This window comes from Magnolia sinica, chromosome 14 (genome assembly GCF_029962835.1).
Source record: "Magnolia sinica isolate HGM2019 chromosome 14, MsV1, whole genome shotgun sequence".
NCBI classification, from domain to species: domain Eukaryota; kingdom Viridiplantae; phylum Streptophyta; class Magnoliopsida; order Magnoliales; family Magnoliaceae; genus Magnolia; species Magnolia sinica.
Window position 1 is genome coordinate 11895186 of NC_080586.1, and position 144179 is coordinate 12039364.

The 144179-nt window shown below is 39.7% G+C and overlaps 3 protein-coding genes and 2 non-coding genes across 8 annotated transcripts; 3 read left to right on the forward strand and 2 right to left on the reverse strand.

Moving 5' to 3' along the window:
* Nucleotides 1-26473: 26473 nt before the first annotated feature.
* LOC131226507 (small nucleolar RNA R71) lies at nucleotides 26474-26580 on the reverse strand. Its single transcript, XR_009161884.1, has one exon. It is a non-coding gene; the product is annotated as a small nucleolar RNA R71 (small nucleolar RNA).
* Nucleotides 26581-38481: 11901 nt separating this feature from the next.
* Nucleotides 38482-82969, forward strand: LOC131226011 (phospholipase D zeta 1-like). Of its 4 annotated transcripts, XM_058221651.1 has the most exons (21): nucleotides 38686-38820; nucleotides 40721-41065; nucleotides 48697-48793; nucleotides 50896-51017; nucleotides 51183-51324; nucleotides 51964-52131; nucleotides 52425-52598; nucleotides 54025-54267; nucleotides 54384-54500; nucleotides 55143-55282; nucleotides 55785-55934; nucleotides 56126-56282; nucleotides 56370-56906; nucleotides 62295-62405; nucleotides 77738-77884; nucleotides 77969-78166; nucleotides 78354-78455; nucleotides 80074-80205; nucleotides 81455-81520; nucleotides 82355-82416; nucleotides 82512-82969. In XM_058221651.1, the coding sequence occupies exons 2-21, from the start codon at nucleotides 41016-41018 to the stop codon at nucleotides 82759-82761; spliced, it is 3165 nt and encodes a 1054-aa protein (XP_058077634.1). In that variant the 5' UTR covers nucleotides 38686-38820; nucleotides 40721-41015; the 3' UTR covers nucleotides 82762-82969. The 4 variants fall into 4 exon arrangements, with proteins under 4 accessions (XP_058077631.1, XP_058077633.1, XP_058077635.1 ...); XM_058221648.1 differs by lacking the exon at nucleotides 40721-41065 and having other exon boundaries at nucleotides 38482-38820; nucleotides 48692-48793; XM_058221650.1 differs by lacking the exons at nucleotides 40721-41065; nucleotides 55143-55282 and having other exon boundaries at nucleotides 38482-38820; nucleotides 48692-48793; nucleotides 54415-54500.
* Nucleotides 82970-95639: 12670 nt separating this feature from the next.
* LOC131225408 (CST complex subunit TEN1) lies at nucleotides 95640-106492 on the forward strand. The gene is made up of 4 exons (XM_058220941.1): nucleotides 95640-95728; nucleotides 102524-102665; nucleotides 106051-106204; nucleotides 106306-106492. Exons 2-4 carry the CDS (start codon nucleotides 102562-102564, stop codon nucleotides 106423-106425), a joined length of 378 nt encoding a protein of 125 aa, XP_058076924.1. The 5' UTR covers nucleotides 95640-95728; nucleotides 102524-102561; the 3' UTR covers nucleotides 106426-106492.
* A 3111-nt stretch (nucleotides 106493-109603) lies between these two features.
* On the forward strand, nucleotides 109604-109691 carry LOC131226542 (small nucleolar RNA SNOR75). Its single transcript, XR_009161917.1, has one exon. It is a non-coding gene; the product is annotated as a small nucleolar RNA SNOR75 (small nucleolar RNA).
* Nucleotides 109692-133202: 23511 nt separating this feature from the next.
* On the reverse strand, nucleotides 133203-135577 carry LOC131224877 (uncharacterized). The gene is made up of 2 exons (XM_058220324.1): nucleotides 135308-135577; nucleotides 133203-134004 (listed from the first exon to the last, which is right to left on the reverse strand). The coding sequence occupies exons 1-2, from the start codon at nucleotides 135541-135543 to the stop codon at nucleotides 133281-133283; spliced, it is 960 nt and encodes a 319-aa protein (XP_058076307.1). The 5' UTR covers nucleotides 135544-135577; the 3' UTR covers nucleotides 133203-133280.
* Between the last annotated feature and the right edge of the window lie 8602 nt (nucleotides 135578-144179).

Sequence of the window (144179 nt, forward strand, 5' to 3'; positions counted from 1 at the left end):
ACGGGTAGTACCCCATCAGCCAATCTGCGCACGTGAGTGGGGACTATACGCTCGACCTTACTCTCAGATGGAGGCGGCCGTAGCTGGGGGTACCGATTGTGAGAGAGAGAGAGAGAGAGAGAGAGAGAGAGAGAGAGAGAGAGAGAGGTAGAGGTGAACGTTGCTGGTGGTGGAGAGAGAGGGCTGCACGCGGTTGTTGGTGGTAGAGAGAGAGGGCTGCAGGCGGTTGCTAGTGGTGGAGAGAGAGGGCTGCACGCGGACGTCGCTTGTGGCAGGGATTGAGGGAGTGAGAGGGCTGGAATTGAGTCCGATGGAGAGAAGGTTGTAGGGGTAGGGATGTAATGTAACCGGAACGACCGGTTTCAACAATGAAAATCCCGTTTTGACGCGAGCCGTTAATTTTTTATTTCAGCATCCGACGGCTAATGTTATGCCAACGCTCGACCTTACGGAAGCCTATTGTAAGGTCGAGCGTATAGTACCTTTTCCCATATATATATATATATATATATATATATATATATATATATATATATATATATATATATGCTTCAATTCGAGCACACGATCATAATTGTAGTGCTTCTGAAATCGCTTGGCTAAGATTCGATTTCACATGCTATGTGTGTATGTGTTGTGTTGGGCATGCCAGAGCCGAAATGCAACTAGAATCAAACGTTGGGCATGCCAAAGTTGAAATGCGACGCGAATCAAACTGAACGCATTATAACCCCAAGCATTGAAATAAGCCAATTAAGACCAAATCTATCGACCATCTACCTAACCATCAATTACAAAGAATCGCGTGATCTGTGAAGGAAAAGGTTAGTTTTTTAGATGATTTCTTTTTTGCTTTAGAAGTAAGAACTTTTTATTACAGTGGTGATAGCTTATATCGTTTAACAACAATGTAATGCTCAAAAGCAAGGGATAATGGTAGGTAACAACTTTATTAAATTAATATAGAATGTAGTACAATCGGCAAATAAATAAAAGTAGAGAAGAAAATTACCAATGGCAATCCAAGCAGGCAAAGCAGCCGTGGATGGTTGACAGTCATATAAATGTGGTCAGTTGAAAGACGATCGTGGTTTGGTCAAGTGAGCGTGGCCCGACCAAATCGCTAACTAAAAACTTAAGGATTTGAGATTTGAAGTCCGATGATTAGTTAGTGACAAAGAGCTAAATTACTCTAAACTACTACAGTGATGTGCCGGACAGAAGTTGATGAAAACTATACTAAATCTACACTAATGTATTCAAACTTGCTGCAAAATTGTATTAGACAAAAATGGAGATGTTAAACTAAGCTAGCCTAAGATAAGTGTTCATGTGGAATGAAAAGATAAGATAAGCAGCATTTTGTTGAATGAGAGATTTGTGTGTTTAGATTGGTAAGGTCCTGGAGCTCTTTGTTTTCGGTTACTTTTATAGACCGGAGAGGCAGTTGCTAGAGAGCTATCTTCGACATCATGAGAAATTAAGCTAGTTACCGTGCAAATCTTTTTTATTCTCCACATAAGTGTAGCCTTTCATTTTTGTCCACATGTACGAAAAACAATTGTATCCAGTAAGTAACGTGATGATTATGCATATTATTTCAAGCTCTAGTAAATTATGTGATTGTGCACACTTTATAGACCATTACTCTAATTATTGTCATTTATAACTTGCCATGAATACAGGGCAATATCTTTTACCTGTAATGTTTTGCTAGAGAGTTTTCTTTATTGGGATCTTGCATTTAATACATTGTCTTTATTGGACTCTTACATTTATTGCTTCCTAATATAAATGTGCCTCTAACTTCTTGGCCCGGAGTTTCATCAACGTGTGGTACATTATTTCCACGTAAAGTCTTCTGAGTAATTCGGCCAAAGCTTGTCAAGCCAAGTGTAAACAATATAACTTCACGAGTTATTCTTGAGTTTTTATTCTAAGTTTTCAATCTTCCGCAGACCTTTAAGACAACTAAATGTAATGGAATTTACCATCGGTAAAAGACATGGCCCCACTTAAAAAAGTTAATGGGCACTGGTGTATTGAGTGTGACCGACTGTTCCACTTTCATCAACAAAGTGTCATATTCCACATGGGACAATGATTTGTGTGGGCTACTAAACTGTCACTCGCGCGTTTAAAGAACTTGGTAGAATAATGTTAAACCATGGTGGTAGAAGTCAGAATTAGAATTGGAAAAATGATGGGTCAAAGTAAAAGAACAGTATGGGTCATCAAAGATTATATGGTAGAGTCATAGAGTCCAAGATATGTTTGAGTCATCTCTCCATAGTACACCTGGCTGGTGAGGTTGTTTGGCTACAAATTCAGTTATTGGTACTTGTTTATGGTGCTAGGCGTGCCAGAGCCTTTTACAACTCAATCTAAACCAAATGCATATGACTCCAAGTGTCAAGATAGAGATAGTGTGAGTTGTCGTTTATAATTGAGAATTGAGGTAGTTCGGCCGTCTATTCAGCCACTTGTAAATGAAATCAGGCCGTTTGCAAAGGAAATGATTCGTCATTCTAATAAGTTTTTTTTGTGTTTCAACTAAAATGATTTTTTTTCTCTCCGTGATAGCAAAGATAACCTAATTCATGCAATGTGAGAGAAATGAACTCAATTGTATTGAATTGAATTGAAAATAAAAGCTTACAATAATATCCATCGGCAATCCAACATTTATAGCATAGATGGTAAGGCTCTAAATCTAAGTTTTCCTTGGTCCAATGACTTAAGTATATACGAAAGTAATTACACTACTAGAAAAAAAAAAAAAAAAGTTCCTCCTTGCAATTTAGCGCTCATGGCAGTGAATTACACTACTGTTCTAAGTCTATTTAGCGTATAAGGACATGATTACACTATTCATATGCTAAAAATTGGTCTAACATGGTCGTGTAGACAAGTTATCCAAGCCGAGGATAAGCTATGATAAGATAAAAGATTAGCAACATTGAGCTATAGATTTGATTTGACATATGTTAGGTTGGTGAGGGTTTATAGCTCTTCGATCTTCCTCTTATTTATAGAATTTTATGACAGTTGCTAGAGAGAGAGATTCTTAATCACTTCTCTTGTCTATTGATGTAGAAATAACCATCTGGGCCAATAAATAGTCGTGGCCTATCAAACAACGTAATGGAAGCTACTCATTTATTAGTTGCTAGAGAGAAATATTGGTAATCACTTCTCTGTCTATTGATGTGGAAATAACCGTCTGGGCCCAAAGATGGTCGTGGCCTATCAAACAACATAATGTAAGCTACTCATTTATCGTGAGTCGGCTATTGGTTGTGCACATGTCTTACTCTATTACGTGGATAAGAGTTTCTTGAGTTGTCTCATATTGGTGATAGCTACACAAAAACTTAGTGTAGTTGTTATTATGCTCATCAAATGTTTTAGGCCGTAGAGTTCCTACACCAAGATACATTGGCCAAATTCATCACTTGTCATGATCATATTTCGTCGAACCCCATCTTCAGTCATGAGGCCATCATGATTATTAGTTTGCTCTACTATATGCATGGCATATACAACGTGTGTTTATATTATTGTTATAGTCAGTTGGACCTATCCCTTTTCAGGTTACTCATGATTTTACATATTCCCGTCTTCCTTTGCCATCAAGTAGCCGAAGAAATCTTCTGTTTGCTTATTGTTGACATTTTGCTATCACACTGCATTATTGAGTCGTTAAATCTAATGCGGTGAAATCAGGTGTAAACAGAAGTATCACTTGAAACTGTGGATGAGAGTTTCTCGAGTTGTCCCGTATTGGTGATAGCTACACGAATACTTTATAGTTGTTATTATGCTCCTCAAATGTTTTTGGCCGTAGGGTTTTTACACAACACCAAGATACATTGGCCAAATTCATCACTTGTCATGACCATATTTCCTCAAACCCCATCTTCAGTCATGAGGCCATTGCAATTATTAGTTTGCTCTACAATATGAGTGGCATAGAAGACAAGTGTTTGTATCATTGTTATAGTCAGTTAGACTTATCCTTTTTCAGGTTACATATGATTTTACGCATTCCGGTCTTCCTTTGCCATCAAGTAGCCGAAGAAATCTTTTATTTGCTTATTGTTGAAATTTTGCTATCACCTCACATGACATTATTGAGTCGTTAAATCTAACGTGGTCAGATCAGGTGTAAACAGAAGTATCAGTAAAACCGTCCACTAGCTGGCTTCACTTTGAATGACAAATGGTTCAAAATCTACATGGATCAGATGATCCTAGACATCCAATCAGTGGCCTTCACATTGACGATCGAGAACAAAAGCAGCAGACGGCTGAGATTCCGTGCTGGAAAGAGAAAGAAAATACGCATAATACATCTCCATGATAGGTCCTGCCATATGGACAGTCCATAAGTTTTGTCAGCTCATTATACTACTTCCACCCCCACATGAAGGATATGCAAAACTCAAGTTTGCCATGCAAGTGAAGATTGAACGCCCACCGTTAAAACCTTAGTGGAACTCACATTTGTTTTTTCCCTTCATCCGGATGAAAATTACCTCATGAACAGGTTGCATCGCATCTAAACATCTTAGTCAGCCCTAAGAAGGTTTCAACAATGGGTTACATGCAAGTTGTGGTGGGTCCACTTGAGTTTGGGATCAACGATACCCCAAATCTTAAAATGAGTTGAAGAAAAAGATGTAAAGTGGGCCCAAGAGAGATGTACGGTCTAGTGAAGCCAAGCTCCACCGAACACTGGTAAGGCCCGGACACCCATGAGTAAATATTTCATAATAGTTTCATTAGACCGCACATCTCTCATGGTATATCTAGATAATAGATAAGAGCATAAATTGATGGCGCCCAATCAAACCTTGCCATGTCAAGGCCTTACTGGTATTTAGTAAGGATCTGTTCAGTAGGTGGGCTTAGATAGGATTAGGTGCAATGGAATTATATTAGGTGGCGTGTAAATTTCATCCAATGTTTAAAGAGGACAAGAAGGGCTTGATTATTTGGGATAAAATTGCATTTGGTCGCATGTGAAATTTATAGTGGATTTTAAAATATACTATACATGTGAGCCTCACATTGATACATGTGTTTTATCATGCCATTTATCCATATATGCCCTTTACACGTTATATTCATCACTTGTGAATTTGGTATGTTGATTACAATTTCATGGCCCACCAAATGGGGTTTTGATTATTCTAGTGTTTTTACATAGTAAGAATTGTATACCAAACATGGAATTAGATGGCCAAAATACCATAGTATTTGTGTACATATAATCATTTACAATAATGGTGTTAATCCCATCAACTCCGTACCATTTAATCCCACGGGTTAGGGATTAGGTGAACGGGTGGGGCTTCACATAACACCGATAAGGCTTTCCTACGTGCAATCTCAATCAATATCACAAGCGGTAGGCCCACGTGATATCTGAGTATGTACTCAACCCAACTAGCTTTCCCACGTGCTTTGTACGGTCACATCTGACTAAGACACCTGGCCCGATCCCGGCTCTCAGTACGTACTCGACCCAAACATGCTTTGGGGTGGCCATCTCTTACAGCGGTACGGCCCACCAAACCTCTCCACGTCAGGAGCTTGCCGTGATCAACGAAGCCTTGGCCGTACCTACTCTCTACGGAGCGGAGTAGGTGAGACCCAGGATCCACCGAGTTGGGTCGGACCCCTGACTGTGGGGCCATTGTGATGTATGTGACTACATCCCAACCGTTCATCCATATTTAAAGTTCATTTTAGGGCATGATCCAAAAATGAAGCAGTTCCAAATCCCAGATGGGCCATAGTACAGGAAACAGCGGTGAATGACCATTAAAACCTTCTTGTGGGCCACAAAAGCTTTGGATCAAGATGATATTTGTACGGTGTCTTTATCTAGGTGTTTGTGACCTTATCAATAGGTTGGATGGAAAATAAACATTCCAGTGGAATTCATAAAGTTTTTAATGGTGAGAATTCAATCAAGACTCTTTCCTGTTGTGTGGTCTACCTAAGATTTTAGTCAGCTTCAGTTTTGGGATCATGCCCTAAAATGATCTTTCAAAATGGTTGGACCGTATGGATTTAAGATGCATACATCACTGTGAGCCCCACAGTCAGGGTCCCACCTACCTCGGTGGATCCGGGGTCTCACTTAATCCGCTCCCTGATCTCCAACGGAAAAGGGTTGGCTACTCCCCCCGCCACCAGCCAATGGCTGATGGTCGGTGCTCTGTGGGCCCCACCATGATGTATGTATATCATCCATGCCGTCCATCTATTTTTCCAGATCATTTTATGATATGAGACCAAAATTTAAATATATACCAATCTCAAGTCGATCACATGACAGGAAACAGTGTTGAATGAGCGTGGACCATTAAAAACCTTTTGAGGGCCATAAAAGTTTTGGATCAAGATGATCTTTGTTTTTGACCTTCATCTGGGCCTGTATAACCTAATCAACATATTGGATGTCAAATGAACAGTACAGTGGGCCTTAGGATCAATTTAATGGTGGATATCCAATCACTATTGTTTTCCTGTGGTGTGGTTCACATGAGATTTATATCCCTCACATTTTTAGGATAAATCCCTAAAATGATAGGTAAAAATGGATGGACAGAATGGATGAAACACATACACCATGGTGGGGCCCACAGAAAACCGACCATCAACCACCGGGCTGATGGCAGGGTGAGTAGCCAATCCGTTTCCATCTCCAACACCGCCAAATGCTCGGCCCAATCAAACCTCGCCACGACAGGGCCTTCGAGGAAATTTTGTGGTGACCATATCTCATAAATCACACCAACGGGTATTATCCTCACTGCCCGATCACGCATCAGCAACTGGACCGTTGGAAATGAAAATGATCAACGGTACAAATTCATCAACTCATCAGATTCTTGAGAGGATCATAGTACGCCTGTGCTTTTTTTTATTTTTATTTTATTTTTATCATATCCCAATCCCCATCCACCATTGATCCCTCAATTTCGATTGTTTGAGTCGTGTACATTGTGCCACGTGTGATGATGTGCGCATGAGTATGATGGATCGTACCGTGCACGAGTGTCACATTGTAAACTACAACATCCCACCTACCCCACGTAAAATAAAAGAGAAGGCTCGCACTTCACAAGTGCCAAACTCGTCACGTAGGCCACCCCTCTACAAAAACAATGGCTAGTTTACATTTCAACTGATTTGTGGCCGACCTGTCTGTTTTTTTCACATAGTCATGATAACATTGAGGCCCACCCTATGTACCGCTCAGATCTTCCACCACCCTATCATGATAACATTGAGGCCCACCCCAGGAAGTTCACATCAATATTATTTGGACAAGATCCGACGGTCTAAATACAGATGTTAGATAGGGTAACGTTACATGAATGATATATATCTCCATGTGATGAGTTGAATATATAGAAAATAATTTATTATTGCTCATTTTTATGAAGAGATGGGTTGAACACGCGACTAGGAGATAAGAAGCAACGTTAGCATGAGAATACGTAAAAGGTTCTTGATGAGATAAGGAGGAACTCGAAAAAAATGTAACGTAGATAGCAGTTCTCATGGCTTCATCAAAAGCTCTTTAAATAATAGAAAATGCATGAAGAGAATGATCAAAGATTAATCGGACAAACTCAAACAAATCAGCTCTAGAGCAGTAGTATTTATTCAGTCTTTCAAGATATTTAGTTTAGCTTTCTTCATCGCTCAATAGCCATTGAAACTTTAGCTTATAAGTAGTTTCATCTATCCTGTGATCATGTCGTACCACCAACTAAATGATTAGTAGTTGTAATTTCTTTCCATTTGTGCTTGCATACTGGATCTGAAAGAAGAACGTAGCTTTAGGAATCATCTACTAAAGCTATATGATGGGTCAACAATATGCTATAATTCTGACATTACTATATCCTCGCTTATTAGCTTGATGTTCTGTAATGTATCTTGCTACTCTCAGTCAGGTAATCCCAATTTATTGATAAGTACTCGCTTCCCCCGCATCCATCTTTCGATTTATTTTCACTCACGCTCATAATCGTTGCATATTCGAAAGTCCTCGATTCTCAATACAAAAAGAAAAAAAAAAAACCAAACCTCGTTGGAAGATATCTCCAACCTCCACAAATCATCTAATATCATACTTAACGGTTGACTAAAAAAATGGCTAGTTGCACTATCGACCAAGCTTCGCTATGTCTTCACGTCAGGGTTAGTGATTTCAACTTGAATCGAATTCAATCAATTCTAGCACACCCATAAATTTTACGTGTACCATATGGTCAAATTCCAAACCAACACGTATACATTTTATTCACATTGTTTTAGTAATGTAGTCCACTTGAGCACTTGGACATGGTTGCACTATATGTTATGTATTCATATCGTCCATATCCTTTTCTAGTTCATTTAAGGGCATGAGCTCCAAAATAAAGTAGATCTAAATATTTGATGGACTATATTATAGGAAATTGTGATAGAATGCCTAGCGTTAGAGACCATAAAAGTTTTGGATCAAGATGATGTTAAGATGATGTTTGTGTTCTCTCCAACTAGGGTTGTGTGTGTTGAAAATTAGTGGTTTTTTAAAAAATAAAAAAGAGAAAATTCAAAATTTTCAAAATTTTGAGATTTTGCTGCCAAAACGTTTTTTTTAAAATTTCAAATCCAAAAGTGCGGTGTGTGCTCTGTTCCACATCGAAAATGGTTAAAATCCTTTTGTGGTTTATATGTGGACTTGTGAAGAGTATTCTTACTTGTAGTTTTTGGAGGAGGTGATGCTTGGGTTGCGTGTTCCAGTGCACGCTTGTGCGCGCGCTTGGGCACGGGCACAGGCGTGGGCGAGGGTGTGGGCAGTGAGGCAGTAATGACGCTAGATGGCGCACTTTGCACTTCGCACGTGTCGCAGAGTAGTTGCTCCCTCGCGACCTTACGCGAATAGGCGCGAGATGGTGCCACCTCGGTGTGATGGGTCTGGTCTGTGCCTGTGTGCAGTGGGTTCTAAAATGGTTTGAATTTTATAGAAGACTGAGAATGGTCGGATCATAAATCCGAAACGTTCAGCGGTTTCTGAAAAATGACTCTTTGCCTTGAAAGCCAAACGGTCTGAAAACGGACGGACCAGGATGATCTAACGGTCAGATTTTTAGATCTGACGACCAGAAACGTCTGGGATTAATGGACAACAGCCATAAATATTTTTCAAACATTCTGGACCATTGAATACCACACAGCAACGGTGCTATACCTAATGCCTATATAAACTAGACCATTCCAGTCCAATTTCATCATCTCAACAAACCATCTCTCCCATCAAATCAGATACGATCCATAGCTCCATTCTAAAATACTTAGAACATCTCCACCGTCTCAGTCTGCCTGAAAAAATCTACTGTGTCAAAAGTGTTCCTCAGTGAACCTATCGTGATTGTTGCACGCTGGATCCAGATAAGGCTTGTCTTATCCTGAAAGCAATTCGCCTGTAACCAATTAGCAGTTGATAAGGGGTGAATAACGCTTTAAGGATAGTATATTTTATACGTGATTCAGCTCAGTAAAATGTAATTTTCAATTTAATTTTATTTTTCCGGTGTTTATTCTCAACTGTGTGACCTTATCAATAAGTAGTGGGACCTTAGGAAAATTCTAAAGTCACCACTTTTTGCTGTGTCGTGGTTCAGCTGAGATTTGGATCTGCTTTAGTTTTTTGTCTCATATCTAAAATGAGCCGAAAACAAACCGAGGTGTGGGATATAAAACAAATACATCACGGTGGGACCCCACAGCCATCGATCCCCAACCTCCTTGGTTTCCAAATCGACGTCCGTGATCTTCAGGGCGAGGACTACCAAGGAACGGATTTCTTACCCAAGTTGTCGGAAGAGATGGCACGGCAACACGTGGGCGTTGCCCGTACGCGATCGGTTCTTAAATCAGAGGAAGTGGATTGCGTAGTGTGGTGTGTTTACGTCACTAAGTCATGTGACATTGAAAACCTCTTTAAGGATCTGGAAGTTTTGGATAATCTTATATTTGTTTTATCCATTCATCCTGACACGTGTGACCTTATGAACAGATTGAATGGCAAATGAACATCACGGTGGTCCGTAGGAGGTTTCAACGGTGGGAATCACTATCCCCTCCTTTCTCTGGTGTGGCCCACCTAAGATTTGGATCTACCTCGTTTTTAGGCTCATGCCCTGGAATGATCTCACAAAATGAATGGACGGCGTGGATATAACACTTACATCATGATGGTCCATAGAACTTGGTGATGTCTACTATTAAAGTTTTGGATCAAGCTGATATTTGTGTTTTCCATTCATCCATGCTCACGTGACCTTATTAAACACCATGGACACATTAAGATACACCTTAAAAAGTTTTTAATAATAGGTCGGTCAATCACCACTGTTTCTTAGGTATGGTTCACCTGATAATTGGATCTAATTTATTTTTAAAATAATGCCCTAAATGATTTGGAAAATAAATGGATGGCATGGATACATAATAAATTCATTTTTAAGATAATGCCCTAAAATGATTTGGAAAATGACTAGATGGTGTGGATACATAATAAATATATTAAGGTAGAGTTGTACACGAACCGAGTTAGCTCGGTTAGCTCACTCGACTCCAGTAGAAAAAGCTTGGTTCGAAACTGAGTTCGAGTCTCAATCGAGCTATTTTTTTAGCTTGAAAAAGTTTCGAGCGGAGTTCGAGCTTGCCCGAGCTCGGCTTGACTTAGATCGAACCCCAACTCAAATTGAACTCGGATTAAACCAATTCGATGACTCAGTTATTTTGATATTGATGTTGCTCAACAAGTGTTTGATGAAATGACTCAACGAAGTGTGGGCGGGTGGCAAGGTATGGATATGAAACAAATACCCTTGTATCTTGATTTTAATGTTGCGTATTGAGTGTTTGATAAAATACTTGCAAACTAATATTGCTATTTTACATTCCTTGAGAAATTAAAGGTGCACTCCATGCGTTTGAGAAAATGCGTCATAGGCTCAATCTTGGCTCGAAGTGGCCCGAGCTACTGACCGAACAGAACCTAGCTGGCCAGTCTAGCTTGAGGACGGAGCCTTACTGAGTTTGATCTAGGGTCAGCTAGTGGTCGAGCTGAGTTGAGCTATGCCAAGCTCCACTCGTGTACACCTCTACAAGAAGGTGAGCCTCGGGGTAAGAGCCGCACCGTCTTACATGAGACCCACTGAGAAATTGACCACTGTAAAGCCCACCTTTTACCCACTAAACCATTATGTATAGACATACTATTTGTAGATGAAAATGCCCTTGTAGCTAGGTGGCACCGTGAAAAATATCGCTACTGATTGAAACCGTAGCCATTGTGAAGGATGAAATGCACGGGAGCTATCCTATAGCTACGGTTATAATTCGTAGCCATAGGTAAAGGAATTTTCTTGGAAAAGTAAAGTTTAGGAGTGGTTAGAAAAGATGGTTGGTAAAAAGTGGGGTTTACAGTCATAAATTTCTCAGACCCACCTGATCCTCCGCTCTCCGTATTGCTTGCGTTACCTTCGCACACACAAAGTTGCGTTTGGACTCTGGCATCTATGTCACCATCTGCACTTTCAGTTGGGGCCAATTCACTTTTGGAAGGCTTCCTTAGAATGTCATACCGACACGCTGATCCAAACCATCTAGTGAGTGTCATGCAAAAAATGGATGTACAAGATCGTTCATAGGGAGGATAGGTCCAGTCACAGATATTTAGAACCATCTGATTTCACGTGATTTTTTAGCGAGAATAGAAGAAGAGGTCCACCTGATGGACGGTTCGGATGTGAATGCCAATAAGTCCAAATGCAACTATGTTCTAGGTTTCCATGAACTAAGCCCCCACACTATCCAAATGATTAGATGCTTTTGCACGTAAGTTTGGTGGTACCGACATCTGACCGCCCGCTGACGTCTTTCCGAATGATACCATTTTATTCGAATCCTCGATCATTTATATGTATTCGAATCATGAACGATTTTAAGGAATATGCTTTGTTGCTTTTTTCAGTCCAGCTACTCAACTTCAGTGCAACGTACCTGCACGCAGCCCATCGGTAGAGATGCAACCTGATTGCTACATTGCTTGCAGTGGGGCCCATCAACAGTCTGGCTGGTCCATTTACACTCCTAATCATAGGCCACCATCGCAGGTTCTGGATCTCCCCTCTCATAGGAAGTGCTTGCATGTGTGCAACATCCGGGTCATTCATCAGGTGGGCTCCACTCTTAAGTAGATACCGGATCGATAGAGAAATGCTTTTATACTCACGTAGAGTGTAATGGTGATAGGCAAGTACGCAGAAGTTTACGGGAACTGCATTAATGGAATATAAATAAGTCAAACTAAATGTCCAAAATATACTTGATATCTTACATGCAGCTAGAGGTGGGCATTGAGTCGAGTCGGACTGGATTGTGTCCAAATTGACTTGGTCTGAAATTTTCAAGGAACTGACCCGAACTCGATCCGATCTGAGACTGAGTGCAAGTCAGATGACTCGATCCGATCCAATGCACTACTGGCCCGACCCGAACCGAGTTTGACTCGGTCAAGGAAACTGAGTTGGATCGGGTTGAATACGATTCGGATCGAGTCTTCCAAAATAAAAAGAGCTCGAGTCAATAGTATCAAAATGATGATTGCTAACTATACACATAAAAGAAAGACGTGAATGAGGAAAGCACGGATTCTTGTAATTGATTTCGAGGGACAAGGTAACCAAAAGACTTATTCCTAATGCAACTCACTTGGAGATGTTCTGTTCCCATTTCATCACCCAACAAAACTGAATTGATTTGGTCGAGTCTACCTCGCATCAAAACCATATATACGGGTCTAATACCCTAAATCCAAAAAAACTGATTGGAAAAAAAAAAAAAAAAGAAGGGAGGGGGAAAAGGGAAGAAAACTGCACTTGTTATGTCGTCTGATCGATGAGATCCGTTGAATCAACTCAAGAAGAGAAGATTGAGCAAAGGAGAAGTGAAGGAGGGATCAAGGGCTTTGGAGAGTTTGAGATATCTTAATATGAATACAGCAAGAATCATTCGTAGAAAAGCTCTGCAAGACAACAACCATAAAAATCCCTTCATATCCCTTCATATTTGAGATGGGTGTGGTGCTGCTCGATCGGGTAGAGAAGAGGGATTAGGGTTTTCGTTCGGGTAGAGCGTGGTAAATTTTTTATTTTTTTATTTTTTATTTTTCAAAAGAAGAAGAAGAAAAAGTTAAAATAGGTTATATATATAGGACCGGATCGATCAGTCCGGATTGACCATTGACCCAAACTCGACTCGTTGTGCGGTCAGATCTGAGTGGGCCTACTCAATTCGACCCGATCCCGGCCTTCGGTTCGGGTCGGATCGGATCTGACCGGTTCAATTGGGTTGGATCCGTCCATTCGAGTCGGATCTTACCCAGCTCTAGATGCAACAGTCTACACTAGACCTAATATGGTTCGACCCAATGGTCAGAAAGCTTACTCATGGTAGCACCACCTCGCGGAAGATTAAGACAAGATCCTTGCAGCCGATTAAGCAGAAGTAAATCATAAATATTAATATGGTCATGGTCAAGGGATACATGTCAAATAGTCAAAATGATCAAGAACACACAACTATCATTCAAACACATAATAAAATGTGAAAGGCCATAATTCGTATAATGGCCTAAAGGATTGTACTTAATCGAATAGTTAGTTGGTGATAATATACTCTAGAACATGTGGCAAAATGTGATTGTTTGTACTTAGAAAATAACTAGATAAGATAATGAAGATAATGGGGATCATCCTTAAGATAAAAAAAAATATAATCAAGCACATTTGCTAATTAACTAATTAATTGACAGTAGATAACGAAAATTGATTTTGAATTCTAGTAATTGCCTTACGTGCCTATACATAACGAAGAGTTTTGGACCCATGGCACTCTGACACAACTTTCCAATACAACGCAATGCTGCCTATCTTTTATCCTTCAAGGACACATATCTTAGTTTAGTTTTGATGTAACTAGTCCACTACTAGTCAGCGGAATGCCGTAGAAAACATGGATTGATTAGATTAGTTATCCCTCAAGTGTATGTCCATGATTACACTGCTTAACCACTAGAAAGATTTCTAAGTGTTTGAGTAAATCAGTTCTTTATCCCACCACAATGATGTAAACCTAAGCGACAACAAACCTGGATATAACCATAGGTATTAGAATTTTGGATCTAACTCCACTACTAATCCGTGCACTTTGTAGAAGCACGACAAATGAAGATAAAATAATATAATAAAGCAGATAACCAAACTAAAAGGAATCAACCATAGAAGTCATGATATTTTATGTGGAAAACTCTTGTGGGAAAAAATTACTATACAAGGTGACTAAAATATCAACTATAATCAAAACCTTGAAGTACACCACTCACCTTCTTCAATTACAGGGTCGTCCGATCTCCCTTTGCTATGCACAACCCTTGGAAAACCCATCCCAAGCCCTTACAAACGTTGGAAAATCTCTCACCTCGCAAACCCTTACCCTTAGAAAGAAAACATTCGTCTGGTTCAAGCTCTAATTCAGAATTAGACTTAAATAGCCTTTTACTTACGCAAAAACACGCAAACTGTCAATCTCACCTTTAGTCGACTGAAGGTCAACCGATCTTTTAATAGACTCTCAGTCGACCGAAACAATCCTCGGTCGACTAAAAACATCACAGCGAGGTTTGATCGACCTAAAGATTTCTCGATTAACTGAACTTCCTCTGCAGTTAAAAGGCAGAATGTAATACATCCTGCATAACAATCTCCACCTTGACTTGTATTTTGCCAAGTCACCCTAAAGTTCTCTCATATAACCTTCACCTTCAGTTTAAACTGCTCCTTGCATTTTTCACTTGAAATGCAACTCCATCCACACCCTTGTGCAAGGGTACCCAATTTCATTAATGGCTAGTGAAATTGATCAAGCCCAAGCAATGCTTGAATTTCTATGTAGTCACCGACTTTGTCAATATGTCTAAGGCATTCTCATTCGTATGAATCTTCTGAAACAAAACCTCTTATGAAAGTAATTGACTCTCTTATCTTGTGGAATCTCGTGTTGATGTGCTTGGTTCGTGCATAATACACTTGATTCATCGCTAAATGGATAGTACTCTGACTATCACAATACAACCGAATTACCTCCCACTTCAATCCAAGTTCTCCTATCAGACCTTTCAACCATAATGCCTCATTTGATGCCTCTGTTGCAGCCATGTATTGTCCCAGTTGTAGACAATGCTATCGTAGACTGTAGCGTAGATCTCCAACATATCGGTCCGTCTTCTAATGTGAAGATATATCTCATAGTGGACCTCTTGTTGTCTAGATCGTTTGCATAATTAGAATCTACATAGCTTACAACTCCACCTGAAGTTCCATATCCCCCGAACATAATTCTAGTATCGACTGTGCCCTTGAGATACCTAATAATCCACTTTACAATATTCAAATGTTTTTTCTATGGATTTGTCATATACCTACTAACTACATTGATTGCCAATGAGATATTTGGCTTTATGCAAACATTGCATACATCAGACTCCCCACTGCATTAGCATACGACACCTGTGACATTTATGAAATATCTTCCTCTGTGCTTAGACACGATCTAGCTGACAGCTTAAAGTGGCCTTCTAGACGCATGTTAACTGGCTTAACACTTTTCCATATAGAACCTCTCTAGCACCTTTTCCACATAACCCATTTAAGAATGCCACAGTTTCTCAAACTCTCTATCTCTACTTATCTTCATGCTTAGGACCTTCTTCGTGGCGTCCAGATCCTTCATGTCAAACTCCTTACTCAACAAAGACATAAGCAAGAGTATCTTATTCTTGTCCTTTGCAACAATCAACATATCATATACATAAAGTATAAGTAGAATGTAGGACCCATCCTCAAGTACCATGTACTAAATGCAGTAATCATACTCGCACTTGTGATATTCAATCTCCACCATGTAGGAATCGAACCGCTTGTACTACTGCCTCAGTGACTGCTTAAACCCATACAACGACTTCTTCAGCCTATACATGTGGCCTTCCTTATCAAGCAACCTGAAACCTTCAGGCTGCCTCATGTAAATGACTTCCTCCAAGTTCCCATGAAAAAAATATTATCTTCATATTGAGCTGTTACAATTCCAAATTGGATTTCACTACCATTGCTAGTAGCACCTTAATTGGGGCATGTTTCATGATCGGAGAACAACTCGTTGTAATCCACTCATTCCCTTTGTGAGTACCCATTCGCTACGAGCATTGCCTTGTACTTTTCATCATTCATTTCTGTTAATGCTTTTTATTCCTATAGACCCACTTGCACCCTATAATCCATTGACCATTAGGAAGCTTCACCTACTCCATGTCTGATTCTTATGTAGAGATTCCATCTCCTCCACCATGGCCGACATCCACTTGTTGTCATCCTTTCTAGATTTTACATCTTGAAAGGTGGATGGATCTCTCTTCCTGTGAACAATACAAAAGACACAATGTTCTCAAACCTGTACCAAATCGAGGCTCCAATGGTTCTTTCTCCTTATTCTTGGCTATACTTTCTTGAGTATCCTGCTTATTATTTTGCTTAATGTCTTACTCCTGTTAATTTTCATCTTCAGTCACCTGCTCAACTAGCTTCACCTGCATCGATAATTTCTCAGTCTCACAATGATTTTTTGACTTCCCTTCAATATCCTTGTTGGCCTCCAACATTGATGTCTCATCAATGATGACATCTCTGCTAATGATAATTTTTTAAGAGTCAACATCCCAAAGCTTGTAAATCTTAACACATTTCTCATACCTAAGAAATATGCACTTCTTAGACTTTGGATCCAACTTGACCTCTATCCACTGTACATATGAACAAATGTTGGACCTTGAAGATTCTTAATCTTAAGTAATCAATGTCCTTACCAGTCTAGACTTCCTCTTCAACCTTAGAGTCTAGCGTTGTAGAGGTGACCAATTTTCTATGTGGCAAGCCGTATTCATTGCTTCAGCCCAGAAGCTTTTATGTAGCCCCGCATACAACTGCATATATACTTTTCACTCTCTCCAACAGAGTTTTGTTCATCCTCTCTGACACCCCGTTTTATTATGGGGGTTCTTATATAGTTGAGAAGTACCTTGTCATGCTTTAATCTTTGTAAAATTTCATGAATTCTGCCTCTGTAATTCGTACAATTGTCTGACCTGAAACACTTAACCTGTCTCTCGATTTGTTTTTCTACTTTCCCCTTTCATTGCTTGAACTTAGCAAAAACCTCAAACTTGTGTTTCAAGAAGTAAACACAAACCTTCCTCAAGTAATCGTTTATAAATTTCATAAAGTATCGTGCTTATCCCTTAGACAGTGTTGTAATCAGCTCCAGGAGATCTGATTTTTCCACATCTCTGGGGGAGATTTCTCATCTAGGACATTGTACATGACTTCATCTGATAAACATAAATGGATGGTGCTCATAACTTTCTCCCCGAGATCGCTCCAGTCATTATCCAATATCTTCTCAGGTTTTGTTTACAAGAATGCCTTGTGAAACTAGGACATCCCTGACCTTCCGCTATCACAAACTAAAATTGTTCTTCTCATCAAACTTCCTTATATCGAATTTTGATCCTAACATCTTCGTTGAATCTTGAACGTTCAACCTAACACTTTGATACTACTTTGTTGCAGTAAATCAACTTCTGATCACACCACAACGATGTAAACCCGAGCCACAACAAATCTAGATCAAACCTTATCTATTAGAAAATTGGATCTAATCCCGTTGTTAATCCGTGCGCTTTGTGAAAGAACGGCCAATAAAAATAGAACAATATAATAAAATAGATAACTAAACCAAAAACAGTCAACTACAGTGCTCATAATATTTTACATGGAAAATCCTTACGGGAAAAAAACACAGCATAAAGTGACAAAGATATCAACTATAATCGAAACCTTAGATTACACCACTCATTTTCTTTGATAACAGGATCACTCGATCTTCCCTTACTATTCATAACCCTTGAAAAACTCTTCACAAGCCCTTACAAACATCGGAAACCTTCTCACCTCGCAACCCCTTGCCCTTATAGCGAAACTATTTGTCTAGCATAATCCTTAATGCAGAATTAAGCTTAAATACCCTTACGAAAAAAAATGGATAAACTGTCAGTCTCACCTTCGGTCGATTGAGCTTTCAACAGGGACTCTCGATTGACCAAAAACATCACAACAAGGTTCGGTCGACCCAAGGATTTCTCGGTTGATAGAACTTCCCTTGTAGTCGAAAGGTAGAATGCAAGGCATCCTACATAACACTAAGTTACGAACAAAAGGCCAACAAGGTTTTTTCACCTCATGCTTAGAGCTTTTGGTGGTTGTCCTACCAACAAATTTAACTCATGCAACGAACAGACGATCATTTAACCATGATTGTCTCGCCTACAAAGCCTAGTCGAGTGACGAACAAATAGTTGAATCACAACAAACTTGCATATAAAGTAAGGTTCCAAGGAACAAACAGATAGTCGTTAGGCACAACTATCTTGCCTATGAAGCCCGGTTCACTCCAAATGATGAATAGACAACCATCTCGTGACCTACGATTGTTTTGCCTACAAAGTTCAATCGAGCGAAGAATAGATCATATAGATTATTGTATTAATGACTGTCTTACCTATGAAGCCTAATTGATCAACAAACAAATTATCGTGCTTGACGAATGTCTTGCCTACGAAGCTTGGTATCTTGCCAAGCGATGAACAAATTGTTGTTAGTTATCTGTTTCTTTTCCTTTTATTTATATTTTTGCTAATTGTAAGCATTCATTAAATATTAATAGAATACTTTCAACCTTAAGACTCCTCGAGTTGTATAAGCTGTTGTGCACTTAATTGAAAATTCGTCTGTTCATAACAAAAAAAGAATTCAGTAGCACACATTGAAAATTAGAAGGATGAACCACCTCCATCACAAACTGCCCAATTCTTTGTAATTGATGGTTGGATAGACAGTTGATCCATACAAAACTTGGTCTTAATCAGTCTATTTCATTAGCACACATTCGGTTCAATTCAAACTGCACTCAGCTCTAACATGCCCAACACGTACACACAACACTAATGACCGAATTTGAACTAAATGATAAGATGAATAACAATTTAATTTTAGTACATATTATAACCATTAAAATGAAATTGGTGAACATTTATTTATGAAATATCCAAGGGTCCAATTTCAATAAACAAGCAGCCACGGCTCAAACTTTAGGAATGGTCAACTAATATAATTTTTAGATAGTAACTTACCCACCATTTCACAAATACTCAATTTACATTGAGTTAAAATATCCCACATGTATCATTTCTAATTGCCTGCGTATCAAGTATCACTCACAGCTAGAATATCAAATAACTTCCCTTGGCCAATATGATAATCAGTTTGCCCATGCAAGCACATTGAATGCCGACTGTTTGTCACTTTCTCTTAGCTGTCTATTCTTTTTGTACACATGCAGCCCACAAATGATAACATCTGCTTGATTTTGACGAACATCTACAGGGGGCCCACCTAATTAGGATTTACTGATCATAAAAAAAGGAATATATTAATTGGTCACTGATCAAGCTGGGGTCACACATTGTTCATTCAACACTGTGCGGCCCACTCGAGATTTTGCTCTACCTCAATTTTGAGATCATATCATAAAATCATCTGAAAAAATAGATGGACGGAATGGATTAGACACATACATCATGTTGGGTCACATAGCACACAACAAGCCATTGGCTGGTGGCAGGGCGAGTAGCCAGTCCGTTCCCGTCGAAGGGAACTATTGGAGGGAAACGGATTGGCTACGCCACCAGCCCGGTGGCTGATGATCGGTGCTCTATGGGCCCCATTATGGCCCCACCATGATGTATGTATTTCATCCATTTTCATAGATCATTTTAAGGCTTTATCTAAAAAAAAATGAGAGGGATATAAATCTCAGGTGGACCACACCACAAGAAAACAATAGCTATTGGATATCCACCATTAAAATCCTCCAGGCCCACTGTACTTTTTATTTGACATCCAATCTATTGATTTGCTCATACAGACCCAGGTGAAGGGAAAAAACAAATATCAGCTTGATCCAAAACTTTTATGGCCCCTAGAAAGTTTTAAGTGGTCCACGTTCATTCAACATTGTTTCCTGTAATGTAGTCCACTTGAGATTGGGATATACCTCAGAATTTTTATCTCATACCATAAAATGATTTAGAAAAATAGATGGACGGCATGGATGAAACACATACATCATGGTGGGGCCCACGGAGCACCGACCATCAGCCCTCGGCAGGCGGCGGGGAGTAGCCAATCCGTTTCCACTAATCGAACGTTTTGAACCATCCAATCAATCGCTTTCACAGTGTTGGTTAGGAAACAAAAAAGCGGGCAAAGGTCCCCGCATCAATCTTTTAAAATCCGGACCACCAGAACCAGTGGTCTATCCGGGCCCACTTGCTGTTAGAGATAGTTTTCGGATTTGAAAGTCAGTTTACTTTTCGGGTCCAATCTGGACCCATTCCGCCTTGGCAGTTTGCATCCGCACCATTATCCTGTTTTCTTTTTCATCGTAATTAATTCAATTTTAGCATCGTCGTGATGCCACAGAGCGAGTCGATTGGAACCGTGGTCGGACCCATTTGGACCGGACCACCCAAAACACGAGCTGGCTTCCGGTTTTGTTTTAAATATTAAATCAATGGTCCACCTTCCATAACGAGACACTTAGACCAGTGTTTCGATTGGATATCAAGAAAGAGACAAATGGAAGGGGGAAAAAGTAATCAGTGGCTATGAAATTAACTTTCAGGAACGAAAATGATTGATGGTCGGAAGGATTTTGATGGAAGCTTATTGCGTCCTGCCTAGATGATAGTCCGTACACACAGGGCTCTGTGGGGCCCACTGTGATGTATGGGTTTTATCCACGCCTTCCATCTATACATTTTGCCAGATCATTCTAGGGTACGAGGAAACAGATTGGCTACTCCCCCTGCCACCAGCCAAGGGCTGATGGTCGGTGCTCTGTGGGCCCCACCATGATGTATGTGTTTCATCCATGCTGTCCATCTATTTTTTCAGATCATTTTATGGTATGAGGCCAAAAATTAGATATATGCCAATCTCAAGTGGACCACATTACAGGAAACAGTGTTGAATGAGCGTAGACCATTAAAAACCTTTTGGGGGCGTAAAAGTTTTGGATCAAGCTGATCTTTGTTTTTTTCCCTTCACTTGGGCCTGTATGACCTAATCAACAGATTGGATGTCAAATAAACAACACAGTAGGCCTTATGAGGATTTTAATGGTGGATATCCAATCACTATTGGTTTCCTATGGTGTGGTCTACCTGAGATTTACGTCCCTCTCATTTTTGGGATTAAGCCATAAAATGATATGTAAAAATGGATGAAACACATGCATCATGGTGAGGCCCACATATCACTGACCATCCGGGAGTAGCCCATCTGCCTCGAAGGTATGAGCCAAGGGCCTGTCTGGAAGTGTAGAATTGGACCCCCTGGATTTGAAATCCTCTTGTTGTGCTTGGCACCCTGAATTAAGAATCACTTGTAATCCAAAGGTAGCTATGTATAGTGTATTAATAAGGGTTTGAATTTAATTACTAAATCAACTTTGATATCTTTAATTAATTTAAATATGTAATGTTTGACATAATGGTTATAATAAGCCTGTTGAAATATATACTTTGCCTGAAAATAATGAAATTCGAAGTCTCGAATGAGCCACAAGCACAAGATCACATCTGAGTGACTAATCAATAATTTTTATCAATTGATTTATATGGACAATGTTTGGACGGCACATATCATCATATTGAAGTAATTATAATAATTCAATTGATAATTTAATTGTTTTAGGATATCATCAGTGGGTCATGCGTCCAATAGCTTAATAGCGGAGTGACACACATGTTACACATGCAACTATTGGAAAGATTTTAAATGTAATTTAAGCTTTCACCTTAGATTTCAAACTCCATTTTTTAGGGGATTTGAAACCCCCGGTTACTTTATGTGCCAAACCTGTTAGGAATCCCCCAAACCTCTAAATCCATGGTGCCAAAAGACCCAAAAAATGAGACAAACATGAGGGCAAGTGGACCACATAGTAGGGATTGAACAACCAGGTGAAAGTTTTAGATGAAGCTGATATTTGTGTTTTACCTTCATGCATGCATAACTGACCTTGTGAACAAGTTAGATGTCAAATAAACATACAGTAGCCATTAAGAAGGTTTCAATGGCAGATGTCATTATCACTGCTGCTTCCTATGATGTGGTCCACTTGAGCTTTACATATACCTCATTTTTAGGCTCATGATATGGATAACGTGGATAAAACGGATCCATCACAGTGGGCCCCACAGATGTAGGAGCTGTGCGCAATCTGCTTCCAAATTTGGACAGGACTGTCGAGTAGGTTTGCTGGCGTACATCCGGAGGCATTGGTATAAGATACGTAGGGAACTTAACCTTTGAATCTTTTGTTTCCAGTGATCTAAACAGCTTAAAGGATGTTACTTGCTTTGTACGGTGGATAGTCAACAAATAAAAGCAATCAATTCGTTTATTTTAACCCTTTGATAATTTGATTCTTTTGATTTGAATATAGACGGTCATCGTAGACTTTTTAATTGACTTTTTGTTTTTTCTAATAAAAGGTTTATTTATTCAGTTGCAGATTGCCTACTCAGGCTGATGGTACCAGGGACCCACCGTAATGTATTTGTTTTATCTATGCCGTCCATCTATTTTTACAGATCATTCTAAGATGTGATCCAAAAACTTAAGCAGATCAAAATCTCAAGTAGACAACACCACAATGAAAGTGATTTAACACCAACCATTAAAAACTTCCTAAGGGGAAAATGCAAATATAAGCTTCGTATGAGTTTTTAGTGGTGAGCATTTAATCACCACTATTTTGTTGAGGGTCAAATATTGCATATTAGACCCCATTGATTACATGGATTTACGATTATGATATTGCTTAACGGCCTGAATTAATTGTGTTTGTAATGCAGGGTGTGTTTACGAGCTTGAATGGGAAATAATACTAAAAGCAGAGATTTAATGCTCAGACATCACCAAGGCATTGGATGGGAACAATATTGAGGTTTTACGCGCCAGAGATCGGAGAATTCCAGCCACTCATCCTAAATGGGCCTGAAAAGTATCCAAATGTCAAGATCACAGGGTTTCCACCATCTGTTCAGCTCGAAACTTCATACATGTGATGGGGATCATAAATTAACTGTACATATTAAATTTCAGCCATTGAAGATCTCAGAAAGTGGGCCAACGGATAGATCAGTCCATTAATCTCCAATTTTAGGCCCACCTATAATCTGGATATTCTTCTAAATTGTCCTCAACGGTTTAAATAATATGATAGAAGGGATGGATGGATCAGATCTCCCACGAGTATCACAGTGAGGCCCCCCTTGAGTGACATGTGCAAAGTGCACATGTACACTAGCTGTGCACCGGACCAGCCGGGCTGGTCAAAGTCGGTGTGACCAACCTTTCTTCCTAAAAACGGGATTCGCCAGCGTCCGTGTAACGGACGGACTCTGTTCGTCTCGCGGAAGATAGTGGGCCCCACACAGCAGTCATTTGAAGGATCCGAACCGTTTATGAGACTCACACCGCCCATCTCACTCAGGCCTAGGTGGATAAATTTCAAAAGACACCGAAGATCAGTTTTCGATCGTTAAAACGGACGACGGACGGTGGAACAAAGATCACGAGGGTCACACCGAAACAGACTCAAAATCAGCCATTCCAGACCGAAATTGCGAGGGGAATGAAATGAACGGAGTGGATTGTCCATAGAAATTAGATAATGGGCCCCACCGAGAGTCCAGCGCCGGCTGTTTCGGGCTTTGTTTACACAGTCCGCGCGTGCCTGGCCAATCCGGGCCATTCTGCGGTCATAGAAATGGTCGGTCCGTCCATCTAGACCATCCAAAATGTTCTTAACGTGGGACCGTCCATATCCAAGTCGACTGAACGCCTCAGATCTCGTATGTGCGGCTGTGATGTTCAGTCCAAAAGGCAAGTCGGTGCTGCAATTCCATGGTTGCGCATGCTGCTGCGTAAGAACCCCACCAATAGTAGCAACATCAAGATCCTTCCATCCGACTTCTCCAGCGCTGGATAGCTATAAGAAAGAGGGAGAGAACGGGAGGAAGGGGGAGATCGGTTTTTGCTTTTGGACGATTGCAAGGGAGAGCTGAACATGGAGCTGGACGTGGAGAGTATTATCTATTTTTTTTCTTTTTCTTTTCTTCTTCTTCTTTTGTTTATTTCGAATTTAGCCTCATCATGTCTTTTCTAGGCTAACCCTCTTAGCTAGAGCTAAGAGATGAAGCTTGTAGCGTGATGGGAGTACTCCTATGGCTTTGATTCATGTTAAACTGATTTTGATGATAGTTGATTTCATGGAATACTTTCAAGTTTTTAATGATTTATTGTGACTTAAATTACAATATATTTGCGATGACTTTGAGTATGTCCATTCCCTTATTGTGACTATGCAGTTAGGAAACCCTGTTGTTCACCATTGCCCCTTGGACATAGTTGGATGAGGGAACTCTTCCTGACATTCATACATCACTCAGATTGGCTGTGAATTAGTTTGATTTTGTTGTTTGCTTTGTCTCATGGGCATGGTTTTGTGATGGAATCCACTCTAATTTACACCCGTCTGATCTCGTGAAAACTAGATCAAGTAAGTTCAGTTTAATTTCCATAATTCTTGATGCAGGCATAAGATCTCTCTGATCTCTACGAGTGGATCCTCTGAATCCCTAGTTTCCTTCCTCTGAATTCCTTAAGTTTTATATTAATCTCTCACCATTATTCATCACTTTATATTGGATTTAGATTTCATCTTAGGCTAGTCCTATTTCTACTTAGTTTCAAGTAACGTACAAGTATCAGTCCCTTGGGATTCGACCTCGGTCTTACCGAGTTTATTACTATATCACAACCCTATACTTGGGGAGTGAACAAGTTTTTGGCGCCGTTGTCGGGGATTGACGGTTACATTTTTCTGAAATTAATTAGTTTTAGAATTGGGTTAGGATTAAGATTTTACTAACTTTAAGATAAAAGTTTTTATTTTATTTTTAGAAACTATTATTTTATTTTTAGAAACTAACCTGTTTTCCTGTTTTGTAGGATCCTGAAATAACTTCTAAATTGGTAATCCTTTTCTAATTCCTTTACTTTTTCTACTTTTACTATTAGGGTTTAAATTTTAGAAATTTTCTAATTCTAGTATTTTCCTATTTTTAGGAAGTAGTTTATTTTTAGAAACTTTCCTCTTTTTGTTTATAGAAACTTTCTAATTTTAGCTCTTTTAGAATCTAATTTTGTTTCCTAATTTAGTTTTGGAATTTTTTCTAGAAACTAACTTTCCTATTGTGTAGGCTTTTAAGGTAGAAATTTCTAATTCGGTAAGCTTTCTCTCTACTCTCTATTTTTTATTCTCTTTCAATAATTTACTTTCTAGATTAGAACTTTCCTAATTTATTTTAGAAATTTCCACTCCCTTTTAGAAATCAGTTTACTGCTATCTTTGTTTTAAGGATTTTTCTTCTCTTTTTTAGAATCTAACTTATTTTATCTTATTTTGCAGGTTTTTAACTTAGGGACTCCAAGTTGGTAACTTCTTTCCAAACCTCTCATTCTTTGTAGACTTTCTTCTCCTTTCTTAGAATTAGGTTTTGAATTTGATTGAGGGCTGCGAGTGTTTCATGCCCAAGTGGGCCCGTGACAACACTCGACGTCTCTTGACTGAAGGAGGATTGGTTGAGGGGTTGACTATCCATCGCAGGACTAGACACCACTCGAAATCCCCTGAGTTAATTGAAGTGATGGCTGGAAACCAACCTCTTCTACCCCAACCTAGGGTGGAGGACATTCAGGATGAGAATGAGGTGTATCAAGCACCCCCGCCACGTACTTTACGAGATTACTTACAACCAGCGGGGGTGAGTACCCCTTCATGCATGATTTTTCCTGAAAATACAGGACATATGGACATCAAGCCAAGGGTTATCCAACTCCTTCCTAAGTTCCATGGGCTTGAATCAGAAGAACCATATCTACATTTGAAAGAGTTTGATGAGATCAGAGCCACTTTATATTTTCAAAATGTGTCTGAGGGCACAGTCAGGCTGAGACTCTTTCCTTTTTCCTTAAAAGAGAAGGCTAAAACGTGGTTACATTCACTGCGTCCTAGATCTATTGGCACATGGAATGATATGCAAATGGAATTTATAAAAAAATTCTTTCCACATCATAAAACAATTACCCTTAGAAAAGCAATCATGAACTTCACCCAAAAGGAGGATGAAACATTTTACCAATGTTGGAAAATGTTCAAGGATTTGGTCAGTTCATGCCCACAACACGGCTTTGAAACGTGGCGCATTACAAATTTTTTCTACGATGGACTGACATCTTCCATGAGCCAAATGGTCGAGACAATGTGTAATAGAGAATTCATTAATAAAAATGTTGATGATGTATGGGATTACCTCGATAGTCTTGCTGAAAAAACACAATCATGGGACTATTACCCAAAGTCGAACACCACGTCTAGGCCGACTCAATTAAAGGAGAAAGGTGAATTATATCTCTTGAAAGAAGAGAATGATCTCAAGTGTAAAGTAACTACGCTCATAAGGAAAGTTGAGGCCATGGAAGGAAAGAAGGATAAGGTTAATGAAAGTGTTTGCGGCATCTGTGATTGCAACATTCATACAACTGAAAATTGCCCTACAATACCCGCATTTTGAGAAGTGTTGAATGAACAATTCAATGCCGTAAATAATTATCAAAGACCTTTCAATGGACCAACCTCTAATACGTATAATCCTGGTTGGAAAAATCATCTAAACCATAGTTGGAGAAATGGACAAATTGCTACCCCTCAAAGTTTCTTTAATCAAAATCCAAATCAGGGGAAACCTCAAGAAGAACCGGTTCAAAACTCCATGCAAGAGCTGACCCATGCAATGCGAGACTTTATGCAAAAGATGGATTCACGTATGACGGTTATAGAAAAGGGGATGCTTCTTGCACAACTGCTCCCCAATCCTAAACTGCAATACGAGATAGGTGATCCCAGCTCTTCAAATCAAATGGGGTACGCTAAATCCATCACCACTCTTAGGAGTGGGAAGATCATTGATAAAACCCTTCCGGTTAGGCCCGAAAAGCCTCAAGAACCAGAAGAGGACAACAATAATGGATCTAGTGAGGCCCCACAAAAATTAGAACTGGAACTTCTAGAAAAGCCAGTTGCTCCATTTCCTCAACAGTTGGTTGCACTAAAATCTCTCTCTAACTCTCAGGATATCCTAGAGGTGTTGAAACAAGTGAAAGTCAACATTCCTCTACTTAATGTCGTAAAACAGATACCTTCATATGCTAAATTCCTGAAAGACCTATGCACGACCAAACGACGGCAGAGTATTCAAAAGAAGATCTTCTTGACCGAGAAAGTGAGTGCTATCCTAAAGCAAGACGTGCCACATAAATTTTAAGGTCCCGGTAGCCCAACCATATCATGTGTAATCGGAGACCATCGAATTGATCATGCACTTCTTGACTTAGGAGCGAGCGTCAATCTGATTCCCTACTCGGTATACAAACAGTTAGGTTTGGGTGAATTAAAACCCACCCTAACCACACTACAACTTGCTGATCACTCTGTTCGTGTTCCAAGAGGGATAATTGAGGATGTGTTGGTCTAAGTTGATAGATTTTACTACCCTTTAGATTTTATCATCCTGGACACCGAACCCATCAATACCATGAGCACTCAGATCCCCGTCATTCTTGGTCACCCATTCCTTACCACTTTAAACGCAATTATCAATTGCATGAATGGTGTCATGACCATGTCTTTTGGGAATATGACATTGGAGTCAAACATCTTTTTCAATAACGACAGAAACTTAGAGGATGATGACGATCTCCACGACGTTAACATGATTGACTCTTTAGTGGAAGATACGACACTTCTGACCTCATCCTCTGACCCTCTAGAGACGTGTCTGGCCCACTCCCATGATTTTGATGATGACATGATTAGGGAGACGTGTGCCTTGCTTGATACTACACCGGTACTTAAAGTTAACCAATGGAGGCCACAATTTGAAGAGTTGCCCCAAACTGATGTAGTGCCTCTACCGTCTAACCTCAAGCCGCTGAAGCTTGACCTAAAACCTTTGCCCTTTGATTTGAAATATACCTATTTAGTTCAAGATGAGACATACCCGGTGGTAATCTCTGCCCACCTGGAGAAAGAACAAGAGAGTATGCTCATATCTACTCTCATTGAGCATAAGGGAGCCTTTGGATGGACGATAGCGGACCTCAAGGGAATTAACCCCTCGATTTGTACTCACCGCATTTATCTTGAGGATAATGCTAAGACCGAACAGCAATCACAACATAGACTAAATCCAAACATGAGGGAAGTGGTTAAGGCCGAGGTTCTTAAACTATTAGATGTGTGTATTATATACCCCATATCCGATAGTCAATGGGTGAGTCTAACTCAGGTGGTTCCTAAGAAGTCCGGGATTACCATCGTAGCCAATGCTAATAATGAACTCGTGCCAACTAGAGTTACTACTGGTTGGAGAATGTGCATTGACTACAGGAAGCTAAATACCGTCACGAGGAAGGACCAATTTTCTTTGCCCTTCATTGATCAAATCATGGAAAGGCTAGCTGGTCATTCCTATTACTGTTTCCTTGACGGGTATTTGGGCTACAATCAGATTGAAATCGCCCCTGAGGACCAGGAAAAGACTACATTTACATGTCCTTATGGCACCTTTGCCTACAGAAGGATACCATTCGGATTATGTAATGCCCCTGTCACCTTTCAGCGATGTATGATGAGTATCTTTTCTGACATAGTGGGAAAATATTTAGAGGTCTTCATGGACGATTTCTCTGTTTTCGGTTCATCTTTCAGCGAGTGCTTAGAGAGTCTTAAATGTATGCTGAAAAGATGTGAAGAGAAGAACTTGATACTTAATTGGGAGAAGTGTCATTTCATGGTTCATAAGGGAATTGTCCTTATACATATTATCTCGTCCAAAAGAATCGAGGTGGATAAGGCAAAAATCGATCTTATCTCTAACCTACCTCCACCCAAGAACATCAGAGATGTGCGATCCTTCTTAGGACACACAAGGTTTTACAGACGATTCATAAAGGACTTTAGTCTCCTCTCTCGTCTCTTATGTAATTTTCTGCAAAAGGATGCACCATACGAGTGGACTGAGCAATGCCAGGAAGCTTTCACCAAGCTTAAGGGCATGTTAACCACTGCACCCATCATGCAGCCACTCGATTGGAGCCTTCCTTTTGAGCTTATGTGCGACGCTTCTGATTATGCTCTTGGGGCGGTTCTAGGCCAGAGAAAAGATAATCATTCATTACGCAAGTAGAACTTTAAATTCTGCCCAGGTGAACTACTCGATTACGGAAAAGGAACTCTTAGCCGTATTGTTCGCCTTGGACAAATTTAGGTCCTACTTGATCGGATCCAAGATCATTATCTACACAGATCATGCAGCACTTAAGTATCTTCTTTCTAAGAATGATTCTAAGCCTCATTTAATACGATGGATCCTTCTACTCCAAGAATTTGATTTGAAAATTAAAGATAAAAAGGGAGTAAAGAACGTAGTGGCCGATCACCTTTTTCGCCTTAATACCTCTGATTCCCTTGAGGCGACACATATCAATGATATGTTCCCTGATGAACAACTGTTCAGAGGCTCCCATTCTCCTTGGTTCGCTGATATTGCTAATTATCTTGCCACAGGTTCCATACCGACACAGTGGACTACGTAAGATAAGAAGAAAATTTTCACCGAGGTGCGTAACTTTTTCTGGGATGATCCTTATTTATTTAAATATTGCCCAGACCAAATCCTAAGGAGATATGTACCAGACGATGAGCATCAAAGCGTCATCTCCTTCTGTAACTCACAGGCCTGTGGTGGTCACTTTTCTGCTAAAAAGACCACAGCCAAGATTCTGCAGTGTGGCTTTTACTGGCCCACTATGTTTAGGGACACTCATGAGTTTTGTAAAGCTTGTGAGTGTTGTCAGAAATTGGGAGTATTGTCCCGTCGAAATATGATGCCTTTGAATCCCATTCTTATCATTGAAGCATTTGATTGCTGGGGCATCGATTTCATGGGACCATTCCATCAATCGTTTGGAAATCTGTATATTTTGCTCGCCGTGGATTATGTCACTAAATGGGTTGAAGCGATTCCGTGTCGAACTAATGACCATCGCACGGTCATTAAATTCTTAAAAAAAACATCATTTCTCGATTCGGAACGCCTCGAGCCATCATTAGTGATGGGGGCTCACACTTTTGTAATAAACCATTTGAGAGCTTAATGAAGAAATACGGTATCTCTCATAAGGTGAGCACCCCGTACCACCCACAGACAAGTGGGCAAGCTGAGATTTCTAATAGGGAAATTAAACACATTTTGGAGAAAATGGTTAACCCTGATCGTAAGGATTGGTCAATCCAATTAACCGATGCCTTATGGGCATACCGTACTGCCTTTAAAATCCCTATTAGAATGTCTCCCTTTAGACTTGTCTATGGGAAAGCTTGTCACTTGCCTGTGGAGCTGAAACATAAAGCGTACTGGGCGATCAAAAATCTTAATTTCAATCTGGACAACGCTGGCTCGTTACGTAAACTTCAATTGAATGAACTTGAGGAAATCCGGAATGATGCGTACGATAATTCGAGAATTTATAAGGACAAGATGAAAGCATTTCATGACCAACACATTTTGCGAAAATCATTCATGCCTGGTCAGAAGATCCTTTTGTACAATTCTCGATTACATCTCTTTCCGGGTAAGCTTCGATCTCGTTGGACCGGCCCTTACATTGTTGTTACTGTTTTTCCTCATGGGGCCGTTGAGATAAGAGATCCCGACAATGGCAAGGAGTTTAAAGTCAATGGACATCGATTGAAACCATTTGTCGAGAAATTTGATTCAGAGGACATGTCATGCCCCTGACTGCTCCTGTTTACCAGGATTGATCTCCTAGTCTGATGGAGGTATAGGTAGGTTTATCGCTTTCATAGGACTAGGGTAGTTGCTTTATTTGTCTGGCTGAAGACGGTAAACTTAGCGCTCCTGGGAGGCAACCCAGCTCTTCATTTCATTTCGTTTTTATCATTAGTTAGTTCAATGCTTATGGGTAACATTACTGCAAACCCTCACGAGACTACAACTCGTCCACTAGGGGCAACCTAGGGGTTTAAAGGCTTGTTGCACACGCTAAATGCAATCGAGAGCACCTACGAAAGTGGTATAGGTAGGATTTTATTTTTGTTATTTTTATGTTGCCTTCTCTCTCGTGCTGACCGACGCCCATGTTGCGATCTCTTGAAAAGTGTCTCTCGATTCATCATCCAGGTACTATCTTCCCATCACTTCATATTTATTTTTCGTTGTCCCAAGTACATTGCATGCTCATATCTTTTACATTGAGGACAATGTGGATTTTAGGTTGGGGGTGGGAGATTAGGTGACCTAATCAGCATTTTCTTGGTCTTGAACAAAAAATTTGTGGAATTATTATTTTTTTTTAAAAAAATTTCTAAGATTGCTGATGAATTCGAAATGATTTTGACGGTCATCTAGGGCACTTAGAATTTCAAGATGCGTGATGTTGGTACTTTATGACTCTTGGATTCAGTTATCTATTAGATTTCACAGTTAAATTTAAATTGTTAGTCCATGGTTAGAGGTTTTAAACATTGATTGAGTCATGATTTCACATGTCACATTTCGCTTACACATTAAGATTTCAGTTTGATACTGAAGGGTTAATTTGGTGATCAGTAAGCATGGAAGGAACCATCTTGAAAAATTGCCCGTCATGATCAATTGAAAGGAAAAGATACCGTTGAAAGAGGTTAGGCAAGGACTCTTCACTATAGGTTTGCTCCCTGTACGTGTGGATTTCATTCATACGGATAATACGTAAAAAGGTTTGAGTACGCAGTCTTCACCATAGGTTTGCTCCCTATAGGTGAGGATTTGTTTTGGTATTACTTTTAATGGAAAAAAAAAATCAAAAGCTGAAGGAATGAAAAGATGATCTTCGAGGCAAGTTTTGGTTATCATGGACTCTCTTGCTGGTTACCAATGATATCCTGAAACAGAGAGTTGCGTATTAATGTTGAAAGCCGAGATTACACTATACACCTGTGGAACTCAGTGTTTAGGATTGTTCTAATTGAGGGACTAATACTTTGAAATTGATTATGAAGTTTACCATGTGTTTGAGTTTAGGAGAGAGTAAGGCCCAACATTCATGCAACATAACAGTCTCGTATCTGAATTATTTTGCAAAAGTTACTCGAGTTCATACGAATTGTCCTGGAATTCTCAACTTATTTTCGCATATTTTGCTCGGGACTAGCAAAATGCTGGTTGGGGGTTGTGTTGAGGGTCAAATATTGCATATTAGACCCCATTGATTGCATGGATTTACGATTATGATATTGCTTAACGGCCTGAATTAATCGTGTTTGTAATGCAGGGTGTGTTTACGAGCTTGAATGAGAAATGATACTAAAAGCAGGGATTTAATGCTCAGACATCACCAAGGCATTGGACGGGAACAATATTGAGGTTTTACGCACCAGAGATCGGAGAATTCCAGCCACTCATCCTAAATGGGCCTGAAAAGTATCCAAATGTCAAGATCACAGGGTTTCCACCATCTGTTCAGCTCGAAACTTCATACATGTGATGGGGATCATAAATTAACCGTACATATTAAATTTCAGTCATTGAAGATCTCAGAAAGTGGGCCAACGGATAGATCAGTCCATTAATCTCCAATTTTAGGCCCACCTATAATCTGGATATTCTTCTAAATTGTCCTCAATGGTTTAAATAATATGATAGAAGGGATGGACGGATCAGATCTCTCACGAGTATCACAGTGAGGCCCCCCTTGAGTGACATGTGCAAAGTGCACATGTACACTAGCTGTGCATCGGACCAGCCGGGCTGGTCAAAGTCAGTGTGATCGACCTTTCTTCCTAAAAACGGGATTCGCCAGCGTCCGTGTAACGGACGGACTTTGTCTGTCGCACAGAAGATGGTGGGCCCCACACAGCAGTCATTTGAAGGATCCGAATCGTTTATGAGACTCACACCGCCCATCTCACTCAGGCCTAGGTGGATAAATTTCAAAAGACACCGGAGATCAGTTTTCGATCGTTAAAACGGACGACGGACGATGGAACAAAGATCACGGGGGTCACACCGAAACAGACTCAAAATCAGCCATTCCAGACCGAAATTGCGAGGGAAATAAAATGAACGGAGTGGATTGTCCGTAGAAATCAGATAATGGGCCCCACCGAGAGTCCAGCGCCCGCTGTTTCGAGCTTTGTTTACGCAGTCTGCGCGCGCCCGGCCAATCTGGGCCATTCTGCTGTCATAGAAATGGTCGGTCCGTCCATCTAGACCATCCAAATGTTCTTAACGTGAGACCGTCCATATCCAAGTCGACTGAACGCCTCAGATCTCGTATGTGTGGCTGTGATGTTCAGTCCAAAAGGCAAGTCGGTGCTGCGATTCCATGGTTGCGCACGCTGCTGCGTAAGAACCCCACCAACAGCAGCAACATCAAGATCCTTCCAGCCGACTTCTCCAGGGCTGGATAGCTATAAGAAAGAGGGAGAGAACGGGAGGAAGGGGGAGATTGGTTTTTGCTTTTGGACGATTGCAAGGGAGAGCTGAACGTGGAGCTGGACGTGGAGAGTATTATCTGTTTTTTTTCTTTTTCTTTTCTTCTTCTTCTTTTGTTTATTTCGAATTTAGCCTCATCATGTCTTTTCTAGGCTAACCCTCTTAGCTAGGGCTAAGAGGTGAAGCTTGTGGCGTGATGGGAGTACTCCTATGACTTTGATTCATGTTAAACTGATTTTGATGATAGTTGATTTCATGGAATACTTTCAAGTTTTTAATGATTTATTGTGACTTAAATTACAATATATTTGCGATGACTTTGAGTATGTCCATTCCCTTATTGTGACTATGCAGTTAGGAAACCCTGTTGTTCACCATTGCCCCTTGGACATGGTTGGATGACGGAACTCTTCCTGACATTCATACATCACTCAGATTGGCTGTGAATTGGTTTGATTTTGTTGTTTGCTTTGTCTCATGGGCATGGTTTTGTGATGGAATCAACTCTAATTTACACCTGTCTGATCTCGTGAAAACTAGATCAAGTAAGTTCAGTTTAATTTCCATAATTCTTGATGCAGGCATAAGATCTCCCTGATCTCTACAAGTGGATCTTCTGAATCCCTAGTTTCCTTCCTCTGAATTCCTTAAGTTTTAGATTAATCTCTCACCATTATTCATCACTTTATATTGGATTTAGATTTCATCTTAGGCTAGTCCTATTTCTACCTAGTTTCAGGTAACGTACAAGTATCAGTCCCTTGGGATTCGACCTCGGTCTTACCGAGTTTATTACTACATCACAACCCTATAGTTGGGGAGTGAACATGTTTCCTATAATGTGCCAACACGAGAGTTGGATCTTTCTCATTTTTAGGCTCATCACTTAAAATAAAATGAAAAAAACGAATAAAAGATATGAATAAAATAAATACATGACATAACATGTTAATGACTACTTACAGCGTCAATAGCAATCGCGTCCGGACTATTGATATTTTTTTTTTCGGGCATCCCCAGTCCCAAGGAATTCCAATCATGTAACGGTTTGCAAAATTTGGAAAAAGCACCGATCCTTCAGCCAGACCTGATCGGACGCGGAGTGCGTCCTACCCCGCCGGTCTGTAGCCACAAACGGGCAGATCTGTGGCGGGCCGATCATGATGTATCTTTTTATCCACGCTGTCTATCCCATCTCTCACGTTACTTTTAGGTATGTACACAAAATTGTGACAGATCCAACGCTCAGCTAGAATACACCAAATAATAAGCTCGGATTGTGGTGTGGTCCGCTTAGCATTTGGTCTGCCTCATTTTTCTACCTATTTTCAAAATTAATCTGAGAGAAGGGATAGACAGTGTGGATGAACAGATATATCACAGTGGGCCCACCCATAGAACTGCCTGTGAGACTGGCGGGGGTAGGACGCAATCCCCTTAGAGGGATTTCACCACCTATGGGTACTCAAACCCTTGACAGGTGTTGAAACTCCTGGGAGTCTAACACCGGAGCAAGAGTAAGGATCTCCGGAATTATGTTATCGCAATAGCAATGTAATGCCGTTGTATTAAAAACAAAATTCTGCATAAGCAATGCCCTTGTTTTGTTATCCACGATGGCGGCGATTCCTATATGGGACCCAAGTGGATAAGATAAACCCGGGGTATGGATTAAAGTAACAGCAGAAATAGCTTTCCGTACATTGTAGGCCCTTTTTTGAACGGTTGCAAACGACTGCGATCATGTGCAATCCACGGTGGACCATGCGCAAAAAGATGAAACTTCCCCACCGACTAAATGAGTCATTTCTCCATCGCACGTGATGATTATGGCAAGCATTCGAACACTGAGCTTGGGCCCACGGACAAGATCGCCAGTTTGGCCGGCCAATCATTACCTGAGCCCGTTGTTTGTGAAAACAGACGATCGCATAGGGACTTCGTGACCCCTCCAGTACGAACGTGGGTACTGATCAATACTTTGTAGACCCATCATAATGTATGTGTTTCATCCACGCCATCCATCTATTTTTCCAGCTCATTTTAGGACATGAGCCCAAACCTGAGGCAGATCTAAATCTAAAGTGGACCACACAGATTAATAGGGACGGCGATATGGAGTCCATCACATACAGTGGTCGACCTGTGGCACGGTACCATAGTTCCCCAAGCTTGATGCTTGTGTGGGAGAATGGTAGGAACTACCGTGACTGTAAGCCCTGTTGAAAATCAGGCTGATCCGTTTACTAGTAGGCCATACCTGTTGTTGAGTCAAACCGTCGGTTACAAGTCCAATCGATGCGGACAACTGTCTGGTTTTTGTCTCAGGTGATCGGACGCGGATTGTGTCCTACTCCCGCCCGGACGGTAATCCGTTCAGGCAGGGCTCTGTGGGGCCCACCGTTATGTAAGTGTTTTATCCACGCCGTTCATTGTTTTTATCAGATCATTTTAAAATGTGAGCCAAAATGTGAGGCAGGTACCAGTCTTAAGTGGACCACAAAGTGGGGATTGAACGTCCACCATTCAAAAATTCTTGGGAACTAGAGAAGTTTTGGATAAGCTAATATTTGTGTTTTCACTTCATCCACGTCTACATGACCTTATGAATAGTTTGGATCGTAAACAAACATTACTGTTGCCCTCAGAAAGGTTTCAACGGTAGGTGTCATTATCAATGCAGCTTCCTTTGGTGTGATCCATTGGAGCTTTGGACCTGTCTCATTTTTAGGATCATACCTTAAAATGATCTGAGAAAATCGATGAACGGCATGAATAAAACACTTACATAACGGTGGGCCCCACCATCCGGGCAGGGGTAGGACGCAATCCGCGTCCTGATATGTTAGACGAGGGACTCGGATTGCGTGGTCTAGCACACGGCACCAGCGTCCATGTTGTGTGGTGCTGTAAAACTCTGTCGGCCTCGCAATGATGTATGTGTTTTATCCACACCGTCCATTTATTTTGGCCCCTTATTTTATTTCCAAATCTCAAATGGACAACACGACAAGAAATAGTGTAATTGAACACCCACTGTTAAAAACTCCTTGGGTCTGTGCAAGCTAATTAATAGGTTGGATGGTAAATAAAGATTACAGTAGGTCTTAGGATATTTTTAACTGTGGTCGTTCAATTATCACTATTTATTGTGGTGTGGTCCATCTGATATTTGAACCTACTTCATTTTGGGACACATGCCCTGCAATGAAGAGGCAAAATGGATAGACAGCGTGGATAAAACAAACAAGTCACGGTAGGGCCCACAGAGGTTTTCCAGCACCCTACAGCACCTATCAATCCGAGTCCGTTGGGGAGAAAGATGGTGCGGTGCCGGTTGTTATCTTCCCTTGCCTGGGACCGGAACCGGAATCGTCTAGAACATGTTTTGCGCAGCGTGTAGAATACCGAAGCTCTATGGGTCAACCATACTCTATATGTATGATCCATTCCGTCCATCATGTTAGAATAATTATATAGACCGTATAAAAAAAAAAAAAAAACAGAAGCATGATTTAAACTCATATGAGCCACACTAAGAGAAAAAAAAATTATAAAATTGCTAGTAAACCTGCTAAGTTCAGACGGTGTGTCCAGCTTGAGTTTCATATCAGAGTCTTTATCCTGGTGAGTTACACCTGATTAACGGGTTAGATGAAAGATATCCACACAGAGACTTATGGTTGGCATCTCATCCCCATTGTTCCATATGGTGTGGTCCATCTAATTTGTGAATTTAGCTGATTTTTAGAAATAGCACGTAACATGGGCGATTGAACCTGATAGACGGTGTGGATTTTCATATATACAACATGGTGGGCCCCGGAGACTTTAAACGTTTTAGGGTGTTGTAGAGAATTGCTGTCCGGTTGCCTGTACGTGATCAGTTCTCTGCCAACCGCTGAAAGTTCAACACGAATACGTGTCCATCAGCGTGCTCATGGTGGGCCCCAAGCCCAAAGGATTACTGGAAGCTGGTTGCGTGCTTTGCCACACATCACCGACTTCCCTGGTGGGTTGGCGCCACCCAATTTTGTGGGCCTCATCATGATGGACGTGTTATTTCCATACCGTCCATCAATTTTTCCGTATCAGGAAATGGCTCAAAAATAACACAGATCCAATGCTCAAGTGGACCACACCATAGAAAGCAGCGGAGATTGATCGTCTACCTTTGTGATATTTACTTTTCCCTTCATCCAAGTCTTTGTTACATCATGAACGGTTAGGATGGAAAATATGAGCCCGTGAAGGTTTTAACGGTGGAGGTCATTATCAAAACTGCTTTCTGTAGTGGTCTACTTAAGATTTGGATCTACCTAATTTTTGGCTCGTTCACTGAAATAATCTAGAAAAATGGATGGACGGTGTGGATATAACACATGCACCATGGTGGGCCATAGAATTTGGTGACGTAAACACACCACGGAGCTCGGTGGTGTCTAGTACACCACGCAATTAGCTTTGGTCAAATAAGAGAAACGTAATGCTCTCTCTCTCTAGCCGCCTTATACATATAAGAACCGGAGATATTGAAGTTTTTCCTCCTTTCAACGTTGTCGCAGTTTTTTGAAAAAAGGAGGAGAAGAAAACAACCCCTCCATTGCTCTCCGGATCGGAGGTAGAATCCTTCGTTAATGTCGACAGACGCTTCCGAGCAAATCGTCTCAGACGCTGGAAACTACCGATACGTGAAGATGCATTCCGAGCCGTTGCCGATGGAGTCGTCTTCTCATTCGTTCCGACTGGGGTCTGAACCCGCTTGGGTCTTCGATGAATTGCCCAAGGCTACGATCGTCTCCGTCTCCCGCCCCGATGTCAGTGACATCAGCCCCTTGCTTCTCTCCTACACCATCCAGTTCAAGTACAAACAGGTACGCAGGAATCCATTCCTTAGTCTAATGATCTGTTCTTCTCGGGACGTTGTTTTGATTTTTTTGTGGCATTGGATTTTGATCTCTTTTATTATAATTTGGAATTCGATTTTAAAGATTTTTCGCTCTTTAGATATGGAAACAGATGAATTTTTGTTTGTTTGTTTTTTTTTTTGTTTTTTTTTCTTAAATGATCACTGCACTACAATAAGTAACATGGTAAATTCATCATATTGAATCAAAATAATTAAAGTTGAATTTGTTTTCAGTTATTGTCCTTCAATTTAGTTATGTGGTTGATTAAACCCCATGAAGAATCGAACTTCTCTGTAAGAAATTTAATGAAACTGGTTTATCTTTCCCCGAACATATAGGCTGTGTTTGGATGTACAAGTGAATTGAAAATTTGAAAACTTAGTTTGATCAATAGAAAATGAGGAAGTAGATCTCAAATGGCTGTTACATGCTTTTTCAGTCCAATTTGAAAAGTGTAATCGCAATTCTGAACCTAGCCCCTCAATTTGAATGCTAAGGTAACCATGATTTTGCTGTTTCCACTTTATTAGATTAACAATGTTAATTTGATTTGTTATTGCATCCAAATTTGGATGCGAACTGTGCTGAAAGTGTAATTCATTCTATTTGTTGTAGAGGAAATGACCAATTTGGGGCCCCACTGTTTTAATTCAAAATGGCACCCAAACCCCTAATTTCCAATTCCATGCGTTTTAGTATTTGTTGATTACAATTTGGGGGAGAGTTCCTTAGTATGAATGGAATCCACAAGGCTATATTCTAGTTGAACATCCAAACCCGACCTTAAGTGGTTGTTGTGGATGAGAAGAAATGCTTTCTTGCAATGAGCAAAGAACAAGAAACCCAAAAAAAAAAAAAAAAAAAAAAAAAAAAAAAGAAAAAAGAAAGAAAAGTAATGATAAACTACAAATTTGTCCACTTTCTCCTTTATCGTGCTATCAATGAATAACCGAGAGAACAACCATCCATCCTCCTCTCTCTGCCTTGCAACCAGGAGAAGCTTGGGGATAAACCATCTTGCCTTTTGTCTTTGCCTTGCGAAAACAGAAGATCCATCTTGTGCAAAAGCCCTCTCGTAATGCAAACCCCAAAAGGGATGCAAATTGATGAAAGAAAATAACAAAGTGATTGTGGGAAAGAACCCAATAATCCTCTAGCCTAGTGCCAAAATCTTCTACCGAATAAAATTAAAGAAAGAAACATGAAAACTGATTTTTTATTCCATAATCATAATAATAGTAATGCATTACACTTCCATAACATTTTATATAGGCTTTAAACCAAATGGTGAATCCCTAATAATAGAAAATGACCAAATTGCCCCTAAATCCTGTCACTACCACATGGGCCTTATGAAAATGGGCCACAACTCACCCAAACAATGCCAGTATTGCACGATCTTGTGATGCAAGCCCATGGCCCACAGAAGGGTCCAACATGTTTGGACTGCTTATTTATAGGTTTGGGGCCTAAATGTCAAAAATTGCAATTTTCTATTTGTAGGAGATATGGGGAGATGTGATTGAAGATGGGGGATTGAGTCAAAGATGTGATTGAAGATTTTGAGGATTATTTTCTAGATTAGCTTTTACTATTGTTAGGCCTATTACCATCTTAGGTAAGTTTGATTCAAAACCAATCTCTTATTATCATTAAAGGTTCATTTAGGGTCTATAAAAGGGGGGTGGTGTAGGAGGTAGGCATTCAGAATTTTCCTAGTATGAGTTTTCTTAACTATTATTGGAAGAAGCTTGAGATCATCAATAAAGTTATTTCTCCCCCTCTACTCAAATATTCTTGTGAGTGTATTCTTGTCCATTTCTTTGCAATTTGGGTGTTGAGATCTCATTGATTTGATAACCAGGTTGTACCATTTTGGTATCAGAGTAGATGATCATTGGGGGATTTTCAACTTTACATCATCTCCCAATGCCTTCGAAGGGAGTGACACAAGAAGAGTTTGTGCAAGTAATCCAATTGATTTGTGGCAAAGCGGGTAGATCAACTCATGCAACTAGTAGGCAATCTCACTAATCAAGGGGGAGAGCTTTAGCGTGGAGGGAATTCAAAGACTGAAGTTGAAGCACGTGGACACATAGGGAAAGGTCCCCACTAAGGTCCTAACTAACAACAGGCGACCTCGGCTTGTGAATGCACCAATGATCGAATCTTTCAATCGTTGGAACGTAACAAAGAACCCAAAATCAAGGTAGAAATTTCATAATTCCACCATTGGTTGCATGTTAACATCTTTATCGGGTGGCTAAGTAAGATGGAAAAGGAGTTCGAGTACAAGGAAATCGTGGACAATTGGAAGGTTAAGTTAGTAACTATGAAGTTTTCTTGTCACACTTAGCATGGTGGGACAATATGCAAGATGAACGAATTTGTCAAGGTAAGGAGAAAGTAAATTCTTGGGAAATGATGAAAAAGTTCAAAAGGAAGTTCCTAACCGCAACTTATGCCTATAGCCTTTATCAAAGACGTCAAAATCTATGTTAAGGGAACAAATCAACAAATGAATACACCGAGGAGTTCCTTATGTTGACATCGCAGGCAAGGTTTCATGAGTATGAAGGCCGAAAGATTTTAAGGTATCTTAATGATCTTAAACCAGACATCATAAATGAATTGACTTTCAAAGATGTATTTAAGATGTCCGATGCATGCACACTTGTATTAAAAGCCGAAGAGATAATTAATTGAGGACTTGGGAGACGATTTGGTGCCCCACGAGGACCGTCTTCAACGATATGGTGACAAGCTAACTTCCCACGTGAGACCATAGGACCTCCCATAGGTCTAGGGATGATGGGCCAATGTCCAACAATAAGACCAAACCCCAACCCGAAGGGAGGTGGTTATGGACAAGGGGCTAATGCACCTAAGATGAGGCAAAACAATACTCATTTCATGTGCTTTAAGTGTGGGCAATTGAAACATCTTCTTTCCACTATGTTGAGCATCAATGCACATGTAAATTTGGCTGAGAAATGAGAATATGTTGAACACATTCCCGACCACATACAAGTGAAAGCCGAAGATTATATAAAATATGACAAACATGCACATGAGGATATGCATATTAATAATATTTTTCAATCTAATAAAAAAGAAAAAAGGATAGGGTGCATAGTGGAAAAGATGTAGTGGATGTGTATGGTGGTAGGGGTGAGTCGTTTGTTATCCAACAGACTATGCTATAAACGCCTTAATTAATGAGGGGAAATGGTTGCGACACAATACCTTTTGCAACACTTGCACTTCTGGTGGGAAGAACTGCACATTTTTGGTAAACATGGGAAGCAATGAGAACATTGTCTTGTAAGAAATGGTGAATAAATTAAAACTCGAAGAACATAAGCATCCATGCCCATAACAAATTCGTTGGTTCAAGAAAGGGAGAGAAGTTTCTGTTAACCTTGGTACTTAGTTTCCTTCTTTATTGGATCTAAGTAGAAGGATGACGCATGTTGTGTGTGACGTAGTCTCCATGGATGCATGCCATATTTTGTTAGGTAGACCATGGTTGTGGGACCGAGATATGGTGCATTTGACTCGGGCTCACAATATATATATTTAGTACCATGGAAAAATGTCTAACATGCAAGATGAAGTCACTGTTGATATGGATAGATAACTCCTGAAGAAGAAGGAAGAAGTTGAACAAGTGTTATGCATGAAGACTGCTGACACTTGATGGGGTCAATAATACTTGGGGAATGGAAGAACAAGTCCTATTTTGAATGCACATGGATTACGGGACGACGAATTAAAACAATTGAATCAAAACATCTACTAGTATGAAGTGTCCAACTTGCTAGAGTTGATTTCTTTCCAAACCGGGAGGGGGGAGGGAATAATGCAGGCTCATGGCCCCGTAAGGCTTAACATGTGCTGATTTTGGACTGTTTTTTTTATAGACTTGAGACCTAAATATCAAGAACTACAATTTTCTATTTGTGGGAGATATGGGGGGATGTGATTGAGAATATGGGGGCTTATTTAAAGATGTGATTGAAGATTTTGAGGATCATTTCCTAGATGTGCTTTTACTATTATTAGGCTTATTGCCATCTTAGATAAAGTTGATTGATTTGAAATTAATCCCTTTGTTGGGAGGATTCTCATTAAATATTCATTTAGGGTCTATAAAGGGAGGGAGGCATTCAATTATCTTTTTTTTTGTGAGTTTTCTTAAGCATTGTAGGAAGAAAACTTGATATCAATAACATTGATTTTCCCTCTCTACTCAAATATTCTTATGAGTGTACTCTTGTTCATTTCTTTATGATTCAGGTGTCTATATCTTATTGACTCGATAATTGGGTTGCACCATCTAGGGCTTATTTGAAAGCTTACTTTTGTAGGCTATCAAACGGGACTAATTTTGTGTCATTTGGAAATCGTTTGGTGCCTAAAAGTGGACTGCAAAAAAAGTGGCGAAAATACAAAAGAGAATTTGTTAACTAAATTATGTCTCAAGCTCTTACTATATACTAATTAAATAAATAAAACCTATGAAATTAATGACTATATAATTGATCCCATGGCCCCATAATTTGATCATTGATCTCATCCAATTGATTATCAGATAGATGATTTGGTCCAGATCACCAATCGAGGCAATCAAAATGGTTGGATTGATAAGATCTTAGATCAACTGGCTTGTGTAGCCATATGGTTGCATCAATTCCCCCTGGCTTTGAAAAGAACTCGTCATCAAGCTTAAATTAGTGGTCTTAATCTCCTGCAAAGGTTCTCATTTGTAGGCCGTCTTCTTCAACTTCGTTGGCAGTTAATGGTGGCATCTTGTGCTTAATACGGTGTTGGAATACGTGCCATCTTTCTTTCGCTTCTTGGTGGTCCATGTTCTAAACGTCAATTGTGGCTCCTTCATAGTTGGCTTAAGATTTGTGGGCCTAGATTGATGTTGAGATAGCACCATGGTGATCATGACACTATCCATCTCTTCGATCATTGAATTGCCCATACTTGTTAATCCTTCAGTCTCGTCTACCCTATCATTCGATGGTTGATCATCCATTTTTATTGGCGCCTCCTTCGATCAAGTCAATCCATCAATAGGTGCATCCATTGATCCATTGAGCAAGCCAATAGTGGATTCCTTTTGAGTTGCGACACTTGCTTTAAATACATTGTTCTTAAGAACTCCACAAACAATGGATTGAAGTCCATAGTGCTTTTATTATTCAATCAAGGGCTTGAAGCAAGCTCTTACCGCCTCCTTGAATTCTTTTACAATATCTTCCTTGAACGCTTTGATCTCCTTCTTGAATTCCCACATATTCTCCTCCTGCGTCTCTTGAACATTCTTAGTTGTCTTTGATATTTCCATGCGATAGGATCCTTTTGAATAACTGACTTGTTGCCGCCATTTTCATAATATCATGAGGGGTGTTAAAAGGAATTACCATAAGACACATATGAAAGGTTGGTATGACTCGGGGTGTATGAAGGATATTCATGATCATCCAAATAACCCGGATAAGAATAATGTGTTGGATATGGATGGGCATGGGAGTCTGAATAGGGATAATCATATGAGGCATATGAACACCTTCCTATCTTGACATCTCTAAGAAAGAGAATGAAAGAACATATGCTGAACTTTAGGCTTGAGTTAGGGTGGGAAATTCGTCTAGACTCATCTTCATCCCCGACTTCTTACCCGGAGCCAAATTACACCTACAAGTTGAGGTCCATGCATCTTCTTCTCCCTTATCTTCTCTGTCGTTCCCTCCTTTACCACTTCCAGTATTCCTTTCCCTACTTTCTCCACCGAATATTTTGAAGTGTTCCCTGAAATCTCTTTACAACCCGAATCTTCCAATTCCTTTCTCCCTCTCGCTTTCCGCCACGATTCGAAATTTTCCTAGCCAAAAAATCCGAAACAATGAAAATCATTGAAAATATCAAATTTCTGTGATCAGTGCTGAAAATAAGTTTTATCAAACAGACCCTAAGTTTCCCAAATAAGGAAATTTTTTTGCTGCCAATTAATGCAAATCCCAATAGAGGATGCAAGTAGGTCAAAGAAAAGAAAGTTGAATGCTAACCCCCTCTCCAAATCTTTTTTATAGTAAAACCAAAGAAAAAAACGTGAGAACTGATTTTTTATTCATATTAACCATAATAATAACACTTCCATAACATAGCCTTATATAGGCTTAAAACCAAAAAGAGAATCCCTAATAATTGAAAATGACCAAACTTCCTCCAAAGGCCCGTTCGTTTCGCCAATTATCCCTATAATGTAAAAGAAATGTGTCATCATTACGATTTTACTACCGCCGAACCAAAGATGGGAATTGTCAGTCAAATGAAGATGTATTTAGGAGACAAGTAAAAGAATTTGTAATCATTGCATTTTTCATAGCTTAAATTGATGTAAAAATGCCATCATTCATCAAATTCATTGAGCAATGAAAACATTGTCTAGCTGGTGATGAGTAGTGAAAGGAATACCGGAAATAGTAAAGGATTGGATTTTGACCGGAGGCTGCTTGATATCTGTTCAGCGCATTCTCGCATTTGGTCAAGATGTTTTTGGTAGTAGCTAACAATTTCGAATCGTGGCGGAAAGCGAGAGGGAGAAAGGAATTGGAAGATTCGGGTTGTAAAGAGATTTCAGGGAACACTTCAAACATATTCAGTGGAGAAAGTAGGGAAAGGAATACTGGAATTGGTAAAGGAGGGAACGACAAAGAAGATAAGGGAGAAGAAGACGCATGGACCTCAACTTGTAGGTGCAATTTGGCTCCGGGTAAGAAGTTGGGGATGAAGATGAGTCTGGACGAATTTCCCACCCTTTCCATTTCCAGTTTCCTAGTGATCGGAAGTTGAGTGAAATTCAGGGCTTTGCCTTCATGCGTATGAGCTCGGAAGAGGAATTGGCCCGCAGAATAAAGCAGTTGCACGGGGAAAGCTTTGGCAACAAGAAATTGCCAATTCAGAGAGCTCGTTTCGGTCCGGAACTGAAGAACAGGGAGTGGGCATCCAGATCTCAGGCACCGACAATGTTAACCATGGATATGAAGTCGGCGGATGCGATAATGGTGCCCAGAAAAGAAATTGGAATCACTCATAATTACAAGGGTGATTGCAGCTCATTGTTTTAGGATGTGGTCGCCAAGAAAAATCGACTGTTTGATCTGGAGAAGGGGGGTGAAGGAATTGCAATGGAGAATAGGGGGGAGGCATATGGACATCGACCGAGAAGTTGAATGGGTCAATGGGGGTTCGGGTTAAACCGGAAGTTCTAGCTCAAGCCTGAGAAAACTTGAAGCACTCGTTGGTGGCAGAAATGATTACGAACTCCACCCTCCCTCAGGTGCCATATTGGCTAGAGGCCTGCTGCAGTTTATCTTCAATATTCCGCGAACCCAATCAGGCACTGCGATGTTTAGATTTCCTTATGTTCGAAGGTGAATATCGTCAAAGTTCTATCAGATACCACAAGCCCACAAAGAGGGGCCGGTAATTCATCGATGGGAGGATCTCTCTTTTAGGATCAGAGGAGGTTTGGTTCCTGTTCTAGGGTATCCCATTGGAGCTCTGATTCAAGGATTTCTTCGTAGCAACCGGCTCTTTCTTAGAGGAGGTGTTGGCCATTAATTCGTCCACAAAGGGTGGGGACAAGGTAGGAGTAGAATTTGTATTGGAAGGAAGAAAGGGGTCGATTGTCCTATATCAATTCCGGTGGCGGTGGGTGGCGTCCATCTCGAGCTCTGGATTTGGAAAGAGAACCGTGTTGGGAAAGCGATGAGATGGGGGGATGTTTGGACTAGCAAGGAGAACGATGCTCAGAGAGAACCATGGAAGGAGTTGAGGCCGTGATGACGGAGCACGTTGTGTTTGCTCTGGTGGAGCACCGAGTTTTATTGAGGATACGCGTCCCGTACACATAGGGTTTGTGAGGGGAGGGAGACTCTCTACAAGACACGTTAGGATCAGTGTCGTGAGGGAGCAGGGAATTGTTTTTCGGTCATCCCAAGCCTCCAAAAGGTGGGTGGCTCGAAAATCGAACCTATCCCGAACCTTCGTCATACGGTGACAAGTTGCATGGACCTAATAACAAAAGGCTTGAAGGTGGACATGCATTGATCAAAGAAGGGAGGATGCCTGATCTTCTGCCCAAGCGTGTTGATGTAGTCCACAACTTCAACGGTGAGGATGATTCCCAAAGTGAGATGAACGATCAGGATGCTCAGGAAGGGAATGTGGACGGGGGAGATGAATTCGATGCATCATTTGCTTAGGAGAGTGACCGAGAGGACACGGATGAGGATTGTAACAGCGAGGATGCCCCTGATGAGGTGCAACCAGTCAATGAAGGGCCACATGTTAATACTTGTGCGGGAGGTGGGTGTCCTTCCGGAAAATTGGTGGGCCCAAATTTGGAACTTCGGCTGACCTCGGGAATATAGGCGGAAGATGGGCCCAATCATCTCACACGTAAGGCAGGACTATCATTTACTAACATGGCTATTTCCCACATGTTCCCCCTTATATGGGGGATTGTTCCCGTCTTTGCTGAAGTTGAGAAGACTTTTTGCGGCGAAGCCATCGGTGAATGTCCAAGTAGTGGAGGAGATGGTAGGCTAATCCCTCCTATGGTTTCGAGCTCGGAGGAGGATCTGGGCAGACAAGCAGAGTCAAACAACGACTTCCCTCCTTCAGATGATCAACGGGCCATTGTTGTAGTCTCGGATGCAGATGCGAGTAATGGTGGCAAACTGCAACAAGACGATGCTTCAACGGGAGAAGAACTGCAATCTTCTGTTGCTAAATCCATCAAGGAATTCTTGAAAGATCCTTTGGTGGTCAACCCAACCCCTTGTATGGAAAAAAGAAGAAGAAGAAGAAGAAGAACGATGGGTTATCTTCCTCATAGAAGAAAATGGAAAGGGAAATAGTTTGTAGATTGCGATGCTTGGGTCATGACCGATTACAAAGGAATAACACAAGTGAGCCAAAGTCATTCTAGAAAGGGTGGGGGGCCTGATAGGTATGTCGTTTGGAGCCTGGGATGAGGATATTCACGTGTTTTTTGAGTTTTTCAAGGCTAGAGGAGCTTAATGGCAGCTGGATCTGCAGGTACTGAAGTCCAGAAAATCTCCCAAGGGATGGAGGGAACTCCTCAATCTTGAATCCTCCATTAATTATGATTCAAATGGAAAATCAAGCAATGGAAAGCGAGCAAGGCTGAGTAAAGTTAGTGCCCAGTGATCATTTTGTCCTGGAATGTGCAGGGGCTAGGGTGTATGTCTAAGAGGGCACAGGTGTGGAATTTGTGCAGAAAGTCGGATACCAAGCAAACATGCTTTGTCCATCGTCAATATGCCATTTAGGTGTCTCGAGAGGTCCACTCTCCTTGAGTGTATTCTGTCGGCACTGAACCTGCTTTGCAATCGGGGCCAAAGCATCTGCTGCTGCGTTACTTTCCCTATATATATGAGTTTTTCTATGATTTAGTGTAGAGAGTTCCTTTACACTAAAATGCATGGGCAGTAACAATAATTTTAAATGTGAAACTTCCAAATTCAGCCATGGTGTACTTTTTTTTTAACCAAATAAAATCACAGTGCTTACACATTCACTACAACAGAAATTCGAGTTGCTATACAAAACCGGTTGCTTCCCACTGTATTTATGATGTTGTTGGATCATTTTTCCATGAAAAACAAAGACAATTTGGTTGTTTTTAAGTATCATTTTTCAGCTACAATTGCTCTTCTGATCATTGAGTCTCAAATGAGTCATGAAATACCTGCACATTGAATTCAACTAATTGAGTGTTTCCATTCTTCAGTTCAGATGGCGTTTGGTGAAGAAAGCTCCACAAGTTTTCTTTTTGCATTTTGCATTGAAGAAACGTGCAATTATCGAGGAAATTCATGAGAAACAAGAACAGGTTTGTCTGTATAGTCTTGATGGCAGTCTCTTTTTTTGAGCTCATCTTTTATCATTTCTAATGTTGTGGGTTGTTAGTCTACATTGAAATTCATGATATTCTTTATTAATTTCTGATCTCCGACTGAGTTCTGAAGTTCTTTTCTTTCACCCTAAAGAATGTTGTGAACTACTGATGCATCTGGGCACACATTACCATCAAATGGATTCACTTTGATTGCAGGGTAGGATGTGAAACAGCCATCCTGTGGATATTTTTTTATTTTTATTTTTTCTTTTTTGGGAGGTTTGTTTCTTAAGAAATCTTTAGTAGGATCTTATGTGTCATTAAGTCATTAGTCGTTTTCTACTTGGGAATATCTTTTAAGATTTAGAATCTTTATAATTGTTATTTCCCTTTTGTAATTTGAATTTAGATGTCAATATTTTAGTGTAAACTTCTACATAATTCCGATCTGGCTATAGCACCTGTGGATGGTGAAGATGTGAAAAGAAGAAGAGAGAAGATGAGAGAGAGGGAGGGAGGTAGCAACGTGAGAGGCAAAGGGAGAGAGTTTGCTCATCTCCAAACCCTAACCATATCATTTATTTATAGCAGTGTTTTAAATAGTGTGTAGTGTGTAGCGTAGAGTTTGGTCCTCTATATGTGTATTGTAAGCTACACGATACTTAATAATTTTTTAATTAAAATAATAGAAAATATGATAAAATTTACAAAATGCATAATTCCTACGAGTGTTTTTTGCTGGGAATTTGGATCCTCAAGCACATATTCCTTGCAAAATCTCTCTGCCTCTTTGCCTTCTGACTCTAAGTGTGACCTCGTTTTTTATTTATTGAAACATTACAAATTCACAATATGGACCACAATTTTGATGGTCCAGATTGATCTAATGTAGTGCCACATGTGATGGGGATGAGTCATCACCATTTTAAACCAGGTGTTGAACTAACATGGAGGAAGCACTAAAAAAGGGAGGAGATTTTAGGCAGCGTATGCTACCTGCACTTCATGTTACACTACATGCGTTGTTGCTTACGCTATCAGGGAGCTATGCTACCTGCACTTCATGTTACACTACATGCGTTGTTGCTTACGCTATCAGGGAGCTATGCTACCTGCACTTCATGTTACACTACATGCGTTGTTGCTTACCCTATCAGGGAGCTATGCTACCTGCATACGCTACGTAGCATACACTATGAGCACTACTGAAAACATTGATTTATAGTATGTTGAAAACATGTCTAAACTATGTAGGTGGGCTTTGGGCCTTTTCATGAGTCGGGCCCAATGCCATTACATATTCATCTCTTGTGTATTCACTTATTCACCATGGTTCACAACTTATTCAACTCAACCCAGACGCATCCTCTCAACACCCCCCCTCAAGTTGGAGCATCCTAATGAGGCCCAACTTGGAACATAATCAAACCTAAGAAAGAGAAATTCTTGTCTAAAATTTAGGATATGATTTACATCTAAATTAGTAATGTCTAGATTTGAAAGATATCTTTAGATATTTATCTTTTGTATTTAAGCATATATAAATACCTCTAATGATATATGCATGGGGATTAAGTTGGTGAATGTCATAGAATAAAAGAAAGTGTGAGCTTAAGGAGAAAATATTTTCTCATAAGGGAAGAAAACCCTAATAATCAACCTCTTTGAATTTTGTGGTTTGTGCGAGAATACGTTCTTCCCTCTACATTCCCCCTTTTTTTTCTCACATCCATCCTACGTCAAGTATTAAGAATCAATGAACATTCAACATTTAATGAAGGTTCAGGGTCACTTATTGTATATTTAGGAAGGTGTCTAAGTTTCATAGAGTTGATGACTATTATGGAATAAGAGGAACTGTGAGCTTAGGGAGAAAATATTTTCTTGTAGGGGAAGAAAACCCTAAAAATCAACCTCTTTGAATTGTGTGGTTTGTGCGAGAATATGTTCTTCTCGTCTACTTTCGTTCTTTCACATCCATACTACAACTATTAAGAATAAATGAGCATTCAACATCTAATGAAGGTTCAGGGTCACTTGTATATTTATCAAGGTGTCTAAGTTTAATATATTTTCCTTGATACTCTGCATTGTAGGTTAAAGAATGGCTTCAAAACCTAGGGATAGGAGAGCACACAACAGCTGTACAAGATGATGATGAAGCTGATTATGACAATGTTCCTTCACATCATGAGGAAAGCTATTCATCCAGAAACAGGTGGCTTCAAATGTGGAATCTTTTTTTACCATAAGATTGTACTGTTTGATCACTTAAGTGGATCACTACACATCTTTTTTTTTTTAATGATAATTTCTAGACATTAAATACAGCCTTCTTTCTTAGAATGCTTGTATTTCTTAGAGTTGTTTCTTCTTGGTGCAGAAATGTCCCTTCTAGAGCCGCTTTACCGATCATTCGACCAGCAATAGGAAGACAACAATCTATTTCAGACAGAGCAAAAGTTGCAATGCAAGAGTACTTGAATCACTTTTTGGGAAATTTGGACATTGCAAATTCTCGTGAGGTCGCCTTCTTGCCCTTTGATAATTTCATATCCAAGTCTTAATTGCTAGTTCTGCGGTTATGAATAAGAATTAACCTTTTCCCTTATTCATACTCTTTTTATAATCTGTCTCCTCACTGAATTGATTTGGAGTCTCTTCTATATTACTTGGTATCTGCCCTAGAAAATTTTTATACCTTCCTATCCTCCTTTCCTGAAGTTGCACGTTGTTTACTGTCTTTTTCATATATCTAAATCACTTAGGAAAACTTAGGTTTCTCGTCATTTTCAGAAATTGAGCTGGTGCTGCTTTCTTATGCCCATATAAAATAGGTGGTCAGCATTATGTGGTAAACAGTAATTTGGGTTTTTTTTTTTTTTTTTTTAAAGTAATTGCATAAAGTGACGCTTGCATTTGCATTTTGGTTTCAGTCGCAATGACTTTATTTAGAAACTTGGTATTTCCCACCTTTTTTTGTTGGCCTAGCACCACTCACAATATGGCATCTTCTCTCTTCTCATAGTTTCTATGTGATGGTCCCAATAACTGTGAATTAGCTTTAAGTTATGCTTTACATGTGCATTTACCTTTATTCTTCACTGTTTATGCCTTTTCTTCATATGCTTATGACCCCTGCTTTATTTATTTATGAACTGTAGGTTTGCAAATTTTTGGAGGTTTCGAAGTTATCATTTTTGCCAGAGTATGGTCCTAAACTGAAAGAGGACTTTGTAATGGTGAAACACCTGCCAAAAATTGTGAAGGATGAAGATAAAAAATGTTGCACTTGCCACTGGTTTAGTTGTTGTAATGGAAATTGGCAGAAGGTAATGTTTTCTTCTCATTGAAAGCAATGATCTTACTCTCCAGGTACTAGATAGTCCAAAGGAAATCTCGTTGATGAAGCAAACCCAAAATGGTACAGAATGGCAGTGGAATTTTCCTATAAACTGTGTTTTTTAAAAAATAATAATTAAATTTTACTTAAATCTTGTTATCGAGAATGACTACCCCTAAATGAGGTTTAACTTGTTCATATTTGTATTAATAGCTCTTTTATTACCCCTTATATTGTTCCATGGCATATGAACTAGTTGACTAACTAGATGCTGTATCATAGGTATGGGCGGTACTGAAACCTGGGTTCTTGGCCTTGCTTGAAGATCCTTTCAACACCAGGCTTTTAGATATAATTGTATTTGATGTACTTCCATCTTCAGATGGAAATGGAGAAGGTAGACTTTCTCTAGCAAGAGAGATAAAGGAACATAATCCTCTACGTTACGGATTTAGGGTGAGCTTCTTTGTCTCCTTCATTTCCTTTTTTTGTTGTCAAAAGGTGAAATGTAATGGTGATCTTTTTTTTAAAAAACCCTGGCCTAAGAGTTTCAATTGCTTCTTTGTTCCATGTGGTGGATTATGGTAACATTATTACATATGTTGTTAGTCCCTGTACAGCAGACAAGAAATAAATAATCTTGGATTTGAAGCATTATTAAATAAAAACTATGCGTAACTAACAAAACTTTCACGTCCATAAGAAAAGAAGAAGAAAAAAGAGAAAGAAAAGGAAAATGCTAGTTTCTGCAAAAAATTACAAAATCATCATTGTTAAAGGAACTTGTCATATATAAGGATCTTTGTAGTAACTTCCCGCTGTTTATATTAATATCTACTTACATTAATGGACAAGTCCACTGGTAGTATTGCTTAAATATCTTACCTCCGCATTAGAGAAGATCATTTTCGGTTTTTTTTTTTTTTTTTTTGTGGAAATAAATTGAATCAGATAGAATAATAAGAATGCAGTATTTATAATAATATATTCGCCATTTTTTCTTTTCTTTTCTAAATGGCAACCTGAAATTCTGGTCCCTATACTCCTATTGTTAAGTTATAATTTAAATTTTGATGTAGAATATAGAAATTTATGCATTAAGCGTTCTATATAATAATATGAATGCAGTATTTATAATAATATATTCGCCATTTCATCTCTAAAATACCATGTCAATTTGTGTATCTAACTTGATTGCATGTGCTTAGTGGCTTAGCAGAGCAAACCAAGTGCTCTTACTCCGAGTGGCCATACCCATACCGTATACCTATTTTCGTATCGCATACCAGAACCTTCCACTTTGTTGGTGAGCCTGATACAAGATAGCATGCTGCATGTAGTCTGAAACAAAATAATCTCCAGTGTGCTAAGGCCCTGTTTGGGATCAAGGAAATGAGAATGTGAATTTGGTAACTCCATGAACTTGTCAGATTCATGGATTTGCATTGGATTTGATCCATTTAGATTTGTCAACTTCCAAAGTCCACTGTTTGGGAAAGAAATAACAAATCCATGGATCTGAAGAGCATTTATTGCAACACACACACACACACACACTTTTTTTTTAAAAGACTCATTTTGAGGATTTGCAGGTCTTTAGTTTATTTTGGGGATTTGGATTTGTCCCAAATTCATGGATTTATGTATGTGTGGATTTGGGAAATCCATGACAAAGCCTGAACAAAAAAAAATGAGGGATATATTTGAAAACTGTGGATTCTACAAATCCCTGCCTCAAATCCCTCTCCCCAAACAGCCCCTAAAGGAACATATTGAATTCTCCTATTAAAATGTCATATCTTCTTAAGTAGCCTCCAGACCTTAATAAGGCTCCTATTTGCGATATTATTTTAATGTCTTGCCAACATTTGAACATCCAAAGGTGTCTTGTGGGACTCGGAGTATAAAATTACGAGCTAAAAGTAGTGGTAAAGTTAAAGATTGGATTGCTGCAATTAATGATGCTGGCTTAAGACCTCCTGAAGGCTGGTGCCATCCCCACCGCTTTGGTTCTTTTGCTCCACCAAGGGGTTTGACAGAAGATGGAAGTCAGGCTCAGTGGTTTGTAGATGGGAAAGCTGCATTTGAAGCAATTGCTTCATCAATTGAAGAAGCAAAATCAGAGGTCCGTTTCTTCCAATCTCATAGGCCGTCATAACCCAATTCAGTCCATATTGGATTGCCAAATCTCTGCATATTTTGAATCAATGAAGCACTGAGATGACTGGAAGTTTCATGCAGATATTTATTACTGATTGGTGGCTGTGCCCAGAACTGTATCTTCGTCGCCCTTTTCACGATCATGGGCAATACCGACTTGATACTCTACTGGAAGCAAAAGCTAAGCAAGGCGTGCAGGTACTTTTAAGTTCTGTTTGGGATATCATTCTTCTTTGCTGTTTCTTTGCAATTCTTTGTTTTTCGTTGATCTATGCCATGGTTCATCTGCATGACTGATGTCCATGCATCCAAGACTGCATGGACATGGATGTTAAAGAATTTCAGTTTTCGTTAGTACTTAGCAAGTAAGTTCAAGGATATTGTATATCTGACAGGTTTGATTGTGGGCATATGATCACAACCAATGGTTCGACAAGACAAAGTAACAATCCACAAAATATACAACAATGCTGCAAAGAAAAGATAAATACAACCCAAAAAAAGGGAAGAACAGCAGACCTACAGTAATTGAAACACACTCAAGTATAGCAAGCACCAGAAGAGAATAAAACAACTCACAAACTCTCACAAACTACCCACAGCATACCTACAGTAATTGAAACACACTCAAGTATAGCACGCACCTGAAGAGAATAAAACAACTCGCAAACTCTCACAAGCACCAGAAGAGAATAAAACTACTCACGAACTCTCACAAACAACCCACAAACACACACACACACACACACACACACACACACACACTCTCTCTCTCTCTCTCTCTCTCTCTGTTTTATGATGCCACGGAGTAATCTAAGATGCAAATTCAACCATATGCAGATTTATATCCTTTTGTACAAAGAAGTTGCACTTGCTTTGAAAATCAACAGCGTGTATAGTAAGCAAAGGCTTCTTAACATTCACGAGAATGTGAGAGTTCTACGTTATCCTGATCATTTCTCAACCGGAGTTTATCTATGGTATGCAATTCAAACCTGAGTTAGCTTATACTTCTTCTCATAGTTCTTTTGAAATGCTTTGCTAAGCCCACATGGCACATGCACCACTAAACTGGCTACATGTGCCAGCCTGTCATGTGTGTGGAACACAAAGATGCATCAGGTGGGCCTGACCATGATGATGACCTGATCCAAAAATGAGGTTGGTCCCCTCATCAGATGGGCCACACATGTCCATTGAAGTGGACTGTTGGATGTTTTAGAACCATCTATCATCTCTATACTTTTGTTGTCCACCTATTTTGGGCTACATAATCTATATGGAGAAAGCCCAGCTAACACATGGCTTGTATATACCAACACGTGCTGGATTAGCTCATATGACCATGTGTAGAGATGCCGGTCAGCGGGTGGCTTGTCGGTACTCTCTCAGAAATAGAATGTTGTCTTTCTTGTTGATCCACACTATCATTTTACTTGGTTTCCGCAGATGCTTACGAACATTTGTGGTAAAATTACATAGGTCCCATCATGAAAAAATTGTGATTGTTGATTATCAAGTTTGCTATATTGGAGGGCTGGATTTGTGTTTCGGCCGCTATGATACCTTTGAACACAAAGTGGGTGATTACCCTCCCCAGATATGGCCTGGAAAGGACTATTATAATCCCAGGTTTGTCAAAGCTTCTTTTTCAGTGGTCTCCTATTTGAGAACTAAGAGCCAACGCTCTAAATTATTGCAAGAACTTGATATTCTTTTCTTCTGCTTTTTCTTTTTTGTATGGTTTGTTTTGTGTGTGTGTGTTTTTTTTTTTTTTTTTTCCTTCTAGATTTTGTAATTCCTTCTAAATTCTATTAAATCAGGGAATCTGAACCAAATTCATGGGAAGATACAATGAAAGATGAATTGGATCGTAAGAAATATCCTCGCATGCCATGGCATGATGTCCACTGTGCTCTTTGGGGACCACCTTGTCGTGATGTAGCAAGGCACTTTGTTCAGCGATGGAACTTTGCAAAGGTTGATTCTATATATGCTTTTGTCCGATTTACTTGTTAAACATTATTCTCTTTTTTGGGATACTGATCATTATTATGCATCCTTCAGAGAAACAAAGCTCTGAATGAGCAGGCAATTCCTCTACTTATGCCTCAGCACCACATGGTCATTCCACATTATATGGGAAAGAGCAAAGAAATAGATGTCCAAAATAACAAACAGGATGAAAACCACGAGGGCATCAAAAGGCAGTTTTCATTACCTTCCCGGTCCTCCTACCAGGATGTTCCATTGCTTTTACCACAGGGGGCTGATGGAGTAGATATTTCCAATGTAAACGAAAAGCCGAATGGGTTGGATATGATTCACAATTGTGTTGATCATCCCAACAGAATAAATCGGAGTCTTCCTTTCTCATTTAGGAAGTCCAAAGTCGAACCATCCATTGCAGATATGCAGATGAAAGGCTTTGTGGATGACCTTGATGTTATATATCACCAAAGGGAAGTGTCTATGAATACAGTGGCGCATCTAGGCATGAAACATTTGGATCAGGAGTGGTGGGAAACCCAAGAGAGGGGTGATCAGGTTGTTTCTGCCGATGAAGCTGGACAAGTTGGTCCTTGCACCTCATGTCGTTGTCAGGTTGGTTTCTTTTTATTTTCTTTTTTCCTTTTTTGTTGAACAGTTATCAGGTTGGTTGTCTCTATTATTCTGTTGAAAGACATGAAATCTGGTTTCTACAATTCCTAAATATGAAATATGGACTCTTCTAAGTTAGAATGCATTTACCTTGTTTGTTTAATCTTGCTCCTTGTTGGGCTTTTATCTGGAAATTCTCTCAGCTTCTCTTATGATTGTATTGTACTTATTCTACAATGTGGAGTTTACTGATGTATAATGGAACTGTTTGAGATTCTTGTACCTTGAACATTAAATACATAGATCTGTTTTCATCATTACTATGCATGTCTGTAATTAACTTCTTCAGTGCAGGAGATCATTCTTTTAGTATCTCTAATCTTAAGGGCAAGGGTGGGGGGGGGGGGGCTGTGGGGGGAGAGAGAGAGAGAGGTCCAACCAGTTGGACATTGAAGTTATAGTCCACCCAGTTGATAACTTCCAAACCTTTCATTTGGGTGTGACATCCAACTCGTCCAATAGGTGGGCCCTATCCTGAGAATCACCTTATCAAAAAATCATCCACATCCATTAATCTAGTAGACCAAAACTTGTATTTTGCAATTTATCAATGGTCAGACATTATTTTCTATGGTGTGGTCCACCTGATGTGTATATAGGGCTGATTTTTGCTACGAGTGATCCTCATTGTGGGGCCAACCTATTGGAAGGGTTGGATTTCACATTTACGTGATAAGTTGGAAGTTATCCTATGGGTGTACCATACCTTGTGGTCCAATCAGTTGGATATATATATATATATATATATATATATATATATAGTGTTCGAAGTATCGGTATCGCTACAAGTTTCTCTGGCCAGGGATACAGAAACAATATCGATATTGCCGATAATATCGCTGATAACCGGAAATGTGGGAAAACATGGTAAAAACAAAGGAATTTTCAGCGAAACTTCAGGAAACGTTAAAATGTACATATTTGCATATTTAGAAATAATAAAAATTTGCAAAAAGCATGCATACATAACAAGTTTCCATTTAATTGGGCCTTAAAAGTATGTGTTGTTGTAAGAAATCAATCCAACCATCCAACCTTAAAACCAAACGTCCATTGATATTGCAAAATATTAACAACACACGATATTTCACCAAGAAATCATCAACAATTGGAAAGGGAACAAAAGATTGTGGTCTCAATATCGCACATATTGCGATATCGATAATATCGAGATACTATTAATATTATCAATGACAAATTGAACACTACATACAACAATGTGCCCATGGAAAAAAATGAAATAAATTTTTTTCTAATAAACAAAATTCTGATGATATCAATAAGTTGGCGATATTATTGAAATATCGTCGATACACTTATGATACAAGCATTATCTAGAATTTACATAGTTGCAAATATGGACAATTACATTATCAATATTGATACGTCGGTGATACTTAGCAATACATTGCTAATACCTGAAATTTCTGATATATATATATATATATATATATATGGGAAATGGTACTATAAGGTTGACCTCATGGGAACTTCCCATGAGGTCGAGCTGTGTGGGCCCACTGTGATGTGTGTCGAACATCGACACCGTGCATTTGATGGGTCCCCTTTAGGTTATGGGATATCCCAAAAATCACCCGTATATGGAACTCAAGTGGGCCATACCATCTAAAACCATGTGAAGACATGCCTAAAACATATAAAAGCACTTGGTGGGGCCCACCTGAGTTTTGGATGCAGCTGAAACTTGGTCTAACCACTCCTCACACACAACGGATGGGCTGGATTTGTGAACCACGTCTCGGTGGGCCCTATAAATGATTATGAATGTTTTAATGGGAGGGTAACCCCTCTCAACACTATCATCGGACACACCAACAAAAGACGAACTGCTTTGCATTTTGATGAAAAGCTATTACAGTATTTAACGTAAACAAATCTCTTGACAATTCTCCCCAAGCAAGTATGACATTATTTTTCCAAGTGAAATCCTGTTTTTACAAAATCTTACATTAAAATTCTCTCTAACTAGACATGTGAAAGATATTAGATTTCTTCTCATCCCGAGAGCAAAAAGAGTCTTTAAGTAGCAGAGAATGTCCTTTTTCAAAAACTCAAAATGATAAATACCAACTCATATGACACCCTCCAATGCATTATTTCCCATATACAGCTTGTGACTCTCAAGTGGGTAGTCTGGAAATTCACAAAATCTTCTCTGACCTTTGTCACAAGCCTTGTTGCCCAAGGCTCCACAATCCATTCATTAAAGTTTAGGTCAATTATCAAGATTTTTGTGCAACCACAACTAATGGGGGGAGAAAAAAATACCGTTTCCATTCTGGGCAAGACCTAGCCCAGGGGGCTTGCCTTTAACATACAAAATTGGAAACATCACCCTATCCTCCAAGTCTTTTCTTATGATCTATCCTTGGTTGCAAACATTCAGCATACATTTCACCTGGTTGTAGTCGTTGTAGAGGTTTCATGGGTTGATATCTAAGTGGATATGGTCGATTTTGAGGACATGGTGGGGTGGTCCTTGTTGCTAACAAGGTGGCTATGGACGGAAATGCGGAGAATGAGTGGTTTGAATTGATTATTTTAGCACTCTATCTGCATGGTTTCCTAAATCTTTTCTTTTACCGAATATTCCTCTTTCGATTTTCAGCAGCAAAATATCACACTGCTTCCAAATTGAACAGCTTTCAATTCAACTTCATGTTGTAGATGATGAACTAAGTTCATAAGAGTCTTTATTGCCTCGTCGTGACGTAGGATGTCTTTAATGTATGCCCATAAATCTAGTAGAGATTGAAAAAATGCTATGATTTTCTAATTTTTTGTTAGCCTACATTTCGCAAATCTATTATCATCTCTTTTATTTTCCTAATATGATCTTTAATGGAGCATCCGATAGGCATTCTATAAACATCAATTTTCATTTGCAGTGTTTTTATCTCAACATCTTATATTTGTTATAGTACTCAATTAGGGCATCCATATTTCCTTGGTAGTCTCATAAATTTCTTATGCAGGAATCAATTCTTCATGCATAGAGCTAAGAAGGATATTTCTAGTTGTTATGTCTTTTCTTTTTTTCCGTTTCTAGTGCTTTTGTTGTGCAAGTTTTAAACTACTAATCAGAACATCTTCGTTTTCTATCTGTGGTTTTCTTCTAAATATTCTTAGTGTATAGTGTATACAAAACTTCCAATAAAATCCTAACGAATTTGCACCAGCCATCAAAACCCATTAAAATTTCATCCTTTCAAGAGGTCGGTCATGGCTGTTTTGGAATTTCTTGTCAATAAACAAGTGGGAGAGGGTCATATATTAATCAATCAGATACACATCCGAGACACTTTATGCATAATCATCATCAATGGTCTAAAAGGCCCAAATTGGCATCACTCAAAACAATTGACACGGGGGCAATGCAATCATTGTCAATTTGGCCCAAAAGTTCCACTTACTCGATTGTGAGCAAAGGCAATTTAAGTCGAAAGGACAAGAAAGGAATCCCTCCACCACAATAGTCAAGTGATACCCACAACAAACATATTTCATACATAATAAATCTCAATGGCTTTGTAACGTGTAAGTGTAGCGCCACTATGGCTAGGTGTTGCAGCCACACTTGCATGCCACAAAAACTATGAATATGGCATCCACTATATATATTACCACGCTGTGCAAACTTGTGTACAAGATGATAAAGTGGTGCATTGGCAATCCATTTTGTCATCTTCTCTCCTCAGAATCATGTCAATCATTGCTTTGATACCACTATTGGGCGCATGCGCATGGCGTCACACATTATATTTTAAATTATTAGTTGTTGTTGTTCAAGTAACACGATTACAGAAATCAGTGGCCCACTTAAATAAACCACATGCAGGAAGACAGGCCAATTCACATGTCTGATTCGGTGGTGAAGATGGTGTGCTGACGACACAGTCCCGGTCAAATGCAAGTGGACAAGCCCCACGTTATATGACTCATCCCTTTCTCTCACCTCGGAAGCACTATGGTCCACAGAGTGGACGTGCAATGCACAACCCAAGGAGCTCGAGTAGACAGTCCACCAGAAAAGAGCACAAGCATGTGGCCCACTAAATGAGAACATGAGTGCACAGTCTACTAGATTGAGGCACAAGTGTGCAATCCACTAGATGGAAGCACAAGTACACAACTCAAGGGTGGGGGGCGTGCAAACCGTGGTGGAGGGGAGGGGCGTGAGGCCGCGGACCAAGCACTATGAGCGTAGAAGTAGAGGGAACGAGTGAGTAAGAGGATGAGGGGGAGCAGGGCTAATATAGGGGAGAGGCCACCGCCTATTCCTCTACCCCTCCTCTCCTCCTGGCTCCTGCCACGTAAAGGGGCAGGTGGCCCCCACTAGGTGTTGCCACCTATTCCACTACTAACAGTCTGCATGTGTCCCCATGGGAACTTGTACATAGTATTCCATATACAATTTGCAGTCCTAGAATATTATGTTTGGACAGAAGAAATGAGTCTAGGTTTCAGTTTCTAGTAGTGTTTGTCTAGTATTGCTCAACTGCTAGCATTTTATATTAACTTATTAATCACTGCCTGTATACCTAAAATTTGCTGTGCATTTTATGCTACAGGTACCCTACTTAATACATGTAGAAAACTAGTCAGTAGAAAAATATTGACATCAATTATGTGTAGAGCAACAAAAAGAGACAATCACTAAGCTAGAATCTCTTTAATATTTCCTTACATAAAATCTTAGGCCCAGTTTGGAAAGAGCACAACGCACATTTTCAAGTGGAGTCCAAAAGAAACTTCTGCTGAACCTATAACTTGCCATCCATTCGTTGCCTTGGCAATTAGATTATTGGTCAGGTGGCATTGAAGATGAGATACATCACCAAACAAAAAGAGAAATTGAGACATGTCATGGATTATCTAAGTCCAAATCCATCACATATCCTCTGGAGAACTTCTATGAAGGAACTTGTATGAGAAAAAGTTGACTTAGGGGAGATGAGTATCAATCAGCTAATGGTCAACACATAGGCTGCATTACTCTTCAGAAAAAGAAAAGGAAAAAGAAGAAGAAGAAGAAGAAGAAAGAAAGAATGAATGAATGAATGAATGAATGAAACATAGGTTGAATCTGCCTGGAATCAGCATACATGCCTTGTCTTTTTGTTTTTTCTTGAAAATTGGCATGAAAATGGTTTGAATTTTGTTTATTATGGTGATGGTTTACCTTCTAAAATGTATACATGCTATCTTCTATGCTTTCACTATTTTCTTCTTTGTTTTCTGAGTTACTAACATTTTAGTTTTATCTGCTTTTTGGACACTGCATTAACTACTACCTTAATGAAATTGTAGGTTATTAGGAGTGTTGGCCAGTGGTCTGCTGGAACAAGTCAAACAGAAGACAGCATCCACAATGCTTATTGCTCTCTCATTGAGAAAGCAGAATACTTTATTTACATTGAGGTGATGAGTCTTTGTCAACTTCATCTGTAGTTTTTATAAAATCCAATCCTTTGCATCAAGTACACCATGCTTACAGATCAGACCAATAATTCTCGGACCGTCTATTTTGAGGTTTTTTTAGAAGCATGTTTGAATAAGATAGAAACAAGCTGAAGAAGGTCCCATCATAAAATTTAAGGTCCAGGTTAGGAAAGCCAGTCAGTTGACTTGGATCTCTCCATATAGCTGAGTAGATAATTCCACAAATTGAAATTATACATCAAACATTTTACTCATAACACATTACGCATACATGCATTTAAATTATACACTGTGATTTACAGACTAATAGATTCTTACAAATAATACACATTAAGTAGAGAATGATTTGATGATAATAATGTGAAGAAAAGAGGAGAAGATTGAGAAAGGAGGAGAGTTTGGGAAAGATGTTGTGTTAGGCTTGCTTGCCCTAACACAATATTTTATTATAATAGAGCATATAGTACACCACAGGGGAAGAGGAAAGTGTGCACATGCACTTACACTAAAAGGGTCACTACTAACCACATACACAAGACACTAGCATTCTCTATACTCCCCCTCAAGTTGGAGCATAGATGTTGAATATGCCCAACTTGTCACGAACATGATGAAGAGCATCTCGACTCAAGGACTTTGTAAGGACATCAGCAAGTTGATCCCCAAATCGAACGAAAGGAGTGACAATTTCCATAGAAGCTACTTTCTCCCGAATAAAGTGACAGTCGACCTCAATATGCTTGGTTCGCTCGTGGAAAACCGGGTTATGAGCAATATGGATGGCCGCTTGGTTGTCATAGTGAAGAGGAACTAGATCCGAAGGAGGATAGCCAAGTTCTTCAAGAAGGTTGTGAAGCCACATGAGCTCACATGTCGCATGAGCCATAACATGATATTCTGCTTCAGCTGAGGATCGGGCAACAATCGATTGCTTTTTACTCTTCCATGTTATAAGATTGTCACTTAGGAAGGTACAGAAGCCAGATGTAAAGCGGCGATCATAAGTACTACCCACAAAATCAGCATTGAAATAGCCAGAAAGATGAAGATGACCATGCAACTGAAAGCGAAGGCCAAGACCCGGGGCTAATTTTAGATACCGAAGTATGTGATAGACAGCCGTGAGATGGGAAGTACGGGGAGCTTGCATGAATTGGCTAACAACGCCCACTGCAAATGAGAGATCTAGGCGAGTAATAGTCAGGTAAATAAGCCGGCCTACAAGACGTCGATACATCCCAGGATCAATAAGTAGAGCACCATCATCTGGTCAAAGCTTTTGCGAAGTATCCATGGGAGTGGTAGTAGGCTTGCACCCTAACATGCCGGTCTCCATGAGAAGATCGAGCGCATATTTTCATTGTGATAGGACCAATCTGGATGATGAGCGACCAACTTCAATTCCGAGGAAGTGGCGAAGAAGACCAAGATCCTTAATCTCAAACTTGGTCTTCAAAAATTCTTTGACCTCCCTCATTCCAACAGAATCACTATTGCACAAAACAATATCATCCACATAAATAATGAGAACCATGATGTCTGTCAATCGACGACATATAAAGAGAATGATCGGCATGACTACGAACAAAGCCGAACTCCAAGAGAGCCTGACTGAAATTTTCAAACCATGCACGTGGGGATTGTTTGAGTCTATAAAGAGCCTTCTTCAACTGACATACAAGTGCAGGGTTGTGAGAAGTAACAAAGCCAGGAGGTTGATACATTTAAACTTCCTCTGAAAGGTCCCCATGGAAAAATGCATTCTTAACATCAAGTTGAAACAAGGGCCACGATAAATTAACGGCCAAGGGGATCACAACGTGAATCGAATTAAACTTAACCACCTAAGAAAATGTCTCGAAGTAATCTACACCATGAGTCTGTGCGTAACCCTTAGCAATACGACGGGCTTTATAGCGATCAATGGAGTCGTCTAGAAGAAACTTGATCGTATAAACCCATTGACATCCAACGGGTTTATGACCCGAAGGAAGTGGCACATGGTTCCAAGCAGTGTTCGAGTTGTCGGTATCGCTACAAGTTTCGCTGGCTGGAGATAAAGATATAATATCGTTATCGCCGATAATATCGCTGATAACCGGAAATGTAGGGGAAAAGGGGAAAACATGGAGAAAATGGTGGAATTTTTCGTTGAAACTTCAGGACATACCTAAATACACATATTTACATATCCAAGAATGAAAAATTTACAAAATAATGCATTAAATAATAAGTTTCCATTTAATGGGGGCCAAAAGGCATACGTTGTCGTAAGAAATCATTCAAATAGTAATCAAAATGAGTTTATATAATACAAATGCAAACTTACAAGAATAATTAGATAAATTTAAAGTTCAAGTGGACCCACCACAAAAAACCGTGGGATCAATCAACCCATCGTTGAAACATTTATAGGGCCCACCATGATGTATTTTTTAGATCCAGCCTATTCAGTTGAAACATTTATAGGGCTTACCATGATGTGTTTTTTAGATCCAGCCTATTCACAAGTTAACATAGAGATAGATGAAGCGAAAAGAAAAATATAAGCTTGATTGGAAACTTCTGTGGCCCCTTAAGAAGTTTTGAACAGTGGGTGTCACTGTCTCCACTGTTTTCTACAGTGGGGTCCACTTAAGCTTTATATTTGCCTCATTATTTTTCTCATGTGTTAAAATAATCTCTCCAAATGGATGGATGGTATGGATACAACACATGCATCATGGTTGTACGGAGGTGCGCAAAGCGGAAGCAGATTGGCTGGTGTACCACACACCAACCATATAGCTGTTGTAGGTATGTGTCATGCGAAGACGAGCACTGACGCTCCTCTTGTACGGACGGTTCAAAGTAGATCAAAGTTACATGGGCCTACAGTGATGTATTTATTATATGTATACCGTTCATCTATTTTTATAGATTATTTTAGAGCATTATCCAAAAAATGAATCATATCCAAAGATCTTCTGGTCCACACCACAAATAGCAACAAAGATAATGATTTTCACCGTTAAACAATTCATAGGGCCTGCCATAACATTTATTTTCCATCTAATCTGTCCATAAGATCACAAAGGACAGAATGAAGAGGAAAAACAAATTTCATATTGATCCAAAACTTCTGTGACCCCAAAAACGGGTTTCAATGGTAGACGTTTAATCTCCCATTGTTTTTTTTTTTTTTCAGTGTGGTCTACTTGATAGTTAGATCTATCTTATTTTTCGTCTCAAGCCTTAAGACGAGCACGCCAAATGGATGGATGGTTTGGATATAACACATACATCGTGATCAGATCCAAAGAACTTGTTGACGTCAATACGCCGGATAGATAGCTGGTGTGAGGTACACCAGCCAATCCGGTTCCGGTAGGAAGCGGATTGCTTACTGAGTTATCCAATAACCTTAGTGCACTGAGTAAACACTGTGGGGTCCACCATTATTTATTTATTTATTTTATCCACTTTGTTCATCCATTTTAATACATAATTTTATGGCTTTACCACAAAACGAAAGAATATAAAACGCTCAAGTGGATCACATCACAAGAAACAATGTGATTGAACCTCTACCATTGAAAAATTCGTGAAGGCCACAAAAGCTTTTCCTCAAATTGATATTCGTGTTTTCGCTTCATCGAGGTCCTTTCAACCTTATGAACAGGTTGGATGACAAATAAACATAATCGTGGGTCCTAACAAGGTTTCAACGGTGGAAATCATTATTCCACACTGTCTCCCATGGTATGGTCCATTTGAGCTTTGGATTTACTTAAATTTTGGGATCAACCACTAAAATTAGTAGAAAAAAATGGATAGAGGGTGTTGATAAATCACATACATTAACAATGGGCCCAAATGACTTTACTCAGTACGATAAAAGCATACTGTTTCATCCATGCCAGTCCAATTTAAAGCCTCGCCACTGGTCCATGCTCTGTGGTCCCACCATGATGCATATGTTTAATCCATTCCATCGGTCCATTTTTCTAGATCATTTTATGATAACCATCCAAAAATGAGATAGATCAAAATCTCAAGTGGACCACACAATGTTGATTGAACGTATACGGTCTACAATTAAAAACTTCTTGCGGGCTACGAAAGTTTTGGATCAAGCTGATATTTCTTTTTTCCCTTCACCCAGGTATTTAAGACCTAATCAACAGCTTGGATATCAAATAAACATTACAGTGGGCCCCAGGAGGTTTTAAATGGTGGACATTTAATGACTACTGTTTTCCCGTGGTGTGGTCCACCTGAGTTTTAGATCTACCTATTTTTTTGTATCAAGCTCTAAAATTATATTTAAAAATTAATGGACAGAATGGATACAACAAATGCATCATGGTGGGGCCCACGGAGCACCGACCTGCACCGTCAAAACCCAAACCCCCGATTTAAAATGAAATCCCATCCCCAATTTCCGTAAAAACCCTGAAAATCCTCTCCTTCCCACCAAAATCTCTAGATTTTCAACACGAAAATCCCTCTCTCTCATCCCAAATTTAAAAAAAAAAAACCCTTTATTTTCCAACAAAATCTCGAGATTTTCACAACCTGCAAGCTGATTTTTTCTTGGGAAACTGCCGGAGGATTTTTCGATGGAAAAGCCGATTTTTTTGGGTTGAATCTTACTGGAAAGTTGCCGATCCGCACTCAACAGCCGTGAAGCTCTTGAAATTCGTGTTTTCACCCAGATCCGGCGAAAAACAAGTATTTTCTTGCGTTTTTTGTTTTTGATTTCGACGATTTTATCGCCGAAAACATCTCTTGTTGGCTACAGTTCCCACCCTTCGAAAATATCGGCGATATTTCGAAAATATCGGCGATATCTGGCAGCGATTCGAATAAATGGGTTTTCGGTATCGCTGAGCCAGCGATACCGATATTATCGGCGACAATTCGATATTGTCGCCGATAATTTAAACACTGGTTCGTAGTATGATTCTTCTCAAGAGAAGACATTTCTTCTATCATCGCCTTCGTCCAGTTAGGACTTTGAAGAGCATGTGAGAGAGACCGAGGAATAGTCTGTGATGAAAGGGAAGCTGCAAACGACTGAAAAGATGATGAAATATGATTATATGAAACGAAATTACTAATAGGGTGTTAAGTACAAGATCGTGACCCTTTGCGCAAGGCAGTGGAGAGATCTAAACTCGAGGTAGGAGAGTCACCTGAGCCAACATCCAAAGTGAGCGGAAGGGTGGATGGCTGAGCGTGTGAAGATTTATCTTGACGATGATACACCCGCAGAGGCTTAGGCTTACCCAAATCACCAACAGGATGCTGAATGGAGGGGAGAGGAGTTTCCCCATGATCACTAGTAGAAAGAGGAAGAGGATAAGAGTCATACTCCCCCTGACTCGCAAAAGGAGCATAGAGGGATCGGCCTGGAGCTAAGAAAAAGGAAATATCCTCAAAGAAGGTTACATCGGCATAGACATATTTCTTGCGAGTCAATGGGTCAAAACATTTATACCCTTTCTGACTCCGAGTATACCCTAGGAAGACACATTTAATTGCCCTGTGACTAAATTTATCATTACTTCCATCCGAAATTTGAACAAAGCATGTGCAACCAAAAACTTTGTGGTAGAGGAAATGGATTATCATGAGGATACAATATAGTAAATGAAGATTTGTAAGACAGGATACGTGATGGTATACAATTAATAAGAAAAGTAGCAGTTAGAAGAGCATCACTCAAAAAATGTTTAGGTAGATGCATACCAAGCAGAAGGGTGCGAGCAACTTCAAGAAGATGATGATTCTTTCGTTTTGCAATACCATTTTGTTGAGGTGTGTGAGCACACGACGTCCTAGACAAAATACCATGTTCCTGCAAGAAGGATAGAAAGATAGTAGACATGTATTCACCCTCATTATCAGAATGGAGGGTTTTGATGGAACATTGAAATTGAGTACACACTTCATGAGAAAACACTTTAAACGCATCAAACACTTCACTTTTAGATTTTAAAAGATAAATCCAAGTCATACGTGAATAATTATCAATAAATGTGACAAAATATCTAAATCCAAAAGTAAAGGTAACCGGATCTAGTCCCCAGACATCCGAGTGAACCAGAATAAAAGATTAAGATTTCCTCCTACAAGAGCTAGGAGGAAACGTAACACAATGATGTTTAGACAATTTACAAATATCACAGCATGACGGTTTAGTGAGAGATAAGGAAACAAAATTCTCAATCTAGCTATTGATGGGTAGCCTAAGCGGCAGTGCTACTGAGTCATGGACTCTCAATCTAGAGAAAGGGTACTAGAAGGGACAACGGGTGTATCATCGAGAAGATAAACGCCTCCTCGCTCATGCCCCCCACTAATCACTATCTTCATCTGTAGGTTCTGACAGAAACAATAAGAAGAGAAGAAGATAATGAAACAATTTAATGATTTAGTAAGAGAGCTAACAGACAATAAGTTTAATGGAAAACGAGGCACATGCAAGACTGAGGACAGAGACAAGGAAGAAGAAAGAGGAATGAAACCAATACCAGAGATGGGAGTTTGGGTTCCATCTGCGACTGTGACATACTGAGTGTGAGGAGAAGGAAAATAAAAAGAAAAGAATTGAGACTTACCAGTCATATGGGAGGAAGCTCTAGAGTCTATGACCCAAGAGGTAGGAGAGGATGACGTAAGAAGAGCAGTACCTGACTGGGCCGAAGTTGCGTGAGATAGCTTAGGAATATCACAAATGTGAATCCACATAAGGGCATCATATACAGCTCGAGAAATGATAAGAGACTCCCCTGAAGCAGTGTTCGAAATATCGATACTATCGGCCAATATTATCGGTATTGCGGTCTAGCGATATGAAATTCTTCGAAAGAGACCAAAAAGAAAAAAAAAATGCCAAATATCGTTTGGGATAGTGTCATTATCAGAAAAAATCGGGAAAAAAGGGCTAGATGATGGATTTTGGTACCTGTAGAAGAGATCTCCGTGATCGGAAGCCTCCATTTAGTGGGCCATTCGAATCAAAGCGCCGTTCGTAGGTTACCGCAAATAAAATCTCCGATTTTGGAGAGAAATCTGTCGAAATCCTAGCCGATTCGTGAGATTTGGTTGAAATTTTAGGGTTCCAGCCTTATTACGGAATGTCTCTGTTTAAAAAAAGGTCGTCCGAGCCCCCCTTTTTAAGGAAATGGAGTATCGTGCACCACCGAGCTTGCTGGTGTGTTGACGTCACCAAGCTCTATGGGTCCCATCACGAGGTATGTGTTATATCCAAATCGTTCTTCCATTTGGCGAGCTCTTCTTAAGGCCTGAGCTTAAAAATAAGACAGATCCACAAATCAAGTGGACCACACTGTAAACAACAGTGGGAGATTGAACGTCTACCATTGAAACCATTTTGGGGGTCACAGAAGTTTTGGATCAATATGATATTTATTTTTCCTCTTCATCTAGGTCTATGTGACCTAATTAACAGATTTGATGGAAAATAAACGTTATAGTGGGCCCTACGAATGTTTTAACGGTGAGAATCAGTCCCCATTGTTATTTGTGGTGTGGTCCACTTGAGCTTTGGATATTAATCATTTTTGAGTTCATAATATGAATGATTTCTCCAAAATCATGAACGGTGTAGATATAATAAATGCATTATTGTTGTGCCATGTAACTTTGAAATGTTAGTACAACTCGAGCTTGAGGAGCATCAGCGTCGGACGCAGATTTCCTGCGAAACGCTTTTTGAAGGAAGTTCCTACACAACTGCATTTGAAATCGTAGGTGGGGCCTAATATGATGTTTGTGTGGAATCCACTCCGTCCATCCGTTTTTTGAGATCATTTTAGGACATGGGATAAAAAATGAGCAAGATTCGATCCTCAAGTGCGCCGAAAACGTGAGGATTAATCGTCCACACTTGAAATATTCATGGGGCCACAGAAGTTTTGAATCAGACTAATATTTGTATTTTCAATTCATCCCAGTAGGAATGACGTTATGAACGGTATGGATGGCATGTAAACACCACCAACCCCAGGGAGGTTACAACAGTAGGAATTTCCCTACCCACTTTTCCTTTAGTGTGGCCCACTTTAGTCTTGGATCCTGCTTACTTTTGCTCTCAAGTTCTAAAATAAGCTCAAAAAATGGATGGACAGGGTGGATTTCTTACAAACATCATAGTGGCCCCACATAGGTTTCAAGCACAGGAACTTGGCAGGAAATCGGCGTCAGTCAGCGCCCGTATTTCCAGTGTGCTGGGAAGGCACAGTGAGCAGTATACTTTGTAAATTTTGTGGGGCCCACTATAATTCATGTATTTTATCTACTCTGTCCATCCATTTTACTGGATAATTTTATGGTTTTAGCCTAAAAAATGAAGCATTTCCAAAGCTCAAGTGGACCACACCATAGAAAACAGTACAAATTGAACGACTATCGTTAACAAATCCTCGGGGAACAAAGAAGTTTTGGATCAAGCTGATCTATGTTCTTTTCCTTCACCCATGTCTTTGTGATCTTATGAATAGGTTAGATGAAAAATAAACATCATTGTAGGTCTCAAGAAGGTTTCAACGATGAAAATCATTATTCCTACTGTTACATGTGGTCTATTTGAGCTTTGTATATATTTCAAATTTGTGCTCAACCCCTAAAATGAGCTAGAAAAATGGATGGACGACGTGGATAAACCATGTACATTCATGGTGGGCCCAACAGAGTTTATTCAGTACTATAAGAGCGTATTTAAGTGCAGTGCAGGGAGCAGATTAGGCTAGACCCTAGCCTCACCCAAGACCGTACAGCTCCTACCGTGGTATCCAACTTGACATGTGTATTCTGTATCCACTTTGTCCATCTGTTTTTTTAGATCATTTTACCACATGATCCCAATAATTAAGATGACGTGGATAAACCATGTACATTCACGGTGGGCCCAACAGAGTTTATTCAGTACTATAAGAGCATATTTAAGTGCAGTGCAGGGAGCAGATTAGGCAAGACCCTAGCCTCACCCAAGACCGTACAGCTCCTACTGTGGTACCCAACTTGACATGTGCATTCTGTATCCACTTTGTCCATCCATTTTTTCAGATCATTTAACCACATGATCCCAATAATTAAGAAGATCCAATTATCAGGTGGACCATACTTAAGGAAACTGTGGTAGTTGAACAAGGTACCATTAAAAACTTTTTAGGTTACACCTTATTTTTTCGTATATTTTATTAGGCATTCAATCTGCTGATAACTTCACATAAGTTTGAATGAAGAGAAAAAACTATTATCAACTTGATCCAAAACTTTTGTGGCTCACTAATGGTCAATCACCATTGTTTCCTATGGTATGGTATACGTGATTATTGGATCTGCTTTATTTTTTGGATAATGTCTTAAAATGATATGAAAAAATGGATGGACGAGGTGGATACTGAATATATTTGTCTTAGTTCAATCGGACAACGCATAGCTTAGGACCTATACAAAGGAAACCTATTATGTGCACTTCTTTTTTGAGACTATATGATTTAAAAGTGTGTATTAAGGTCTTTTTTAATAATCCCTGAAGTTTCATTGAAAAATTCAACCATTTTTCCAATGTTTCCTCATGTTTCCCAAAAAGTGCAATAAATTACACGATACAAACGATATATCCCATGCGATAACCGATATGTATCTGTATCCCATGGTTGCGATACATTGCGCGATACCGATATTTCGAACACTGCCCTGAAGTAGATTGCTTAGTTGTCGGGGTGGAAGATTTGTGTCTCAGGAGCAATTATGGATGCAATAGAAGTAGCGGCATGCTAGGATGACCATGTGTCTGCCAGCAATAATCAACGGTGTGATTAGTTCCACCGCAATGTGAACAAATGCAGGAACCATCACGTCCTCGCCCACGTCCACCACGACCACGAAAACTACGGCCGCCATGATTGCGATTTCCCTCGCGGCTTCTACCATGACCACCAAAACCAGAAATGCACCATGAACTCAAGGATGGTACCCGAAGGCCAAGAGAGGACTGATCGCCGGCAGACGTGTTGAACGCTCGGGTGATACAAATGAATGAGAAGAAAGAGTAGAGACGGTAGCACGCTGACGCGGGGCATAGACTGTCGTCAATGTGGGAAGAAGATCCTGCATAACAACCTGATCTCGAACATGAAGATAATTGGAATTCAACCCAGCTAGGAACTGTATGATATGAGTATCATCCCGCTGCTTATGGGCATGTTCATGATCCTCTTTACATTTGGAAGGAAGAGGCTGATACATATCCAACTCATCCCACATACTCTGAAGCGTCGAATAGTAATCTTTTAATGATTTGGAGGTTTGATGCAGGACATGGAAAATTAAATATGATATGCAAGATTGCAGGCTTAGATCACACCAATTTAGAAACAATCACACAAATTCCACATCCCACATGAAAATCCAAACATTCAATTAAAGGGGAATCTATGCGGGTCCAAGCCGACACAGGCTAGGACTGGACCAATAAAATTATAAACCAAACAATGTCAAAGGGAAATAAAATCAACTACTCATGCATAAAAATCAGTCCCTAATCCAAGGGATTCCCTAATTTCAATTCAAGGAACCCTAAGGTGATAAAAAGGGGCAAATCAATTAGGGATCATGTAATATAGGGTTAGGATTCATGAAAAAAAACGGCTATGAGAGGATAAAAGAGGATAAAAACCTGAGCCAAAAGATGATCCCGCGTGTAGACAGCAACAATGGCCCAGACGGATGTGTGTGTGATCCGGCCGCACGTGTGTGGGGCCCACTATTCAGAAAAAGGCCACCTTGGCCCTGGTCGGCCAGGGATGGACTCCAAAACCTCCAAATTTCAGCTCGATCCGATGTACGGTTTGTGCGTGGTGCTCCGCCGAAGTTTCAGCTCGCCTGCGGGCCGAAATCTGGAAACCTGCTATAATGAAGAAATCTGATACAAAAAAAGGACAAATTCGAAGTATGGATGGCAGAGGAAGATGGAAAAAAAGATCATGGAAGATGGGGGTGAATTGGGATTGATGTGGCTTCGCACCACGGTAGTTAGCCCTTCGAAAAGGGAGGGCTTCGCACCCACTTTTGAATTCTTCCACAACTCACGAAGAGAGCAGAAAAATAAAGTAGGAATTTTTTATTAACTTCAATGAATGAAAAGAACTACAAGGGGTGCCTATTTATAGGGAGAACCCTATACCCAAAAACTCGCACCATGTGCGACACCTATTACTTGGCGATTAAGTAAACTAAAATAAAAATCAAACGAGGAAATCTAAAGCGTTCACGATGTTCTAAATAATAACAATAAGCAAAACCTAAAATATAAAACCAATCCGATGAGTGGGCCACGATCATGAGATCCCATGGTGGGCTTTTCTTGACTGTCGGGCCACTTTTCTGAACCAAAACTTGTCTTCTAGCTAGGAGGCCCTCTCTGGACGTCGTCATCGAGCCAGATCGATGGTGGGGTCCTCCTTCTGCATACGTACGTGCGTAGGGGGGGCGGCATGAGTGCACGTGTGCCTGTGATGTCCCCATCAAGGTTTGTTGGAATCGACTAATTTCTTGAATAAGCTGAAATACCCCTGAAAAATTCTGAGATTCCGAGAACATATCATAAAACGTATCCCAAATGCCTTTAGCTGAGGATAAAAACATCACTGAGTGGCTAATCGAGGAATCCATACTATTCAACAATCATGCAATAACTTAATAATTCTCCTTTGTCCAAGACTTGTAAGTAACATCTGTAGAGCTTGGGGGATCATCCAAAATATACAACTTCTCATGGGCTCATAAAAATACTTTTACAGATTGTGCCCATTGAAGATAGTTGTCACCATTCAACTTAGTGGAGGTAATCTGTAAGGGGCTGGATTCAAGAGACCCTATGCCAAGATATGAGGGCCCTTTGTCAGCCATAGGAGAGTCTAAGAGAGATAAACCTATGCCAAGAGAGGCCCTACGCCAAGAAGGATTGATTCAAACAACTCTATCTCACTCAATCCTTCAAGATAATAAGAGATAAACCTCAAACAAATAGCAATTATCCAAAATAACATGAAACTCAGTAAAAACGGCCCAACCGAGTAAAAAACGGCCCAGCCGCATGTCCGTTTGAGGTTAAAAACCTCTCAAACATTGATCTTAAGTAAAAAAAAATCCTCCATAGGTAGCTTGGGAGGAAGATTTCAGTCCATCTTGAGCAAAGAAACCAAAGAAAAGCTTACCGATTTGAGGTAGATTGAAGAAAAACGGAAGATGGGCCCAATTTTTGAATTTCTCTATTTCGCCCAAAATGCCATGAAAGGATGTCCAAAAAATTCTGAAAAAATCATGACAAATCTTCTAAAATCAAGATCTATCAAACGACTAAACTTTTAGCTCAAACGGAGTCCATGTGTCCGTACAACGGTGATGTCAACCGTACGGCTGCTGACGTCAACAAGGTGACATGTTGTCTCTCAATCTGTTGGATGCAGAATGCCTGGATCTATGCTTTGATACCAAGTAGGATTGAGAGAGAAGGAGGAGGAGAGTTTGGGAAAGATGTTGTGTTAGGCTTGCTTGCCCTAACACACAATATTTTATTATAATAGAGCATATAGTACACTGCAGGAGAAGAGGAAAGTGTGCACATGCACTTACACTAAAAGGGTCACTACTAACCACATACACAATACACTAGCATTCTCTATACATTACGCATGGGGATAATAAAATAAGGGTAAGATGAGAAATGTCACTTCTGGTAGATTATCTTTATTTGAACCTGAAAAGGCCAAGCTATATGTCCTAGAGGGGGGGGGGGGTGAATAGGACAATGCCAAATAAAAACTTATAACAGCGGAATAATAAAGAAAATGATAGCCAAAGTAAATTACAATGCAGTAAATTAAAATAACCTCAAAATTCAGATCTTGAGAGGTTGATACAAATGTTGTTCTAAGGACAACCTTACACCAAAAACAGAGTTTATGGTAGGACAACCTTATTTCTAGAAAGGTCTTTGTATCAAATCTCAAATCGAAGAGGAATACAAAAATAAATATAAACTGAATTGAAATAACTTGTAATTAAAGATGTATTGTTCTAGGGACAGCCATACACCATAAAAATGGCAGGGCAACCTTGCTGGAACAACTTTCAAATGAAATTGAAAATCAAGCTTAAAAAGGAATAGCAGAAAGTAAATTCTAAGCTATTACAACATTCTCACAAAGCTTGAAATAATTACAACATTCACCACCATAAATACATCCTACAAAAAGAATAAAAAATTAGAAGAATAAAACAATCAACCACAACTCAAGGGATTATAGTGGTTCGCCTGTGTGTTCACCAACTATTATACAACAGCCACACAAAAAGCTACTCCACTCCTAATATCCTCACACAAGGGATATTAGCGTTCACTAAAAATAGGTTTTCCCAGGTTCACCCAAAACCCTTACAATTGTGTCTTTGTCTGTGGGCTTACACAATTAAAAAAACCCCACTTCTGAGTTTTCCTGGCTTTCCTCAGATAACCAAAATAACAAGATTTTTCTGGCAAATTTTGAAAGAAACCAAAATAATAGAAAGGAATTTACAATATGTAAAATACCTGAAAATCTCCTTCGTTGTAGCAGCCCGGTAGAACCAAATCAAAGTAGATGATTGAATGTCCAAGTTCAATGTCCAGTACTCGATTACAATGGTTCTAGTTCTAATAGATTTTAAATTAAACCAAATAGGGCTTGCCTTAATTGATTTTGATTCCAAAGAAAGGGAATAACAATTCCTCTTTTCAAATCAGATTGGAATAGCAAAAACAAAATCAATTAAAATAAAGCTAAGGAAAGAGAATATTAAATAAGCACACTTAGCTTAGATGGAGCACAGAATTATCTCTCAGAAGTTCGACGAAGATTGGCTTGAATACTTTAATTAAATCGATGATTTCTTCTGAGATTCGTGCACTATTTATAGGTGAGAAGATCGGGTCTTCGATTTCCAGAGTGCTCTTCGACTAGTCGAAGCTCTACCAATATATTTGAAAAATCCGGCGGAATTTGCTTGACCGCTTCTACGATCGTCGTAGCTCTCCTACGATCGTCGTAGGTCACCTACGATCGATCGTAGGTTTCCTTCGATCGGTCGTAGGTCCTGCAAAGGTTCTCTGGACTTCGAGTCGTAGATTGTACGACCGGTCGAAGATCAGTCGACACTGTTACGATCGGTCGAATGCATTCCGTGACTAGTCGAAGGCTAACAGATTTTATCCGGAATTTGTAACAAACTTACGACTGGTCGAGGAATTTCTTAGACTGGTCGAAGCAAGTCTAGGACTAGTCGAAGAAGGCCTAGGACTAGTCGAAGAACAGACCAATCACAAGTAAAATAACATTCGACTTATGTATCCGAAATGACCTACTTCTAAGGTCAACCTATGGTCAAACAAACCTCAATCATGAAGTATGGACATTGAAGCATTAGGAACAAGTGACCTTGAAGTATCAGTCTTGAAGTCTTGATGTAGTTGAACTCTTCATGTAACTCAATCTTGAAAGTGGCTTGAGTTTCAGCTTGAGTCTTGAGTTCAGCTTGAGTTTCAACTTGAGTCTTGAGATCAGCTTGAGTTTCAGCTTGAGTCTTGATTTCAGCTTGAGTCTTGTTTTGTGAGCAGTTCTTGTATTCAAGAGTCTTGTCTTGTGAGCAGTTCTTTCATTCAAGATCTTGAGTCTTGTACTTGAGAGCTTTGCTTGTTGTGAGCTTAGCATGTTTATGAATGTTGATCCTTGAGAAAGCTTCACTTATGCAAGTTATATATAACAGAGTATAATAGTGATTTTGTCACTACAAATTTGACAACAAAGAGGGATAGAAACTATAGCACTTACAGAACCGACTCACATGAATTTTCCAGCTTAAAAATCTGAAAATTTTCTAGCTGAATCTGAACCTTTTTACCATCTAAAGCCTGTAAGCCACTGATTATTTTGTCAAGATGCTACATGCTTTGTTCCTGTTTTCCAAGGAAGAACCGTTGTCTTGTTTGATGTTTACTTTAACATTGGGGAATGAAAAAGACAAATGTATGTCCTTACTATTTTGCAGCTGTCACAAAGCAGAAATTATTTTACTCCCAGTTTCAGGTCTTTAATGAACCACACACTCATAATCCATAGAGGGAATGATAATCTGTTTCATGTATTTTTGTGCAGATTTTACTACTAAATATCAGGGTACATTATTAGAGGTTTCAAGAACTTTTTATAGTTCATATTACTTATTACTTGCTATGTTAATTGGTTCTTGCTTCCCAGAATCAATTTTTTATATCAGGTATTTCAGGAGATGACATAATACGGAACCGTGTTTTAGAAGCATTGTACAGTCGTATCTTGCGAGCAGATAGAGAAAAGAAGTGTTTCAGAGTTATTATTGTCCTACCTCTCTTACCTGGGTTCCAGGTACTAATACTTGGTCAGTTCCACACTACGTATATATATTTTTGAAGAAAAAAAAAAACATATTTTGAACTTAAAGTTCTGCAGGGAGGTTTGGATGACAGTGGTGCAGCATCGGTTAGAGCCATTATGCATTGGCAATATCGAACCATTTGCAGGGGACCAAATTCCATCCTGAAGAACCTTTATGATCTGCTTGGTCCTAAAACTGATGATTATATTTCTTTTTATGGTCTGAGAACTTTTGGTAGACTTCATGATGACGGCCCTCTGGCTACCAGCCAGGTAAAGTAGCTCACCATTGATATGTATATCTTTTATTTGTATGGATTTTGTCAATGCAATGCCTCATAGTCAATTGATATGGAACAGAATTTTGCTTTTTTACTTTGTTATCTTGAACTATGTTTATTTTTAATTGATAGCACATTATTAATTTTCCTCTGATTAGTAAATATCTTGTCTTTGTAAGGTGTATGTGCACAGCAAACTGATGATAATCGATGACCGTATAGTCTTGCTTGGATCAGCTAACATAAACGATAGGAGTTTACTGGGTTCGAGAGACTCTGAGGTACCATGTTTCTTCACTTGAAACTTCTTCTGCGTCATATTCAAATAGTTTTGTTATTTATCAAGGTGTGTTTCAATGTTTGCATGTGCCAAAGGATCCATTGAACCTGCTTTTGATTAGGCTACAAGTACTGAACATTCCACTTTGTAATTTCACCTGAACTTTGATGTGCAAATCTGAGTTAATAATTTTTTTTAAAAAGACTGCTGCTTATTTTATCAGTAATGGTGAACGATAAATCTAGGACTTAATTTCTCATCATCACCATCATCTAAGCCTTATCCCAGCTAATTGGGGTCCATTACACAAATCCTTTTCCACAATTCCACTCTATTGAGGACCATATCCTCAGTTAAACCATAGGTCATCTAATCTTTTCTTACTACCTGCACCCGTGTCCTTTTGGGCCTTCCCTTGTCCTTTTAGAGCCTTGAACCAACTCACTCCTAACTGGTGCAGTTATTCGTCTTCGTCGCACATGACCAAACCCTCTAATTTCTCAAATAAATGCAATCACTGATCTTTAGAAGCTATAACCGCCCTATTTTTCACCTTAAAACATCAATGGTATGGAGAGTTTCTTCATTTACATTATTGTGCCACTTAGAGATGAGGATGTCGAGATGGATTGTGGGCTGACTAGGGAGGATAGAATTAAGAATGAGGTCATCTGAAGCAGACTAAGACTGCTCCTGGAATTGACTGAATAATAAGCCAGTATGATGGTTTCTAGTGTAGTAATCATACAATACATGACCGACACCTTTTATGCCCATAGATTCCAACTACTATAAGTAATCTGTCTAAGCATCAGCTGATGTCATTGCCAATGAGAAGGGTCTCCCATGCCAAGGAGGAGAGCAAATTGAGATGGTTTGGTCATGTGCCACAATGACCAAGATGGATCCAGAAAGGATAGAGTTGAAGGCCCTTAAAAGAAGATGAGAGGAAGACCTAAAAGAACTTCAATCGTGATCCGAAGAAGCTATATGAAAGCTTGGTCACTTACCGATGATTGGGCCTTGGGAATATTGGGAAAACAGGATTTATAGAGACAACCCCGTATAGCTGGGATGAAGTTATGATTATTATTATTCTTATGCCACTACCACAATATGTTTCTTCCACATAGTCAGTGAGCAAATTGCATGGCTGTCTGTTAATAACAGATTTTTTTTGGTTTCTGTTTATGATTTAACTTAGGCTTATAGTGCTTTCCTAGTCTATTATTTTCCAATCGCAGCTTGCAGACAAGAAGCAGTGAATCATACGAAAATTATTGTAATTCTGTATGCAGATCTAATACTATTATGGGATAGATAAATAAGATGAATGCTAAAGCAGCCATACTTGTCATTCCTATGCATATGGCTAAAATAGCATACCATCGTAAATAGATGATATGTAAACATGAGGAATTGTATGAAATGTAGCTGGGAGTATCATCTCCTATTAAAGGTTATCCCTTTTGCTGTCTTTTCTTGTCATTATAGGGGACTAGAGGTATTGTTTCATGATATTTTCTTCTTTTTTTCTTTTTCTTTTTCTTTTTATTCCTTCTGCATCCCTCTTCCCATACTTGGGTTTCACCCGTGTCACATTGAATTTTCTGATCCAGATCGGTGTAGTTATTGAAGATAAGGATTTCATTGACTCATTTATGAATGGAAGATCATGGAAGGCTGGAAAGTTCGCTTTTAGTCTTCGCCAGTCTCTATGGTCTGAACACCTTGGTCTTCATGTGGGAGAGGTTTGTAGATTTCAACTTTTTTTTAGCATTGTCTTTCCATATTAGTCTTTTGCCTTGAAGATGCAGTTTCAAACTCACTTGATGATTTGTTCTCTAGTTCATCATTAGTAATGATTAAAAAGTGTTATTTCTTTTTGTCATTTATGGGGGACTATATTAGAATTGCTTGGTCATTATTAGAAAATGTCAGTTCTTTGTCTCATATGGGGGACTGTGTTGACTTCCTTTTAGGATTAAAGATCAATGTTCTCTTTCCTCACAGAAGCTTTTTTATTCTGCCCCATGAACTGATCAACGTAAATTACATCAAATCATTTACGCAGTAAAAGAATCTATTCTCTCCATTTATTGTCATGGTATAAACAAAGATAGCTTGTCTACCCTTCCATGACAATTAATTTCTTCTAAGCTGGTTGAACATCAAGGTTGTGTTCATCTTCCTTTTCTATTATCTCTTTTTAGCTCCTCATACTTGACCATAATTCCTCTGTTTTTGTTGAATTCTCTTCTATTGACCTTTTCATCCTCTTTAGTCAACCATATCATCTCTTACTATTCTGGCACTCCCATTGCCTAGAAGTGACGGTCTACGTTTTATTCACATCGATCCTCTACTACTACTACTACTGTCTAGACTGATGTTTTGGGAGCACTTCCCATTGTCCTTTCCAATTATCAGTTCCCTCCCTGTCACCCACTATTTGCTGCCCCTTTCTAAGCGTGGCAACAGGCTGGGTAGCCCGCCCGACCTAGCTTTTTGCTGGGCTTGGACCTATTAGCATGGCATGTGGTCTGGTCTTGGTCCTTGCATGCATGGCCCGATCAATTTACAGGTCGAGCTTGGGCTGAAGTCATTTTAGCCTGACCTGGCCTGGCCCGACCTGACTTTTATGTACAATTATGCCATTACAATCCTGAAAATGTCTGTTTATTTGTGTGTCTCACTTGATGGATGGATTAGGAATATTCAAGCAGGAAATAGGGATTTATCAATTTCAGGATGGGCCAGGCCAGGTCCAAGCCCAACCAGTTTTTTAGGCTCGATCTTAGGCCTACCATGCTATGATAGCCCAGACCCGGCAGGCCCATTGCCACCGATGCAGTTTCATCCTGTGCTAGCCTATCACATGTGGGTTGAGCAAGCATGGGGTGGGAAGCCATTAAAACTGTCGTTACATTAACTAGTGGATTGATTGTTTGAATCTTGATGGGCATATTTTACTTATCTGATACTGTCTTATATTTTTAGATGAGTCGAATCAGTGACCCTGTCAATGATGCAACATACAAGGATATTTGGATGGCAACTGCAAAGGTAAGAATTGCATACAACCTAACGAAAAGTTTGGTTGATGAGAATACAGCTGCATGGTTTGCCTCAAACTTCTCCAGTTCTTTCCCCATACATCTGTCATCTATAACATTACTGTGGAAGACTCTTTCTGAACCAAGATCCCAATTAGCTTAGGTGCCGTTTGGGACAAGGCATGCATTGAGAGATTTGCTCAAATACGCCCCCGATATATTGCAATGTGATATGACATGATATGACTCGGGACTTCCATTGGAATGTGTTTTTTCCAATGACCTAAACCGTTTATGTGGTAGTTCTCCCCTTGGGTGGCGGATGCCCAAAAAATTTGCAGGAGAGAATATTCCAACCCTTTCATTTCACAAAGGTTATGGTGACCATCCATTTTTGAAGCAAAAGACCCAAATTTCAAATGGTTGAAATAATCCTATTTTTGATCATTTATTTGTTGTATATATATCATAGAAATTGAGAATCAATCATATAAACAGTTTGGATCATTGGAGGGCGATCAAGATTAAAAGGCTGAAGTCCCGATGTATCACATTGCATTATGGCTGGATGTATTCAAGCAAACCTCTTGCATGCAACCCTATTATTTGGTTCGGGAAACATGTGGGCCCACCTGACGACAATTCAGCATTTTAATATTCATCCAGCACACAACAAATCAGCAATTTTATTCTCTTACATGTCAACAAAAATCATTTCCTTTTTCTTCCTTCTCTTTTGGCCCATTTCTTTAGCAGGAACTTACCATTGTAGATTTAGTCATTATATTCCCTTTTTTAAAAAATTCATCTCAAACTAAAGAAGGTTGCCATAATCTATTGGCAGACAAACTCCATGATATACCAAGATGTCTTTGCATGCATCCCCAACGATCTTAATCATTCCAGGTACAATGCAGTTGCATTTACTTCTTTTCTTTTCCTTTTGGTGCTCTCTCCCGAATGAAATATTCTCACTTTTCTTGAAATTTTATGACATGTAGATCTGCAATCAGACAAAACATGTCATATTGGAAGGAGAAACTTGGGCATACGACCATTGATTTGGGGATTGCTCCAAACAAGCTTGAGACCTATCAGAACGGAGACATCAAATCCATTGATCCCATGGAGAGACTGGAGTCGGTGAAAGGGTATCTTGTTTCTTTCCCCTTGGATTTCATGTGCCAAGAAGATTTGAGACCAGTATTCAATGAGAGCGAGTTCTACGCATCTCCTCAAGTCTTTCATTAAGTTATTTATTGGGCCATGTTCTAATAGAGCCACGATTGTATGGTCCAAACACCTGCGAAAGCTGTGCCCTTGGCATATGTTGTATTTTAGGAATTTTAGAGGAAATCAAAGGAATCGAGGAGAAAAGAAATGGCTTTCATTGAAGCCTTATAATCTATGTGTACTCATTGAAAATGAAAAAAGAACTGCATTCATTTATTTTTATTTTTCATCTTTGAGTAAGAAATCCAGCTTTGCCATGGGCCCAGCTAATAGGTTGAAGCCCGATCCAAAGCTGGGGCCAGGGTTAATCAGCCGTTGATCCAGAACATTCATTCGTTGTCCTGCTATTGAGTAGAACAATCTCAATGATCAGATGATCCTAACCGCTCAATTGGTAGCCTAAAATGGATGGTAGGGAAAAAAAAAGAACATTGATCGGGAAAAGATCCGCTTAAACTTTGAGGTTTGTTGGCAATGGCCTATCCTCAGTTCTATCAACGAATAAATATGGCTTGGATTGTGGATAGTTGTAGGCAAATCCTGTGATGCTATGATCATGTTAGATTTCCCATGGTAAAATGTTGCGTGCCCAACCTATTTGACATGCTGACATGGTATAGAGCCTATCTTAGTAGTTGATTTCTTTACTCCTCTAAAATAAGATAGTATTTGTCTTAAAATAAGAGATTAGTTTAGTTGACAGTATTTGTGTTAGGAAATGTGCTAGTATGATAGGGGCCATGTTGGTCCGTTTTAGGCCAACCTATTTATGAGAATCTCAATGGCATGTTGGCAAAATTATGACAAGGAATAGGGGCTGTTCTACAACCAGGAACAGATCATTCACAGTTATCAAGACAAATTTGAGCGCATTACCAACCGTGTTGAAGGCTGGTTAGATCGGGCTGTAATGGGCATATTCATTCAAGGGTTGCGTGTTGAGGTTTGACAAGAAGTGTTGATGTTTAGACCCTCTACTTCTCAGGTTTAAGAAAGTCTTTACGACTAACACCTAATCATGTGCTAATGCCAATAGATTCGAGAGGGTCTGTAAGTATAGTGTCGAATGTTGCATCCGCACAACCCCATCCAAAACTTAGCATGGTGTAAATATACGAGGACCAGACGTAATCAAGGTATTTGTGTATTATTGTAGTGAATGATTCACACCTGGCGATCGTTGTAAACAGATGCGGATCTTCGTGACTGAGGAACCAAAACCACTTGATTTGTTGCTAGCAAAATCTAACCTTGATTCGATGGTGTATGTTTCATGGCATGCCAAGTGAAGAGGCTACGTGGAAACTATTTGACATGCTAATGCAGCGAGTAGAGGTGGGCATCGGACAACTCGATCCGGCTAACTCGACTCGTCCGACTTGACCCGAACCGAATGGGTGAGTCGGTCCGAACCGAGTAGGCGTCACCCAATCCGAACTCAAACCGAGTCGAGTTTGAGTTACCCAGTAACTCGACCCGACTTGACCTAAAACTCGATCCGATTAGACCTGACTCTCTAACCGTACCTCGACCCGAACCCAAACTCTCTCTCTCCCTCCCTCCCTCATCCTCCTCTTTCAAGCCCGGCAACCACCCACCACCATCACCCTCCTCCTCCTCCTCCTCTCTCCTCTCCACTCCCTCATCCCCCTCTTCCAAGCCCGGCAACCACCCACCACCATCATCACCCTCCTCCTCCTCTCTCGCCTCTCCACTCCCTCCCTCTCTCATCTCTCAATCTGACTCGGTGCCAACTCGACTCGACTCAGTGCTTCTGATCAGATTGGACTTGGTCCAGATCAGTCCAGGCAAGATTGAACTCGGATGGAGTTAGGCATGCTAAACTCGGTATCGAGTTAGATCAAGTTCGGGTCAAGCCTATTTCAAAACCAGATCGAGTCGAGTTAGCCCTAACTCGGTCCGACTCGACTCGATGCCCAGCTCTAACGGCGAGTATAGCCTATCTTAATAGTTCATTTCTTCACTTCTCTAAAATAACATAGTATTTGTGTTAAAATAAAAAATTAGCTTGGTTAATAGTATTGTGTTAAAATAAGAGATTTATTGGTATTTGTGTTTATCTTGCCATCTAAGTAAAATTCCGTGACTCTTTTATAACTACTTTTGTGTAGTTCTCTGAAGAAACAATAAAATGTAAAATAAATTTTACTTTAAACCGTGTCTTTTTACACAAGAGGACACCCTTCCCCTCTTTTCACATGGGTAGGATAGGGCTCGGACGCTATCGTAAAATTCAAATAATCATATTAGTAATTACTTTGAGTTTAAAAAAGGACGGTGAGGATTAAGTTACACCGTTACATGCGAGAAATGGTTGAAATTTATTATCATGGTGCGTTAGCCCTTTTTCTAGGGAGGGTTCTTTTTTTCTTTTTCTTTTTAAGGTTTCTTTTTTGGTTAGCACATGTTAAAGTGGGTTTGGTGTGCACATCTCCACTCGAATTATTAGTAGGGCCGAATGTTAAACAATTAAATAACAACATATTCATAGAATGAATGCAGCTTAGATGAGGATATTGAGATGAATAGGTAATAAGACGAAGAATGATAGAGTTAGAAATGATCCATTGAAGTAAAATTACAGTTATTATTATTATCTATATGTAGCATTTATTTCGGATGTATTGGGGAATGTATCGCTATCTAAACAAAATATTGGGAAAACTATAAAATTTTGAAAGATGTTAAAAGACACACTATTATACACTTAGAACTAAAATCATTGTCAAAGACGATTATATTATTGGGAAACCAGATATCTTTTCCTTTTATGTGTAAATCAATGATATTAACAGCGTAAAAGATTAAAGGATAAAAATTACTTCTAACACAAACAAGCAAATCATCAAACATGTATGATAGTAGCCTTTGCAATACAACTCAAATGATCTAATACATTCACCACCATTATTTGTGTGAATACACTTCAATGGTTTACCTTTTTCCATTTCGACAATAGCATGGGAATACTTAAAAACAACTACAACTTGGTCTTTAGGCTTTAAGGTATATGCTAACACTTTTTTAGAAGCATCAACTATGACGGTAATAAAGTAAGAAGTACCACTTAGAGTTTTCACTTTCATAGGACCACAAATAGAATAAACTAATTCCAAAATATCTATTTTCTTTTGGAGATGATTTTTGTAAAATGAAACCTTACGTCGTTTTTCGAACCAAGCAGTGAACATAACTATTTAAAGTCATACATTTTATATTGAAAACGACATGTTTCTTAGCAAGGATTTGTAGGCTATTTTCACTCATGTGACCCAATCTTCATGTAGAAATTAAATTAAGGCAAAAATTGGACATATATATCTCCCATCCTTGAGAACTAATTGATCTTAACATGCACATCACCCAATTCCTACAATTTTTGAGGAGCCACTATTACTCATCCTCACAACACTAGAGTCCACCGACTTGTAAGATGTGAAGAAGTCATTGCGATGAATAGCGTGATATGAAGCACCGGTATCAACGACGCAATCTGTATCTTAACAAGTAAGATTAAGACACGTATGTTCACAACCCGAAAAGATAATAACATCACCATATGAAACAACTGCAATTCTGTCATTCTCTTCTTGCTTTTCCTTTCATTTTTATTTCTTCTCCTCCTTTTTAGGCTTTCAACACTCATTTTAGTAGTGGATTAGCTTGCCGCACTTATAAGAATTAATATTCTTTTTTAACTTAAACTTGTCTCTTGACTTCCTATGGTAGTGAGGTTTTCTGCTTATGATTCTCCACCGATTTTTAATGACAAGTATCTCTAATTGATAAGAACCCAATGTTTTTTTTTTTTTTTTTACTTATTTCTTCATTCAACAAATTACTTGTTACTCGGCTCATTTTAGCAACTTAATTTGTAGAAGAATTACTTAAAGATGTCACTAAGGTCTCTCATCTGTCGAGCAAAGAATTAAGAAGTGATAAAGCTTGCAACACATCATCTACCATCATCTTCATACAAGATATATAATTTACAGTACTTTGAATTTCATTCAAATGCTCCTAATTAAGTTTCTTTCTTTTATACTTCCAATTCACGAGCTTCCTAATCATGAAAGCCTTATCACTCGTTATCTCTCTCATGCAACCCTCTCAATTTCTTCCAAAATAATTGTGCCGAAGTTTCTATAGACACGTGATAAAAAACATCATCATCCAATCATTGTCGATTAAATCCAATAATTTTTTTGTCTAGTTTCTTTCACTTATCATTGGTCATGTCTTTTGGTTTGGCCCCATCACTTTTAACATGTGCGTAGAAGTCCTTACAATACAAAAAATCTCTCGCCTTGTCTTTTTAAATTATCAAATTATTTCCATTCAAACTAACCATTCAACTTGTGCTTGCTTCCATGATTCACACACAAAATAATTAAAACCAAACCCGGAGCTCTGATACCACTTGTTGGGAAACCACGTATTTCGCTTTTATGTGCCAATCAATGAGATTAACAATATAAAATATTTAAATAATGAAAATCACTTCTAACACAAATAAGCAAATTATCAAACATGTATGATAACCTAACAACTTTCAACACTATGTATGGACCCCAACACATGCATAATAAGTTTCTATTATATATGGTCATAAAAATTGATGCGATTATATTCTAAATAAGTACATATTATTTAAATAAACTTCTTACAACTAATTCAAACTAAATCATTCAAAATATATGCCTCAATTTAGATATATGATGAATCCAAAAAGTATTATTATTTAACTATGTAATTATTACATTGGTGAACATTATTATTACATGGTTGAAAATTAAAAATATTTAATACTATGAGTTAGTGCTCCTAGTTGCATCAATTTACAAGTTTTATCAATCAATCTAAACTGACCATTAAGTCCATAACACATTTCGTGGGCCGTCAGTAGAAATCACACCAACATGTGCCCATTCATCCTTAGATTTCGTCTTTTGTCTACATCCATCCATTTTCCAACCTATGGGTGGGATCATTAAGATGGCTAAGTAAAAGCAATTCTTCAGGACTAGGAGCAATTCATTATGAGCCTTAACAAACATATGGCTTAAATGATTGAATAGACCTTTATTTATTTATTTATTTATTGTAAACAAGTGTCCACAAATCAGTTGCTACTCCCTTTTAAACAATTTAATTTTAGGACCACTTAGCAACGGTGGGTCTAGAGCTAGGCAGGATCCGACCCGAACTAACGGACCCGACCTGATCAAACCGGTTGGATCCAATCCGACCCGAACCGAAGGCCAGGTTCAGGTTGGATCGAGTAGGCCCACTCAGATACGACCACACAACGAGTCGAGTTCGTGTCAATAGCTAATCCAAACCAATCTGATTTGATCCGCACAACGTTCATTTAACATTGTTTCCTGTAATGTTATCCACTTGAGATTGGGATATACCTCATTTTTAGTTTAATACCATAAAAAGATCTAGAAAAATAGATGGACGTCATTAATGAAATAAATACATCATGGTGGGTCCACAAAGCACCAACCACCAGCCATTGGCCGGTGGCAGGGGGAGTAGTCAATTCGTCTTCTCTCAGGTCTCAGGTCTCAGCTCATGGCTCAAGGTGCCTCGAGCACCAAGTTTTGACTCCTGGTGTAGTGACGTGACGTCAGGAAGCGGATTGGTGGGTGTACCACGCACCAGCTGTGTATTGACATCAGCAAGTTCTGTGGGTCCCGTCATGAGGTATGTGTTATATCCAAACCGTCCATCCATTTGGCAGGCTCGTCTTAAGGCTTGAGCCGAAAAATAAGATAGATCTAAAGATCGTCCACATTGCAAAAAGCAATAGGGGATTGAACGTCTACCATTGAAACTCTTTTAGGGGGTCACTGAAGTTTCGGATCAATATGAATTTTTTTTCCCTCTTCATCCATGTAGTTGTGACCTTATTAACAGATTGGATGGAAAATAAACATTATGGTGGGCCCTACAAATTTTGTAACAATGAAAAGCATTTTTTTTAAAAAAATTTAAATAAAAAATAAAACAAAAGACTCAATCCGAACCATACCCAACCCGATCTGACCCGGTTTCCCTGACCGAGTCGGACTCGGTTCGAGTCAGGCCAACAATGCAACGGATTGGATCGAGTCAAATGACACAGGCTCGGTCCCGGATCGGATCGAGTTCGGGTCAGTTCATCGAAAATTTCGGACCGAGTTGAGTTGGACCCAATCCAGTCCGACTCAACTCAATGCCCACCTATAGGTGGGTCCCACAATTTAATCGGTTTATTTTGAGTTAATACATTACACAATTTTTCGGTATATGCAGCTTGCTAGTCCCGACCATAAAAAAGTTCATGTAGTTGAAAGCTATGTGGGGCCCACGGACATTTAAATCCACTCGGTCCATCAGTTTTGCAAGACTACAGAAGTATAGGAATCCAAAATTAGGCAGATCTAAAATTTAGGTGGGCCACACCACACGAAAAAACACAGATCCAATGGTTACCATTGGAAAATTTGTAGGGGATAGAAGTTGTATCAAGATAATATTTGTAGCTACAGTTTATCTGAGTGGCAATAACCCCATGAACAATTTAAATGCCATATAAACATCATGATCTGCTCCAGGAAGGTTTCAATGGTGGTTGTTTCTGTTCCAGTTGTTTCGTATGGTGTGGCCCATGTTAGTTTTGGATCTACCTTATTTTTAGATTCTTGTCCTATCATGGTATTTTGAAACTGATGGAAGAAGTGGATTTATCACTGTCATCTCTGTGGCCCCACATAGCTTCTGACCATAGGAACTTTAGACGAGGCACAACCAAGTCGCGTCCTTTTGCAAGTGCCAATTTGTCAAGGTCCATGCACCAGAGGATTACATAATTCCCGCATAGTATCGCGGCTCTTCTATTTCGAGAAGCCAAAAGCAAGGAGAGAGGGAGATACGTGTCTGAGCTTCATATGTTCCCTTATTTTGAAAAGACAGCTTGCACCCACACACACACACACACACACACAGAGAAGAAGAAGAAGAAGAAGAAGAGAATGAGCTTTCAAAATGTACATTTTTCCCCTTTTTTTTTCGATTTTTTTCTTGCACTGCTCTTGTTTCGTATGCAAGAGATTTATGAAGGGGTGCAGGACGATATATCATGATATCAACGGTAAGAGGTCGTTTGGATGCCTGTAAATGGTTTAAATGGTAAATGATTTACACCTATGTAAATTATTTATGCTGCATTTGGATGTCTGTAAGTTTTTTAAGTTGTAAGTAAGTTACAGATAACTTACTTACATGTGTAAAAAAGTTACAGTTAATCCTGTTTTGGTGTAAGTTGTAACTTACAAGTAACTTAATTTCTATGTTTGGATAACCTGTAAGTTAGTTACAGGTAAGATATTTTATATTCACACCAACCTGAGTTTAGAATATGAAATTGTTTAAAAATTAAATTGTCACATAGACAAGTTTAGATAAAAGTATGTAATTTTATTGAGCTCATTTAGATGACTAGTTTAACTAATTCTTAAGCTAAACTAATCATTAGGTGATAAACATTATTTTTATTATAGAATATAAGTTTGAATAAAAGCTTTTATACGTCATATAAATTAAAAAATTGTAAAATTTATTCTAAAAGTTATATGTTCACATGGTATGGCCTACTCGAGTTTTGTATCAGGCTTTATTTTTTAGGTATTCTCTTCATGTAAGAGATTTGCACTTGATTAATGTGTTTAATGAAATATGCATACCATGGTGGCCCAAACACACACCTATGGTTAAGATCACATCCCTTCTATTGAATGTGGTACGGTCCATCTAGGTCATAAATTAAATTAATTTTTAGCATTATGACTAACATTAACACGCATGATAGAACCAAATAAATGAAGTTAATTTTACATATACAACATGCTGGGTCTTATATACTTACGTGTTTTATACTATATTTGAAGGATTTGAGTTTCCTCGTAAGCGAGTGTGTGTGTGTGTGTGTGTGTGTGTGTGTGTATGTATGTATATGTATATGTATGTGTGTGTGTGAGTATATATGTATATGTACGTATATGTGTATATATTTGTATATGTATGCATATGTAGATGTATATGTATAGGTATATGTATGTATGTATGTGTATGTGTATGTGTATGTGTATATATATGTAAATGTACATATACGTATACATATATACATGTACATATACATACATATATATAACACACATATACCCACTTGTAAGAAAACTCAAATCCTCTAGGTATAGTATAAAACACATAAGTATATAAGACACAGTATGTTATATATGTAAAATTAACTCCATTTATTTAGTTCTATCATGCGTGTTAATGTTAGTCATAATGCTAAAAATTAATTAAATTTATAACCCAAATGGACCGCACCACATTCAATAGTAGGGATGTGATCTTAACCATATGCATGTGTTTGAGCCACTATGGTATGCATCTTTCATTAAACACATTAATCAAGTGCAAATGTAACGCCCTGAATTTCGGGGGTCAAGTAGATACTTGGCTCCCAAATTCCCGGGTGCCACTTATGCCCTATTGGGTTTTCAAACTATGCATAATTTGTTCGTTTCATAAGCAATGGAGAATTTAAGTGGACCATGCAGCATAAATCAAGATCAAAATAATAAACTCATGTGCAACTAGCATGTAGTAAGCATATCCGACAAAAAAATAATGCAAGTGAACGTGAGGGACCGTGATATACACATAATCCAAAAAATACAAAACCCTGCTTTGGGCCCCAACGCTAATCTTATGGTGGTCTATGGGGACCCGTCGAAGATCTGAAAGTATGACCGATCCTCCTCGTCCACGCTTGCTCCATCGAGCGCATCGAACTCCGTAATCCCTACATCTAAGACAAGTTCTGGTTGGTATTTTAAAACATCGTCCCAGAAAGAGAGTGAGTGATCAACTCAGTGGGTTCCATTAGCAATAAGTTACGCATATTTTCAATTCCATAGATAAAGTTAGTAAAAAGCAATCAATCACAAAATCCTAATTACTCTTATTAATACATATGCATGGTTCCATAATATGATGCATGCCCTCACATCCAATACTCCCTCAAGCGACATCATCTAACAATCGCAATGCCAAACACTTCCTCAATGCGACATCGATTGTCGAGTCGCCATCCTAACTAACGCGATGTAATAGAGAGCATGCTAACCGTGCTGATTAGTTATATTCATTCAACCAATAATTTGGGAATACCGGGACACTTTAACAGATCAATGCCCTATCCCGATCGCGCAACCCAGGCGGCCGTGGCAGTCTTGCTCTCGCGATCCTTGACCCGATTGAGTTCGTCACTCCCAATAAATAAATAAAAACATACGAGGGGCAATTGTAAGGAAGAGTTCTTGCTCGCGATCACTATGGGGAGGCTGTCGCCCCAGTGTAGGCCGACAGCTCGGGCATAGTGTCCCATTCCACCATGCCCGGCTCCCGAGACTTGTGAGCTACAATAAGCTGGTTATTAGTAGACGCAAATGGACGCAGGGTGTCTCAAGTTCGAGCAGGCATGTACATACATGGTTAACGAACATGGTCGGCCAGCTGATGAGCCAATTTATCCCATTTAAATGAACTACAGATCGTATGGCATTGGGAGCAAACGTCCCGCGTAGTTTAATTATTGCCGATTATCCGTATTTCGACTAACTGGATCAAATCAGTCCTTGGGGGGCCCTACCGGAGGGGCTGCCCATGCAAGTTCTGAAATTTGCTGGCCAATCTGGCAAAAGGGGTAGTGTATAAATGAATCATGTAAAAGTATATGTCGATCTACTTATAGTCATGAAGGATTTTGGCGTAAATAACAATAAATTATAGTCATTGTCATCATAATTCATCATGGACTCTTAAATACAGGGGAATTCTAAATATGTATGTAATCAGGCCCAATTTATGGTGAAATTAAACATGTATGGAGTGAAATTGATAGTTAGTCATGTGTATAGGAGACATGCAGCAAGATTTTCTCTATTTGTTTTAGAAATTGGGGATATGTCATGCTTTGATTTTCATAGTAAACAAGAAATTGGGCAAAGCAAGGATTAGGACGGTTGAGAGTCCAACGTTTCTTCCCTATTTGGAATTTATCCGAGACAACACTCCAAATATACAATTACAACTCATGCAATTGACATGCAAGCAAGTTCTACAACCATAATTATTAAATTCGCCCTGGGTTTGATAAACGGCCACCTATAGATAATGGTCTGCACCTAGGGGTTGCTAAGGGCTTGCGAAGTCGTCCTTAGGGTGTCGGACACGTGAATTGATACGTCGGAGCCCTGTGCCAAATGGATCCGCATGTTAGGACATGTGTAAGTGGCTCAATGTGCTAAAATTGAGAAAAGATAGGGTGGGTACCTTTCAATCGCCGGCCAACCGCTTCTATGGCGGTGGAGTCGTGATTTCCGACGTGGGGTTGTGGTAGGAGAGGGAATTTCCTCAATTCCCAGTTCCTTGGAGCTCCATCCCTCTCTACTCTCTCCTCTCTTTCTCCTTTTGCTGAAAAATTCGTATGGGAGTGAGGGAGAAAGTTTTTAGAGTTTATATAATCTGAAAGTTAACCCAAATGGCCCTAGGGTAGCTAGTCCTAATGTATATAACCTTATTGGGTACATTTTTTATCCCTGTGGCTGTCCCAGTGGCCCCCTGGCCCATCTGTGTCATGGAATAGGTGTCCTATAGTTTGATGCAGGGTTGTCTCAAGTTTGGTAGCAAACGAATGAGGCAATTGATCGCAGGGGCCCGATTTGCGATCAATGGTCACTATTAGTCGATCATAGGTCTGACTTGGCGGATAAGAGAGGGAAAATATCCCTGATCTATGGCTTGAGTTTAATGAAATCTAACGGTCAGAAAGTCGTAATTTACTGTCTTTAGTGGCGGGGCCAATTGTTTAAAATTTCATATTTTAAAGTTTTAGACTTGGAGAGTCGAGCCTTGTAAGTGCCGACTTGACGGTCTAAATTGTCCAGTTTAAGGCGTTGTTTGGGTCTACCGTCCTCAATGGACCTCAAGCCCAGTGAGGTCCATAGTTTCAAATAGTTTCTGACTTAATGGACCCTTTACGGGCGATGCACGGTCATTATTGTTCGTCGTTATGTATTACTGGGTAGACCGATGCTACGGCCCGCACCCGACCCGAACATGCTTAGGCTCGTTCGCGTTGGCGACTTAATTTATCCTAACTTATCGATGGTGGGTTCCGTATGTGCGCACAATGTGACTGTCTAGTGTGGTCCTATGGCAGTCCGTTAGTGGATGCCCCAGGACGCCTCTCTGTTTGGCCTGGGTGTTACAACAAATTTCTTAAATGAAGAGAATACATAAAAAATAAAGCCTAATAAAAAACTCGGATAGGCCATATCATGTGAACATACAACTTTTAGAATAAATTTTACAATTTTTCAATTTGTATGGTGTATGGAAGCTTTTATTCAGACTTATTTTTTATTTTTACACATGCACACACACCCCCACACACTCACGCCGTAGTGGGATTTCACCACCTATGGGTACTCAAGCCCTTGACCAGGTGTTGAAACTCTTCAAAGTCTACCACCGAAGCAAGAGTAAGGACATATATTTTATAATAAAAATAATGTTTCTCACATAATGATTAGTTTAGCTTAAGAATTAGTTCAACTAGTCATTTAAATGAGCTCAATAAAAGTAAGTCAGCGTATTAAAAAACATATAAAAGTGGGCCTATTTATATGTAACTTAAAAACTTTTTAGGAGCCACAAGTTTAAAATCAAATTAATATTTATTTCTCCCTTCATCTAGGTATTTATGTCCTAATCATGAGATAAGACATCAAATAAACATTATAGTTAGCACTATGAGGTTTTTAATCATGAACACCTAAGATTGAGATCTATCTATATTTGCTCATTTTGGGTTTAAGTCTTAAAATGATATGAAAAAAATTGATGAAAACTTAGATAAAACACATGCAACATAGCGAGGCCCACAAAGCACCAACTAGTAATGATCTAGTTATTGGCTAACATCGCCAGTCAAATTGGAGTGGATCCATTGAGGTGTGTGGGATCCCAAATTATGGAGCCCACTGTGATGTGTTTTTCTCACATCCACATCGTTCATCTGTGTTGAAAGCTCGTTTTAGGAGACCATCCAAAATAAAAAAGATATGAATCTCATGCGGACCATAGTATTAGAAATAAAAGTAATTGAACATCAAAAACTTATCGTGGGCACAAATGTTTTTTTGGATCAAGATGATATTCGCCCAAGTCTAATTGCCTATGCGTATTCCGTATTGAGTAAACTCTTTAAGGCTCGTCATGATTTATGTATTGTATCCACTCCGTCCATCCATTTTATCGTATAATTTTAAGTCTTGTTCTAAAAAATGAAGAATATCCAAAGATCAAATGGACCACACCACAGGAAACAGTGTGAATTGAACTTCTACCGTTGAAAAATTCTTGGGGGCCAAGGAAGTTTTGGATCAAGCTTATATTTGATTTTTCCCTTCATCCATGTTTGTATGATCTTATGAACAGGTTAGATGAAAAAAAAACATCACTGTGGGGCCTAGCAAGGTTTCAATGGGCTTTCAATACGGATGGACGGTGTGGATGTAAGGAAATTACATCACTTTGGCCCCCGCAGTTAGGCATACGAAACCGCTCCTGCCAAACAGCGCCGTTCCGCACTCACGCAAAAGGAAAAACATGAAGGAGAGGAAAAAAGAAAAAGGAAAAACGAACAGGGCTCAGGGCTTACCTTGCCAGAGCAGAGAGAGGGAAGGAGGCGCTGAGAGAGAGAGAGAGAGAGAGAGAGAGACAGACAGACAGACAGACAGACAGACAGAGACAGACAGGGAAGGAGACGCTGAGAGAGAGAGAGAGAGAGAGAGAGGGAAGGAAACGCTGAGAGGGAGAAGGAGACGTTGGGTCAGAGCAGGTAGGTGCACTTGCAATGCAGCTGCGTTTCCTCCTCCCTCTCCTAACTTCGAAATGGATAGCCGTTGCCTGTAGCAAAGTAACCTGTGACTCGAAAAACACCTAATTCCTCCGTTACATTTCTTGCAATCTTACCTGATAGAAAGTTACAGGTTGAGACTATGTTACCTGTAACATTTCTCCCCCAAACACAAACTGTAAGAAAGTCACCTGTAACTTTCTTACATTTTATAGAAGTTACAGGCATCCAAACGGCCCCCAGTCTGTCCTGTTTGGCTGTAAGTTGTAAATGATTTATAGGAAAATGATTGTTTGTGTTTGGATAGCCTGTAAATTGTTTAAGTCCTGTAAATGGATAGCCAATCTTTTCATTTATAGCCGTTAGGCTGTAAATGGAGAGCCTGTAAATGAAATCACAGCTTTTTGCCTATCAATTGAGTGGGGCTAAAAGCTGTAAACGATTTACAGGCATTTTTCAGCTTCCAAACATAGACTGTAAACTATTTACCTGTAAATCATTTACAGTTAGCCCCGTTTACAGGCATCCAAACGACCCCTAATTGGCATGATACCAGGTAGTTAACTCCTTGTAGTTTTGTACTGGAGGCGTATTAGGCGATATTATCAATACTGCAATCACATTTATTCATGACACATCTATTTTATAGACCCCACTTTGTATTACTTATCATTCCAAAGTAGCAGTTTGGTTTGGTGATTCTAACATGTGATCTATGGCTTGTAAATAATGAACGGTTGTAACAAATTGGCTGCATTCAAAGGGTTAGGATCATCAGATCGGCGTGATTCTTGCATCACGGCTTTTGTCCAATTGAACTATTGAATGAACCGTCCCAATTGATGATTGTGTCTCTCATATGTCATTTAAAAGCTTTAGGGATATTGCTAACGTCCACATGAAGGTGGGTAGAAATGCTCACACATAACTAGCTATATGTCCAACTAGTTTGGATGTGGGGCCCATCATGGTGTTTATCTAACATTTAGATGCACCCCACCTTAATATGGAGTTTTGTGCTGGGTGTATTGCATTTAGAACCAACATTACAACTAGTACGTGCCCATTTCTTTTGTGTGTAGAAAAATGCTCACCCACGCACCTTTTTAGGTGAGAACTTGTGTGCACCTTTACACACGTGCCATGGGCCCAAATTTCGAACGGTCCACGTGATGCAGCACCCCATGAAACCCTCAGGACCCAACTTTTAGCCTGATCCAAAACTCTGTTAGGCCATAGCAAAGGGAAACAATTTCCTCCCTTGATTTGCTTCTCCCTTTTGTTGTGGCCCACTAGAGTTTTGGATCAGGCTAAAATTTCAGCACTGGGGATTTCATAGGGTGCCACATCACGTGGACTGTTCGGATTTTGTGCCTATGACATGTGTGTAGAGGTGCGCACAAGTTCTCACGTAAAAAGGTGCGCAAGTGAGCTATATATATATATATATATAGGGTTTTTGCAGATTCCAGGATCAATAATATGGTACTTGCAAATAACCACATAAAAACATATGGTTTTCCAATAATTACATTGTTAATTCATCGTTACTGCAAATGTCTGTGTTCCCTTTTTTCATAACTTTTGCTAGCAACTGTTAAAAATGATGAAATTGCCCATATGGAACATACTACAAAATTCTCCTCCATGGGAACATAAATCATTTAATTTCCTCTATATGGAATATACCATAAGATAATTTTAGTTGTTTTTTTAAAAAAAAAGTTATAGAGAGAGAAGTTTTAAAGTAGGAGTAATTTTGTTATATTTTTCAAAATATGCCAAAAAAGTTAATAGTCATTAGGAAAAAGTAACAGAAAGTGCGTATTTGCAATAACCATAGATTAACAATGTGGCTTTTTACAAATGTATTATTTTTATGTAGGTATTTGCAAATATCTTATTATTTAGATAGTTATTTGCAAAATTCCTTATATAATATAGAGAAATGCTTACAAACAACTGGCTGTAAACTAGTTGTGTGGGGAGCCTGCTGTGGTGTTTGTATACCATCTAGTGTTTTAAATAGCATGTAGCATAGTGTTTATCCCTCTAAAATGTGAGGCATAAGCTACATAGCATGTAGTGTAAGCTACATGCTACTTCTAAAATTTTAATTCAGGTTGCGCTCATTACATCAAATATCATGATATTTTGCACCAAATTAAACTAAATAATAATGAAATTTCATGATATCCGGTGCAACCATACAATATAAAATAATAGGAAAATAGGAAAAAATAATTATAAAGATAAAGAGAGAACAACAAAACTGTTTTAATATTGTTATTTTTATTGATTTTACCCGAATCACTGAAAAGATTAACTAATTTTATGTAATAAACTATTGAAAACATAAGTTGATTTTTGAAAAATAACTTCTAGTGTAAGCTATGTAGCATGTAGCATAGGCTATATAGCATGCAACGAAAGTAAATTAGATGTAGTATAGGCTACATGCGACTTTTAGCTATTTTCATGAGCTACGTAGCGTTGAGGCTAAGTTGCGCTACGTAATGTAGCATAAGCTACATGCTACACAGTGTAGCTATTTAAAACACTGATACCATCCAACTTGTCTAGTGGGGTTGTCCTACCATGAAAATGGGAGACCACGAAAAGCAAGTCTATCTAATTATTAGGCGGGCCACACCATAGAAAACAATGAACAACCATCCAAAAACCTCCACATTCACGTGCAAACCCATTTCGTGGTTAGATTAACCTGACTGTTGAGTAGGTGAGGTGGTTTTTTCAAGTATCAGTGAATCAAAACCTAGACTAGGTCGAGTCGATCTATTTTAGGTTTTGTAAAATTAATTCTTCCAATTCTTATTAGCTTATGCGTTTTATAATACGTTTTAATTGTATAGTATTGAGCTTTTTGCTAAGTCTACAAGTCAACTCGATCCCTGTGCAGTTGAGGCAAGTTTTAGAACAATGATTTTTTATAAGAATGAGTTGCAGACAGTAAAAAAAAAAATTGAAATAACATGAAACAAGTTGTGGAAATTTGCATTGTATATGTAAGGAAAGGATTTGGTGAGGGGGGGAAGGTGGAGATGATGATGGCTAGTGTTATTGTGGCGCATTATGTGTAGCAATTCAAATAACAAGAAATCATTACCAGAAAGAAAATCACAAGAGAAATAAATTCCATGTGCAGGATAAGAATAGGAAAGAGTTGGAGTAGAATTCTTAGTTCGTCATGCAAACTACGGTGTTTTTTGTTTGGATATTCACGTCAAAGAGATTGAAGAGGTGATCCGTTTGCTCGTTTAGGATTTTACAAGTGAAAATTTTGGAGAATTCTAAATGGGATAATTGTAAACACTTCCTCTTTGGTTTCTGACAATTGTAACCCCCCTGATTTAGATTATTGCAAGTACTGAGCCTCCATCAAGGGAACCTATACTAACTGACAAAGATACCCTAGCCTTAAAAGTTCATTTTGAATGCATATTGGAATGCCCATCACTATTTATACATGGTATCCAATCTGTCCAACAGGGTCCTCGATCATAAATATTGGACACCCAAAAATCAAGTTGATCATAATCTAAGACGTCTAAATTTGCATGGTGGGCGGCCACTTGATGGTTGGATCAACCTAATTGTTAGGGTTTCTCATTTTCATAGTCACATGACTATGCTTAGAAAGTTTAGATGGCATACATATACTATGGGAGGTCCATGTGTCCACAACTAGTGACCTACATACCTACAAAATAGGATAGATTCAATTTCTCAAAGATAATTGTGCTAGTAGATCGTGAGAGAATTTATAACGAATATCTAAACTAGAGGGGAGGTATTTCTAGTAATCCAAACTAGATGGGAGGTGTTTATATTTATCCCATAAACAACCCATTGTAGGTGATCATTATTTTTCAAATACTTTTATAATGATTTAAAAAGTATATTACATATGTTTACTATAATAACAAAAAAGCGAAAGGCAAAAATTTCACATAATTAGTTTTTCCTGTTACAGAAGTTATGCATTATTAAAGGAAAAAGAAAGGGTAGGGTTATCAACGATGAGGGTTTGGGTCGGGTCTTCTAGTGTCCATACCTGGACTAATTGGACCCAACCTAAACCGAGTTGACCTAACCTAGTTTTAATCGAGTTTAAGTTGGTGGACCCAACTTGAACCCCACTAGAGTTGATTTAAATGAGTCCAAGTAAGTGAGACCCAATTCCAAGTCAATTTCTTTATGTGTTCAAAAAAATTGAACACGAACCTGCTAAAATTAGGTTGGCTCCATCGAGTATCTGTTGATAGCTTTAGGTGAGGGTTTTATTAAACTAACAAAACAACACTTGGGTAATTCGGAACTGAAGTCATCCATTGAAAGACCAACTTTTTTAATAAGCTAGACTATGATAGTCCAACACCACCATTTAAAATGGTGACATATCTTCAACCATACACATGACAATTTCAAGGCACCATAGACTGTCTGTTTCAAGGCACTGTAGACCATCCAAATCTTTGAACTTGCTATGGACGTAGCATACAAAAAGTTTTCATTGAGAAGATAGTAACCATCTATTTTGCCCATGGTATTCTCACTACCTGCTAGTTTTCTCTAAGTATCTATTTGATAATCATCAATTGCATGGTTAAGATTTCTTGATCAGCATGGTTTTAGTGATATTATCCATCCACAATATTTCACACAATTTGGATGGTCTGAATAAATGTACATGAACGCTACGTTGAGGATTATGAGACACTCTCAGAAGTTGAAATTCTTCCTCAAATCAGTTGTTGAAGAATGGTCACAGATTCATCATCATCATCATATAAACTTCTCTTAATTATTTGGGGCTAACTGTATGAATCATGTTCTACCATTCCACTTTATCAAGGGCCAAATGTTTAGTTAGACAATAGGTCAAGTCTTTTCTTACTACCTCCAAATTACCCAAGTGCCATTCATTTGGTTTAAAACCCTCACCTAGAGCGGCTAAGGGTATTTAATGGAGCTGGCATAATTTTAATAGGTTCGTGTTCAATTTTTTGGACCTATTAAGAAATTAGGTTGGGCTTGGGTCTCACTTTCTTAGGCTCATTAAAATCAAGTATAATGGTGTTTGGGTTCGGCCTACCAACTTTGACTTGGTTAAAATTGGATTGGGTCAACTCATGTTGGATTGAGTCTAGATATGGATACTTGAGGACTCGACTTGAATCTTCATCATTGATAGCCCTACCCTTTATGTTATAATAATGTATAATTTTAGCAACAAGAAAAACTAATTATACAAAGTTTTTGCCCCTCACTTTTTTGTTATTATCGTAGGCATATATAATATACTTTTTCAATCATCATACATGGGTAGAAGCTAATATATATATATATATATATATATATATATATATATATATATATCCATTTTAAAAATTCTACAAGAATCTAGTAATATATGAATAAGAACCTTTTGATAAAACAAAGATTTTCAATGATTTGATTCCCATGTTCGTATTTCCAAACTAAACACACATGATAGGAAATGGAATTTTTTTCCAACCAAATTCTTCCTAAATATTCTATTTCAACGAAGTGGCGCTTACCAGAATCATGGATATATTACAATGAGGAGCAACCAACCCCTATTTTTTCCCTTTTATATAATTTATATAATATATGCCTATACTATTCTTCCTATGCTGATTGTTTCGATAGATCTCAGGATCAATATTGAAAATAATCAAAAACCTAGGAATTAGAAGAGTTAATGTTCGATTATTTCAGATTGATCGGAATCAATACAAATTGATGTAGCGAAGAAATAGAATTGGAGTGCTATTTACATGTAAACATATGTGGATAATATTATAGATTGATCCATATCAAGCACATATCTTTATACAACTTTATACAATAATAGATAGTGTGGTAGAAGGGTTCATATAGTTCTTTATACCATATCATCTCATATACTGCTAACTCCAATCCACTCATTTCATTTGAGACTATATTAAAAGAGTAATGATCACTTACAATGTGTTGTTTATGGATAATTGTAAACACCGCTCCTCCGGTTTGGATTACTGCAAATACTTCCCCTCTGGTTTACATATTCGTTGTAGATTTCCCACGCATCTGCTAGCACTGTTATCTTTGAGAAATTGACCCTCTACAATCTTGTAACTAGTTGTGGACACGTGGACCTGCCATCGTAAATGTTGGTCATCCAACCTTGCTAAGTATGATCACGCCACCATGAAAATGAGAAACCCTACAATCAGGTCAATCTAACCATCTAGTGGCCCACCATGTAAGACGTTTTGGGTTGGGATCAATCTGATTTTTTGGATGTCCAATGTTTATGGTTGAGGGCTCTATTAGATGGGCTGGATCCTATGTATGCATAGAGATGGGCCCACATGGTTCAAAATGAACTCCTAAGGCAAGGATATCCTTATCATTATGTGTTGGTTCCCCTAACGACTCTAAGCGGAGAAGGGTACATGCAATAATCTAATTATCCCATTTAGCATTCTTGAAGAATTCATTAACTGTGGATATATTTTTAACTCGACAGCATGTGATAATCTGTCCTGATTAGCCTAGATCGACAACTTAGTTTTGACAGTCCTGTTCTGATTCCTGTTGGTTGCTTTGTCAAATTCATTGCTCATATGCATTAATGAGATTGCATTTGCATGCAAATTTCTTGGTTTTATCCTTCTGATATTAGAAACAGAGTTTGAGTGGCTGATTATTCCACATTGTGATATGCTGCATTGGGTCCTTGATTTGCAGTTCACGGGTCACTTTCTGAGAGTTAGTTTGGTGGTTCAATGGCATCATCTGCAATAAAACATGGAGAATTGGTTGCTTTACAGGAATTAGATTCTTCTTCACCCCTGTTTAAGCAAGGTGCTTCACTTCGAGTTACTGGAAAGTAGGTGACGGTGACCTAATTCTTTGTGTGTTTATCATTACAAAATTTACAGTTACTTCCAAACACAATCCTATTTACATATAAATTGAGAATGTATAAGTGGTAAGTGAACTTTTTAAAGCATATGTTACAGGTTATCCATGCATGAAATTTAAATAATTAAGTAGTGTTTCTTCGAGATTTCACAGTCAGTGAGGTAGAAAACCAAAATCAAGAAAACATCCACATGAAAAGGGGACTACGAAGTTCAAATGAGTAGTTGAGAATGCTGAAATTGTGTGAGACTTGATAGACATGAATTATTTGAGCGAAGGTAAATATATAAAAGAATTGAAACTTCATAAGGTTACTGTAATTACCTTGTCATTCACAGAAGTCTGGGTTCCAAATTGCAATTACATTGCTTACAAGCTGGTGCTTGTTTTTTTCCCACACATCACATGGGTACTCTAACCCATGATCTTGGTGTTGAAACTTGAGACTCACGGAGTCTACCACTAAGCCATTAGGAAAGTAAATGCAATTTGAGAGTTACTTTCTTTATTATGAATATTAGGAAATGTCATTACAATTCTGCCATTTCCAATTGACTGAGCTAAATGTTTACAATTCAGTTCAGTTGTGTTTTCAACACTATGCTTTGAAAACTTGCCTCGAGTTAAGCATATTTCATGGAGACTCAAAACAACTTGATTCAGTAACTAATTGTTTGACAGGTGGACTTAACTCAAATCGATGAGGTATCATCAGGACTTGAAAGAACCCAATTTGTTCATGACTCAGTCGACCAGCTGACTCACCTCAACAACACAGTGCTTGGAAAAACTTGGGTAGACTCACCAAGACTTGAAAATTATCATCATCATCTAGATCTTATCCCATTTTATTAGGGTTGGCACTTGAAAATATTTCTAAACGTTTACTCTGGAAGTCTCACCAAGACTTGAAAATCATCATCATCATCATCTAAATCTTATCCCATTTTATTAGGGTAGCACTTGAAAATATTTCTAAACATATATTAAATATTTACCAAGTGTCGGAACTAAAGACTTGAAAAACTAGACCTTTAACTACTTGACTCGAGAGACTTTCGAGTCAAGTTGTCGTGTCCATACACTATAGTCCGATCACACCCTAAGCAATTGTTTCTAATATCCAAATCAAACATATTTGGGAGACTTCTGAGCCTCTTCCATGGCAATTACTAAAGCTTGGGTAAAAGAGGAAGGTTGATGTCTAGTGTCCAGTGGGCAGTGGATCACAAAACCTATTGCCAATCTGCCGTTTTTAAACCCAGCCCAAATTGTTGGGAGAAAAGATGAAGATGAAGATGAAGATGACATTGGTGACTGTTTCATAATTGAAAAGCATTTCAGAAGTGTCCTCTCACAGCTGAAGTGCTGGCTGAAATGTGTTGTTTGTTACAGTTAGCAAAACATCATTTTAAACTCTATTAGTTTTTTTTTTTTTTTTAAAGAAAAAGCAAAACTCAAATCATTGCAACCACATTTCTAACCCCATATATTTCAAAAGGCTTTCAAGGGAACTCTTTTTTTTTTTTGTTAAACTGAACTAAATTCATTTGGTTTTTTCATGGAAGAGTCGTTTTACAAAAAAAGACTGAAATTACTTCACCAAGTCATTTGAGGGAAATTTAAGGGCAGGGATTGGTTGTCATCATCATCCAAGAGAAATAGGTAAACCTTTGTGCTTTGTAATCAAACAGTTTTATATAAAATCATGTGGTAGAAACTTTAACATGTTTCAATTGGAATGGTCAGCTAATAACCATCAAATGGCTGGAAATGACCAACATTTTATTGTAAGCCTGAATAGGCATTTTGTCTGAGTTTCCATGGGTAGTTGTATTTGTGCCCTTGTGGCTTGTAGTCTCTCCTTAAGTGTGCGTGGGTGGTTCTCTGGCAAATTGTTTATTCATACTAGAATGAGTAGAAGCCAGAGAAGGAATAGTTTCCTGCTATAAGGAGAGAGCATCATGTAGTTGCAGGATATTGGGTATCCAAAATGTCTCCTCCAATCTGAAATGCTCTGTATATTGAGTATGTGCAATGTCTTGTATGTGCAGACTGCAGACCCATCTCATCTCAAGCAAACATATCCTCAGGAAACCATGTTGCGTGTGATCCGGCAACTATCCATCTTAAAACATTCCCCCCCCCCCCCCTTGCTAAACCATCAGGCCCTGTTTGGAACATGGGATTTGGTGGTATGAAATTGTATTTGTTCCCATGCAAATTCCAGCCAGTGTTTGGAAACAACAAAATGGATTGGATTAATCCAGGTATCATATCATCCAGTCGCAAAGTAGATACTGTGGGATTTCTGGTGGATTTTGAATCCACTACATCTGTGGACCCTAAATTGATGCATGTGTTTTATCCACACCGTCCATCCATATGTGCCCTTTGCACGTGACATTTGAGTTGCATGTGTACAGGTGACCGGCATCAGTTGTGAAATTTGGTCCATTGATTTGTATTCCATGGCCCACCAAACGTAGGTTCCACTTAATGCAGTGTTTTTCCCAAAGGAGGAATGTGATCCCAAATGTGGGATTGGACATTCAAAATACCATGCACAATGATTGCATGTCTGGAAATACCATGGTATTTTGACCATACATTCCCTTGTTTGGGATTGAATTCTTCCTTTGGGAAAAACACTATTTTACTTGAAACCGGCATTTGGTAGACCTAGACTTGTAATCAACAGGCGAGATTTCACAACCGATGCCGGTTACCTATACTCATATGCAACTTTAGTGTCACATGTAAAGGGTGCATATGGATGGATGGCATGGATAAAACACATCCGTCAACGTGGGGCCCACAGATGTGGTGGATTTCTAATTTTGCTAGAATCCCATTGTTATCTCTTGCTGGGATTGAAAGGTCAAATATCTGGATTAATCCAATCCTTCCCATCAATTCCAAATGCCGGATGGAATTTACATGGGACAAAATGCAATTACATCCCACGTTCCAAACAGGCTTTAAATGTTCATCTCATGAAGCTATGGGTGCAGATATGGAGGATTGGGTTCAGAAGATCTTCAAAATCCAAGTTCTCTGGACCCAGGCACAGCGAGGATTGCTCAGTGCTCATAAAGCATGGTTGTTATAATAGTGCCATTACTAGCCTGGTCCCAAATATTTTCAGACAGCTTTACTTCCATGACAATATCACAAGAATTCGTAGCCTAATTGGCATGATTCACTTTGGATTCTAAATAATTGATGACTCGAGAAATTCCAATATATCTGGATTTCAAGTCTCTGGAAACAGGATTGGCAGCCCATATCCTTATCTAAGTATTTCCCTCCTTACTTACAATGCAATTTGAATGCTTGGTGTTATGCAGACTACAAGAATATTGTGTAGGGACAGCCATTGCCACCATTGTTGATGGAAGCGTTAGCCTAAAGATCGACACCCAACACTTGAGGGACCTCAATTTCCGTGTGGGATCGATCTACCAGTTCATTGGCGAACTACTCATACAATCAGACACCGATGTAAGTAGTAGGTGCTCGTTTATCTCCTCAAAAGCCTTTCACTGCTGTTCTTGTTCAACTGCCCACTCAACTAGTACTTGTTCCCCATTTGTCATTTTCAGGCTGTCCTGCAGGCCCGTGTTGGGAGGAATGTGGATGGGATCGACCTCAACCTCTACCACCAGTCGATGCATCTCCAACGACAGTTTGAAGTTGATTACATGAGGACACGAACAACTTAATCTGCTTGTCACAGATTCTGTTATCGTTAACTACATTGGGGTCGAAATGAACTGCAATAACTCAAGTCAGTAAAGAAGACATGACCCCTCACAATTCATAGAGACTATCCGGTAGTTTACCATTACCTTTCAGGCATGAAATTGCAATTTGGCAAGTTTGTACATTTTCTCATCGCAATTTATATTTGTTTATTGCAATTCAACTCAACTAAGGATCCAAAAGCATTATGAAACTAACCATGTTTTTGATACTTTGATGGCATGGATTCCATTTTAGTATCAAGAAATGATGCAGTTCAAAAGAATCGGTGATTGTCTTGTTGTGGAATTGAATGTTTGCTTGTGTTTCTATTTTGATTCTCCAAGATGAAATTTTCTCATCCAGGTAACAGAAAATTACAAGCCATTGGATTCATCATTATTTAATTGTACAGCCATCAAAACCCATCATTCAGGAATCAAAGAAAAACGGAAAAAAGCAAATGTTGAGTCCAATGACACAGGGCAGCCACTCACTACACTCACGAGAGTTGTTGAACTTAAGGGAAATTTATTTTTGTTTTTTGTTTTTATTTTTGCAATGTGAGGAGAAATTTTTTAGAGATTATCCTTTCTTGGAAACTCTGATTTGAGCCATTTCTCATTAGGCGTTTTTGTTGCGACATCTCTGCAGTGGAATCTTTTGGGGGGTTGGGTTTGGATTTTTGGGTGATGGATTTGGGGCTGTTTGGTTGCCACTTAAAAATGATCTGATTGTATTTTAATTAAATAATATTTCATATTAGTAATCATGATGGGTGAAGATTTAATGCAGGTGCATTTTCACACCGGGCTCGAGTGCGGTGGCCTATGGGATGCAGGGGTACACTCGAGGTGGGTAGCTCATGTGACGAGGTACCGATGTGATGTAGAGCCCACGAGATGGTTCAGCGGAGGTCTAACCCATGCGATCTGAGGCTTAGGCTATGAGATAAAGGAATTAATTCACCATCTCTATCAGTTCGAGCTTTTAGAGCAAGTGATTAATTGTTCTACATTCAAGACTACTTACCAAGCCTGATTAATGCAAGGGCATTAAATCCTTTACTAAAGGGTGTGCTTCGTGACACCACACCAAACATCACAAAATTTCATGATATTTAGCAAATTACCATGAAATGCAATGATCTTTGGTGTGACTGAAAGAGCCCCAACTAAAATCAGATTATTACATACAGACGGGACACCCAAACAGACCGGTGCGCTTTTTTCAAAAAGTTGGTCACATCTGAAGCGGTTCACTTTTGTAAGTGAGACGCAACAGCTTGCGAGAGGAGAGGTGTATTGTGCGGCCCTACATGGCACACGTGTAGGTTTATCTAGGCCATTCACCTGTGGCCCACTTGTGATGTGGTCTAGCTAAAACGTTGCACTGATGGAATGGTACTACTGACTTTGCAGTTGGTTAGCCTAAGTAGGGGAGTCGGTAGGATTGGATCGAAGCACTTCACGAGTGGATTTCTCATAGCCGTGAATCAGTTAGGTCCACCTGATGATTATATGGCACAAAATAAAGCCATCCATGAGTCACTCGTGCTTTGAATGCATACCATTAAAAATAAAAATCTTTTGATTCTATCATGCGTGGTCCACACCTGATGATTTGATCGGTCTGATTTTTCTCTTCTTTCATAAAATATAAGGTGTTTAGTTACACGTGAGATCGACAGGTATACAGTTACGAAAGGGAATTACATGAATGGTCAATATTCAACTGGAAGAAGCCCCAAGTTTGATTAGTGGTATCTATCTACCACTCCGATAGAACTGGGAGCGGATTAGGTGTGGCCCCGGCCTCACCCAACATGGTGCGGTCCTTACCATGGGGCCCACCTTAATGTGTATATCCACGCCGTCCATCTGTTTTGCCAAATTATTTTTAGGCATGAGACCAAAATTGAAGCAGATTCAAATCTCAGGTGGACCACATTACAGGAACTGTTGATTGAACGCCCATCATTAAAAACTTCCTGGGCCCAACGTAATGTTTATTTTCATCCAACCTGTTTATAAAGTCAGCAAACCTGGATTAAGGGAAAACACAAGCTTGATCCAAAACTTTTGTGGCCCGCAGTAAATTTTTAATGGTTAATCACCACTGTTTGCTGTAGTGTGGTCCACTTGAGAGTTGGATCTGCTTAATTTTTGGTTGAATGCCTCAAATGATCTAAAAAAGTGGATGGACGGCGTGGATATAGCCCACGTTCAGGGCTGCATCGTGTTGGGTGAGGCCGGGTCCGCACCTAATCCACTCCCGATAGAACCATGGAACATGGCTCATCCAGTCATCCATCGGGGCGCGGTTTGGGTGGACCTGTGGGGCCCACTTCGATGTATGTTTCTTACATCCACACCGTCTATCCATTTTGAAAGCTCATTTTAGGGCATGATATAAAAAACGAAGCAGATCGAAATCTTAGGTGGACCATACCACAGGAAACAGTCTTGAGTGAATCCTCACCATTAAAAACTTCATCCGGCGACCGGAAGGTTTATTTTCCATCCAACCTGTTGACATGGTCACAAAGACAGAGACGTGGATTAAGAGACCACGTAAACATCAGCTTGATCCAAAACTTTTGTGGCCCACGAGAAGTTTTCAATGGTTGATTACAACTGTTTCCTGTATTATGGTCCACCTGAGATTTGGATCTACTTAATTTTTCAGATCATCCCCTAAAATGAGTTTTCAAAACGGGTGGACGGCGTAGATATAAGGAAAATATATCAAGGTGGGCCCCACTGTCAGGGATCACACCCACCTCAATCCATGGTGGGACGCAACAGACCAATGGTCTGGATTAGGGAACCAGGGCCCCACTTCTCGGAACTAAGAACACGCGCAGACAAAGGCGCGGCCGCGTATCATATGATTCCTGAAGAGAACTCCCTCAAACCCTAATTCTCATTTATAAATAGTCCCCAACCCTCAATTCTCACTCAATCGTCGCTCTCTACTTCGCTTCTCCTTTCTGATCTTTTCTTTTGCCCTAGTCTTCCTTTCTACGTCGTTTTGGCAGAAATAGGCGGAAAAAAGCTATTTTACGAAGGCCAAACACGATATTAGCTGCAACAAATTGCGTTTTTATTTATTTGTTTTTGTTTTTTTAAATCAATGCTTTTGGGTATTTGGGGGATTTCTCAGTGATGTCAAAGATTGATGACGAGTCTGAAGAATATCCATTCTCTATAAATCCTGATGTGAATGAGGCATTTGTCTGAGAGAAATCCCCCCTTTTTTTTGTTAGCATGCTCCTTTTTTTCTACTTTTTATCGACGGATTGAGGAAGTGAAGCCCTTTCTCATTCTAAAAATGAAGTATAATTTTTATTTTTAATAGAATTCCGTTTAAGTGGATCGTTGTATTCATTTTACCGTTTTGGTTTCGATTTCTTTTTTTATTTAGAGGTATTTAGTGAATTTTTTTTATAGGAATTACAACTGATTTTTTCATGGCCCAGCACTAGTGCCAATCAGGCCGGATTCGAGTCGACCCAAATGCTGATCCATTTACCAAATGGAAACCTGATCCACTTAAAAAAATCATCTAAGCTCAGTCCTACCCAACCCATTGGATTGTAGAAATGGGCCGGCTCGATTATCTGACCCAACCCAACCCAACCCAACTTTTGTTTAAGAAATGGAATATCAGGCTGAGGCTATGGACAGCTTAGTCCAGTGTGTGGTTACAGACATGCATACAAAAAATCATCTAGTTTCTACATTTTTTGAGGTCTTGGGTCCGGTCGAAGCAGGTCATCTGTTCCAACCCATAGATTTTCTATATGAGAGGGATCAGGTTCTTGAACCCCATGAGTAACCAATCTGCTTCCTCTATATCTTGGCCTTAAACCCTCTTATCTGCTTCCTCTCTATCTTGGCCTTAAACCCTCTGATCTGTTCTCACCATGTTGAACTTGAACCCTGTGATCTGCTTCCTCCCCATCTTGTCCTTGAAGCCTCTGATCATCTTCCTCTCCATCTTGTCCTTGAAGCCTCTGATCATCTTCCTCTCCATCTTGGCCTTGAACCCTCTGATCTTCTTCCTCTATATTTTGGCTGATACAGCTATTTGACCCATCAACAGGACCCATGCCACCCATTAGGTCACTGAATCAACGTGGATTGGAATCCATTGGAAGTGAAATCACTGAAATTCTGTAGCATATTCACAACCTTTTGTGAGGTGTTACCCGGGTTGTTACCCTTGCTGTGGAGCCCACCTTGATGATGGTTTTTTTCAGCCCGGTCTTAAAATTTAAGCAGATATAAATCTCAGATGGACCACACCAGAAGAAACAGGTGATTAAACGCCATCACAAGCAGATTCATAATGTTTCCCATCTAACCTCTTCATAAGGTCAACCAGACCTTGATGAATTGACGTATCCAAAACTCTTTGAAGGCCTAAAAAAAGGTTTAAATGGTAATTTTTGGGATAACGTCCTCACAGGACGGTGAATACTGATGGGCGGAGTGGATATAAAACACATTCCTCAAGGTGTGCCCCACACGTTTAGGGTAACACAGCACATTCATCAAGGTGGGCTCCACACATTAAGGGTAACACAACACATTCATCAACGTGGGCCCCATACATTAAGGGAAACACGACCTTAATCCGAAAGGTAATTCACACCAAACCAAACCGAGTGAAATCTTAGCAAAACAGTTTTTCATTCATTTACTACCAATTACACGGTGAGCATTTACCTGTGAAATGGAATTCTAACTGAAAAAGGGAACTGCGAGGGGCACATATTGGCATGGGTCATGTGAGCATGCGAACTCGGCCAGTTATTTGGTTGGGTTGGGATCTATGCCGCCATGTTTCATGTACTAATCCATGATCATGGATGTTTTAAAGAACTGTGTGAAATACTCCACATTTAAAAGCTTCAAAGTCACTGGGGGTGCAACATTGAACCGGTAGAATTGTGGAACTGGATTCGAACCAATCAAACAGTTTGGTTTGGTCTGGTTCTAGAGTGCACATGTTTCGGTTCAAAAAATACACCTGTTTCGGTTCAAAAAATCAAAGAACTAGTTACATTGGTTCTCGATTTGGGGATATGTAGAACTGTGAACTATATCTGTAGAATTGAACCAAGAGCTGGACTATTTAAAATAAAAATAAAAAGAAAAAAAAAAAATCCTGATACCTTAAGTCCCTCTGCAGCTACTCTCTCTCTCTCTCTCTCTCTCTCTCTCTCAATTGGGTTAGATTATAAAAAGCCCAAAATTATGGAACTGAACCGTTTGGTTCCGGTTTCACCCTAGAACCGGACTGAACTGACCTATCTGCACCCCTTTAAGTCACCACTGCTATGAATTTTTGCAAATGGGATGATACATACGAACCTGTCACTTTCCCAATACAACTTCGGAACAGTATGCACTGGACATCATACACTGATTTGGAGACCAGGACATCTGTTAGGCTCACCTTTAATGTTGATGGATGAGTTAAATGAGAAATGTCCAAGGGCAAACACATTTTGCTTACACATCTCATGCAAGCGAATGATAAAACCTGAACCAGCGTGTGAGATCCAAGTGATTCCTCATTGTTTCCTTCCTTTAGACTTGTGCAAGTTGGGACATTATCATTTTTGCATGGAACATTGTAGCTAGGATATTGAAGATATTAGAGACAGTGGAGATTGAGAGAAAGAGAAAGAAAGTAGGGCTTGGAGGCTACGTATATGCGTATGCAGAATTCATATTTGCACGGAGATAAATCATTGCATTGTACGTTGTTATGATTAACATGCCATTAAATGAGATAATGTGCGTAGCACATTTATAAAAGACTTTGAGCAACTGTACATAATCCCACTATTGATACATAATCCCACTATTGAATGTAATCTTATTTATGATGCGGTCTCAAACAATCCTTCCCCCATGAAAGATTTCCTCAAGAGTTCTCATCTGCTACGCCATTTTTATTTTTCACAATCTTTCCAAAATGAAAATGTCTTTGTGATCCCGGGCCTAGTCTTTAGTGGGCAATAAACATCTTCACAGAGAATTTTTTATGAAAGAAGACTTGGTCTTGATTTGCTAAGAATGAAATTACATATTCAGAAAGCTCCCAAGAAGGATCCAAAAGCATGGTGATGGGCTATCACAATCTTGAGAAAGATATAAAGCACAAAAAGAAGAGCTCAAGTCCCTACGCTAAATACACCTATTTATTTTTAAAATTACCTTACTTTTAATTTTACTTTTCCTAGTTTAGTTCATTACTACCTAGTATATTACATTTATTTTAGAAGTAGGCTAAATATTTGTGATTTGTTTGAGTTTCATTTTAATTGTTCATACCCTAATCATATGCTGACCACCTTACCTTGATCTTTTGTTACAATAGACGTGTCAAATACTTATTTTGTTTCTTGCTTTTATTTATATATGGTAGTAAAGCATGATAGTTGTAACATGGTTAAGATACTAATAAAATTGATCGTATTTAGTCTAGCTTATATTCTGTTTTTGTGCAAATCTTCTATTCTGATTGAAAAATATCACATTAAAGCACTAGTGTAATAAAAACTTTACATCTTTTAGCACAAGGTAAAAATAACTCATTTGTGAGGACCTTGGATCCCGATTAAATCTCCAACCTGCCCATCCTGGTGTGGGGACACGAACAATTCAAGCAAGCAAAGAAAACCTTGAGTCAAACATACTTTGGCACTCCCGCCCAATCAGGCACACACACATACAACCGATCTAGGCGCTCAGTCACATTAATGACTCTAAATTGAAGGCAACAATTATCACTAATGTATTTATAATAGCTTTTAATCAAATAATAGGAAAAAAAAAGACGAGAGAATGAAGGATATGAGGAGAAGGAAGCATGGTGTGCAATCCCTTAGAAATAACATTTTCAAGTGTGTTGGTGAAGATATTAGCTTCTTATTGTAAAGAAGAAATAAATTGTGTAACCGGGAGAGAAGGGAAGAAGAAGAAAAGTAAGCATGCTGTGCAATCTCTTAAAAATAACATTTGTAAGTGGGTTGGTGAAGATATTGGCTTTTTATTGTAAAGAAGAAATAAATCGTGTGACCTAGTACCTAATGTGACCTTTTCTTGAACAAAATAGAAGTATCTCAATATGTTTTGTATACATGCATGAAACATTGGATTTACAATGAGATGCACAACACTTACATTGTCACAGAAAAGAATAGAAGGTCGATGCACATAATACATAAGAGATCCATCTTAACTCAATGATAGAAGGCAAAGAGCTCGGTACTCAACCTATCACTAACCGAGAAATAGTGAGTTATTTCTTAGCAACCTAAAAGATATAGTTAAATCCTAAATAACTACAATATCCCGTAATCGATCGTCGAGCAAGGACACATCCTGCCCAATTAACATAAGAAAACACGTATAAGTTAAGCAAACACTAAGTTGTAATTTGAATTCCATGATGCCATGTGCCTTTTGATGTATCTAAGAATCCTCTTAATTGTTTGGTAGTGAATGGCGGTAGGCGCATTCATAAATTGGCAAAAAAAAGGTTGACAATAGGTGACAAATTAGGAAGCGTTAAGGTTAAATCTTATAAAGCTCCAATACGACTTCTACAGAGAATACTATCAATTGCAAGTGTTCTATAGGTATGTAAATTGTATTTCTGGCCCGAATGAGTGATAATGGACTTCGAGTCCAACATTTTGACTTTAGGTAAGAAATCAAGAGCATATTTAAACTGAAATAGAAAAAGACAACCTTTGAAGGGAATAATATCAATGTTAAGAAAATAATGAAGAGAGCCTAAATCTTTCATAGCAAATTTAGATCCTAATTTGATGATTAAGCAATATAAAAGAGAATAAATATTATTGGTAATGATAATATCATTCACATAGAGCAATAAAATAAACAAAAAGACTAATATGACCAAACCAGGTTAAGGAAACCTGTTTAATATCATATATGGCTTTTTTTTAGACGACAAACATAATTAGGAAGAAAATAATTAACGAAACTAGGTAGTAGTTCCATATACACAGATTCACAACTGCAAGAGTATAAATAATTTGAATGATAGTGAATTTAATGGTGAACGTTTTGTCAGAGTCAATACCTTTATTTTGATTGTACAATTTAGCAACAAAATAAGCTTTAAATATATCAATAGATTTGTCAAACTTGAGTTTTGTTTTGAACACCCATCTCGAGCCTACCACATTCATCTTAGTAGTGCGGATGAACAAGTTCTCAAGTTTGATTTCGGTCAATGGTGTCGAGCTCCTTTTGCATTGCGGTACTTCACTTTGGTCGAGTTAAGGCCTGTCTACCAATAAACAACTCAGTATTGCCATCAATGTTTGTAGTTAAAAGAGTAAAGAGATGTGTAACCAATTTAGTTCTAATGAGCATAAGGGGAACAACATCTACAATAAAGACATAATCATATGAAAAATACTTCAGATTGGGCTTTGTGATACTGGTTTGACCATGCGTGATTATAAAACCTAAAAGAGGAGTGAGAAAAAGATGGTGTTGGATTGGGATCCAGGGGGTGGGAGCACTTGTAATGATTCTAAATTGGTAGATGATGTAGTTGGTACATACTCAGGGGTAAGTTCTTATAATGTTTCTAATCAGTAGATAATGTAGTTGATACATGCTCGGGAGTATGTACATCTAATGGTGATCTTCGATCAATGTCGGACAAAGGAGGCGACGGGGCCAATCAAAGGAATAATGATATGTTGAGAAGGATCATCAATCACCAAATGAGGTGTTATAATAGATTTTTCAATTTGATAGCAAACTTTATCAACTCGAGTTGTAGATTAAAGAAACCCATTGGGTGAGATTGATTGAGCTGGAGCATGAGTATGTCTAATTGACTGAGGTGTTTATGGGCTAGGCAAGTCTTCAGAAGGGGGTAAAAACTTGACATTTGCAACCTCTCTTATGATGTTTACATCCTCTAAATCAAACACACTTAAGGAGTAAACTCTCCATGAATTGATATGGTTAAAATATTTGGTTATCTTGAAGCTTGTGGTGATAAGGCAGTGTCTTGGACATTATTGCAATTAAGAAATTCAACATAGATAGTATTGTAGTTTAATTAGACATAATGGTACACATGTTAACAAATAATACGTATTCAGTCAAACGTGTATGATTAGGATAGTGTTGTGCACGTCAAAGTCATACTTAACTCGAGTTCAATTGACTGTTTATGACCCCGGGCGACAAATCAGCCGTAGGATCATACCTGTGAAGGTTAATCTGATTGTCAAGCCACCAATGTTGCAGCGATCAGGCGATTTAGAAGGGGAGTGTTAGTCCTTCTTAATGAGATGGTTTTCCCTTGAGGTAAAGACTTTTCTTTCAACGATGATTGCGGGCCTCAGCTTTCACAATAATGCAATAATGTATTAAAAGAATTAAAAATAAAGGTTAAACATTGATTTTATTAATTTATGATGAAGTTTACTACAATCAGTTAGAACATTAAATAAGCATAGAATAAATAAAAGGTAAATAACTGCAATTGCCTGTGTGGACAAACAATCGAGGCGAATGGTCAACAGGATAGGACCAAGGTGTGATCTTCCAAATATGGACTTGGTTGATCGGGAATCTGACGACGGCATGTGGTGGATATTTACACTACTCCTAGGCATACTACGGCGATGGCGTTGGACAAAAATGATCCAAACTACACTAAACTCTAAACGTTTTACAGCAGGGCTGGACAGAAGTAGAGATATTTGAAGCTAAAACTAAGATAAGACAGTGTTACGCTGTGAGAGATTGTGTGTGATAGCTTAGTTGGTTCCTCGAACTCTATATTGTGTGCTCCTTATATAGATTGGAAAGCGGCAACTACATAGGGTTTTCTTATTGGCGTGAGATCCTTGAAGGTTATGGGATCAGACTGTATCCCTATCAGACTCAGATTCTTCATCCTGTCCTCCAATTTCCTTCTAATTTAGAAAGAATTCACATCTTGAACCTTTATAGTCGCCATGAAAGCATCGATTCTCTTTGAAAAGTTTTCCATTTAGGCACAATTGTATAAGACGATACTGCGGAGTGTATCTACATTGCGATATTAACGCCCCAAACTCGAAAAACGGGTTCACAAAATTCTCGATCACCGAATCCGGTGCCGACAGCCTCCGCAGTACCCCATTCTCGGCTCTCAGCGCCCATACACCAGATTTCGATCCTGTGATCCTACCGGGAGGATTTTCAGTACGATTTTTTTTTTGTAATGGAGCATAACCACAAGCATAACCAAGTCACAAAACAACATCACCACATATCCACTATATCAAAAACTTTAAGTACAATGCGTATGAAAGGAAAATACAATATAATGAAAGTAACAGAAGCTCCAGAAGCTCGGCTGCATCCTCCAAGCTCAACGCTGCTACAACCTAACGCCACCTGCACGCATCTATTGTGCATAAGCTTATAGAAAGCTAAGAGGGTAGTGAAAGTGTGTGTAAGGCGAGTGTCAAGTGTACAATATCAGAGTAATGTAAAAATATGCGGTAAGTCCATGAATGCTATTAGCTATACCAAAGCTATGTGATGCAAGGCATGAATGCAATCGGCCATACCAAGGTCATGCGATGCGAGGCCTATGTAGCCAAATGTCATATGCGAGATGCAAAGCAAGCGTGTCAATACTCATCAAATACACATATCAGTACAGTTCCTCTCTTGATATCACCGGGGTCTAATACACCTCACACTGACTACCTCCTCCCTAGCTGCACAATCAAGCAAGTGGAAGAGACCACACTATCCGCCTGACCAGTAGTCTACCAATAACTATCCGGCTCATCGATAGCGGACTCATTTACGAGCTGGTCAAACTCAGCCTAGCTTATAGCCTCCTCACTCAGGCAGATAAGGCCACACCCCCTTCCAACCGACCACGACATAGTGGGAGACGCGGCCTACTGGTATTCGGCACTCGGGTGCTCGTGTATCCACTTGGTCTAGACATTGGAGCATATCCTGGTACCAAAAAGGTTCTGAGATTTTCACCCAAGGACATCCTAAGTGCCCACAATACTAGAGCCAGTATTTTCGGTATCCCATACGACCATCCACGATGTGTCTGTGGAGGCCACGGCCCTAATGTCGTTAGGGCGTGCAGTAAATCACGACACACAATGCGAAATGCATGAGTCACACCGTCAGTCATGCAACAACCTTACGCGTACCACGTGTTCATGTGGGGCACTCCATCTCATAAGGAGTCCCGTAAATGTCTCAGCCCAACGGCTTATGCTATGATCAAACATTCCTCATATCATGCATACATATGATGCGTATGGGCATGAATCGTGGAAATATACTAAGCATGTTACAAAGTGGTGAACCATCAACAAGTATAGGCCTACTAATGAGCCTTAGGGAGAGTTATAATACGGACATTTAACCAACATTATTCTTACAACATAGACGTCAAACCAACATTGCTCCCAAGGCATGGCCCGCCATAAAATATCATTACACAAACCATAGGGAATCACACATTGCAATGGACCTATATACATCTTATTGGGCCTCGACCCGTAGGCCTTAGATACATCAAATGGGCCGCCTTATATGGGCCTTATATAAATCAAGTGGGCCGCATCAATGGGCCTTGTGCACATTGCAATGGGCCATAACCCATGGGCCTTGAATACAGCACAATGGGCCTCACAACATGGCCTTACATTCATATCAAGGTGGCCTCAACAACAGCCATAAATATATCGATATAGGCCCCATCACATGGGCCTTATAAATATTAAGTGTAACGCCCTGAAATTCGGGGGTCGAGCATAACTCAGCTCCCGAGTTTCAAAACATCACTTATGCAACATATTGAATGATGGATGTATGTTGTCTGTATGAGTGCATAAAACATGGAATAGATTAAGCCAAACTGCAAATATAATTCAGGGATAAGTGAAGAACGCAAGCAGAAGACTTAAAGAAATATATGTGTACATGTGCAAATCCCTGAAATACATATACATACCAGGTCGTATTACAAGTGTTGCTATCAAAATTACAAGTATCAAATTACATCATCTATTCCCAAAAAGAAATTCCAGAATTCCACGCACAGAACGAGGCTCACTAGAACCCACCTGAAAACTGCATGAAAGAAAATGCAGCCTCTTCATCCTCGAACTCCTGCTTTGCCTTAGGGGTCGCATCAATATCTGCATCTAAGACAGAGTCTGGTGGGTGTTTAAACACCGTCCCTGAACATGGGAGTGAGTGATCAACTCAGTGGAACAATAAAGCAAAGGTTAAAATGTTATCAATTCAATCAAGCAGTAATGATAAAGCAGAACAATCAACCATGTCCTAAGTACTCTTGTTAGTGCAAGGATGTATGCAGAATGATGTGTGCCCTCGCGCGTACACCCTCAGCGTCTTCATCTTACGTTACGCATGACACCACCTTAAATGCTCCACCTCTTCCAGGCACATGCAATGCGGTGCATGCACATGATTACCAAGTTGTTATTAGTCCTTTTCATACAGCAGGATTGGGAAGCTAAGGTACCTTCCTCATATCAATTTCCAAACAGTGATCCATTCTAGGGTCGTCAGTCCTAGACAATCTCATACGATCATATGGTTTTAGGTCGCTGCAAAGGGCTCGTCACCAATCAATGCATGCATATCATACCTTCGTTACTACAATAAGGCTCGTCACCTCAATGCGGTATCCAGGTATGCTCGAGGTCACTACAAAGGGCTCGTCACCAATCAATGTAGGCCGACAGCACGAATATAGTATCTCATACCACTATAATCGGCTCACGAGTTTGGTTGCTCACTGGTCACTACGGGGAGGCTCGTCACCCCAGCGTAGGCCGACAGCTCGACCACGGTGTCCTATACCACCATGTCTGGCTCATAAGTCTTAGCGGATCTAGGTACAATGGTTAACAGGATTTGTACTGGTAAGTTTGGTACCTTAGATTCAATTAATAGCGTCCATACATGGTGAACACACATCGGACAATCGGGTTACTTGACGAACTCGACTAGCACGAGCGCACGTTGGGTTGAACGACATAGAATGCTCAAACACTCCGTGTGGCCAAACCACTGCCGACAACTCTAATACGACTCGGGTTCGTCAAATTAAGTCATTTGTGGCGAAAGCAACCTCAGCCACAATCTCAAGATCGATTACCGATTTCCTGGACTATTCCATAGTCCCAAACACATTCCACTACAACAGATATTCATATAGAATTGAGAACAGTAATGGAACAATAATTCAAATCATGTAGTATGTGAGTATTTCAGAATATCAACTTAACATGGATTTAAACATAAGTAATACTTGGAATTAAGCAACAAGGAATGTGACTTGCATGTAGAAAATCATACACATCAATATGAGTGTTGAGAATCGCTTCTCAACACCTGCAATTAGGCTAATATATTACACTTTAAATCATTCAGACATTTCTACAAACACTTAAACTACATAAGTCAACATACATGACGTATGTTGGAATACACGCATTTGGACAATTCCTTTTGCCAAGGAGTTGACACACATACATCTTGCATAAATACACGACAGTTTAATCTGATTGTCAAGCCACCCATGTTGCAGCGATCAGGGATTTAGAAGGGGAGTGTTAGTCCTTCTAAATGAGATGGTTTTCCATTGAGGTAAAGACTTTTCTTTCAACGATGATTGCGGGCCTTAGCTTTCTCAATAATGCAATAATGTATTAAAAGAATTAAAAATAAATGTTAAACATCGATTTTATTAATTTATGATGAAGTTTACTATAATCAGTTAGAACATTAAATAAGCATAGAATAAATAAAAGGTAAATAACTGCAATTGCCTGTGTGGACAAACAATCGAGGTGAATGGTCAACAGGATGGGACCAAGGTGTGATCTTCCAAATATGGACTTGGTTGATCGGGAATCTAACGACGGCATTTGGTGGATATTTACACTACTCCTAGGCATACTACGGCAATGGCGTTGGACAAAAATGATCCAAACTACGCTAAACTCTAAACGTTTTACAGCAGGGCTAGACAGAAGTAGAGAGATTTGAAGTTAAAACTAAGATAAGACAGCATTACACTATGAGAGATTGTGTGTGATAGCCTAGTTGGTTCCTCGAACTCTATATTGTGTGCTCCTTATATAGATTGGGAAGCGGCAACTACATTGGGTTTTCTTATTGGCGTGAGATCCTTGAAGGTTATGGGATCAGACTATATCCCTATCAGACTCAGATTCTTCATCATGTCCTCTAATTTCCTTCTAATTTAGAAAGAATTCACCTCTTGAACCTTTATAGCCGCCATGAAAGCATCGATTATCTTTGAAAAGTTTTCCATTTAGGCACAATTGTATAAGACGACACTGCGGAGTGTATCTAGATTGCGATATGTCACGCCTCAAACTCGGAAAATGGGTTCACAAAATTTCTGATCGCCGAATCCGGTGCCGATAGCCTCCGTAGTACCCCATTCTCGGCTCCCAGCGCCCATACGCCAGATTCCGATCCTGGGATCCTACAAGGAGGATTTTCAGTATGAATTTTTTTTTGTAATGGAGCATAACCACAAGCATAATTAAGTCACAAAACAACATCACCACATATCCACTATATCAAAAACTTTAAGTACAATGCGTATGAAAGGGAAATACAATATAATGAAATAACAGAAGCTCCAGAAGCTCGGCTGCATGCTCCAAGCTCAACGCTGCTACAACCTAACGCCACATGCACGCATCTATCGTGCATAAGCTTATAGAAAGCTAAGAGGGTAGTGAAAGTGTGTGTAAGGCGAGTGCCAAGTATACAATATCAGAGTAATGCGGAAATATGCGGTAAGTCCATGAATGCTATCAGCTACACCAAAGCTATTTGATGCAAGGCATGAATGCTATCGGTCATACCAAGGTCATGCGATGCGAGGCCTATGTAGCCAAATGTCATATGCGAGATGCAAAGCAAGCGTGTCAGTACTCATCAAGTACACATATCAGTACAGTACCTCTCTGGATATCATTGGGGTCTAATACACCTCACACTGACTGCCTCCTCCCTAGCTGCACAGTCAAGCAAGTGAAAGAGACCACACTATCTGCCTGACCATTAGTCTACCAATACCTACCCGGCTCATCGATAGTGGACTCAATTGCGAGCTGGTCAAATTCAGCCTAGCTTATAGCCCCCTCACTCGGGCGGATAAGGCCACACCCCCTTCCAACCGACCACGACACAGTGGGAGACGCGGCGTACTGGTATTCGGCACTCGGGTGCTCGTGTATCCACTCGGTCTAAACATTGGAGCATATCCTGGTACCAAAAAGGTTCTGAGATTTTCACCCAAGGACATCCTAAGTGCCCACAATGCTAGAGCCAATATTTTCGGTATTTCATATGACCATCCACGATATGCCTGTGGAGGCCACGGCCATGATGTCACTAAGGCGTGCAGTGAATCACGACACACAATACGAAATGCAAGAGTCACACCGTCAGTCATGCAGCAATCTCGCACGTACCATGTGCTCATGTGGGGCACTCCATCTCATAAGGAGTCCCGTAAATGTCTCAGCCCAACGACTTATGCTATGATCAAACATTCCTTATATCAAGCTTACATATGATGCGTATGGGCATGAATCGTGGAGATATACTAAGCATGTTATAAAGTGGTGAACCATCAACAAGTATGGGCCTACCAATGGGCCCTAGGGAGAGTTATAATGTGGACATTTAACCAACATTATTCTTACAACGTGGACGTCAAACCAACATTGCTCCCAAGGTATGGCCCGCCATAAAATATTATTACACAAACCATAGGGAATCACACATTGCAATGGACCTATATACATTTTATTGGGCCTTAACCCATAGACCTTAGATACATCAAATAGGCCGCCTCATATGGGCCTTATATAAATTAAGTGGGCCGCATCAATGGGCCTTGTGCACATTGCAATGGGCCATAACCCATGGGCCTTGAAGACAGCACAATGGGCCTCACAACATGGCCTTACATTCATATCAAGGTGGCCTCAACAACAGCCACAAATACATCAATATGGGCCCCATCACATGGGCCTTATAAATATTAAGTGTAACGCCCTGAAATTCGGGGGTCGAGCATAACTCAGCTCCCGAGTTTCAAAACATCACTTATGCAACATATTGAATGATGGATGTATGTTGTCTGTATGAGTGCATAAAACATGGAATAGATTAAGCCAAACTACAAACATAATTCAGGGATAAGTGAAGAACGCAAGAGGAAGACTTAAAGAAATATATGTGTACATGTGCAAATTCCTGAAATACATATACATACCAGGTCATACTTACAAGTGTTACTATCAAGATTTCAAGTATCAAATGACAACATCTATTCCCAAAAAGAAATTCCAGAATCCCACGCATCAGAACAAGGCTCACTAGAACCCACCTGAAAACTGCATGAAAGAAAATGCAGCCTCATCATCCTCGAACTCCGGCTCTGCCTCAGGGGTCGCATCAATATCTGCATCTAAGACAGAGTCTAGTGGGTGTTTAAACACCGCCCTAGAACGTGGGAGTGAGTGATCAACTCAGTGGAACAATAAAGCAAAGGTTAACACGTTATCAATTCAATCAAGCAGTAATGATAAAGCAGTACAATCAAACATGTCTTAAGTACTCTTGTTAATGCAAGGATGTATGTAAAATGATGTGTGCCCCTCGCGCGTACACCCTCAGCGTCTTCATCTTACGTTACGCATGACATCACCTCAAAATGCTCCACCTCTTCCAAGCACATACAATGCGGTGCATGAACATGATTACCAGTTGTTATTAGTCCTTTTCATACAGCAGGATTGGGAAGCTAAGGTACCTTCCTCATATCAATGTCCAAACAGTGATCCATTCTAGGGTCGTCAGTCCTAGACAATCTCATACGATCATATGGTTTTAGGTCGCTGCAAAGGGCTCGTCACCAATCAATGTACGCCTATCATACCTTCGTTACTACAATAAGGCTCGTCACCTCGATGCGGTAACCAGGTATGCTCGAGGTCATTACAAAGGGCTCGTCACTAATCAATATAGGCCAACAGCACGAATATAGTGTCTCATACCACCATAATCGGCTCACGAGTTTGGTTGCTCACTGGTCACTACGGGGAGGCTCGTCACCCCAGCGTAGGCCGACAGCTCGACCACGGTGTCCTATACCACCATGTCCGGCTCATGAGTCTTAGCGGATCAAGGTACAATGGTTGACAGGATTTGCACTGATAAGTTCGGTCCTTAGATTCAAGCAATAGCGTCCATACATAGTGAACATACATCGGACAATCGGGTTACTTGACGAACTCGACTAGCACGAGCGCACGTTGGGTTGAACGACATAGAGTGCACAAACACTCCGTGTGGCCAAACCACTGCCGACAACTCTAATACGACTCGGGTTCGTCAAATTAAGTCATTTGTGGCGAAAGCAACCTCAGCCACAATCTCAAGATCGATTACCGATTTCCTGGACTATTCCATAGTCCCAAACACATTCCACTACAACAGATATTCATATAGAATTGAGAACAGTAATGGAACAATAATTCAAATCATGTAGTATGTGAGTATTTCAGAATATCAACTTAACATGGATTTAAACATAAGTAATACTTGGAATTAAGCAACAAGGAATGTGACTTGCATGTAGAAAATCATACACATCAATATGAGTGTTGAGAATCGCTTCTCAACACCTGCAATTAGGCTAATATATTACACTTTAAATCATTCAGACATTTCTACAAACACTTAAACTACATAGGTCAACATACATGACGTATGTTGGAATACACGCATTTGGACAATTCCTTTTGCCAAGGAGTTGACACACATACATCTTGCATAAATACACGACAAATAATCATGGCAATCATATGTTCATATTTTATACGTATACGGTACTTCCTACATACACATAGAATACACAAATCTCAATATAACACATGCATATCAGGAACGCAAAATAAACATAACATTTAGCATGTGAAATCTCATCCATAACAAGAATAAACCATTCACTGGCATTGAAAGCCTTGAAAACCATAACCTATACGATTAAAGTCCGCACCTTAAACCAGAAATAGAGCACCGAACTGATTCAGACGATATGTCTTCGTCAACAGCGACAGAATAACCTAAGACAATAAGAGAAATGAGCTACAACAACACAAACTATTCTAAGCTCTAAGACAGATTAGGGTTAGGTGATCTTACCCAAGGATGAACTCAGAATCGCTGGAAAAACGATTCAAAAGTGATGGTTAAAGGATGAAGAGTAACAGGAAAGAATCTAAGGATGATTCACCAACTTCTCTCTCACTTTCTCTCTCTTTTCCTCTCTCTTTCTTAGCTAGGGTTAGGAAATTCGTATGGAAAAGAGGGTTAGGGTTTTAAGGTCTATATATAGGCCTAATATTGATGAAAATAACCCCAGGGCCAAGGTATACTTAGGTTATAACCAAAACAGGCCTCTCTCGATCTAACGGAACACTTCCGGTGGGCCTTTTTCCACGAGAGGTCGAACTTAAGTTTACTGACCATGGATCTAGGTCATACTGAGTTTTCGTACCGGTCGGATCTTCAGATCAGCCGTGGTAGACCACACTCAATTCAACGGTCACCGAAACTCGATCAGGTCCACAAGCACTATGACCTGCCTGGGCCACCTTCCCTGATCCGAGGGTGAAATTGGGTCAGAATTCAATGGTCAGATTGCTTAAAATCATCGCACAAGCGACACGACTCAGATTTCATAAAAGTGCATTTAATTTCTCACCGTTCTCACACTCTTCACTCTGGACTCAATCAAATCGACCCAGAATATCATCTGGACTTGATTTTTGAGGTGATGGTCAAGTCCAACATGGTGACCAATACTGCCTAAGATCATCGCTATCGGACTTTCGACGCGCGGTCCACGTCCGATCCAAAACTTCCAAAAATTCCCAAGAGCAACTGGATTTAGCGATGAATCCCAGATTTCAGAGTAACCTAGCACTAATGATTCTACAGGTTTTGAGTCATGAAGATCAAATTTAAAGTGATTGATGCAAATTTCACAAGTAATTGAGTTAGCGCTAATAACCCCAATTAACTTCTAAGGAAAATAGAGGTAGTACTCAGGTCTTGGCACAAAATTTTTCGGGTCATTACATCAAGGTGGGCCTCAACAACGGCCACAAATATATCGATATGGGCCCCATCACATGGGCCTTATACATATAAAGGTGGGCCTCAACAATGGCCACAAATATGTTGATATGGGCTTCATCACATGGGCCTTATAAATATCAAGGTGGGCCTCAACAACAGGCCACAAATACATCAAGGTGGGACTCATCCACATACCAAGGTGGGCCTCGATGGATGGCCCCAAATAAATCAAAATAGGCCTCATTCATATACCAAGGTGGGCCTCAATGGACGGCCACAAATACATTAATATGTATATATATATATATATATAAATGAATCATATCCAAGGATCAACTGGACCGCACTCCAAATAGTGGTGGGGATCTACTTGAATCATGGATCTGACTCCTTCATTAGCCCCTGCCATAAGCCATAAAATGGGTTCTCAAAATGGATGGAAGGAATGGATGCAATGCGTGCATCATGGTGGGTCCCACTGACCGTCCAGCAGTGGACAGTGTGGATACATACATAGGCCAAGGTGGGCTTCCACCGTCCACAGCTGTGGACGGTGCACATAGAACACATACATCAGTTAAAACACATATCATTTTGGGTCCCACGGGGTGCCCACCATAATGTTTGCTTTCCATCCAACCATTGATAAGGTCGCACGGACCTGGCTGGAAAGGAAAAAACAAATTTCATCTTGATCCAAAACTCCTGTGGACCCAAAAATGGGTTTGGGCAGACGTACAATCACCATGTTTCTTATGATGTGGGCCATCTAAGCTTCGTATAAGGTTGATATTTGGAGGGTGGCCCACTTCCCTAAGGGCCTTTAAGATGGACGGTGTGGATATACAAAACACACGTCATGGTGGGGCCACGGCTGGGCCGTGGGACTGCTGTCCGTCCGTCCGCCCGCCGCTAGCGCAGGCGCTGCCTGCGCCTCTGACAGCAGTAGCAGCATTGCTGCTGTCGGTTTTTTTTTTTAAAACCTTATTTTTTTTCATAGTTTTTTGCTCGTGGGACCCGCATCAAGCGAATCCACCCCGCCCATTGCTTCCCATGGCCCGAGACGGACCAAACAAGCCCAATATTGAATGGGTTTTCGGAGTGTAGAAACCTCAAAGTGTATTTTAACGGTAGGAATGTTGTTTTCCATGCTATGGCCTGCCAGAAGATCGGTTTAGCCTCATTTTTCATCTCAACGCCTAAAATGGTCTGAGGAAAGGGATGGGCGGCGTGGAATGGACTTATACATCACGATAGGGCCTATACAAGTGGCCCACCCAAATAGCCTTAAACCAAGGATAATATTTTTTTATATTTTTTTTCCTGACGCTGGACGGTTTGGCCCTACACCTTCATTTAAGGTGGGCTCCACCTAGGGATGTGGGCCACCACAAGAATGGGTTGGATGGTGTGGTAATACATACATCAAAGTGGGGTCCATCTAAGTGGGCCACACAATGATATCATCACACAAAAATAAATGAAAAAAATAGAGAGGGAGAGAGAGAGAGAAAGAGAGACACGTGATGATGGAGGGACCCCGGCATTATGAGCCCTCCTTTACATGATCTATAACATACACCAAGTGGGTCCCATTTCAAATGGGCCCACCGATCAAAATCAATAGAGAGTCTAGATGACCCATTTTCAAGCTAGAAAATAAACATCGTGATGGGGTCCATGGAGAATGGCTCCATCATGGAATGATCATGAAGATCAAGGTAGGCCATCGGCCACATCTTAAGGTCCAAAGTGAGATCCATACCATTGATCGGTAGGCCTCACTTGGCTCATCATAAGAACATAAAAATCTAACCTATAGAAGTACCCCACCGTTCGATCTTCTCGGTTCGTTGGAACGCCGGTCTCCTTGTGCTTCACTTTAACGGTGGAAGATAGGAAATGAATGGCTAGGATAAGGGATTTTGGGATGGAAAAGTGGGCCACACAATTCACTTTCTCTCTTGAAATTCCTTGGACATATGCACCTCTTTTGCTTGGGATTTGTTGCTTGGGAAATGAGGGAGAGAGATAGTTGTAAGGAGAGAAGTGATGGGAGATGGGTGATGGATGTGAGTGATGGGTGAGGTAATGGATTGGTTGACTTTGGTGGTTGCTTAACTTGTAGAAAAAGAAAGCATGAGTGCTCTTGTACTTGACATGAGGTGATTGATGGGATTGATTTAACATGTTGTAGAGATTCTCTTGGGATTGCAAACATGCGGCGTTTTCTTTGAAATAAACGTCGGCCCACATCTTTCGGCCAGGGTATTGCATCGGTGCATGAGTCGCGGCGACGATGCAGTCACAATGATACAAGTCTCGGATTAAGCCGACTCAAATCTACAGGATACGACTTAGGGTCGCGCGCAAACGTCGGTTATACGTCGCAAGTTGCCGGAATTCGACGGAAAGGATCGCGGGATTCGACGGAACAGTACAGACTAGGATACGGGTCTTACACGATATATTTTCTATCTCAGCGTGTCGAGCACGCTACTTTACCACACGTGTTGCTCGTGTGTAGGGTTACGTGTCTTTCATCATAGTATCTCATCTGTAGGCGTGCGTATAGCTTTGAGTTGTTCTACTTTTGGCAGGTGACGTGTCACTGAAGGAAATGGAGTGAAAGATATTCTCAAGGCACGAGAAGGATTTCGTTCGTCATTTGTTTATAGCATTGACATGCGAAAATATCTCATTGGTATGTGTGGACCCACTAGGACTGGTGTAAACAAATAGTAACCAAACTCTCACCCTATGAAGTACCAAATAAATAAGTTGGATTAGTATATAGTAATATACCCATCGAAAATCACTTACCTAAAGATGTAAATCTTTTTAATTGGTGGATTATAGTATCAAAAACCTCTTTGAATAGACATATATTTTAGATGTAGAAAACAACAGCAATCAAATACTTTCATGGCTAAATAATCTAGGTGTATTCTATATAACTCGTAGAACGGAGTCTTCATTCCAATGATTGTTGATGGCAATTAATTAACGAGAAACGTGGTTGTTAAAAAAGCTCCTACACATAGTTTTAGGGTATGTTTGATTTTTTAAAGTAAACCTAATTGCATTGTAAATGTGTAATAATTATTTCCAAGGATAATTATTGCATCGTTTCCAAGGATTGATTTGACTCCTACTTTTTTCAACACTACAACCGAGGATGTTGCCAAATATTTGTAGGGCCCACCGTGATGTATGTGGATTATACACACCGTCCATCCGTTATGCCAACTGAATTTAGGGCATGAGCCAAAACATGAGCCAGATTTAAAGTTCAAGTGGACCACACCACAAGAAAAAGGGAATCGAACACCCACCGTTAAAAACTTCTTGGGGCCACTGTTTACTTTGGTGTGGACCACTTCAATGTTGGATCCATCTCATTTTTCGGCTCATGGCTCAAAATGTCATGGTAAAGCAAATGGACGACGTATATATATCATATACATCATAGTCGGGCCCACAAAATCCTTTTGGACCATTTTCCCAAGCAGAAGCGTCTGCCTGTTTCCAAACATGGTGAAATTGTAATAAGTGGGTATTTACAAGACACTTACAATGAATTTGAAAAATCAAATAGGCCCTTAGGCATATTAGCATAAAGTAACATAGTCAAACATGTCTCAACCATACATCAGTGTTTTCTTTTTGTTATGTTATTTTGTTTGGTGTTCCTATATGAGAGATCTGTCTAGGAATTCTACAATTATCTAAATGGTTAATAAATTTATCAAGATGGTTAATAAATTTTTTAGATTGAAATTCTCTTTCCTTTATCTCTTTGAAAAAAAAAAAATTTATCTTTGTGGAAAATTGATTTTCAACTAATTTCTAAAATTTTAAAAATACACCAAACAATTCTAATTTGTTTTTCAAAAGATATAACCATTTAAATACACGATAGTCATCAACAAAATAGTATGATATCCCATATTCCGGAAAGAAACAATAGGCGCATGACCCCATAAATCACAATCAATCTTAGCAGGAGGAAGAGGAAGAAAACATAAAGCGGTTGCAATTTTACTAGCCGCGGTTCCGGTTCCAACAGTGGTAGTAACGGAGATGTCGCCGGCAAATGGAAGCCAGATCTTGACAGGTATTTAAGTGTTGGAGCATAGGAGTTTGAAGATGACGGTTTTTCATAAGGATTTTTATTTTTATTTTTATTTTTTTGAGATGAGGGTTTTTTATTAATGGTTTTTGGCAGCTGATTGGAATTTGCAGAAAATCAATGGATGTTGTAGAATCTGTTACAGTGAAAGAATTAAGAAGCACTGGTCATGAGTTCTGATACCATGAAGAGATTTGAGACCAAGAGAGTAAAAAAAAGTGGGGCTTCACCAAAAATTGTGTGAATACTCTGTTATTACTGTTGCATTTATAATAGCTTGACGACAAGGACAATTAAGTATAAGCAGGTAATTGCTGGGAAAGGGTGCCAATCCACAGGGAGAGAAGAAAAAAAAGGGTAGTGTTAGCTTTACTTTTTCTGATGTTGTGTCCCACTTAATCTTAACAAAGCCAGGACAACACGTGGTGGATGAACGAATGTAACAGGAGCTTGCGAAGCGTTATTTGTGAAACACAATTCCTTGGAGGAAGAGCACAAATGAATGAAAAGGCAAAATTCCTTCAGTTTTTTTTTTCCACGCACGCTCCGGCACCCGCACCACGGTAGAATTTCACCACAGTGGATACTTCAACCTACGACCTCGTGTTGAAATTCTTGTGAGTCTACCATTGAGGCATGAGTAAGGACCCAAATTCCTCCCGTTAAGAGGGCCAACCACTCTTTAATGACCGTCCATGAGACTACTTGCAGGACCCACGTTGAGTCCTCTCAAAATGATTCTTTGAGCCCTCTCATTTCTTTGGATCCTCTCAAAATGGACCCAGTCGAATGCAAATGAATCCGACTTTTGAGTCATTAACACGAATGGACCCAACCGTCTAGAAAAATTAGTTACTTGCGTGCTCCACCATAGCAATAATTTACCAATTCTTTTAAATGTACTTGGCCAATTTTCTTCTGATTACAATCTAGACCATGCAAGATGAAAATATATAAAACTTTGACAGCTTGAATTCGCCTGCTAAATTTGGACTGCAGACTGCTGAACATTTTATGTTTTTTACCATTATGGCCACATGAATTAGATTATATAAAATTCGCCTAATTTCTCAGCCTGACGCATCTGACAAATGGGTTGGTTCCAAAACCAACCATGTAATAAACGGTTTAGGTCCGGATCTGGTCGAAGGCATCAAAAGGTTAGCTGGAGTTGCTGAAAACTGGGCTGGAACTTATTTCTTCAAGCCCCAACAAACCATCACATGCTGGCCTAGGGCTGATTCTTTTGCAGGTCCATTTCTAACCAAACCCCAGCGATCCGGGCATGGACTTTGGCCTTGGCCGGGTAATAGGGTTAAGGTCGAAAAAGCTTTGACCTTGGTCCCAGCTCATGCCAAGAGCCAGCTCGAAAGGTAAGGTTCAAATCCAATCCACGGCAGATGTACATGGGTGGAAAAAGATTTGAGTACAAACGTTGGTGTTTTCACTAAAATGCAGTACAGTAGGACGTGGCATGGATACATTACTAACATGATTGAACCAAAAGAAGACTAAACCAAAACCGTTTCATTTCAAAAATGAAATTTTATAAAAAGATTTTACTATTTTTAATCATTTTAATTTTTATCATATTTTTTATTCTTTGAATTTTAAATTTTTTATTTTTTTAAATTAATTATAATGATGCTGAGACTCTTTAATGAAAGTTATCTGCGCTTTTTATTTTTAGCAAATTAAGCTTTTAAATGAATTTTACTATTTTGGATAACTTTTGGGTAATTTTTAATTAAAAATAAAATTTTGCTATTTTGAATAATTTCGAATTACAATTTTATTTTGTTCTTTATTAATCGAAAAATTATAAACATGTAAACATCATTCAATAAAATATTCAAATTTTCTGTTTTATTTTCCTAAAACTTTCCTTAATTTTCAAAGTTTTAATCACTTTCCGTCTCCCTCTTCACTTTTTCATACACTTTTATTGAAAGAGAAGCATCAAACATGTAATGTGTATGATCACACTACAGTTACCATAAACTTGGTGCTGGCCAAGCCCTGAACCATTTTAGGTGCTGAGCTAAAAGGCCATGGCCAGCACCATGGGACCCTAGCTGACATCAACTTCGACCATCATGCACATCCACATGTTTGGGCATGACCCAAAAATCATGTAAATCTAACCCTTTTGTGAACCACACCATAGAGAACACCTGGGAGGGTTAGCCCAGAACAGGGTCAGATTTCAAGTCCATCAGTCCAATTGCCCCTGTCCAGCCAACCAGCCAGCTAAGTCGGTCTAGCTCAGCCCACAACAAGCTATATCTTGGCCAAGTACCGCGACCCTACGACATGCAGACAACAACCATCCATGGCTTCGGGACCCCACAATAGGCACCTGATTAATTCTATTTAGCGGGGATTCTAGATGCAGGACCCATCTACTTTTTAAGTGAAAACAAAGTCCTCTCATCTAAAAGCCCATATGAGCTCCATGTTGTATTTTGTTTCAAAATTTATAATAAAAATAAAATTTCAAATATTTCAATTTTCTTCCTTATTTGAAATATTTGTTATTTTTGAGTTGCAAGTTTAGTCCCATATCAAATTTGTTTATGAAAAGTTCCTTTTATATAAAATAGAATTTTTGCCGTAAGGCTTGAGCCTCGTTCAAGGTGCTTGTGAATTTAGTCTTATAAATGAGCTATGACAATAGCTCTAATTTATACCATTAACCATATGCGTGCCGCACCAATTTTATGTACGCAACTGGAGAAGATGGACCAAGGTGTGGGTGCACCAATTTCATGTACGCAACTGGAGAAGATGGACCAAGGTGTGGGTCTATGTGTATAAATACTTACGCAACTTTATTTCTTGTTTTAAACGAACGAGATGTAACTGTTCAATTAGTTGCAATGGGATCAAATCTTTTTAAAAGAGTACTTAATGCGCTACTCCAGAGTCTATACAAAGCCTTTCATTCCATTTTCAAAACACCAAAAAACCACTAATAATGTGAAAACTCTCTGTCTTCTAGTTTACGAATTTTAGTTACTAATTAAGTTTGTCATTAAATTAACTCAACACTTGGTTAAAATGCAAGTGGTTCAAACCCAAGTACAATGATTGCCCCACTAAGATTGAGTTATAATAGTTGCATTCTAAAGGTCAATTGCTTCGGAAATCAATTTAATTTCAAACCAAGTGACTCACGTCATGACTGGGCTCAATTCTACGGTCTTCTATGTCATTGTCTGTTTTTCTTTGGGCTCAACTCTACGGTCTTCCATGTCATTGTCTGTTTTTCTTTTTTCACGATATTAGATAGTATATTTGATTCAACCAAATATACCAACATCCCACACGATTGGCACGGGTGACGCTGCCATTTCACTTGTTAGATTAGATTATCCCATAACGACGGAAAAACAACTGTACATCTCTCTCTCACACACAGGGAACAACACTACAACTGTAGCTCTCTCGCTTTAAATGCCGCGAGAACCCTTGCTTGAGGAGAGTCAGGATCGCCCCTCTCAGCCGCTTCTCTAAACATAGCTTCAGCTCTCAAGAGAGCAGCTTCTGCAGTATCTAGCTGCTCTTCTCTCCATCCTCTCACCTCAATATGCTCATCATCATCCGATCCTCCATCAGTCACCCGCCTTAACGGCACCCTCGTGTCCACAAACTCTATCTCCGACAGCGGAGATGGCTTGTGCTCTCTGTAGTAAGCTATGTCGTCATCTTCTTCTTCCCGTTGCTCAACATCGACAGGCATTCCATCCAACCCGACGCACACCACATCATCAATCACAACAGTTGCTGGCGCATGGCAGCTTCGCTTCTGTTGGAACGTTGGCTCCATGGGCGGATTTACGCTTGAATTCTCCAGCTTCGGTGAAGGAGCGTAAGGTGTTCTTGATGATGATGGTGGTGGGCTCTTTTCGCGGCTCTTGTTAGGATGCTGTTGCTCTTGAGCCATGGAAGCTTTTGCAGCTTCGTCTGCCTCTTCTCCCTGAAAGAAGATTGCATCATTGGCTAATCGTAACCACCCGATTGGGCCCTGATGAATATGGACCGTTTGTTTTAGTTGTCCATATCCATCAGATCCATCAGATGGGTAGGACAGAGGAAAGCGAGTTTCTGTTACAGAATTACAGAGAGTTCTGTAACCCAAAGATCTGTGGGGCCTACCGTCCATCAGTTTCGCCGCCTTATGTTACCATCTTACCCCAAAATTGAGGAAGATCCAAAACTCGAGTGGGCGCACTATAGGAAATATTGGGGATGGGAATGACCACCATTGAAAGCCTTCCTGGGGTCCACCACCGTAATGTTTACATGTCATCCAAGCCGTTCAAAAGGTGATTCCCACTGGGATGTAGGTTCCCAAGAAGGTTTCAACGGAGAGCGTTCAATACCCATTGTTTCTTTGTAGTGTGGCCCACTAGAGTTTTGGATCTGCCTAACTTAATTAGGCTCATCTACTAAACTGATGAAACCGATGGACCGAGTGAATGTCACACAGACATCTGTGGTTCCCGCGTAGCTTTGGCTAACAGGAACGGAGACAGATTGGCTACTCCCCCTGCCACCAGCCCGGTGGCTGATGGTCGGTGCTCCGTGACCCCACCACGATGTATGTGTTTCATCCATGCCGTTCATCCATTTTCGGGCTTGAGCCAAAAAAATGAGAGGAATATAAATATCTGGTGGACCACGCCACAGGAAAACAATAGTGATTGGATATCCACCATTAAAATCCTCCTAAGGCCAACTGTACTGTTTATTTGACATCCAATCTGTTGATTAGTGTAGACACAGATGGAAGGTAAAAAACAAAGATCAGATTGATCCAAAACTTATGGCCCCCAAAAAGGATTTTAATGGTTGATGTTCATTCAACACTGTTTCATGTAATGTGGTCCACTTGAGATTGGGATATACTTAATTTTTGGTCTCGTACTATAAAATATTCTAGAAAAATAGATGGACGGCATAGATGAAACAAATACATCATTGTGGGGCCCACAGAGCACCGACCAGCAGCCATTGGCTGATGACATCCAATCCGTTTCCGGCAGGAACTCCCCGTGGGACGGGGATTAGGTGGCGTTGCCCCACCCCCACGGGTGGTGTTGATGTGTAGGGCGCTGTGGGCCCAACGTGATGTGTTTTATATCCACGCCGTCCATCCGTTTTTCCGGCTCATTTTATTATACAAACTAAAAAATGAAGCAGATCCGAAGCTCAAGTGCACCACACCAGAGTAAACAATGTGGATAATGACACCCACCGTTGATAAAAGGTCACTCAGGGAAAGGAAAAATATCAGCATGATCCAAAACTTTTGTGGCCCCAAGAAGTTTTTAATGGTGGGCGTTCAATCACCACCGTTCCCTGTCGTGTGATCCACTTCCCTAAATGAGGGGGAAAACGGATGGACGGCATGGATATAAAATATATACATCACGCTGGACCCACATCACCTACACATCGACACACCACCGCTGGGCCACCTGATCCGCGTCCCTCCCTTTAACGGGGTTTACCCCAAGAAAAGGTATGTAATGAAGGGTTGAGATTGCTCCATGAGGGTCTTCCGAGTGTACGGCAGTGTCCCCAGGCCTACTTGCACAAGAGTTCGTCGCACGTGACCATGGAGGAAGTCGCGTGCGGGCTGCGGAGAAGAACAAACGCGACCTGATCGCTACCACTCTCGATTGCATTCTTCCTTCCCGATGGAGAGAAGAAGCGACCCCCTCTCTTTATAAGGACACATGATGCAGCGTCGATAAATATATATTTGACACGTGTCAAAGTTGTACACGTGTGAACTTTTAGAGCTACACGTTATTCCTGGAATGCGTGCCGGTAGGTAAAGCGGTCGGGGGCGAGAAAATCTTTGATACTCAGGCGGATGGCGATGCTCCCTACGCTTGCACGTAGAAATTATAGAGCCGGATGATAAATCCGTCAAAGTAAACCGTCTAAATGGTGGGCCCCTATAGAAATGGGTAATGACCCAGGGTTTATACCGAATGTAAGATTATAGCCTTTTGATTTGTGGGCATCTATTGGACGGACGAAACGGAAACCAACCAACAGTCCAAATTCAACAAACAGCTGTCCGTCCGGTCATCGAAGATCAGAATCATTTTAATCAATCTCATTTTTGGGCAGTGGTCCATCTACATCGTGTCCCTGTTTGGACGGTTTATAATCAGGTGGGCCACGTGTGTTTAAAAGAAGGAGCAGTTCGGGAAGTTGGACCAACGATCCAAATTCGATGATGCCAGGTCAGATAATCCTTATTGCTGACACGTGGCATGTACACCACAGGGATTGCCTGTAGCCGGAGAACCCTGGAAGGATTTAAACTATTCGCGATGCGGCTTCTTCCCACTGAAGTATTCCAGAAAACTCCCGAAAAGGGATGGGGATTGCGTCCTGCCCCCTGTGGATCGACTCGGTCCAGTTAATGGCTCTGTGGGACCCACAGTAATGTATGGGTTTTATCCACACCGTCCATACATTTTTCCAGATAATTATATAGTTTAATCCCAAATATTAGGCAGATATAAATTTCAAGTGGACCACACAGTGGGGATTGAACTCCAACCATTAAAAACTTCTTGGGAACCGCAGAAACTTTTGATCAAGCTGATATTTGTGTTTTCCCTCGTACAGGTCTATGTGTACTTATAAACAAGTTGGATGGCAAATAAACATCACGATGGACCCTAAAAAGTTTCAACGGCAGGCGTCATTATCAGCACTGCTTACTATAGTGTGGTCCACTTGACCGTTGGATCTGCTTGATCTTTAGGGCCACATGGTAAAATAATCTGAAAAAATGAATGGACAGTGTGGATAAAACCCATACATCACGTTGGGACCCACATATCCCCTGCCTTTGAACTGAAATTAGAGTAGAGTTACACCCACTTGATGGACGGTGTGACCCCCGTGCTAGAGCTATGATTGATTCTGGAAGATGCTCCTAAAGTTCAAGTGCACGAAAGAGGGTGTCAAACCAGGTGGGGCCACCCCAATCAAGTCCATTCCTGCTTTGTCCTGTGTTCGGGCCCTTCGGTTTGATTTTTAGGCCCAACAAGTACTTGTCTGGACTTTTGTTGCATTTGCCAATGTGCCCAACAAAGGCCCCATCTAGCTCAAAATAGGGGTGGAGATGGGTTGGCTCAGCCCACGGGTCAACTGGCCCAGCCCACTTCTTTTACGGGTTTGAGTCAAGCTAAATGAGTAGGTCCGGCTTGTGTTAAAAATCATGACCCATTTAAGAAAATGGGTCGGGTCTATGTTGAACCCACTCGACCTATATAGCTGATAATAGCCTCAACCAGAGGACCAGACCCCACTCGGCCCAAACCTGAAACTGTTTCGGGCCGATAAGTCGGGCTGGAGTTATTCAACTTATAGGCCCGAGCCCAGCCCATTGGTACCACTGGAAACAAATGAATAGCGAGCCTGTAAAATGGACGACTTGGGCGGATTTACTGCTAAAGCCTTTGGCAGGAAGTTCAAACCTAGCTGAGGGCCACTGTGAAGTTTGTGAGAAATTTATAATATTCATCCATCTTACGAGTATATTTTAGGGTAGAGATCAAAAGTGAGTAGGATACAAGACTCTAAGGGTTGGGTCTATGTTGAACCCACTCCACCCATATAGCTGATAATAGCCTCAACCAGAGGACCAGACCCCACTCGGCCCAAAACCCGAACTGTTTCGGGCTGAGAATCGGGTCGGAGTTATTCAACTAATAGGCCCGAGCCCGGCCCATTGGTACAAATGGAAACAAATGAATAGCGAGCCTGTAAAATGGACGACTTGGCGGATTGCCAAAGCCTTTGGCAGGAAGTTCAAACCTAAGTGAGGGCCACTTTGAAGTTTGTGAGAAATTTATAAGATTCATCCATCTTATGAGTATATTTTAGGATGGAGATCAAAAGTGAGTAGGGTACAAGACTCTAAGTGATTCCTACGGGAGGAAAATGTGGTTTCGGAGATTTCTACCATTGAAACCACCTTGTGTCAATGGTGGTGTTTACATGCCATCCAAATAGTTCATAACGTCATTTCTATTGGGATGTACTGAAAAAATAAATATTAGCATGATTCAAACCTTCTATGGGCCCATGAATATTTCAACTATAGACATTTAATCCTTACATGTTCACCTCACTTGAGTATTCCATACAGCTTGTTTTTAGCCTAACGTTTTAAAATGAACTCAGAAGACGAATTGGATTTCACAAAAGCATCACAGTGCCCCACATAGGTTTCCATTGCTTTAACTCAGTCTGAAAGGCTCTGGCAGCAAATCCGCTCCGCCGAGGGATGTCTATGATTGTTATGAGTTGGGCTGGGCATTACATGTTGGCCCTGATAAATGGGACACGGTTTGGCTGGTGTCCAAGCTTTATGGACCCCACCATTATATATGTGTTTTATCCACGCCATTCATCCATTTTTTTATACTCATTTTAGGATATGAGCTTAAAATTAAGGCAGATCCAAACCTCAAGTGGACCACACCATTGGAAACAGCAAGAATTGAAAACTTCTTGGGGTCCACAAGTTTTGGATCAAACTGTTATTTGTATTTTCCTTTCATCCAAGTCCATGTGACCTTCTCAATAGGATGGATGGAAAATAAACATTATAATGTACCCTGAGAAAATTTTAATGGTGTACTGTTTTCTCGTGGTGTGATCCACCTTATACAGTTATACTTATATCCGCCTCATTTTTGAGGTCGTGCCTTAAAAATATCTGGAAAATTATATGGCTGCAGGGATAAAATGCATTGTGGGTCCCACGGAGCTTCGACACCGGCTAACTGGCTGGTGTTGTGGTCACCGCCAAACTACGTCCTGATCAATGAACGGACTAGGCGTGGGCCCGAGTCAGACTTTTAGATAAATAATCGAGTGCAACCGGGATAAGAACGGCACATGGCCCATGACTCTACTGAGCCAACTACCGAGTAATAAAAAGGGGCCCTCAAATTGGGAATATGTTGGCTGGCCCACTGCCTATGTGGACAAATCAAAGGTTGTGCAAGCTCCTCTATTCCTCAACCGCAAGATATTGGCCAATTATGATAAGTTGTCCTGTCACTTCCAACGTTGCTAGTTGCTAAGGCTGAATCGTTTGATCCAGGCTGCTCATTCAAATGGGCCACATATTGTATGTGTCCTGACCCAAGTATCAAGCGTTCTGATCGTCACATGGGCTTCACTTGAATGCGTAATACCGTTCTTTAGTCGATTCAGATGATGGCGTCCAGACCATCCATCTAGTGAACTCGACCGTGTACTTGCTGTGGCATGAAAATCAGGCTGGTCGGGCCACTAGGTGGGCCAGGCATGTGCTAACTCCCAGAGTCGATGTCCATTGTTTGTGTGGTACACATGATAACTGGATCGGCTGGACTTTCATGTCATAGTGCATAAATGATAAGCCCCACCAGATGAATGGATGGGATCTCACACAAGCTTGTCACACTAGCATGTGTATAGAATTAGTCAGTAGCCTTAGGGCCTATTTGTTAACTCTGAAAAATAATACTGAAGTGACGTGGTGAAATTCAGTTGGTTGAATGCCACGAGCGTGTTCCCTCACAAGTAATGCTCTTTTCTTTGGAGGTCCGTTAGACGCCCCTCTCCATTCACTGCTGCACGCACTCGACCAAACAAGAGGTAAACGTTATTTTCAACTCTTTTCTTTTCTTCGCTCCACTGATGAAACGACATCACCACTTTCCCTGGGTGCCACCATGATGTATGTCCACTAATGAAACGACATCACCACTTTCCATGGGTGCCACCATGATGTATATATTGTATCCACACCGTCTATCCATTTCGTGATATCATTTTAAGGCATAATGCAAAGAGTGAGAAAGATCCAAATTTCAAGTGCACCCAAACATAGAAAACAATAGATATCGAATGCCTACCATTAAAACCTCTTTGAGCCACAAAAGCTTTCAATCAAAATAATGTTTATGCTTTACCTTATTCCACATCTTTTCTAGCTTATAAAACGTTGGATCTCAAATAAACATCATGTTCAGCCCGAGAAGGTTTCAATGGTAGCAGTCACCTCCTACTATGTTCTGTGGTGGGGTCCACTTGAACTTTGGATCTGCCTAATTCTTTTGCTCAACTCCTAAAATGATCTCTCCAAATGGATGGATAGTGTGGATACAACACGTATATCATGGTGGGCCCAAAGAATGCGGTGACATGACATTGATAGTCAGAATAGTTACCTTCTGGTTGAGTAGCCAACCGGCGCCCCAACTCTATTTAATTTAAAGAATTAAAGGTCCCATCTTCTGCAAATTACGAAAATGCGGACACATGAGTATTAAAAGTAGTAACATTTCTAGGTGGCACCCACCATGATGTTTTGATAAATCTATCCCCGCCATCAGTTTTTCTAGATTAGCAATGATATTGATCCAAACTTCTAGTGGGCCACACGATAGGAAAAGGTGAGGATTAAGCTTCTGCCATTGAAATATTCAAGTGGCCACAAAAGCTTTGGATTATGTTAATGTTTTTATAATTTCAGTTCACCCCAGTAGGAATGACCTCATGAACCATATGGATGACATATATACATCATGGTGGACCCAGGAAATTTTCAACCACAGAATTCCCCCACTTACTCTTTCCAAGCCGTACGGCCCACATGAGTTTTAGATCTGCCTCATTTTTGAGCCTACATTATCATATGATATGAAAAAAATAATGGACGGAGTGGATTTCTCACAAATATCATTGTGTTCCCCACCTAGCTTGCCGTGGAAGGAAGTTCATGCGGATGGCTTTGGCCGCAATTGCGGTTCGGAAAAGGAAACTGGTTGGCTTCTGAGCCAATGGATGTTACGTCACCAAGTTCTTTGGGCTCACCATGATGTATGTGTTGTATCCACACCATCTATCCATTTGGAGAGATTATTTTAGGGAGTAAGTAAAAGAATTAGGCAGGTCCAACGTTTTATTGGACCCCACCAAAGAAAACAGTGAGAGGTGACGACCACCATTGAAACCTTCCTAGAGCCGACCATGATGTTTATTTGAGATCCAACCTTTTTATAAGTTGAAAAAGACATGGAATAAGGTAAGGCATAAATATTAACTTGATCGAAAGCTTCTATGGCCAGAGAGGTTTTCATGGTAGGCGTTCAATCCCCATTGTGTTCTACAGTGGGGTGCACTTGAAATTTGGATCTTTCTCACTCTTTGGGTTATGCTCTAAAATGATATCACGAAATGGATGGACAGCGTGGATCCAAAACATACATTATGGTGGCGCACATGAAAAGTGGTGACGTCACTTTAGCAGGGTAGCACCGAAAAAAGAAAATACTTGAAAATATAGTTTACCATTGCGTGGTCGAGTGCGTGCACGGGCAATCGGGGAGAGAGACGTCAAACGGAACACCAAGGAAAAGAGCATTAATTATAAGGAAACATGCTATTAGTATTCAACCAACTGAAGTGTTCAGTATCCAATCCGCTCCCCGATATTGGAAAGCGGCTTGTTGAGGAAGGTTGCAAGGGAAGCGAATTGCATTGTGAGTAACCTGGTAGGCTTAGCGTACCGAATAAACTATGTAAGGTCTACATGAGTTATTTATTTTATCTTATCTGTTCATCCATTTTCTCAAATAATTTTAGGGCTTGAGTCTAAAAATGAATCATATACAATGTTCAAATGGACCACACCACAGGAAACAGTTGAACTAAACTTCTACTGTTAAAAATTTCTTGGGGGCTAGCTTATATTTGTGTTTTCCGTTCATACATGTCTTTACGATATTATGAACAAGTTGGATGACAAATAAACGTCACTGCGGGGCCTATAAAGGTTTTAACGGTGGAAATCATTATCCCCACTTTTTCATGTGGTTATGATCCACTTGATCTTTGGATATGCTTGAATTTTGGGCTCAACCCCTTAAATTAGATGAAAAAAGAGATGGACGGTGTGGATAGACCACTTGCATTCAAGGTGGGTCTAACTTAGTTTACTAATGGCCCAGCTTAGTTTACTTAGCACGATAAAAGCTTACTGAGTAACTCAGTACACAATTCGATTTCGATTGGGGAGTCACGATACAGATAAAAGCGAAAATTTTCGAATGCAGATTAAATACCGCCAGGCTGAGTAGCCACTAAAGTGATGTCACCAAGTTTTATGGGCGCACCATGATGTATGTGTTGTATCCACACCACCCATCCATTTGGAGATATCATTTTAGGCCATGGGACAAAGAATGAGTCAAATCCAAAGCTCGAGTGGACCCTACCACAGAAAACAGTGAAGAGAGTGACACCCACCATTAAAATTTTCTAAGGGCCACAAAAGTTTTCGATCAAAATGAAATATGTTTTTTCCTTTCTTTCATGTCTCTCTTAACTTATAAATGGGTTAGATCTTAGAAAAACATCATAGTGGACCTTGGGAAGTTTTTAACGATGGGCGTGCCTCTCCCCGCTGTTTACTATGGTGGGTCCACTCCTGATTTGGATGTCTCATTCTTTGTCTCGTGCCTTAGAATGATCTCTCGAAATGGATAGACGGTGTAGATACAACACATACATTATGATGGGCCCCACAAAACTTGGTGATGTCACTTCAGTAGCAAGTCAGGCCACTCAACCTGTCAGTATCTACTTCGGGTACGAATTTTTCGGACGCCGATCGCGCACTACCCCCACCCGTCCCTAGCTCCGAATGGCTAGGTCTGTGGGGCGGGCCCACCGTGATGTATCTATACATCCAACCTGTCAATCCCTTTTCTCATATTATTTTAAGGCATCAAAACAAAAATGGGGCAGATCAAGTGGACCACACTAAATAATAAGCTTGGTTGCATTAAAATGTACAAAGCATTAAATGCAAGAGTCATCTGTGGTGTGGTTCATTTGATTGTTGGACCTATCTCATTTTTGTTTTGATGCCTTAAAATAATCTGAGAAAAGGGATTGACGGCTTGAATGTATAGATACATCACGGTGGGCCCACCCACAGGCCTGTCGGTTCAGAGCTAGGGACGAGCGAGGGTAGTACGCAATCGGCGTCCAATTTTTCTACTCGGTGCATCATGATCGAAAGCAGATTGGCTGGTGTACCTCACACCAGCTGTATAAGTGTTGTCACGCTCCGAAATTCGGTACCCGAGTTGGCCAGGTTCGAACCCGAATTCCAAGACTGTGAGTTGTACTTAAACAAAATATACAACATAGACCACATTATAATCATGTATTTTTAAGGCAATTAGAGCAACTAAAAGAGTAAAAAAATTATTGTCATTAAATAATGTCCACTAATCAATCCTTAAACATTTACTTACATTAATATTCAACAATAAATAATAACAAAATGCATTGAATTTTAATTAATATTCAAATAAACAAAAGGAAAGGTCTTCGATGTTGCTCAATTGGTTCTTCATGTATAAACCCTGCAAAAATCTATACGGGTGTGAGCACGACGGCTCGTAGGTTCACATCATTCCCAAAATTAAAACTTCTACATTAGCATGTAACAATAAATACATAATGAAAGGTCGATTCATAATGCGTAGTATCGCAAGCTGATAAGGGTCTCACACAAAGGGCCACAACTCACGTTAGTCCCATTCCTAACGTGTGAAGTGATTCCAAGATGATAGACTTCAAATTCCGAATAGTCTCATACCTATTGGGGATCGTGGCCCACTAATGTGTACATCAAGTCTGTATTTACGCATTCACAACCCAAATATAAGAGAACATTAACATTTCAATATATAATAACCATTAAAATTCTGCTGATGAAGTCAAATAAAATAACTTCTGATTCATTTTTAGACTTTGTCAGGGCTGAGCACTTGTGTATTCATTTTAAGGATTAACCCAAGGCAGAGCACTGTGACCGTTTTGGACCTCCCAGGGCAGGGCACCGTGTATCTAACATTTTAGGGAGTCCGGGCAGAGCACTCATGTATACATTCACTTAATCTTAAATAAAGAAAAATATAACTTTCATCCTGGGACACGGGTCATGGATCAAATATTTAGATACGACGCATCCTGAAACACGGGCCAGGAGTCGAATGTCTACAATTGCTAAAAAAAAATTAACATGATAATCCTTTCAGGCCAGAGCACCTATAACAAAATAACATGATAATCCTTTCAGGGCAGAGCACCCATCATTTAAATATATTTAAAAGAAGTTAACAGTAGTCAAATGAATTTATTTCACATATCAAATATCAAATAAATGCATTTTACATCACGTAAAACTAAAATCAAATAACTCAAATTATCAATACAAAAT

Bases quoted from the DNA above. Each gene is read 5' to 3' on its own strand.
- LOC131226011 (XM_058221648.1), top strand. From the start codon at position 38,584: ATGTCGACAGACGCTTCCGAGCAAATCGTCTCAGACGCTGGAAACTAC. The intron at 51,325-51,963 runs GTCGCCTTCTTG...TATGAACTGTAG, and splicing joins ACATTGCAAATTCTCGTGAG to GTTTGCAAATTTTTGGAGGT. The intron at 56,283-56,369 runs GTTGATTCTATA...TGCATCCTTCAG, and splicing joins AGCGATGGAACTTTGCAAAG to AGAAACAAAGCTCTGAATGA.
- LOC131225408 (XM_058220941.1), top strand. From the start codon at position 102,562: ATGGCATCATCTGCAATAAAACATGGAGAATTGGTTGCTTTACAGGAA. The intron at 102,666-106,050 runs GTAGGTGACGGT...GGTGTTATGCAG, and splicing joins TCACTTCGAGTTACTGGAAA to ACTACAAGAATATTGTGTAG. The intron at 106,205-106,305 runs GTAAGTAGTAGG...TGTCATTTTCAG, and splicing joins TCATACAATCAGACACCGAT to GCTGTCCTGCAGGCCCGTGT.
- LOC131224877 (XM_058220324.1), bottom strand. From the start codon at position 135,543: ATGCAATCGAGAGTGGTAGCGATCAGGTCGCGTTTGTTCTTCTCCGCA. The intron at 134,005-135,307 runs GTAGGTGATGTG...GATGGACGGTAG, and splicing joins CAGCGGTGGTGTGTCGATGT to GCCCCACAGATCTTTGGGTT.